Here is a 129,644-nt window from a genome sequence, read left to right on the forward strand (position 1 = left end):
AGTACATTTTTCAAATATTTGTTTCAAACCATCAGAGGCATCAGCGTCACTTTTCTCTCTCTTTTAGTGGTTTCCAAACTTTTGATCTTCTACTCTTCTCATTCTAATTTTCTTTCCATACCAAAACAAGACATATGAAGAAAAACCATTGAAGAGAAGTGAACAGCAAAATATTAACCATTGAATGCACAACAAAGATTCAAAGAGGTATATTTCAATTTTTTTAAGTTAATAACAATGTCAAGTATTATTTATATTATTTATTTAAAATAATTAATTTATTTTTTTTTATAATGGACAGTGTTCAAAGATTGAAGTGAGGGCAAAACTTAATAGAATTATTTTTGGGTGAGACTTGGAACAAAAAAATAATCAGGTAAATCAATAACTTTATTTTTGATTATTATATATTTGTGTTTCTAAAATTATTTGTTATTACTCAATAGATTTAATATTTTTTTAAAGAAAATAATATATATGCAATTATTTTTGTTTTTTTTTTGTTAGATAGTTCAAGTTAAGTTAAAAACGTCAAAGATGAAAATAATTCACTCATTTTTCAAGAGAAAAGAGAGAATATATGATGAACAAAATTCAGCTTCAGATTCTTTGAGTAATGTTCAAAATATTATTGAACAACCTGTGGCACAACTTGTTGAGCAAGATTAAAAAATATCAAAATCTTAAAGTATGTAGTCGATCATTAACTTTTATATAATATAATTACTTTTTTGATATATATGCTACAAATTATATTTTATTAATTTTTTGTTATATTTTATATTTAATTGACCCCTCTTATGAAATTTCTGGTTCTGCCACTGCATACAGTGTATTGATTTACTGATAATTCATTAAAATTGCAACAACACACAACTTCATAGCCAATGTATACTCTCTCTAATCATCAGCACCCTCTACTATAAAGACTATATTTTATATTAGGAGTCGCTAAGAACCAACTAGAATATAGCCAACTAGAATCAACTAATTTTAAAATAGAAAGTGTGTTATACAAAAAAAATACTATTTTAATATTTTTAAATTTTAAAACTAAAAATACAAGAATTTGCTTGAATTGGCTTCCTAGATTTTTTGAAAAAAAAAATTAGCAAAGTAGCAACACCTTTTTTTTTGCCTCCAACAAAAATTGAAAGAAAGACCCACATGATTGGGTGTACAGAGCCCATTACAAGTTTAATTTGCCAAATTGGGCTCGTTAATCAGACTCGTTTTCTTTTTTTTGGGAGAAATATAAATTAATATGAAATCCATCAATTCGGTGAAGTTGAAAAAAAAAAATTTCAAGTCAGAAAAAAAAAAACAAACTTCAATCTCCTAATACTCAAATTTGAGTAAACAATTTAAATAGGCTCTTTAAAAAAAAATTTTAAGTATAAGAACTTTTATTAATATCAGCTTATAAATAAGTTATTTTATTTTTAAATTTTTAGTTATAGAAGTACTTATTTTAAAATTATAACATTTGGATAAATAACTCAAAAATAATTTTTTTATACAAAAAATAGAAATTAAAATAACAATGATAACAAATACTTTTTAACATTGAATGTTGATTTTCATAACCTAATCACTAAGATCATAATCGTTTAGCCAATTGATTCTTTATTTGCTCTCTTATTAGTTCCATTTTTTAGGCAATTAATTCTAACTACGTAATATCATTCAAAATCGATTCTTCTACTTCATCTTCACCCATAACAGTGTTTTTGTACGTGGTAAATAGTAATAAAATTTTAATTTACACTAATTTTGATGACAATGCCAAAGGAATTATTATAGAGTCACTGTTTGTTATTTTATTATGTATGATATAGTAGGTGAAAATAAAAAACAAATATAAAATATGTGTGAATGTATATTTTTTTTTGCTGTTTTTATTCTTTTTACTCCCATTAGAACTCCCTCCTCATTTATTGGAGTCAAGAATTTGCTATAACTAACTATAAAAAATTAAAAATAATAGCAAGCTATATAAAAAATAAAATCACATGTGAAAAAAGTAAAATGATAAAAAAAAAATAACTAGAAAGAATATATGCAATAAGTCGTTCAAATGGAACATTGTTTTAAAATGATGGTGAATGACCAGTGCTTCTAACAGATGGAACCTTGCGTGAAAATCATATTGAAGGGCCAGTATTTTCAGTAAAAACAGAAAACATTCACAGAGTATAAAATGAAAGTAGATCTTTTTTGTTTTGAAGTCAATTTTTTTTACAGAAATAATAGAATGACTCGAAAGAAAAGTCATATATTTTTAGTTTTTCAAAAAGTTGTGAATTAATTTTTCGATTTTTTTTTTAAATAGTGCCAAATACGCATACCGTGACTTTTTTTTTTTCTTCATAATTAAAAAAAAAAAAAACTTCCGTTACTTTCTAAACGGACTTACAATGAGTACACCTAAATTCAAAACTTAGCTAATGCGTGCCAAATACAAATTGTAGCTAGCACTCTTAATATTGTGTGTAAGTGTAGTATGAACGAGTTTATAATACCTAAAATTAGAAGCGGTTCAATCTATCTAAAAAAACCCATCAATTTGATAAATGGTACACTTGTAGTTGTTACTCTAATTTTTGAAATTCAACCCTTCTGTGAAAAAAAAATCAATTTGGTAGCACTAATGCAAACACGGTGTTATGTTATGGCAATGTATTCTATAATGTTATATCTGACATGGATATTACTGAAGATATTATTATTCAATAATGACCGGATACAGGACATGTGCATAGGATGAAAAAGAAAAGAACAAAAATGACTTGGCCTTGTATTTCTATAATCATAATTAATCAAGAAATAATGACGACTTATCTTCTTCTGGATTGGCCTACATGGTAAGGCAAATTTATATATGGTCCTCACAAAATAAAAATATACAGGAACAGGATATAAAACAACACAGCAACCATCAATCTTGATCATTCAATCCAATCGTAAGTCCACGCCAGTTACTTGTTGATGAATACAAAGCTAATAAGGATCGGAATACTTGTCTTCATTAGCTTCTCTAGCTCTCGATTACCAAGTATAACTGCATGCAGCTCATAATCACAAACATGAAAAGTTTTAAATTAGTTTAAATTATTAATATTTTTTATTATTTTTAAAATTATATTTTTATGAATCGGGTTTTAAAAATTAGATTTAAATTTAAATTATAACAATTTTTATTTTTATCTATAACGGCTTTAATTTTAAAATGATTTGAAAGCTAATCCTAAACCTAAGCACGGTATATATATTATATACAATATACCCCAGCCGCAAACATTCAGATCCGGAAGCAGTCATTGTGTGTTTGATTATCAACGATGCATCCGCATAGCTCAGGTGATGGTGTGCTCGGAGACATGGATCTGCTAACAGTAATTCTTCTCCTTTTGCCAGTTAAAGACCTTCTCCGAAGCAAGTGCGTGTGCAAAAAATGGAAGTCTCTCATCTCCGAAGACCAATTTTGTTATCAACACACACTTGGGTTATGCGCAAATACAAACACATCCCTAATCCTTACCCATCTGGCATCTTGTGCCAAACACTTGATTCTTGCCTATTCAATAAGAGGGCTAAGATAATTCCATTCACCAATAACAGCAACAGCAGGTTCACCTATCTTCATGCTGATAATAAGCTCGATAAGGCAAGACATTATAAAATTGAGCAATCTTGCAATGGTCTACTACTCTGGAGAAGTATTCCAGGAGATTTGCCTTCAGATGCAGGAACTAAGGTAATTCCTCAAGGAGGCAGTTTTTACGTAGGTAACCCATCAACTGGCCATTATGTTCGTATAGACAAATTTGGCTATGAATTTCATCCAAAATTTTCCAATCCATTTCTTGTCTTTGAACCTTGGAAATCTCCTCACTATAAAATTATCTTTTTGACCAAACTAGATGGGGATAGAAATAAACCCACAACCAAGATGGAGATGAGTGTTTATTCCTCAGAGACGGGATCTTGGAGCAAAGTTGATTTTCTTACTTCTTTCCCAAATAATATTTATTACTTTGACAATGGTGTTTATTGCAATGGTGCTATACATTGGTTCGCTATTGGTAAAAGTGCAGTCTATTTTGATGTTGATCGCCTTTGCGTAAAAAATTTACCAACATTACCGTTACCTCTTTCTGATCTGCTAAAAGATGTGTATTTCGGAGAATGCGGAGGGAATATACACTTGATCGTAGCAAAGTATAATGAAAAGTTGAGGTATGATATCTGGGAATTAAAGGAAGACTACAGCGGATGGATTGTAAGATATTATATAGATCTAACTTCTCTCCAATCAGATAGGGGTCACTTTGATGTGTCATGTGTTGTTCGCCAACCAACAAAAGAAGACGAAGACGAAGAAGCAATGCTTGCAATTGTGGCAGTTGAAATGAGAAAACTCGTGGCTTATAATTTGAAGGATCATAGCTCAAGGATCATCTATGAAATAAAAGAGAGACGCTATTTACCAGATTTGCATCACCAATACTTTGAAACTTTGGCAGGTATTTAACCGAGATTTGGATATCAACCTCGTTTATTGGCGGGGTTCAGTGGTCTAGATGGTGCTAAAGGTAATGCTGTAGCTCCTCCTGGGAAGTCAGCTGTTACAGTATAGATCGTAATTTTTTTCTTGTTCTTGGGTACTTTTTTTTAATGTATACCTTTTGTTGATTTCAATTGTTCTTTTATGTTATTTTGATATACTTCAATCATTTCCTTAATTTGTATTTTATTGATAATATTTTTTTGTTTAAAATTTTAAAATTAAATTTACATCATAACAGTTTTTATTTCTATCACAACTACTTTAAATTTAAAATTATTTAAAACTAGTCCTTATAGAAGTTACAAGAATGAAGCAGTAATTAGATTAATTAAAAAAAAATTAAATAAGGTGATGCACTAGTCCATCAAATATTTTTTATCCTTATGATGATGTCCTTTACTGCCATCTTGTGTTACAAAGTTCTTCACATTCGTTGTAGAAAAATTCATTGAAAAAATCAAATGAGTAAGATGCTTGCTGTTCAACCAAAATTTTTCCTACACCATTCTTGTAATCCTCTGGAGGCAATGAATCAAACAGTGCCTACAGATGCACAAATGTTTACTTAGATGAAAAAGTAAAACTATGTATAAAACATGTAATTATACACCCCATGGAATCCTACCAACCTGTATCCAGTTTGCGAGGTAATTTTCTTGCATAAACCTGCAAAACAATGATGCATATAATCATAAGAGGAATACCACTATGAGATTTTGATTTCTAGACCTACTGTTAAGCCGGTAAATACTTGCTTTCCCTACACTATAGCTTTTGAACTCATTATCAGCTAACTAGTAAACAACAATATAAGCAAAACTTATCAATACATCTGAGAAAAATAAAAATAATTGCCAAGTGTGGCGAGTTGTAAACATGCCTAAGCACAAGATACTAGCTAGCATAAGGAGGTGTAAGAATTTCATTATTACACAATTAACATAAATATATACACACAAAGCTAAACGCCCGACAGATAACAGTTTCATTCTATTACATTGTCAAGTCTAGATACATTGTCGATCAATAACTTTACCAGTCTCCTAAGCAATGATCAGTGAAAATGGAAGAGAGAAATCCAAATAAGAGCTTTTTGATCAAGCATATTTGGAAGAGAAATTCATCCAAGGAGTCAAACGATCACCTCGGTTGAAAAACATTAATTTTTTTATTTATCATTATATAATACTAGAATAGAGAATTTTAATTTTTACTGAAATAAATATGAAAAGAATTTTATTTCAACACGTACACCAAAAAAGCATGACAAAAATGAGCAAGCCCAACTTTGGAGAGCCCATGCGAAATTCTAATTATAAGAATTATAACAATTTGCAGGTGAGGCCTAGTTCAACTGGTTAAATTATATGTTTCTTAATATGCTGCATCTGGGTTCAAACCTTGCTGAGTGTACCAAGTGTTGATATGAACCCTTAAGTGTTGTGTGAGTGAGTGTGTAGTGTATTATTGTGATACCTAGGATTGGGGTTGTCCAATCTACTTGACAAAAAAAAATTATAACAATTTTAATTTCTATCTATAACTGATTTAAATTTAAAATGATTTGAAAGCTAACCCTAAACCTAAGCAGGGTATATATACAATATACCCCAGCCGCAAACACTCAGCTCCGGAAAGCAGTCATTGTATGTTTCATTATCAACGATGCATTCGCATAGGTCAGGTGATGCTGTGCTCGGAGACATGGATCTGCTCACAGTAATTTTTCTCCTTTTGCCAGTTAAAGACCTTCTCCGAAGCAAGTGCGTGTGCAAAAAATGGAAGTCTCTCATCTCCGAAGACCAATTTTGTTATCAACACACACTTGGGTTATGCCGCAAATACAAACACATCCCTAATCCTTACCCATCTGGCATCTTGTGCCAAACCATTGATTCTTGCCTATTCTTTAAGAGGGCTAAGATAATATTTTTTTGTTTAAAATTTTAAAATTAAATTTAAATCATAACAGTTTTTATTTCTATCACAACAACTTTAAATTTAAAATTATTTAAAACTAGTCCTTATAGAAGTTACAAGAATGAAGCAGTAATTAGATTAATTCAAAAAAAGATTTGGGGTATTGGGCTATGTGGAGCCCAAATCATAGAGGCTTTTGTTTCTGAGCCACGAATCTCAGACGCTTATGGTAAGAGTAGCCCCAAAAATATTTGTAGGGTTGAGCCCATTTGATAGTAGCTAGCACTGGAGTCTAGAGTGATAACTATGCGCTTAGAGTACTAAAGAATACTGTAAGTACTAGAAAACAGAGTATTAAAATTTATTTTAATATCTAAAGAAAAATTATAAGATAATATAAAATAATTATTTAATTTGCTCTTTTCAGAAATTTTTATTTATAAGTGATTTTGAATAATATAATTCAAACAATATTTAGTCTAATATAATCTATTTTAATATAAAAATTGTCAAATATAAACTATGTTAATACCAATTAAGTTTTGATTAAAATCAATTTTACAAAATTAATTCTATACAAACTCCGATCTACAATTTAGCATACCATTGAATTGCTTGAAACATTTTTCGTGACATGTGAGGAGAATCTTAAATTTGAGTGTCATGAGAGGGAGGATTAGAATTTTGCAAGCTATCAGATCTAGATACATCAGCCTATGTTTTCAATGAAAATAAAAAAGGGACAATGAATATATTTGAGGGTAATGTCACCAATTACAGGTCAGATAGATCCACAAATATTAGGTTATCAGACAAATAGGTCCCTATAGAAGCATAATCAGTAGGCAGATAGGTCCCCTCGAATAGACAGATAGGTCTCCCATTTAAAATATTGCCGTTTCGCAACTCTGCCTTCCATGATGGGGACGAATTTGTCCTCCAAGATTTGCCTCATGATCCAATACGAAGTCGTTTTGTCCAACTTGAACGGGACTAAATTGTTCTGGAGATGACACATCTCAATTACCCTAACACGTCAGTCCGTTAACCTTCACGTAAGACGTCCTAACTGAGTCAAACTACCATGGGAATGTATTTGGTATATAACTAAAAATGTGAGGATCAAAATTTTAGTTAAATTTTGTTGGAATAAATCTATAGAACCATAAATTTTTAAAGACCTAATTGAGATATTATTCTACGTAAAATTAGAAGCCGTTCAATCTATCTAAACAAAAAAAAGCCATCAATTTGATAAATCGTACACTTGTAATTGTTACTTTAATTTATGAAATTCAACTCTTCTGTGGAAAAAAAAATCAATTTGGTGGCACTAATGCAAACACGGTGTTATGGTATGGCTATGTATTCTATAATGTTATATCTGACATGGATATTATTGAAGATATTATTATTCAATAATGGCATACGTACATAATATAGAATAGAATGGAAAGCAATACCACCATCCCTTGACCCGATAGAGGACATGTGCATAGGATGAAAAAGAAAAGAACAAAAATGACTTGGCCTTGTATTTCTATACTGATAATTAATCAAGAAATAATGACGACTTATCTTCTTCTGGATTGGCCTACATGGTAAGGCAAATTTATATATGGTCCTCACAAAATAAAAATATACAGAAACAGGATATAAAACAACACAGCAACCATCAATCTTGATCATTCAATCCAATCGTAAGTCCACGCCAGTTACTTATTGATAATGAATACAAAGCTAATAAGGATCGGAATACTTCTCTTCATTGGCTTCTCTAGCTCTCGATTCCCAAGTATATCTGCATGCAGTTCCTAAACATAAACATGAAAAATTTTCAAATCACATGTTAGTTAAACCTTAAAAGAATCAATAGAAATTACTATTTAGATCAAACTCATCAAAGCGCTCATTTTGATAGAATTATATTTGTCCTAAAATTATAATTACTAAACATTTCTTTTTTAAAAAACAAGCATTCTTCCAAAGAGTGATGCTACAGCCAACGGTGTATATATGATGTAATTTAGTTATAAATTAAAGAATTCAAACGTTTTATAGGGGATTCATTAGTCATGTTCTCTTAAATATAGTTCCATTTCCAATATATTAAAAGTGTTGTGTTCTACCACCAGGAGAAGAGAATATAGTAGTTTGCGATTATTGCGTCATTGTCCATGTACTAAATTTTAAAAAATTGAAGACCTAATTAGTTCGTAGCTTGCTTACCCATTCAACCTTAGCTTGACTTTTTAAAAAGAAATAAAGAGTAATATTAGGAAATCATAAAAATTTATTATTTTTAATTATTAATTAATTATTAATATTTAAAAATATGAGATAAAATATGTTATTAAATTATTAAACTAATAAAATTAAACTAAAAAAAATTGAATTGTTAAATAATAACTAAATAATAATAAAAAATAATAAATTTTAATAACTTTCTAGTATTTTTCAAGGTGAAAACTCAGGTGAAGTCGACTTCACGTGAAGTTGATATCTGAGAGCTGACTAAATTTTTATTCAAGAGCTCTCAGATATCAACTTCAGTTGAGTTTTCACCATTTTCCAAATATATATCCATATAATAAGATTAATTAGATGAATAAAAAGCTAAAGAATGTTTGTTATGTTAGGAAATTATTTGATTTCCTAACTTATTTGTGGGCAATACATATATTAATTATAATCACAAATCATGCTATTTCAAATTAAATGACTTATATAATGGTGATCTCATTTATTGTTATAAATGCTAAATTGAATAAGTCATTATTACTTTTGATTTGGAATTAAATGAGAATAAAACCAGATATTATCTTTTGTTCCTTAGATAATTATCTTTTTGGATTTTAGATATATTATCTTTTGGGCTTTAGATACTATTTTATTTGGGCTTAAGGGTTTAATGGGTGCCATGCTCAAATATAAATAGACCTTCAGGGTTTCGGTCCCCAATATACCAAAGCCGCCTTTGTTGCTCTTTTCCCATCAAAAGAGTTACAGTACAGCCTCCTAGGAATACAGAAGGCTTTGGTTGAGGAAGATCGAAAGAACTACAAGATCCAAAATCTTCCAATCATAATTCATGTTTATGAATTCAGGTACGCTTCCGCATTATGTTATTTTTGGTGATTCAATATGGATGATCTGGGTTATAGAAATTAATTTATTCCAACAAGTGGTATCAGAGCCATCCATAATTTAATCATCGAAAATATTCAGTTTTATTTTTTTAATTACTGAATTCATATATGGATCGATGTATATATGTTTCTCATTACGTTACGATGTTACATATATAAGAATATATGTATATATATTATATTTGTGCGACTGTGTGGGTTAGTGTATATGTATTTAGTATTGTTCCACATATACAACGTAACATATCGCCGTTTTGGTTGCTTTTGAATATATATGTGTATATATACTATCCATCATTTATATATATATCATTATTTGGTTATAGTTTGAGGATATATATGGTTACGTATATATATTTTATGAGAAGGTCTGCCTTTTATTTAGTTTGGCAGATTTTTTTTTTTATAATAAACAGTAAATTGATTTTTTTTTAAATAGAAAATAAAGTATTGTTAAACTTTTATATTTTTGATTAATTATACCCACTAATTTTATAAAGATTAATTTTAATCTTAATGGATCGAGAATTTTTGGCATATGAGTTATAATCATTTTTTTTAAAGGTCTAAAAAGACACCATTAAGATTTAAATCATTTTGCGATTTAAATATTTTTTAAATTGTTACATAAGGAAATTAGTAACAATTTGGATTATTATACCTACATATTTTATAAAGATTTAGTTTTGAAATAAATTGATTGAACATTATGCTGCCAAAGTAGCCTCTTTTGTGAAAATTGATTTATTCAAAACATAAGGAATATGGTGATATGTAATTCATGCGAATATTGGTCGGCCCAAAGGAAGGCCTATATTTGGCCGAATTACATACACATATTAATGGTAAATAAATATTTGGGTAACTAAGAATAAAGTAATACTTATTATTTATGCAAACAATAATCGGCCCAAAGGAAGTTTATTGTTTGGCCAAATAATAAGCATTGTACACTTTTGTTTATTTTCTATTAATTATGTGATCAATAATCGGCCCAAAGGAAGGTTATTGTTTGGCCAATGAATAGAAAATATATGCGGTAATAAATAGGTTGCGAAGTTTAAGTTTCCATGTGCGTATTAAGTCGGTCCAAAGAAAGGCTTAATGTGTGACAGAAATTTTGACAATATTTGATTACCGCAATGAGAGTATCACTTACAGTTAATTTTTCTATCCAAAGATTGAAAATTAATGTTGTACTAGATATCTCAATATGGATTTTTTACCCATTAATTAACTAATATTTACTGCATGTTCTTTTTGTTCTAATCCGGAAACTATGGCTTTAGCTACCAATGTTTCTGCGCAAATTAGCAGTATTCCTATGCTGAATGGTTCAAACTTTAAAGTTTGGAAGGATACCGTGGAGATTGTCCTCGATTGTATGGATCTGGATATAGCTCTTCGAGAGGAGAAACCCACTTCCACTCCGGAAAATCTCAATGAGGTTAAAATAGAGAAGTGAGAGAGATCCAATCGAATGAGCATTATGATCATGAAACGCTCAATTCCTGAGGCGTTTCGGGCTCAATTACTGAGGATAAAGATGCCAAACAGTTCCTAAAGGATGTTGAGAAATTCTTTACTAAGAAATTCAGTGCTCACATGGCTTTATCTTCTCAGTATAAAAGAAAGCGTGATACTACTGCGGATGCGCCTTCTCAGCAGAAAAAGGCTAAGAAACAGGATCAAGTTTCAACCTGTTTCTTCTGTAAGAAGGTGGGACACATGAAGAAGGATTGTACCAAATATGCCACTTGGCGTGTAAAGAAGGGTATAATTCTTACTTTCGTTTGTTCTGAGGCTAGTTTAAGTTATGCACCTGTTGATACTTGGTGGGTAGATTCTGCTGCTACTACTCATGTTAGTGTCACTATGCAGGGTTGCCTGTGGAGCCGACTGCCAAGTGATGCTGAAAGATACATCTACGTGGTAGACGGCAATATAGTTGCAGTTGAAGCTATAGGAACCTTTAGATTATGTTCCACGAGTGGATTTTACTTGGATTTATTAGAGACATCTTATGTACCGTCATTTAGACGAAATTTGGTTTCTGTTTCTCGTTTGGACAAAATAGGTTATTTTTGTTCATTCGGAGAGAATAAAGTCAGTCTCTTTTACAATTCGAATAATATTTGCTCTGGTCATTTGGTGGATAATCTATGTAGGCTTAACTTAAATTCCTATAATAATATTGCAAACGGGTACAAAACAAAAAAAATTGAATGAGAATTCGGCATCATTATGGCACAAACGCCTAGGCCACATCTCTAAACAGAGAATTCAGAGGCTCGTGTCGGATGGAATTCTCGGATCCCTAAATTTGGCGGACTTTGAAGTCTGCATTGAGTGCATAAAGGGGAAAAGGACAAACGAAAGGAAATTAGGTGCCGAGAGAGCTAAAGATGTCTTAGAACTAATACATACCGATATATGTGGCCCATTCCCTACTGTCTCTTGGAAAGGACAACGGTACTTTATTACGTTCATAGATGATTACTCTCGTTACGGGTATCTATATTTAATTCATGAAAAGTCCCAAGCCTTGGATGTTTTCAAGTCTTTCAAAGTTGAAGTTGAACTTCAACTTGGAAAGAAAATTAAAGCTGTCAAATCTGATCGTGGTGGTGAATACTACGGAAGATATGACGGTTCAGGTGAGCAACGTCCTGGGCCTTTTGCTCTTTTCCTAGAGGAGTGTGGTATTGTTCCGCAGTACACTATGCCAGGCAAACCTAGCATGAATGGTGTTGCAGAGCGAAGGAACCGAACTCTTAAGGACATGGTGAGAAGTATGATTAGTCATTCTTCCTTGCCTGAATCACTCTGGGGAGAAGCCTTAAAGACCGCAGTGTACATCCTTAATAGGGTGCCAAGCAAAACAGTTAACAAAACCCCATATAAAATTTGGACTGGAAAAAGGCCCAGTATAAAGCATCTGCATATTTGGGGATGTCCAGCTGAGGCGCGACCTTATAGGCCGCATGAAAGAAAATTGGACTCAAAGACAATTAGTTGCTACTTTGTTGGTTACGCTGAGCGCTTACGGGGGTACAAGTTTTACAATCCTGCATCAAGGTCTATTTTTGAAATGGAAAATGCGAGATTTCTTGAGGATGTTGAGTTTGGGGGGAAGGAAATATTAGGAATGTTGCTTTTGATGAGGATTCTGTAACTGACAATGATTAGGTCTTTGTGCCTATTATTGTTCAAGATACAGTTATAGTACAAGAGCATAATGAGAATCCTACTGCAGATTCAGTTACAGTACAAGAGAACAATGAGAATATTGTTGTTGCTCAAGATACTGCTACAGTAAAGGAAAATAATGAGAATCCTCCTTAATCCCAATCCATACAGCAAGCTCAACAACCTCAAGAAGTGTCATTAAGGAGATTCAATAGAGAAAGGAGAAAATCCATCTATGGTCTCAAACAAGCTTCCCGTCAATGGTATCACAAGTTTCATCAAGTCATTACCTCATACGGCTCTGAGGTGAATATCATAGATGAGTGTGTATACCGCAAGTTCAGTGGGAGTAAATATATCTTTTTGGTCTTATATGTTGATGACATTCTACTTGCCAGCAACGATATAGGCTTGTTGCATGAAACTAAGAAATTTCTATCGAACAAATTCGAAATGAAAGATCTTGGTGATGCCTCTTTTTGTATTAGGAATTGAGATACTAAGAGATTACTCTCAAGGTATTCTTAGATTGTCACAAAAGAACTATATCGAAAAGATTTTAAGTAGATATGTCATAGAAAGTTATAGATCAATGGACACACCCGTAGTTAAAGGAGACAAGTTTAGTCTCAAGCAATGCCCCAAAATGATCTTAAGAAGACAACAATGCATGATAAACCTTATGCATCAGCACTAGGGAATTTAATGTATGCTCAAGTCTACATACATCTCGATATATCATTTATAGTGGGAGTGTTGGGTAGATACTTGAGCAATCCAGACATGGATCATTGGATAGCTGTTAAACGCGTAATGCGTTGTTTAAAGAGAACAAAGGATTACATGCTTATTTATCGGAGATCAGAAAATTTGGAGATCATTAGGTACTCTGATTCCGATTTCATGGCATATGGTTGCGAAACTTTGTCACTAAGCTTCATATAGTAGATGACATTGAAAGGCCATTAAAGATATTTTGTGACAATAAGTCAGCAGTACTATACTCCAATAACAATAAGAGCTTGACAAAATCGAAGCATACAGACATCAAGTTCTTAGTTGTCAAGGAGAAAGTTTAAGAAAAACAGATTTCCATAGGACATATAGGAATAGAGTATATGCTAGCAGACTCATTAACCAAGGAATTGATCCCTAAAGTCTTTCAAGAGCACACTGCTCGGATGGGTGTCAATAGTTGTGATGTCTTGATTTAGTGGGAGTTTATGCTATATGTCCTATGACAGATATTGAGTTATTTTCTGCAGAATTAAGTTGATGGTTTATTTCATATTATGTGAAATGTTCATTTTACAATATTTGTATTGTGTTTGATCTCAATAAAGTTGGACCAGCTGGAAATAGACATGCATGAGATCACTTGGCCTGTAATTTCCATATTACTCATCCAAATTTGATCTATGTCGTTGAGTATATTAGGATGGTGATTGGCGTGGTTTAGTCACGGCATTTAATGTGATAAAAGCTGCTGTAGTTCCATATCTAATGTATGAGACGGACCAGATTGTTAAAGTAATGAGAGAAATAGCATTCAGATGCGCGCATAAAGTTTATAAAGATGTGATTATGTCAAGAAATAATATATGTATAGCCCAAGTGGGAGATTGTTAGGAAATTATTTGATTTCCTAACTTATTTGTGGGCAATACATATATTAATTATAATCACAAATCATGCTATTTCAAATTAAATGACTTATATAATGGTGATCTCATTTATTGTTATAAATGCTAAATTGAATAAGTCATTATTACTTTTGATTTGGAATTAAATGAGAATAAAACCAGATATTATCTTTTGTTCCTTAGATAATTATCTTTTTGGATTTTAGATATATTATCTTTTGGGCTTTAGATACTATTTTATTTGGGCTTAAGGGTTTAATGGGTGCCATGCTCAAATATAAATAGACCTTCAGGGTTTCGGTCCCCAATATACCAAAGCCGCCTTTGTTGCTCTTTTCCCATCAAAAGAGTTACAGTACAGCCTCCTAGGAATACAGAAGGCTTTGGTTGAGGAAGATCGAAAGAACTACAAGATCCAAAATCTTCCAATCATAATTCATGTTTATGAATTCAGGTACGCTTCCGCATTATGTTATTTTTGGTGATTCAATATGGATGATCTGGGTTATAGAAATTAATTTATTCCAACATGTTACGCCAAAGAGGAGTATAAACATGAAGACATTTCCAATGGAAGATGTGGCTTGGCAAGAAAAACCTTGCAAATAACACTTGTGCTGGCATGCATATATATAATACAAATAGAACTGTCTCCTCTTCAACCTAGAGAGTCCTTGACTTCCAAAGCACCCTTTTGTCTTCACTTTAAGCCTTCTCATTATTCTACTCTCTTTCTTTCTTTACATTTCCCCATTTGTTTTTGTTTCTTAATTTCTTGCGAATCTTTTCTACTTCTTCCTTCTTGAACTTATTGAGAATACACAAGACATGCACAAGAAATGTTTCTGTTGTTTTCTATCTGAAGAAGAGCAAAGCAAAGCAAGGTGTGTGTGTGTATATTTGTAGATTAAAGTTGTTAATCAAGCTTTTAACGAAAATTCTAACGCTTGATTTTCGAATATATGTAGGAATAATAAAGGAGAAAAGAATAAGAATAAGGATTATCCATGGGAAATCTACACATCGAAGGAGCTGCTTCGTGCAACAAACAATTTTCACCAAGATCACAAGATTGGAGAAGGTGGATTTGGAAGTGTTTATTGGGGTCGAACAAGTAAAGGCGTCGAGGCAATTATATTCATATTTTTTTTTTTTAACTATACCCATGATTTATTTTGCTTATTTATGATGTTTGTTATGCACGGAAAAAGCCTAATATAAATGAAATGGAAGACAGATTGCAGTGAAGCGGTTGAAAACGATGACTGCAAAAGCAGAGATGGAGTTCGCAGTTGAAGTGGAAGTACTTGGAAGGGTTAGGCATAAGAATCTGTTGGGTTTGAGAGGTTTCTACGCTGGAGGAGATGAAAGGTTAATTGTTTATGATTTCATGCCTAATCAAAGCTTGCTCACACATTTGCACGGTCACCTTTCTTCTAATTGTCTCTTAGATTGGCCTAAAAGAATCAACATAGCAATTGGTGCAGCTGAAGGTTTAGCGTAAGTCCAATAATTTCATTCATCACTTCTTGTATGTATATATTCTTGTTATATAAATATATATATTTATGTGTATCAGGTATTTGCACCATGAGGCAAATCCTCACATCATACACAGAGACATAAAAGCAAGCAATGTTCTGTTAGACCTTGAATTCCAAGCCAAGGTAGCTGATTTCGGTTTCGCAAAGCTCATACCAGAGGGTGTGAGCCATCTCACAACAAGGGTTAAAGGGACACTCGGATATTTGGCACCGGAATATGCCATGTGGGGTAAAGTGTCGGAGAGTTGTGATGTTTACAGCTTTGGGATTCTTCTTTTGGAGATTGTTAGTGCCAAGAAACCAATTGAGAAGCTACCAGGTGGAGTGAAAAGGGACATTGTTCAATGGGTGACACCTTATTTCCAAAAGGGTGCGTTCAATCACATTGCGGATTCCAAGCTGAAGGGGAAGTTTGATTTGGATCAGTTGAAATCTGTGGTGATGATAGCTCTGAGATGCACCGATGGTAGCCCTGAGAAGAGGCCTAGCATGGCAGAGGTTGTGGATTGGCTTAAGGGTGCAGCTGGCAAGAGAAGAAGAGAGGTTACTCCTTCTCTAAGTTTGGGTAATGGTGATGATGAAGTGGATGACGATGATTACGGAGAGATTACACCATACCAATCCAAGTTGAAAATGGCAAGTACTGATAGTGATAGGCATAAGAGAAGATGATCATATATATTTGTGAAGTAGTGGTTGGACTTGAATTTCATTTGACTCGTTCCTAAAATTAAAGGATGTATACATACACCTGCCAAATGTGGAGCTACGGTAACAAGCTGATATTCTTGTTTGACCACTTTATTATTTCATTTTCTTAGCAAGATGATATAGTTAAAAACTATATGAAATTATTTAATTATTTTTATCTATTATCTTCACACGAAAAAGAATTAGCTTACATAACTTAGTCCGCTCCGATCAGGGCAGTTATTCCAACCAAATAATGACAAGAATACACCACTGCACTCTCTTTGACTTGAACGGTGCGGTGTTTAGAAAGTATCGCCTCATGAATGACGCTAATTGTCATCATGTATCTATATCTATATGTAAATCTCTTTTCTATTGCACACCCTTTAATTTGCTTAGCTAGCTTAAGCGTAGCTTAATGTCTAGGTTAGCTTTCAAACATTCAAAACAATTTGGTCTAACCACTACAACTCTTCTTATTCTACCTGCTGTAAAGTCTACCATGGACCCTAACGGCACTAGCGTAGGAACACTCCCGTCTGTCGTAGCTGGAGAACTTCCAAACCAATCAGAAACGATGTGGGGTCGGGTGTACCTGCCACGGCAAGAACTGGATAATAATGATCCTCGCATATTTGAGTTACCTTACACAGTAACTTTAAAGTCCAACCTGGGAATGATTTCCAACTTCAACCGACCAATTTTGGTTTTCAGTCCACTACCGCCACAACCCGGAGAACCGCTCATTATCAAAGACGACCACCTTCTGCTGCGCCATCGTGGTCGTGGTCGTCCAAGGTCTCTATTTGAAATTTAGGATGATTACTTAATTAGACACCTGTTTTCCTAACTCATATCTATATATATGTTAAGTGATAATTTTCGGTTTCTCTCATATAGTAGTAATTAATTATTGTCCGGTAGCACGTAATTAATAATTAGCTAGCTGTAGTCTTGACACGAAAAACAAGAAGAAGCACATGGCATGAAAGAAAAATAAACGCTCCCAGTCATTTCTCGTTCTTCTTCTTTTTGAGGCATGGCGCTCTTGTTCGCTTTCCCAATCCCACACTCCAATTACAGTGCTGGCATGACAACGATAACAGCATTATTGTGCTTACATCTTCTCCTCTTCACAGTAGTAAGAGTGAACTCAATAGAACCCTCATCATCATCTGAGGATCCCTACAAGATTCTCAACATAATCCCCAACCCAGACGGCACCTTCACCCGCCTCCAAAACTATCCAGAGACCCCTCCCTCACCAGATCCCACTCTCCCCATACCCGTTCTCTCCAAGGACCTTACCATCGACCAATCCAACCACACCTGGGCGCGGATCTACCTACCCCGCCAAGCACTCAATACTCCCCCTAACCACCCCAACCTTCCCCTTATCGTCTTCTACCATGGCGGCGGTTTCATATTCTACCATGCCAACTCCACCTACTTCCACGACTTCTGCGTCCGCATGGCCAACGCCACCCAATCCGTCGTCGTTTCCGTCGATTACCGCCTTGCTCCGGAGCACCGCTTGCCGGCGGCGTACGAGGACTCGGTGCAGGCGCTGCACTGGATCAGAGCCTCCAATGACTTGTGGCTGGCTCACGCTGATTTCTCCCGATGCTATCTCATGGGAGAGAGTGCTGGAGGAAACATAGCGTACAACGCGGGTCTACGTGCAGCCGCGGAGGCAGACCAGATCAGGCCGCTGAAGATCAAAGGGATGATATTGATTCAGCCGTTTTTCGGAGGGAAGAAGAGAACTCCGTCGGAGCTGAGGCTAGCGAAGGACTTGAACTTGCCACTGGCGGTTACGGATTCCATGTGGAAGCTGTCGCTGCCAGTTGGCACTGACCGGGATCACGAGTATTCGAATCCAACGGTGAATGGAGGGGCAAAGGTGTTGGCTAGTATAAGGGAGCTTGAGTGGAGGGTTGCGGTGTTTGGGTGTGATGGGGACCAGCTGGTGGACCGCCAGAAGGAGCTCGTGAAGCTGCTAAAGGACAAGAGAGTGAATGTGGTGGGCCAGTTTTATAATGCTGGTCGCCATGGCATTTTTGTTGGTGATGCTTCCATGTCCACCAAAGTCTTCCATTTACTTAAAACTCTTCATTGATCCACATCATTTTACTACTTTCCATCTTCCTTCCGTTAATGTATCTCCTCTACTCATTTTCATATTATCCACACGTGAATAAAATCATCGCTATATTCAATTTCCGTATTTAATCAAGCAAGGTCCAAAAGAAAATACAAAGGCCTTTCGGTGGCTTTTCGGGATTCGCAATCAACCATACCTTGAGTATCCTCTTATATATATATATATATAATTTTTTTTTTGGTCAGGTAGCTTTCTATCCTGGCACACCCAGGCCAGTTTTTATATTTCAAGTCAGGTTTTTCATTTAGCTTTTTGAGTCCAGATAGTCTCTTGTCTTTTTCGTTTTCTTTCTTAGAAGTACGTAAGAATTCATTTGGTGCTAGACAATGGACCTCTAATCTCAGCCCACTTATCTTGTGAAGGGATCACTGACCCAAAGAAAAAGAATCTTATTTTACAACAACAAAAAAAACTCCCAAAATATATTAAAAAGAAAAAAAAAGTATTAGGGCGACTATTTTGTGTTTCTCTTCCTTCTTTGCAATATTTTTTGGCGAGGGAATGAGGGATGCTGTATTAGGGGTGTATATGGATCGGATCATATCCACAGATCCGCGGTCAATATAAAAATTGCGGATACAATCCGATCCGCGGATCTGCAGATCCGCATAATAATAATTAAAAATAAATAAATATATATGTTTGGTATTATATTTACTTGTTTGTATCAGTTTTGAAATCACTATGGGCAATACATCTAGTTACTGCAGTGCGGTGTATGCTAATCCGCATATACATCGGCGTAAAGAACTGTGGGGTGACTTGACAAGGATTGCTAATATGATCCACGGACCTTGGATTGTGTTAGGGGACTTTAATGATGTTTTGTTGCAGAGTGAAGTTAGAGGGGGGCAATTTAGACTTGCCAGAGCAGAACAATTTGCGGAAACATTGGAGGATTGTGGGCTGTTTGATATGGGGGCTATTGGGAGAAGATTCACTTGGTACAGGAAGGTGAAAGGTGGGGTGCAGGTGGCCAAGAAGCTTGATAGAGCAGTCATCAACCAGGACTGGCGACTAATGTTTCCAGAGGCTTATACTGAGGTGCTGGCGCGCCTTCACTCTGATCATTGCCCATTATTCACTAGGTGCAAGATGGCAAAGAGGGCTACCAAGGGCCATCGTCCGTTCAGATTCCAGGCTGCGTGGATGACTCATCCTCTTTTTAGGAATGTTGTTGATACAGCTTGGAATAGAGGAGCTCCGGATGTAGTTAAATGTTTGTTGGAGGTTCAAAAAGATGCAACTAGCTTCAATAAAAAGGTTTTTGGCAATATTTTTGTTAAGAAAAGGGAGTTGGAGAGGCTTTTGAATGACGTTCAGATTACTCTGGAAAGTCGAGAGGATCAACAGCTTAGGATCAAAGAGCAAGTTTTGCATCAGGAACTGAATGCTGTCCTTCTTCAAGAAGAGTTGTTGTGGTATCAAAAATCTAGAGAACAATGGGTGAGATGTGGAGACAGAAATACAAAATTTTTTCATCTGCAGACAGTTATCAGGAGAAAGAGGAACAAAATTCATGGGTTATTTTTGGAGGATGGGTCTTGGACCACGGAGACTACGACTCTAGAACTGGCGGCAAATTCTTTCTTTCAAAAGCTCTTTTCTACAAGGGAGGATATTGACCTGGACGCCATGGGGCCTTTTCCTTGCCCGTCTCTTAGTACTGAGGCTTGTCAAAAGTTAGTGGAACCGGTGACGTCTGAAGAGGTTAAAAGAGCTGTGATGACCATGAGTTCATTTAAAGCCCCAGGGCCAGATGGATTTCAAGCAATTTTCTACAAAGAGTTCTGGGACTCTCTTAGCAACGATGTGTGTAGACTGGTCAAGCGAGCCTTTGAGGGTGAGCCATTGAATGCGGCTATTTTCGATACTCTCATTGTTCTAATTCCTAAAGTGGAAGTTCCCTCTTCCTTACGGGAGTTTCGGCCTATTAGCTTATGTAATGTAATTTATAAAATTGTCACAAAGGTTCTAGTTAACAGGTTCAGACCTTTCCTGTCGGAGATCATTGGTCCTTTGCAAGGAGGGTTCATTCCAGGAAGAGGAACCACAGAAAATATTATCATTGCTCAAGAGATTATGCACTTCATGAGGAACACCAAGTCTCGAAAAGGGACCATGGCATTCAAGATTGATTTGGAAAAAGCTTATGACAGGGTAGACTGGCGTTTTCTGGAAGCTACTTTGGTCCGGTTTGGGTTTCCAAAGGCTACCATTAATCTTATATTGAATTGTGTGACTTCCTCTTCGTTGGCAGTTTTGTGGAATGGGAACAGGCTCCAAAATTTCAATCCGAAGAGAGGGTTGAGGCAAGGAGATCCTATGTCTCCTTATCTATTTGTACTCTGTATGGAAATGCTTGCCTGCTTTATCTCTCATAGAGTTTCCCAAGGTTTGTGGAACCCAGTTGCGGTTTCTAGGAATGGACCACGACTCTCTCATTTGATGTTTGCAGATGATCTTTTGCTTTTCTGTAAGGCATCAAAAGCTCAAGTAATAGAGGTCATGCATTGTTTGGACTTGTTTTCTAGAGCGTCAGGTTTAAAGGTAAATCTTCATAAGTCAAAGGCCCAGTGTTCCAAGAGGGTGTCGGAGAGGAGAAAAGAGGTTCTCTCAGGGGTCTCTAACATCCGGTTCTGCAATGATTTGGGTAAATACCTGGGAATTAACATCGGTCATGCCAGAGCTTCCAGGAAGACGGCTCAGGAGATTATTGAAAAAATTTCGAGAAAGCTCTCCAGTTGGAAAGGACGCCTACTGAATAAGGCAGGGAGGCTTTGTCTTGTTAAATCGGTTATGGCCTCTATCCCAGTTTATGAAATGCAAATTTCTCTTCTCCCGAAGTATGCATGTAATAAAATTGATTCCTTGATGAGACAATTCTTGTGGAAAGGCCAAGCGACTGGAAAAGGACTGCCTCTGGTCAGGTGGGAGGTCGCCATAACTCCTAAAAAGGCAGGAGGATTGGGTATTAGGGATACTTCCTGTGCTAACATGGCGCTTCTGGGAAAGTTGGTATGGGATTGTCTAAATAATAGTGAGAAGTTATGGGTGCAGGTTCTGAAGCATAAATATCTCAGGAATCAATCTGGTATGAACGGAAACAGTAGAAATTCTTCATCGGCTACCTGGAAGAACATTGTTAGTGCCTATGAGCATCTCAAGGAAGGGCTTCATTGGAATATTGGAGATGTCCACAAATCAGTTTGGTATGATGAGTGGACTCCTTTTGGTAAGCTTTGCAACCTTGTTCCTTATGTACATATTTCTGAATCAGATTTCATGGTGGCTGACTTGTGGAAAGGGGTGTCTTGGGAGGTTGATAGTCTTACCACGCCTATTCCGCATGAGATTAAGCAGTTTATTTATGGTCTGAGATATCCTAGTTTGACTGAGTTGGAGCCACAGTGGGAGTGGTGGCCTGCAGCAACAAAAAAGTATAGTGCAAGGGAGGGTTACAGATGGTTATTAAAGAAAACATTAAATTGGAATGCCAACAGTAATTGGAACTGGTTGTGGAACACAAACATTCCAGAGAAGTTCAAATTTACTATGTGGCTTAGCCTACATGATGCTCTACCAACTGAGACCTTTCGATTCAAGCGGCATTTAGCTTCTTCAGATATGTGTAAGAGATGTAACAAGGCGCAGGAGACTATGGAGCATTGCCTTAGAGACTGTGAACGATCAAAGGCAATCTGGTATATGTTGGATCCTAGTATCCTGGACTCGACGGCTGGTACTGCTCTTGAAGAGTGGTTTCGGAAGGCCTTGGCTAACAATGAGGTGTCCTTTGGTGCAGGGCTTTGGTGGGTATGGAGACATAGGTGCAATGACATATTCAACACTGACAACCCTTGGACAGACCATAAGGTTGTTGCCTTGGCCAGAATTACCGCCAAGGACTTACAGGTTTACAGGAATCGAAGCAATGCCTTTAGGTCTCTCCGAAATTGCCTGTGTTGGGAACCACCGGTAGGCAATAGTTTTAAAGTTAATTGTGATGCAAGCTTGTATATGGATTCAAATTTAGCGGGATTTGGGTGTATTATTAGAGATTCTAAGGGAGATTGGATCTCGGGCTGCTCTGGAAGCATTCCCCCTTGGTCTATAATCAGATGTGAATTATTTGCTGCTTGGAGGGGGCTGGTTTTAGCTTGGGATTGCGGTTTGAGGGATATTATATGTGAAACAGATTGTCTTGACATTCTGCCCATCATGCATGAGCTTACAAGTGGGTATCCATCTGAAGTAACAGATTTGGTTCACAAGATTCAGGAGCTTTTATCTCGTCCTTGGCTTGTTCACGTTGAATGGGTGTCCCGAGAAGCAAATAGAGCTGCGGATTGGATGGCTAAATATGGTGCCAAGAGTAACTCTAATCATGTTATTTGGTCTGAGCCTAGTGTTGATCTCCAACGAATCATCCGCTTGGATTTAGAATAGTTTTTGCTTTGTTTCTTTCCTTGTTTAGTCACCAAAAAATATTTACTTGTTTGTATGTTTTAGTTAGTAATTATTATTCATATATTGTATTATTTTATTTTTGTTATTTAGAAAGAGTTTGATTAAAAATATTTTAGGAATAAATAAGTTTAAAAGTATGAAAGAAATATTTTAATTAAATTTTTTTACATAGAAATATGATTAAAAAAAAAGTTTTAATTATGTAGATATATCTGATACCCGATCCGATATCCGATCCGATGCAGATCGGATCAGATCAGATCCAGCACCTAAAAACGCGGATATCATATCCGATCCGATCCGATAAAAATTGTGCGGATCGGATCGAATTTTCGGCGATATCCGATCCAATCCGATCCGCGGACACCCCTCAATGCATCAAGGTGACTTCTTTTCACTGTGGCGCACTTGATCACCCCATCATTAACATCTCTTTTTTTTCTTGAATCACATACAATATTCCTATTAGAATGCGACAGAATCTATCATCAATAGTGTCAAATTCACGTGGCATAATGGCTTCTTAGATTTAGCATTTTATCATTCATTCATCTCCTCAAATGTTGTCAATTCTTGTTTTTGCCAAGGTGTATGTATGGTAAAAAGAAAGACAAGTGGGCCTCCTATATATGAGAGATAATATATATAATTGAAAAATGAAAATTCAGCGAGAGTTTGACATGGCAAATAACTTTTCATGAATCGGACAAATTAGTTTATCTGCGTATATATACTAATCATCGAGTAGGAAGAATTGTGGGATCCATGTTTTTCAAAGGCACTATGACTCTATGAGCGACAACATTGAATGCCAGCTGAAAATATATAATTTCCTTTCTTCAAAAGAAAAAGAAAAACCACGTAAGCCGCTAACTGCTTATTTTGGGAAGAACAAACTTCTAAGACCAAAAAAAAAAAAAAAGGCTTGCAAGGTTCAGTAGAGCATGTTCACGTATCAAGGTGATGTTGGTCACCATTACATAAAATTCCGAAGAAACCATGCATTAAAAGAGATATAAAAAGGAGAGTGCTAGGTAAACAATGATTATCTTGAACAACATGAATAACTATTAATTAAATAAAAATATATTACATCCTAATTTAATGCTACTAATTAAATTTAAGATTAATTTACTCTTTTAACTCTATTAATTCACATTATTCAAAAATGTTGTTATTTAGTTATACTTTTCCATATTATAAAAAAGAAACTGTATTCAAAATTTCAAATACACGTGAACGTGTCATGATTTTGAATAGAGATATACGTAGCATATCCATCCGTTCCTCATCATGACATAACATAATGCAATAGGAGGAGTGCTAGGAGGCAGTAATTTTTGTATTTTGTAATTATCAATTGACTATCAATAATATTTTTAATGGTGTAAGATTAAATTTAATGGTAAGAGATCACTCACTCTTCTTTTGATAATTAGGTGCTGGCCACAAAACACAAAAGTTGTTGATTTCCTAGACTTTTTCATGCAATAGTTATAAGCAAGCATCGTTTTCGAGCACTCAATTTTCCCATTTCCCAAACGAAACCGAACAATAGAAGAAACAAAACTAACGAATGGAAGCCATTTTGAGCCATATTTTTATAATGTCTGAAATTACGTGGCCAACTTTAAATCTTAGCCAGTGTTTTGAATAAGAGTAGTCCTATCAATCTACCCATTAGTATGATCTCTTTTCCTTTCTAAAGTCTAGAAAAATTAAGGGATGAGTCATGACATGCATGGAAATTAATTCATTATTGTGTTGAAGCTTTGTCGGTTCTTTCTCCAACCCATTTCATCACCATATAGCAAAACTACAAAACAAAGTGACAAATAGGCCATAGAAGAAAAATCGGATATTCATCCTGCATTATTATTTGATTAAACCCCTAATAAATGTGTGTATTAGCTAGACACGTAATTATGGATGAGATTTGAAGTGAAAAGAGAATACAAATTTTTTCTTTTGTAATTATAATCATATAATTAAATTCGAGTACTCAAATTTTTTGGAATCAAATTTTTTAATAATAAATTTAGATGTTGTTAAAAAAAAGAAACAAAATATATATATATATATATAATTGATGGGAGGAGGCAGGAAAAAGAACACGAGGGGTCTTTATTTTGTCCTTTTGTGGTCCTAATGTAGTGCCAAATTAGTCATAGCAAGTTAGCCAATCTCTTGTGTAAGTATACTCATAAATAGTTATTTTCTTTTGTCTTATTAAAAGAATAATATAATTATATCAAATCTCAATGATCAATAGGCCTAGGGGGTGCCTACACCTATTTTTCTTTCTTCTATTATTGTATTTTACTGACTAAAATGAAAAAATTATTGAGGTTTTGTCCTTATTGATGAACCAATGGAAATTATCATAAAGACAAAAACATTCATTTCAATCAACAACATTTCCAGTCACAAGAGATTTAGCTTGGTGATAGACTATGATGATATGATCTAAATAGTCATAGATCTTAAAATTATGCTATTACATATAGTTGTTATTCATCAGTTCTTTAATTTGCAAAATAGTTGTTATTCCAATCCCATTTGTTTATTATATATATGTCACTTTAATGGTTACCATTTTGATTCATATTGGACGCATCAGCTACCCTACCTCACTCTTTTGGCCAAATGGTACATGAAAAACAACCCTTGGTGGAATTGGAATAATAGTTAACAAAATAATTTTGAAGGGTCAAGGACATCAAAGGGGTTGAATCCGAATATCAATGGAAGGTAATATATTTTCTATGGGCATGTAAACATGCTTAATCATAATTAATTACCTGCTAATTAAGCTAGTTGCTTCTTGTTCTTTTGGAGTATGTTAAGGATACTATTATTTGTTTGTGGTTGGGCCGTGGAATATATATAAAAGTAAATGAACTTATAGACAAATAGCTAGTACTAGAGATGCTACAAATACAAGAATATTAATTACATATAGGTGATGAGCATAGAATCGGAGCCATCTATATAATATGACCAAAATCTCCTAAGGAAAAATGTTGTTTTAGAAGATACCGTAGCTGTGTTGCACACCGCAATGTTTGGTCTTTTTAGAATGATTTTGCAAACAGAAAAGTCATATCAATTGATAGTTTTCTTGAACTAGTTTTTAGTTTTATTCTATCTGTTGGGACTAAAATCAATAATGCTAGGAACCATGATGGTTTCAGCAAAAAACCAGCCAAATATCTTTGGATGAATTCAAAATCTCTACGTGGATGGTGCTTATACTATTGGATGGTTCTGAATCTATTTTCTGATTTATCATGTTTTAGGCATAATTGAATCAGTTTCTGTAATTCACGTTGCAATGATACTGAACATATCTCTTCCTAATTTGAATGTGGTAAAACATTTAATAACGAATATTTTAAATCATAAATAAATAAAACTAATTACTATATTTATAATTAATTAAGTTGTTCCATTCTTAACTGATTTAGAGTTGGTTCCATATACTTTTTCGGACTAAAATATTTATGGCCAATGACAAATATTAAGAAATGGTTACGTTTATTGAAGGCATAGTGAGATAGAAGAAATAAGTATTAAGTAGTATAAGAAAATGAAATGGTTTTAATTTGCACGTAGTGCAGGGTTTGAGGAAAGAGAGTACGAGAATTGGACTGTCATTGTTGTGGCTTGGCGGCTGAGTTTTTCGAGTTTGAAGCAAGCATGTCTTTCTTCATTTCTTTCCTTATTGTATTATGTAATCAATCTGATTTGTAATAACTAAACAAGTATAGTATAGTTATTGGATCATAATACAGGCTTTTAAGAAGAAATAAATTATAATAATGTGTTCATTGCAACATTTTTGTTATCATTAAGTTCATTATTTTATGTTGATGTACTCACTCTGCTCACGTGATGAGCTTCATTGCAGCATTTTTGTTATCGTTAAGTTGATTATTTCATGTTGATGTACTCACTCTGCTCACGTGATGAGCAAGCAAGCGGTAATAGAAATTCTATGGGTCTTAGATTGTGCCAAAATAAGTGGAATAAAACAGTGTTGTGAGTGAAACGGCGAATGTGCCATTTAAATACAAACTGCAAACTCATGGGTCACAAGTGGTACCTTATTTTTAAATTTAAATACATAGAGATTAACTTACCTTTGTTTAAGTAGCTATATATCTGTATAAAATTTTATTACATTAATAATAAGACATAAAATTTAAAATGAGGGAAATAAATTAAAGAAAAGAAAATCATAAGAAGAATGTTTCAGCATCTAAGGACAGGGAACAGGACAAAGATCAGCGAACGTTAGCTTGCATTCTAAATTACTAAGCCTCCAAAATTGATAACAACATAATCGTCATTGGATTTTAGCTTTCAATTCCACCGAATCATTCATATAGTGGGACACCTATTTTTATTGGATTTATTTGCCAGTTTTAACCTTACTCCTACAGATGTCCAAGGGCCTCCAAGATATTGAAAGATCATTGGTTTGATGTTTGAGAATTGTGACATCACATGTACTGGTAAACTAAAGCATCATTTTAATATTTTAAGTTTTTAACCACCATTAATTAGGATTATTAGGTGTTAACCTTTGTTTCTCCTAAACTTAATATAGCCTGGTATTAGCGATGATTGATTATAAGGAAATGTTGTTACAATATTTTTATGGAAGTTTAAAGTTTTTGTTTGATCAAACGCTTACGTAATTAACCTTTTAAAGGTTTCAATATACATTGATACAAACTTGCTTCAATTTAACATATAATCAACATATTCACGTTAGAAGGAGATACCCTTCTATATAATGAAATTAAAATTACAAAATTACCTTATGAGATCTGCTTATTGATTTTTTTTTAAACATTTTTTTAGCATACTCAGAACATGAAGAAACTCCAATTCAACGCTGCTTGTTCTTGTTTAATGCCTTTCCCTCATCAAATAATCTTATCGTCCTTCCGTTGAAGCCAGTTGGTGAATTCATCAAGGGTTCTGATGTCAGCTCTGTAGTGCTTCTGAGTAAACTCAAGGAGCATGGACCATGTAAAATCAGGGTAGAGCCTTGAGCTCAAATTGTCCACTAACTCACATGGTGGCGTCACAACCTTGTCACTTCTTGGACACAAGAAGAAAGCAAGTGATTTTCTTGTTGTCTTGCTATTTACCACTGCCCTGTGCAAACAACTCTTGTATCTCCCATTTGAAAGAGCCTAATAATCAACATACAAACCCAAAACAATTATATATACTAGGAGGTTAAACCATTAATTATGTGGTTAAGTATGTATAGTGTTACATACCATGAAGGTATCACCAATATTGACGACAAAAGCATTGAAATTCGGGGTAACTGAGTGCCACTGATCGTCAACATAAACTTGGAGGCCACCAACTTGGTCCTGGTGGAGAATGGTTAAGGATGTTGGATCACAATGAGGTCCAGTTCCCAAGGCGAGGTCAGGTTTTTGACAAGGAGGGTAGTAATTGAGCCTCATTATTGAATTGTTCTCTTCAAAGAACTCTCTAAAATACGATTTGCCAACTCCAAGGCTCATCCCTAGAAGCTCCATTATCCCCAAAGAAAGATTGCTCATTGCCTCACAGTACTTCTCATACACATTCCTGCATGTATGTAAGTCATGTCAAGTCAAATTTACAATGCTCTAAGGACTAGTATGAGGATCTGAATTTTGAATTTTATCTAAGAGTTTATGATGGGTTGTTAAGCAGACGAGTGAACTGACTACTAGACAAATTAAGTTTGGTTTAAATTTAGAATGTGTTTAATTAGTAACTACATTTATTATTTAGTTATGCTTACCCGAATTGCTCAAACTCTTTGCCCAGTTTACTGCAAAGGTAGTCCTTGACAAGGTTGGGTGAGTGTTTTTTATCTGCCGAGTATTGAAAGGAAAGTGTCTCCTTCCATGGAAGCTTAGAAGAAAATCTACCGGTGAAGCTACTAGCATAACCACAGTGCTCCCCTGTTTTCCTCTGAGCTCTCTGTTTCTGGGACAGGGGAAGCTCAAAGAAATCATCCATCAAAGCGTGAGCATCGGTGATCAAGTTCCTGTCTATGCCGTGGTTGACGACAAGGAAGAAGCCGTGCTTCCGGCATGCTTCGCCAACAAGGCTTGAGGCTTCCATTGCGGCGAGGGGATCGCCGGAAAGGAACCCTCCGAGATCAATGAATGGGACCTGAAGCTCAGGGACATGGATGGAGGCTTTCTCGTGGTCAGGCCAAATGAATTGTGACGGTAGGTTGAGTTGGTGGCTGAAAACGGAGGCTTCAAACACCAATGAGGATTCTTTTGGTGGTTGAGGCATGGAGTGCATGCAGTCTATTGCCATTGCATTAACCATTGCATTCAAGAAGAAGACGAAGAAGAAAGAGTTGGAGAGATGCGATGAAAGAAAAGCCAAGGCCGTTTGTTGGGGAAATTGTAGAACAAATATTGGAATCTTATATAAGCACCCACACCTTCACTATTTTCATACAAATTTCATGGAGTACTCCCTCCCTAGTACTCTTTTTTTACAAAGCCATTTTTGCTGTTTTTTGAGGATGTTCTTGGGTATTATATCAGGTAGTTTAATCAAATATATTGAATCATTTATTGTATCTCAATTATTATCTTAATATTTTTATATAAATATATTTTTTTAATAATATGATTTTAATGTTAATTTTATTAAGATTAATATGTTTTACAATAAAATTAAACAGTCAAGTACTTAGTCACAAAAGAAAAACAGTCAAGTACTTATTAAATCAAGTTCAATTAAGTTCGTTTATTGTAAGCACGTTTTTTAAATTTTTGTCATTTTTTTATTTTTCATCTTCAAAATTATATCATAGAAATTTTTTATGCATAATACAAAAATTTTTTAAGAATTATATGCTCAAAATATTAGCACCCAACTAACAAAATATATACAATACAAAAAAAATGAAAAATCACGTATTTAGAACCTAGACACTCAATTAATAAAATACTCACAATATCGATTTTTTTTTTTTTGAAAAATCACATACCCAAATTATTAACTCACTCAACTAATAAAATACATTCACAACAAAAATTTATGTGTTATATGCAAAATTTTTTATGTTATATTAATAAATTTATATTATATGAAAATTTTGTGTTATACCATTAAATTTTTGTGCTCTTTAACAAAATTTTCTATGTTAAAGAAACAAAGAGAAGCAGAAACAATGATGCATAGATACATTTTTTTGTTTGGGCTTATCCTAATTTAATTAGATTTGGTTACAAAAATATTTGTATATCTAATATCATGGTATATAATTTTTATTGTTTGATTTAATTATCTATTGGTCATATAAGTACAAGTATTTATTAAATGATACAGCTATTATTAAGTACTTTTAGACTGTATTGAAACCCTTATGATGGACTTCATATGTAGAATGTGTTACTAGGGGTGTTTGCGGTGTGGTTTGGTTCGGTTTTAAGGGAAAAAGTCATCCAATTCGAACGTTTAATTTATGTGTGGTGCGGTTTGGATTGGATGAACATTTTTTGAAAATTCGATCTGATCCGATCCGATTCGATTACAAGCGATTTGGATCGGTTTGTATTTGCGGTTTTTTAAATAAAAAAAATTAAATACATATAACAAGTCTTAACATCAAATTTTAAATAATCAACAATGACATAACAAGTCTTAACATATCTTAAAAAGCCAACGATAACATAATAATAGAAATAAAATTATAGGTTAGTTAAAATAAATAAATAAATAATATTTCAAACATAAAATATTTATTAAATAATAATAATACACGAATAATAGAAAAATGTATAATAAATTGAACATGTTATAAATATAATTGTAAGTATAATAATAAAATAATAATATTATAGTACATTGTGCGGTTTGAATTGGATTGGATTGGTTATGAAAAGTAGATCCAAAATCCGATCCAATCTAGCGATTTGTAAAAAATAAAATCCAATCAAATCTGAATTAGTGTGGTTTTAATCGGTTTTGATTTGGATTGAATTGGATGAGTGGTTTAATTTGGATCTGATTGGATTTCAACACCCTATGTGTGATTATTAATTTTCATAGTGCTTGTTGCCACTTTCCCACCCTCAACTCATTGTATGCTTGAGAGAGGTCCTGAACCTTTTTAAGGGGAAGCAACTGTAGTAAGTTGATACATATTGCGAAAGGCAAAAGCACAAGTACTAACTACTAACACTGACTACTCCCACTATCATATGTCTCTACCAAAACTGAATCATGAATACAACACTTGTTAGTATACTAATGATAAATCTTATTGGAAATTTACGGAACAATTGGATTATTAGATTTGGATCAAATGGCAGATCTTGTGGAACTAATATTAGGAGTGTCCAATGCCTAATATATATGGGAGAGTAGGGTAAAGACCCTTAAAGGAACAAGGTTTTTTTCTGCTGGTGCCAGCTAAAGTTATCAGAACAACAAAATGACACACACATAGAGTTAGAGAATTTCATGTCATCATTCATCAAAGTCTCTTTCATTCTGCTTTGGTATTAAGTTTACTGCCATTTTCACTTATTACTTTCTCCTAATTCCTATTCTGATCTAAATAACTGTTTATTTAGAACAATGAGATAATACTCTTTTCGACATAAAAAGAAAAAAGAATCCCGTTATAATTAATAATTACTAAACTCAATTTTTTATCAAGTTACATCTTAACGCACACTCCTTCTCATGAGTTCTATATAATCACTTCCTAGTAGGGGTGTGCATGGCCCGGTCCGGCCTGAAGATCCGGACCGGTCCCGAACACTTTAGGGGCTAATTTGGTGTGATTTCATCGGGTCTAGGGTCGGGTATGGGTCTCAAAAATAGACCCGGTCATTATTTCGGGTCGGGTCCGGGCCATAGCTCGGGTCACCCGAAATTGACCCGGTGGTCCGGTCATCATACATAATTAATATTTTGTGTTATTAGTGATGGATGATGGCTATTATTATGTGAAATTTAAGTGTTGTAAATCTTAATATTTTGTGTTATTAGTCATTATATATAAGACTATAAGTTAATATTTTATGTTTAAAATGCATAAGACTTTAAACTAATGCATAATCTTATATTATTTGTATTGATTTAAATATTTGGTATTATTAGGCAATATTAGTATTGATTATGGTTATGCTTTAATTTTAGAGAAGAGTTGGTTCTTATTATATTTTTCTAAGTGAATTTTACCATGTCAAATAATGATTGGAGTCTTGGAAATTTTGATATTTTTACATACTAACTTACAAGAAGGTATCAAGGTAATATAATGTTAACGACCCGGTTTTCACCCGATTTTTACCCGGTATAATCGTGGCCCGAAAGTGTATAGATTTCATCGGGTCTAGGGTCGGGTTCGGGTCTAACAAATAGGCCCGGTATATATTTCGGGTTGGATCTGGATCATATCGAATCCGGTTTCACCCGGCCCATGCACACCCCTACTTCCTAGTCACAACCAAGAATCAAATCCTGTAAATTTTCTAAACAAGGTACACAGATGCTATTAGACCAAATCTTATAGTGCCACTAAATTCCATTTGAGAATATTATCATTGTATTCATTTTTTAGTTTTTTTTTTTATATTACTGAGAAAAGGACAAATAGGTCCCTGACCTTTTATCTCACGGATATTTTCGTCCCTGACCATTGAAAAATACTTTTAAGTCTCTCACCTTCACAAAACTTGGACAGATCGGTCCCTCGTCCAAATGCCTCCGTCAGGGACTGATATGTCCAAGTTTTGTGAAGATCAGGGATTTAAAAGTATTTTTCAACGGTCAGGGACGAAAATGTCCGCAGGGCAAAAGGTTAGAGATCTATTTGTCCTTTTCTCTATATTCTTTAATTCGGAGCAGACTAAAGCCTAATTCGTCGCGAATCAAAGCTTTATTTAAATATTTGTGGCTGACCAACGGATTACTACATGTACGAGATTGAATTCAAACTACCGACATTTACTTAAACGGACTAATGAACTAACCGCACAAACTCAAAAAGTTTCAAAACAACAAATGATCCACCCCAAATCATGCTTCTACATTTAATGGGAGAAAAAAAAAAAGGAGAAAAGCAAGAAGTGCTATTTGTTTGTGATGAAAATAGATGGAACCCACTTTATACTTGTAATAGTAAGGCCCAAAGCTCATGAGGTTCTTGTAGTTGGGCAGCTTTCTTATCTTATTGCCATGGCATTTACTCATTAAGCCATCCATTAAGCAACCCCCTCTTGGTATTCTTTCCTCCATAATTGCAAGGGACACAAGTGTGTCAGTTTCCATCACCATCTTACTTCCATTGCCACAGCAACTGCGATTTACGTTATCATCACTTTATTATATAAACAGTTGGTGCATGTTTTCCCAGTGGGAAAAGCAGTACCACACTATCTAGTATCATGGTCGACATTTATATGTTTAAACTCAGATTTAGATGAGCTTCATATCATATCAAACTATTTAGTTTGCATACAGATCAAAATTTATATTATATGCTCGCGAATAATAGAAAGAGTTTTGTAATGTCTCCTTCAATTAGAAATGACAACGAAAATTCGTAAATTTGGATATCTATAAAGATATTCGAAGATCACAATACAGATGCATATGGAGACAAAAAAAAAAAAAAAATTTCGTTGAGATGAAGATAAAGATCCCCGGAGAATTTTAGAGTTGAAATGAGGACTATATCTTCCGTGGAATCGAATTATATGTGTATTAATTAAATTAATTTAATTGAGATAATCTCTCCTTATCTTTGTTGAATAATTAGGTATTTGCCAATGAGTAATAGCTCAACTGACATAGTCTCCCCATACTCAATTAAAAGGTTGTGGGTTCCAATCTCCTATCGTAAAAAAAAAAAAGAATAATTAGGTATTTCAAATGGAACTATTGTGATAGCAATACTTTTATATATATATATATATATAAAGATGCTAATGTTTGAGGTTTAGAATGTATTTCAAATGAAAATTGTATAACATACACCTACTAGAAACATTATTCGGTGCTATACGTGAAAATTATAAATTTTCCATTAATATATCAATTGAAAAATAAGTCATCAATAAATACTTATATAGTTATATATAATAATAGTATTTTAGTAGTATATATGACATAAATTAGTTGGACAAAGTAATTTTTTTTATTTTAATCTGAGAGCATTTAATAATGTTTATTTGTAAAAGGTGCATCACATATATTTTGATTAAAATTTGATAATTTAAAATTTAGACTTAATTGATAATGTTATTATATTAGATAATTAAAAAATATTGAATTTATTTTATCTTAATTATATTAAATTTAAAATAGTTTTATTGAATAGAATAAGTTTTGTAAAAATATTTAAAGTACACATATATATATATATGTACACGTTAAAATATAAAATATACATTAAAAATAAATTATATTATATAAATTTATATATAAATATATAATAATTAATTTTACAATTAATTTTTAATATACATATAATATTTTTGTAATTTGATATATTATTTTTTTAATAATTAAATAGTCGTTTCACTATGTAATAAATAGTGATACAATAATATTTTTAAAATAAAAAATTATATGTAATTATTTTTATGTAGAGTTAATAATTAAAAATTATTAAATAATAATTTAATTTAATATATTAAATTATTTAACAAATTTTAACTATCAACTTTATAAAAAAGTACGTGAATTTTTCGGTATTTTTAATTAGATAAAAGGTTAACAACAACTAGTGTTATAAAGTCAAAGTGACATCAGATGCAATTTTGTCTTCTTTTACTTTCTGTGTTGTGCGTAGAAGCTTAAGCATCATTATTCTATCTTAAACCTCATTTTGGTGCTCATACTGATTCCCTTTAATTTTCTTTTTCTGGTGAGTAATTCCAATCCATTTTCTTTTCTTTTCCAGTTACAAATTGGGTACATGGTACCCGACAAGATCTCGTGGTATATGTATGTTTCTCTATCTCAATTAAATGAAAATATACTATACCCTAATTTAATGCTACTAATTAAATTTACTCTTTTAACCCTATTAATTCACATTATTTACACATTGTTCAAAAATCTTGTTAGTTACTTGTATCCTTCCTATTATTCTTTGATCTTAGTTTCTTCACACAATTATTATGTATAGTCCATTAATCCATTTGACGGTGTTGACTTGTCGAGATTTTTTTATTGCGGCACTCTATTTATAGATCAATCATTGACTTCATAGTCTTAACAAATTTTAGGCTAGATATGTTTGTTCTACTTTTCAACTAACTCCAGTTTCTATAGTTCAGCATTATTGCTAGGAACAAATTAAAACTACCTATTCAAACATGAATTAATTAGTAGCAGTCACAAAGATATTTTGCATATAATACATAATTGGTTATGGAAGAACCTAACACAGAATACAAATATCTGACAAATGGATCGGAGGCCATCAAATTTGGTCAAATTTCTGATCAGCCTCCACTACTAGCATGAAGATTTTGAAATCTCTGTTTTAAATTTATCATCCTCAAAGTTATCTTAATTTAGAATAATAATGCATGATGGCTTAGCATCTAAAAGTAGTGGTTCTGGTGTGTCAACTAATGAAGAACAAGATAAGTTTAGAGCACAATCGAACTTTAATTTCTCGCCTGAAATAATTGAATATACAATTAGATTCTCATTATTATTTTGGCCATGTATGTAACTGTGTCTCTAAGTCAAGCGCCAATATCTGTGTTCAAGAAGAAATATTGTCTCATTCAAGATCAAACACTTAATCCGGATCTCAGCAAGAAACTTCAGTTTTGGTTGGAAAAATTTCAAAGTAGTGTTCATTTTGCTTCTCAGTAGTGTATCTAATACATCAGTGTATTGAAGTTATAAAAAATGTGAAAATTCAGGTGCAGTTGCAGTTATTTTAATTTGATATGCTTGATTAAATTGTTGTCTAACGTCTTTTAACTATCAATTTTATATAAAAACAATGAGTAAATGTCCAAAATGGTCCCTAAATTTCAAATCGCTATTCAATTTAGTCTTCGACTTTTTAAAATGACTAATTAAATCCCTGAAATTCGAAAAAGTGCATCTCCGTTAGTCTCTTGTAGAAGTGCCGTCTAAACGTTGATGATGTGACATTCCAGCTGTATGCTGATGTATACCAAACTTGAATTTGATTCAAATTAGTACCTAAAATTGCTTAATAATATCCAAATTAATCCATTTTCAATTATAAAACTCTAATCCCCAAATTATTATCTTCTTTTCTTCGATCTCTCTGTTGTCTTCTTCTCTTCTTTGTTTTCTCCGCTATCTTCCAGTTCATATTCATCCTGAACTACAACATCAGTACACTTACCTAAAAACTATTTTAATTACAAGTTAATGTGGTTGGATTAATTTTAAGTTCAACACAAATTTAAATTATATGTATCCTTGCAGGTTTGTCCATTAAGCTAAAATATATTTTTCACTTTTAAGAAGGTAACCATTGTCATCATCTTCAAGATCTTAACATCACTTTCTAAGTTTGTCATTTTTCAATTGAACTCATGCAAATTTTTTTGTGAAATGAGTGTTGCACAAACTAGTTCTTCACCTCCATCAACCCAACAGAAAAAATTACAATGGATTCCATACTGCAAAGTAAAAAACGCAGGTGAATCCAAACTCAAAGTGAAACTATCTTGAACATTTTCTTTAAAGCTATAACCTTACCTCATAGTTTGGACAACCATAAAATAGTCTATCAGGATTCTCTGTCATCGTTGAGTACTTTATCATCATCCGACGTCTGCAATTACAGAAAACGGCGTTCTTACCTCCCCTGTTGCACATTCTTTTACTGCCATAAGGTCTCTCTACAGAGTTAGTTGTTCCTACTTGAGCTACTTGGCCTTCTCTCCCCACCACCCATTATCACTCATGCGAACGAGAAAATAAGATGAACTGGAAGATAGTGGAGAGGTTTAAGAAGAGAAGAAGATAGCGGAGAGGTTGAAGAAGAGAAGAAGACAGCAGAGAGATTGAAGAAGAGAAGACAATAATTTGGGAATTAGGGTTTTATAATTAAAAATGGATTAATTTGGATATTATTAAGCAATTTCAGGTACCAATTTAAATCAAATTCAAGTTTGGTACACATCAGCATACAGCTGGAATGCCACATCATCAACGTTTAGACGGCACTTCTGCAAGGGACTAACGGAGATGCACTTTTTCGAATTTCAAAAATTTAATTGGTCATTTTAAAAAATTGATGACTAAATTGAATAGCGATTTGAAATTTAGGGACCATTTTGAGCATTTACTCTAAAAATAATTGCAAGTATTTACCTATCAGAAAATATGACATTCTACAATATGCTATAATAAGTTACTAATTAATTTTGCTTGTGCATATAGCTTTGGGTTGGCAAGCACATGCAAACAAATAAATAAAGTTGGGAGATAATATGAAATAATAATAATAATAATGGTCCAAAGTAACGTTGGTTGATTGGGCAGATTTGATGTTATGGAAAGCTGACGAGATCATGAGATGAAGGGATGAAGGGAGATAGAGAGAGAGAAGGAAGTACATCTTTTCATATGATCTTGTTAAGATAGCCACCTTGCCATGTCTGAACCACCACAAGAGACAAGCAATATGTGCGGGTCACTGTAACCTCTATAAGCCATGGGCCTTACCACCAAGAATCAATGAATCATGCCATGTTGCTGTCATTCATTATTGTCTCATATATATCCATCTATAAGCTCACACTTATCTTCCTCAACAATCACCTTTGCATTACTTTTACGGCAAACTTCAAACCCCGGGGTCATATAATTTTGCAGATAAGTGGAAAATTGTTTTGACAAAATGTTGATCGGGACTCTTGCATTTTGGAATCCTATAAAAATATAGAAAATAGTTGAGTTAAATAAGTTACGTTTTTTGTTCTTATAAAATAATTCTTTTTATTTGTTTGTTTTGGCCTTGTCAACTTTTCTTTTAGTTTTAATACAATTTAAAATGTTTCTATTTAGTTTGTTTTGTTAAATATTATTGTGACAGGCTGATGAGCGGATATTTTATACGTTTTTTGACATCATTTTTATATAGTTTTTAGTAGTTTTTATTAAGTTTTTATAGGTTTTAGTGTTAAATTCACATTTTTGGTTTCTACTATGAGTTTTTGTGTTTTTGGGCAATTTCAGGTATTTTCTGGTTAAAATTGAGGAGCTGTAGCAAAAGTCTGATTCAGAGACAGAGAAAGTACTGTAGATGCTGTCCGGATCTGACCTGCTTGCACTTGGAAGAGCTTTTCTAGAGCTACAGAAGTCCAAATGGAGCGCTCTCAACGGCTATGAAAAGCTGACTTCCAAAACTTTCCAACAATATATAATAGTTCATACTTTGCTTCGGATTAAAAGGCCCAAAACTGGCGTCCAACGCCAGCTACCTGCCCCTTTCCAAGCGTTCAGCGCCCAAAGAGCAGAGACCAATATCCAAACGCCCAGAGAGGACTCCCTAGCTGGCGTTCCATGCCCAAGAGACCTTATAGCACGTGAATCTCATCAAAACTCAGCCCAAATACTCACCAAGTGGGTCCCAAAAGTGGATTTTAGCACTAAATAGACTGTTTTACCCTTACTAGTCATCTGTTTAGTATTTAAAGTGTATTTTAGATAATCAGAGAGAGAACGCATACTTTACAGCCCTATATTCGTTTTACATTGTGTTTTTACATCAGTATGAGTTTCTAAACCTCCTAGGTTGAGGAGAGGAGCCCTGCTGAGTCCTATGAATTAATAAAAGTATTACTGTTTCTCTTCGATCTGTGTTTGATTAATTCTAAGATGTATATCCGATCTTCATCGTGGTGAATAGGATGATATGACAAATCAGCTCTGTTTATCACATTAAGACGAATGTTCCTGACAAACACCCGCGTCTACTTGGGCTCAGAGTACGTCTTTCATCGGACAATGATGAGCCAACAGCTATGTTTATACATCTCTCAAACGGCTAATCCACGACTTCGTTGAGGACTTCTCGAGACACCAGTTCAGCCGATTTCCGGAGAGATTAGAGTCTCTGTGGTAGAGGCTAGAACCCCAGGTACAGCATTCTCTAATCCGGAAGATCTGTGTCTGTGGCGTTTTGAGTAGGATCATTAAGAAGAATGAACTGTACGAGCTTCACCCTCAATCAGAATGGATCCGCACTAAACCTGTGGTTCAGATCTGGATGAGTATTGGCAACTGCTCAAACTAGTGTCAATCACATATAGCCTGCCATTGAAGAAATCACTCACAAGTAAAGAGAGCAGTAATACTGGAGTTAATTCAGAAAGACAAAGCAACTCCAATCATTTACCTTATTCCTATTATTGATTCCTTTTTATTTACAGAATACTACATGCCAACTTAGTTTAGCATACATTACTCTTACAACTTCAAATCAATAACCTTTTGATCTGCTTGACTAAGACCTGCAAGATAACCATAACTTGCTTCAAGCCAACAATCCTCGTGAGATCGACCCCGACTCGCTCAGGTATTACTTGGACGACCCAGTGCACTTGGTGGTACAGTTGTACGAAAGTGTGGGGATTCATGCTACCACAGCTAAATGTTGATGTGATAAGATTAACAACGTATTTAAGCCAAAATAATTTGATTATAAATAAAAGAGGTAATGACCAAATCAGTACTCGAAAGATTCAAACGCTGACATTTTAGTACCTGACTATTGTTATTGACAAAATAGTACCTGAATGTTTTAAAAATTTTCCAAGCGTGTCCTGGTGCTTGCCGGACCATAGCTCCGGCGAGTAAGATGCTTACGTGTTCACCGGTTTTTGCTGACAAGAGAAATTTATTTTGAGTTGGAATTTATAATTAAAAATATTATTCCAAACCCTAATCCCTCCCCCTCTCTCATCGTAGCCCCCTTTCCCTTTCCCTTTCCCTCTCCATCGCAGCCCCTTCCCTCTCCCTCCCTCTCATATCATCCCATCTCATCTCATCTCATTTCTGCAATAAAAAAAACAACAATCTAATATCTCAAAATTCCATCATTTCCAAACAACTACAAAGTAAAACTTTCGATTCTCTCTCTCAGATCAGAGAAGAACAGGACGAGAATCTGAAGAAGAAGAAGAAGAAGAAGAAGAAACTACAATTCCTGAACATCCCAGAAATCTGTTACCTTTTCTTCCTCTTCGCCTTCTCTCTCCTCTCCACCGCCGCCGCCATCTTTACCGTCACTTCCCTCTACACCAACAAAGCTGTCTCCTTTTCCTCCACCATCTTTGCAATCCCCAAAATCTTCAAGCGTTTGTTCATCACTTACTTCTGGGTCACGCTTTTGATGTTCATCTGTAACTGTCTTCGTGATTTTCTTGGTTTTGTTTATTATAGCAATTGATACAAAGAACTGGTTTATGTTGTGGGTGTGTTGGTTATTGTGAATTTGGTGGGATTGTTGGTGCAGAATATTTTTTAGGGTTACCATCACCAAGGAATTGATAAGAGTGTTTTACATGATCATCTTGGTAAGAATTTTGGGGGGTTTGTAGGTAAATTTTTTCTTTTTCTTCTTTTTTTTTTAATGTAATTGATGGAATATTGTAATACATTTAGAAAGAAATACAAATGGTATTGGTAGATTGTAATTTGAATTGTGATATTGTGTTCTGTTGTGTATGCTTCTATCTGTGCCTTTATATGATCTGCGATGGAAAGGAGAGGGAAGGGGGCAGCGATGGAGAGGGAAAGGGAAGGGAACTGCGATGGGAAGAGAAAGGGAAGGGAAGAGTGTGTTGGGGGCTGCGATGGGGATGGAGGGGGAGGGGAGGGGGCTACGTTGGGTAGGGGAGGGCTGTGATGGGGAGGGAAAGGGAAAGGAAGAGTGTGTTGGGGGCTGCGATGGGGATGGAGGAGGAGGGGAAGAGGCTACGTTGGGTAGGGGAGGGCTGCGATGGGATGGAAAGGGAAAGGAAGAGTGTGTTGGGGGGCTGCGATGGGGATGGAGGAGGAGGGGAGGGGGGCTACGTTGGGTAGGGGAGGGCTGCGATGGAGAGGGAGATGGAGGGGGAGTCTGCGTTGGGGAGGGAGAGCTTAAGGTTTGAGGGGTGGTTTGCCATGTCACCAAAATACGGTGGCCATGTCAGCATTGTGTTTGCCGGAGATTTGCTCCGGCGAGTTCGGAGACACGTTTGTCAAATTTTAAAATTTTTTAGAGACTATTTTGTCAATAACAAAAGTCAGGTACCAAAATGTCAGCGTTTGAATCTTTCGGGTACTGATTTGGTCATTACCTCTAAATAAAATATTGTGCTTCTTTTTTATAAAGACAAATATTGTATCCGACATTTAAATAAAATGAAAAATGAGTAAGTAAAAAAATCAACTAATTCTAAATCTTAAGAATATTAGTGGAGAAATAAATTTTCTCAATTTTTCTCATGTAATAAAAAGTGTGATATTTTACTACATATTTTTTAAGTGAGATAGAAAAAAATGTTAAAAAAAATATTAAATAATAAACGATCATGCTTGACAATATCACTTAACAGAAAAAAAAAAAAATTCTCTTTTGAAGATAGTATTCTGAGTTTATTTAGGTGTCATTATATTTGTTAGAAAAATTATTTTTCAATGAAAAAATATATTTTTTAATTATTTTTTAGTATATTTGACAAAATTTTGATAATAAAAATAAAAATAATAAAAAAATAAAAAACATTTTTTTAAATTATAATTTTTTAATTAATTAAAAAACTATTTTTAACATTATAAATAAATAAAAAATATTTTTATATTATACTTAAACATAATTAATAAATTAAAAAATATTTTTATATAAAATATCCAAACATAAAATTTTTTTTTTTTTTATAAAATCACTAAAAAATATATTTAAAAAAATTCGTAAAAATACCCAATGAAACCCTCTACTCTTCAGGATTATATAGGTGAAGACGTCAAATTTTGACTTGTTAAGGATATATCAAAAAATAAAATAAGAGAAAGTCTAGGAGGCAGCAACTTTTATGTTTTGTGGCCAGCACTTAACCATCAAAAGAAAAGTGAGTGATCTTCACTATTAGATGTAATCTCACACCATTAAAAACACTATTAATAGCCAATTGATAGTTACAAAATACAAAAATTGCTGATCCCTAATACTCCTCATAAAATAAAGGATATTAAATTTGGAAGACTAACTATTTACTGCATTAGAACGCATAGTTAATTTGCTATTATACTTGAGATGCAACTCTAGTTTCTCCATAATGTAATTGGACAAAATTTTAAAAGGGTCCATCTAGTGTACAGATGCATTTTGGTACAGATTTACATATTTTTATTTTTATTTGGTTTAAAAGCGTATCAGTAAAAGTGTTGCTTAAAGAGAAAGTGTTACCCTTAATCGTTAGCTTGGCTCTGATACCAATTTTTAACTCTTTTATGTTTATAATGTGTATAGATTTGAAGATGTTGAAAATTTCTATTATTACTAGTATTTATAATTCTGATTTCATTTTTATAGTTTTTTAATCTTGTTTTAGTTTATAATATTCTTTTTTGCATGGATTATTGTTTATAAAATCTTTTATCTGTTTGTCTTTTTCTTTAATATATTTTTTCAAATCTTCAAAAACTTCTTTTATTTCTACACTTTCCGTTGTTTCTAAATATCTTTTTAATTTTTCAACCTCATTCTCCATTTTTTCTTTTAACAGCTTTAATTCTTTTAAGTCATAATATGGTTTTCCAGGCATTTATAAATTTTTTAAGTTTAACTCCAACTTGTTTATATTTATTCTTATTTCTATCCTTTTTATTATAAGGTCATCAATTTCGATCTGAAGATTATTTAATTCCTTTTTATACTCCTTTATTTTACTTTTTAATTTTTTCGCTCTTTTTCTTTTTATTTTATTTTCTGGTCTTTCAATTTTTGTATGCTTCATTATTTATTTTAGAATTTCTGCAAATTCTATCATTGCTTCATCACTTTTTTCTAGAGATTCTATTAATTTTTCTAACTCTTCAACTTCTCTTTTTAACTTGTCATAGATTATTTTTAGAGCTTTAAATGCTCTTTGATTTATTTCAGAGAACTGCAAATAATTCAAACGATTTTCTCTTTCAAAGAGCTCTTGTTTCTTATCTTGATAAGTTACATATATTTTTTCTTTATTTATTGTCATAATTTAGTATTTAGGGTTTCATTTAATTTTTCGACCTTTTTTGTTAATTCTTTTATTTCAGAATCTTCTTCTTTAATCTTTAACTTAGATAAACTTAAGGGACTATTAATTTTAGATTCTCTTATTTGAAAATTTGATGAAACCAATTTTCCTGATGGTTCTTTTAGTAATAGAACTGAATTTTCAATAGCTTTATATTTTGGTATTTCTGTTTTTACAATTTTCTGAAATAATTCATCGACATAAATTCTTTCTCTGTTTTTAAATATTATACTATGATGGCTATTTGTTAAAGCATAATTTATGGCATATGTAATTGAAAATGGTTCATCATCTTGTTCCATTAGATTCTTTCTATGAAATTTATAAGCCAAACTTACAGATCTTCCAAGATTTTCAGTTGATAAAAGTATAGCATATCCAAGATGGGCATTAAATTTAACATTTACGTTTGCCAAATTTCCATGAACAATTCCAATTATTTGATCTATTGGGTCATCAGTAATTCTTTTGTCACAGATTGCTAAACTTATTGGTGAATTAATTCCTTTCATATATGTAGATTTAATTAAGACTTGTATAGTACTAATATGAATCTATCCAATTTTAGATCTTTTTTGTTGATCCTTAATTTTCTCAATCTGTTTACTCAATTCTTCATTATTTATCAAAGCTATTTCAAGTTCTCCATTGGCAGATTTTATTTTTATAGGAGCTTCAAGTTGAATTTTTCCATAGTATATTATATTTTTTCTGTTAAAAACTTCTTTTAAAAGATTTTGTTTATTAAAATTTTCATTTGATTTGAGATTTAATTCTGTTTTTAGAACAGCCTGCTTTTCATTATCTAATAAAGCAGTTAATCTATAATAATCAGATTCTTCTGTTAATTCTAAACTTTCTAAATAATTCATAATTGAAAGACTAGAATAAAGATGTACCTTTCTGGAGAAAAACTTCCTTTATTCAGTATATTTTACATAAGGGGTTTTTATCTCCAGAGGGGAGATTGTAGATACTAACTCCAGAGGGGAGTTTAGAACTATTTTTCCCTAAGGGGATTCTTCCTCAGACTATAGAATCGCCTCGGCAGCTTCCTCCTTGCTCTCCTAGCATATGAGTACTCTTAGCCTCCTGCTTCCTATTGTCTGATGCTTCTACAATTGTCTAAGCAACCTATTTATAATGGTTGGGTCTGATGGACAATTCCCATCCTTACCCTTCTTATGACGTCATTGCTTACGTCATTGTTTATTATCTTGCACCAGCTACATTGTTGGTGCTCTATGACCTAAGCGCTTACGTCACTATGCAATAATGTTGAGAGATGCTTCAGATGTGCTGTCTTCCTCTTTCATTATGTGACCTTCAGATGCGTTGTCTTCTTCCTTTATCATGTGGGTTGATTCCGTTTTATTATTGCTTTCTTCAGATAACTCTGAGACGCATAGCTGGCACTTGTGGTCTTCTCTGTCTTTTATCAAATAGCAGAGATTCCTCTTTATCCCTTCAGGGAGCTTTTCTAAGAGTCCAGATAAGTTGTAGAATGCTGATTCAAATTCCACTAAGAGTCTCATCTCTCTTTCTTCAATTTCATTCCTTTTACTAGACACAAGCAAAGTATTTCTGCTTTTATAATTAATTCTTGTGTGAGATTCCCTTGTTATCTTTTGAGTTCTTTCGAAGACCCTTGCTAGTGTGCTGGCTAGCCTTCCTTCATGACTGTAGATTGTTAAATCTTGAACTTGATCAATTGGTTGAAAATTTCCTGGGAAGACGGACATGAATATTACTTGGTGTGCTGGAACCAAGCATTCTTCTTCTTCATTAAAAATAGGTTGACTGTTCGTAAATTTTAGGGATATATCCCTTGGATTTACGTTGTCAATCATATTTTTAAATCTCTTCACTGCATCAACGAATCCTACAGGAAACTCACTAATAATTTTTAGATCATTAAAAATTAAAATTGTATCAATTAATCCATACTGGAAAAACTGATAGGTGTCCGATGGGGATGCATCTGGAAATATAACTAGCTTTGTTAGCTGTTCTTTGGCAATAGGATAATATCCCAAAATTGCTCTTTTTTCTTCAGTCCAGTTCAGGACTATATTAAGGGTTTCTCTGAGATTTGATCTACAGATCCTTTTCTTTTCTTTGATTTCAGTCCTTGTAGGAATGTTTCTTATTATCCCTGTTCTCTGGGTTTGAATTGGAGCTTTATCTGCTCTTTTTAGGGTTTGCTCTGGATGAAGAGCTTCATATTCCCTGAAAGATTCCTTTACTTCTTCCAGTGTTAAAAACCCTCCTTTATGAATTATCCTTGATTGATGTGTAAATGGTGCTGCTTTTTCCCAGGCATCATATACTCCTTTCATGGGGCCATTATAAATTACATAATATTTTTTATCTTGGGTGGATTTTTTGATAATTTCAGCAATTGTTTTATTTTCTGGAATTTTTTCTTCACCTGATTTGTCCACCACGCTTAGCTGGCTGAGCTCTGATGGTTTTGGTTGTTGTGTTGATTTCATTGCTTCGATGGCCTTCTTGAGGGATTGGATCTGTGTCCTTATTTGCTGACAATGCTTGCATTTTTCGAGTTCTTGTTCGTATTTCTGAATTTCTTGATCTAATGCGTTGTAGACGAACTCCATTCTCTTGTTAATGTATCTGCAATAACATTTTTGTCACCCTTAATATATTCAATTTTTATTGGATATTGTAACAAAAATAATTGCCATCTTACTAATCGTCCATGATTATAATCAACTTTTAAATTATATCGTATGAAACCTGTTAGGTAGCTTGAATCTGTCCTTAATGTAAATTCTCTGGGTAGTAAATCAATTTTTCATTTCTTAAGAGATTTAATTGCTGCTAGAGTTTCCTTTTCATGAGTGGTATATCTCTGTTCTGTTGGAGTAAAAGTCCCTGAAATATACCTGCAAAGTAGTTCCTTTGGAGAATTTTTAGAATCTAGTGATTCTTTTCCTTGCTCCAAATTTTTTATAGCTTTCTTAGCTTTTAGACATCCTGACCAGGTTATGTCTGAAGCATCTGTTTCTACTATTAAGTAGTCATTTTCTTCTGGAATATAAAGTTCTGGAAGTTTTTCACATAATTCTTTAATCTTTTGAATTTGCATACTATCTTTTTCATCCCATTTTCATTCTTTTTTAGTACTTATTTTTGGAAATAAGCTTTTAGTGTATTCTGTTATATTCTTTAAGAATCCTTGATCAGAAATATAATTTATACACCCTAAAAATCTTTGTAATTGTTTTCTATCTTCTATTTTATTAGGAAATAAATTTACCTTTTCTAGGACATTTGGCTGAAGTTTTAGCTTTCCTTGAGTGGATAGAATTAATCCAAGAAACTCTATTTCTTGTTTTGCTATTCTTGCTTTCTTTTTGCTAAGAACTAATCCTTTTTCTTTACATCTTTCTAAAATTATTAATAATTTTTGATGATGATCTTCTCTATCCTGTTTTGTAAAAATTAGTATATCATCAATGTACACTAAAACAAATTCATTTAACTCTTTTAGATTTTCTTCCATAAATCTTTGATAAATACCTGGAGCTTGTTTTAATCTGAATGGCAATACATTCCATTCATAGAGCAACACACTTGTTGATTCTTTTGTTGGACAAGTAAAAGCAGTTAATTTCTTTGTTTCTTCGTCTAAACGAAGTTGCCAATATCCTGATTTTGCATCAAGAGATGAAAACCAAGTTGCTCCTTTGATTTTTTCTAAAATAGAATCTTTTCTTGGAAGTTTATGAGCATCACCAATAGTTGCTTCATTCATCTTCTTATAGTTAATAACCATTCTTCGTTTTCCCCTTTTAATTTCATTATTGTTTTCGACATAAAAGGCTGGAGTCGTATGAGGACTTTTACTTAATCTTATAATTCCTTTTTCCAAAAGATCTCATTCTAATGAAAACTCTTCTCTATCTCTTGCGGAATAAGGGATTTTATTTGGAACATTTATCTCTTTTGTCGGATCTTTTAATTTAATGCTTACTAATTCGTTATTTGTATTTTTAATATCTAAAGGATTTTCAGCACAAATTTCATCCAAAAGTTCTTCTATCTTTATTTCAAGATTATTTTTTGGGATATTTATTTGAAAGTATAAATTTAAATAACATGTCTCTAATATAGAAAATATTTTAAATTTTAAGATCTTATCTATAGTAGTAGTTGGTATTTTTATACGTTTTGATTTTTGATTTATTGAAGAATCGTGTGGAGCTTTTAAAACTATATATGTTAGTTCTTGAATGAATGGATGATATAGCTTTAAAAAGTTATTTCCTATGATAAAATCCATTCCAGAATCTAACATGTATATAGATGGAACAACGAACCTATAATTTTGAATAAAAATTTCAACCATCTCTGCTTTTTGGTCAATTTTATGTATTGATTTGTCAGCTATTCTAACTCTTAATGGTTTCTTTAATTTTTTCCAATCAAGTTTTATATTTGAACTAGCAAAGCATTGTGTTGCTCCAGAATCTATGAAAGCATTTATAAATTTTTCTGTTATTTTTATAGTAATAAATGTAGCATTATTACTCAGTCTCTGAGTCTGTTTCTGAGACATATTCAAAAATATAGTCTAAGTTATCATCAGATTCTTCTAAAGGTTCCATGAAACAAGACTTAGCAATTTCTATTTGTTTAGTAAGATCCTTTTTATCCTTCTTTTTCGGACATTCATTTGCATAGTGTCCTTCTTCTTGGCAATACCAACACTTACAATTTTCTTTTTTATTTGGGCAATAATCACTTTTTTGTCTCTTATTTTTATTGTTATTTCTTTTTCTAAAATACCTCTTTTTTCTCCAGTTTGGATAGTATTTTCTTTTTCTAAATTGATATTTTCTTTTTCTTTGAAAATTTTTATTAAGACCATATTTTTGAGGTATCTCTTCATTATCCTGACAGCAAATTCTAATTATATTTGCAAATCTTTTTTGAGTTGCTTCTTGCATACAACGTTCTTTTATTTCCTCTCTTATTGCAGAGGTTGCTCCACCAAAATTATTTTCAATTGTTCCTCTATTTATTTCTCTTATAAATCTTCCCATAATAAATTCGTTAGCAGGATATGGAAGTTTTGTTATATACATACTAAGATAATGATTTTTATCTTCTTCTTTTAATTTGTAATAATGTATTCTATATTCACATATATAAAACTCCACATTACATAGATCATATATGTGAATATTAGCTAAATGGTTTTTTGCTTCTTGATATTCTTTATTATAGACTTCTTGTTTATGATCTATAATATTTTTTCCAAAAAATTCTTTATATAGAATCATCATTATATATAATATCTTATCATAAGTTGTTATTTTTGTTGCTAATTCTTCTATTATTTGGTTTTCTATTGATGTCATATAATCTCTTATAGCTCCTTTAGTATGAAACCCTATGTAATTCCAAATGTCTCTTCCAGATAATTCATTAAGTTTTGGATTAGTAAAGGCTTCTAATAAGAAGGAATTCAACCAGTTTTCGAAAATTTCTTTTTCATTCGTTTTACAGTCTAAATCGAGCATTCTTTCTCCTTCCATTTCCTGGATTTTAGGAACGTATTTTGATGGTATTTTTGTATATTTTGAATCTTTATTTATAAACCCTTTTTTAAAAGCAAAATTATCAAAACATGTTTCCCATTTAAATTGAGATTGATTATCCCTAGATGTTCCAGCTTCATTTTTTACTTGTATTGGAATTGCTGGTTCTTTGTCACTTGAATAATCTAGGATGTGTTCTTCATTTTCTATATTTTCAGAATTTACTGTTTCGTCTTCTATCTGAAATCCCTGTTCCATAATATTATTTTCTTGAGCCATTTTTAATTGTTTAAAAAGCATTGTAACTTCTTCTAATTTTTCTTCAATATTCATAATTTTAGTGGTGGTTTTACTTTTAAATCTGTTATGTTGATTATATTTTGAAATTTTTCTTCTTTTGGATTTTCTTTTTCCTTATTTCTTTGAAATTTTATGGATACTAGTATTTCTTCAAGCATATCTACTATAGAATTTAATTGTGGGTTAAAAGTATGATAAAGATGTGGGGAATCATTTCCATGATAACATTTCTTAGAAATTCCGTGTGAAAAATAAGTTTTTTCAGGTTTTTGAAGTCCTTCAATAAAGCTTATAGTAAAATAAAGATTTTGAGAAAAATTATTTTGTATTGATTTTAAGAATTCGGTGTCATTACAGTTAACATTAGTTAAAATCATTAATTTTTGATCTATTAATTTTGATAACTTAATTATTTCTTCTCTTAAATCTTCTAATTTACTTTTTTCCATTAGGTGACGCTTTTCTTTGTGAAGAGCTACGGTTTTAAGTGAAAAGTGTGGCTTTAGAAAGTGTGGTTTAAGTAAGCAAATCTTTAAATCTGTACAGATTTAGATTTGTACCATATAATTTTCTAATTTTAAAAAGATCAGCTCCTTTTGCAGAGCACAAAATTATTGTCACTACAATACATTATTTTGGTACATAAATAATCCTCCATATTTGAGTAACCAAAACTGAATTTGACAACCAACCTTCATATGCATTATTACAATTAACATAAAGTACATTATGTGATCACTGTAGGCTTCTCCCTCCCTGTGAAGTCTTTGAGCTTTGACAGAGATAGTGCTAAATCTGCATATCAATAGAAAAATCAATGGTGTAAAAAATGATAAACAAAACAGTTAATACCAAATCTGCACATCAGAGTTACTGGCTTGGAAATGAATATAACCTATTAATGGTTTTAAGGCAACTTGAGCATCAAGGTCATGTTTGGAGGCATCAGGTTCAAACTGTTCAATGTAAACTCTAACAGTTGCACCTGCAGAACCAGTTCCCTGAAAAAATATAGCAAACATTTGCATTTAATTGTACATAAATTCCAGTATGGATTTCAGATTCTTGAGGGAGAAATGGTGGGGAAATAAAACAGATGTCACTTACTGATAAACGATATATAATCCTCGAGCCATCAGTAAAAACAAACCGAACGCCTTGTTTTGATACCACGCTTCCGTCTACCTACACATTTAAATAGTTGGATCCAAATCAAGCAATAATCATAATTTCTTGACCTTAAACTAAAAGATGTAAACCAATGTGAAAACTCACAGGATCAGTGTATGTGAAGTCATCTGCAAATTGGAGGACATAGCTTCCTGCAAGAGAATTTCACAGTTATGATATACACAAGAAAGGATAATCAAGATTAAGAGAAATTGTTAGTAGCAGCTTGCTTACCATACTTATCACCAGTCTTGCTCTTTGATGCAGTCTCTCGTAGGTATGCTACCATTTTATTGGCACCTTCAGATTCACATTCCTACATGAAGGAGATGGATTTGTAAAATAAACCATTACACTTAACCATGCTCATTTTACTAAGAAAATCAAAAGATAAAACTGAAATGCCAAGATCATGTTACAAATGAAACTTCAATTGCAGCCATGATGACACCTACCTCATAGTCATATCTAGAAAAGAAATTTCTTCCATAAGTTGCCCAGTGTTCCTTCACAACATCAGCCACAGAGATCAGTTTCTCCCCTGCCTTCTTGTCTTTGTTGCGGTGCGCAATAATAGAAAGCCAAGCTAAAACAGCCCTGTAAACACAAGATACACAACAATTTTTCTTTTCTTGGAGAACACATAGACTTAACCATTCTAAATGGTCAACATTGTTTTTCAGAATTCTAATAATTTCAAGATATACCAAAGTAGTAGCCCGGAAACATTAAACTAAATCAAATTATATAAACTTAAAAAAACATGTGGAATACTTACCAGATGCCATCCTTCTCACGAATGTGGTCAGAGCCTGTTCCAAAACTCTCTTCCCCGCAAACTGATAACTTCCCAGCATCCATAAGATTCCCAAAAAATTTCCAACCAGTGGGGACCTGAACCCAAGTCCATCTTTGTTATTAAAGAACTATGGTTATAAATATGAGACTCCATTTAAAATAGTTTTAGAAAATATAAACAATTATACAAAATAACATAAATTAAAACATGCCTCAAAAAAGGGAAGGTTCAATTTCTCTGCAACACGATCTAGAGCACCACTTGTTGGCATTGATCTAGCAAGACCCTGAAATTAAAATGAAGGAAAATGGCATTTTTTTTCCCTGTAAAAATTTATACCTAACAGTAAAGAGTGGATACAATTTCTACCTTAACACCATCCTTGAAGTATGGAATTGCTTCTCTTGCATTGGCTGCAATAACTGCTACAGAATCTGAAGGAGTTACGAAGAAACATCTTCCTAAAATCATATTTCTATCACCATCACCTGCAGAAAAAACAATAAAAATGAAATACTTGAACAACATTAAGTAAACAGACAAAACATTGTCGTGCAAGCATACATCAATTGCATCTTCTGCAATATGTTGACAATTGTGGTGGACCCAGATTACACGAGATAGATCCTTTCTCATAAATGTACCATAACAATATTTGCACAACAAATACAACATTGAATTTTAATAGTTTACTGAGGAAATTAGATGGGGAGAAACAAACAAAAGAAACTCATGAAACTCACATACCATCACTAGCAGCTCCAAAATCAGGACCATTTTCAGCATACAAAATGTTGACAAGATCCTTTGCATATCTGTCCAATGAACAATCCATCAAATATATTTTTCTCGGGTGAAAAGACAATTTTATAAAATAAAGAGCTAAACTCACGTTAGATTAGGATCAGGATGACCATGTCCAAAATCTTCCAAAGGGATTCCATTTGCGATTGAATCCTACATTGCATAATTAAAACCTGTTATCAACAACTACAAATAAATTACTTTCAACTCATTAAAAATGATTTTAAAGGGGCAAAACATACCGGACTTGCACCAAGTTTATCAACAAAAATAGGTTTGGCATAAGCGCCAGTAACTGCATGCATTGCATCAAATGTAAACCTGAAACATAAAAAAGATGTAATGAATTTCAAGACTGAGACTTTCATAAATTGTGAGCATAATAACCAGCAACATACATCAGCCATGATATGCTCACTTTGTTCAAAACATGATAAATTTTATATATGGAATCTTAAGAACAACCAAGAAAGATTAGACAACCAAAAGAAGACATGCAAGATCCAGGAAGTCAAGCCATAAGAATTGCAAGGAAGTCAACCTCTTTAGTTACAAATAAGATTGACTAAACAGAAAAAACTAGACACTAAAAACCACAGTGCATTAAAAGAATAAATTTTTTTTGTCAAACAGGAAATCTCAGTATTATTGAGAGCAAGGTATTAGACAGAGAACTTCTTTCATTAATGCCACAGTAAACAAGAATATGTGAAACAACAATTGTAGACAATTAGAGCTGCAAAGCAGAAAAGAAAAAAGGAAAAAAAGGGACAGATAAACAAAGAGACAAAGAGGCCAAGGGGAGAACCAGATACGAAACAAAATGGGACATGCAATCCCATAATGTTAACATTAGCAATTCAGATATGAAGAAAATTGTACCTAAAATCTGGCCTTGATATAAGACTCCTTATTAGCTGAAAATCAAATACACTCTGCACAGATGTAGAATAATGAATAAATAAAATGAAGCTATAGCGCTAAGATCAAGTAACATGAACTGTCCTTTTAGATTCTAATTATACAGACAAATTATTCTCACCTCCAGTAGCTCCAAATAGTCAGACACAGGGTCTATTACTTCAACACTGAAGCTTCCAAACTTTGTAACCCCAGTTTTTGATAAGTCAACATCAGGAATGTCAGCGATCTTTATCTCAGATATCTGCATGAATGCAGAATATCTAAGCCCAATATCATAGAAATTTCATTAAACTTTTAAGGTAAGAAAAGCACAGGTCACTAGGTCATGCTCCTCCATGAGTATCCCAATCAATATCAACTATTTTTCTTCATGCCTAGCTCAAGTTTTATGTTCACCAGAAGGAAAAAAAAAAAGATAGCACATGTTAGTGGCTGATTAGAGTAATCCCGCATAGGAACAGGCTGATGATGCAAAATAGTGTGCAAGATTTTAGATGCATTAATAGCACCATTCAAGAAAAAAAAAATGAAAAAAGAAAAAAATCACCAACAAATTAATTCTGTAGAGTAATGTAAGGAGTTCAAGAAGAAAGATTAAGTGCTAAATTGGTAATGGCAATATTACATGAGAACTTTCATCCTCCAACGAGACAATATATGATCAAGTCAATAATTTCAAAGAATAGAATAAGGATGCAAAAAGCAAGACAGCATGACAAACACTTACAGATAGTGTGTTTCCATAAATCTTGTCAGTGATGGATTCCGGAGCAGGCTGTCCACTACTGTAATTAAACTAGGGTAAATAAAATAGGATTTATCAGAAACACCAACTGGCAAACTTACACACAACATGGAAATTGGCTACAGATATATCAAGACAAATCTTCTTTATGCGACAGAGCTGTATTTATTATGTTTATGGAATACCAAATAACCTATTAGTCAATTCCCATAATTAAAAAATATTAACTCACCTTAATACCCCAATCATATTCCGGCCCTCCAGGATTATGGCTAGCACTCATAATAAATCCACCATTTGCCTGTTAAAGTATAAGGAAATGAGAAAAATGATTAGCAAGTGAGCTGAAAAGGTATATGCTAAAATACTGCAGGATAAAAAGGGAGCTAGTTAGATTGGCTTGCCTTCTGCTTCCTTATCACAGCAGAAACAGCTGGTGTTGACAATATACCTTCCCTGTATTAGAAAGATAAGTTGTCCTCAATTTCTATTAAGAAGAGAGTCAGGTTAATACACACTAGAAGAGTGTGAACAATAAGGTGATGCACTAGTCCATCAAAGATTTTTTATCCTTATGATGATGTCATTTACTGCCATCTTGTGTTACAAAGTTCTTCACATTTGTTGTAGAAAAATTCATTGAAAAAATCAAATGATTAAGATGCTTACTGTCCAACCAAAATTTTTCCGACACCATTCCCGGCAGCAATTTTGATTATAATCTGAAGTGAATGAGAACAGCAGCAGAAATCAGATACAGGGTAAGCAATTTTCTTAACAAAATTAAATTTGATAGCTAAAACAACACATTCAAAAGCTTAACCTGCGCAGCTTCCCGGTTGAAGTATCGACCATCACCTCCCAACACCAATACACCATTCTTGTAATCCTCTGGAGGCAAGGAATTAAACAGTGCCTATAGATGCGCAAATGTTTACTTAGATGAAAAAGTAAAACTATGTATAAAACATGTAATTATACACCCCATGGAATCCTACCAACCTGTATCCAGTTTGCGAGGTAATTTTCTTGCATAAACACTTTCACCTGCAAAACAATCATGCATATAATCATAAGTGGAATACCACTATCAGATTTCGATTTCTAGACCTACTGTTATGCCAGTAAATACTTGCTTTCCCTACACTATAGCTTTTGAACTCATTATCAGCTAACTAGTAAACAACAATATAAGCAAAACTTATCAATACAATTGAGAAAAATAAAAATAATTGCCAAGTGTGGCGAGTTATAAACATGCCTAAGCACAAGATACTAGCTAGCATAAGGAGGTGTAAGAATTTCATTATTACACAATTAACATAAATATATACACAGAAAGCTAAACGCCCGACGGATAACAGTTTGATTCTATTACATTGTCAAGTCTAGATACATTGTCGATCAATAACTTTACCAGTCACCTAAGCAATGATCAGTGAAAACGGAAGAGAGAAATCCAAATAAGAGCTTTTTGATCAAGCATATTTGGAAGAAAAATTCATCGAAGGAGTCAAACGATCACCTCGGTTGATCAAACTTGAAACTCCAACGAAGATAATTATATGATTTATGAATAGAATAATGTGCCACGAGTCACAGATTCTATTGCTACAAACAACAAAGGAACAAATCTCAAATCTCACATTTCAACAAAGACAGAAACAACCAAATACCTTTTTTCGAAGTCCACTGGTACCGGTCTTTTGCCCTTCGATTGGTTTGGTTGGAATTGAATTAATCTTCAGAACACAAGAAGAAAGAGGTTAGAATTCCATAGCTCATCGGAAAACAAAAGAAAAAGTGCGAAGAGAGAATGGAAAGAAAACCTTAATGCCTTCAGGTTCGGCAATGGTTGCGGGAGAAGAAGAGGATGACGATGAAGTGGCTCTTATTAACGTTGGAACAGAGCGGATTCTGAAGGGAAGAAGAGGCTTTCGAGGTTTGAAGGAATCACCATACGAGCTGGAGGGAAAAGAGAGGATGGATTGTTGGGGTTTAAAGGAAGAGAGGATGAAGCTGTTAATCATAGAAGAAGAGAACGCCATTGTTAATTTGTTACAAGACACTCACACTGACACAGCTGAGTGATGTTGAGCTTGATTAAGTGATGATGAACTCATTCTTTGTCTCTATTTGTGTTTATTACAATAAAATCAACTGCTAAAAATTAGCTTCTAATATAAAATATATATATTAAAAATAAATTAAACTATATTTATATATATAAATATATTAATGATTAATTTTAATTTAAAAATAATATTGTTATTTAATTTATATATGTTTTTCTCTTTCTAATTTTGATATGATATGATATTTATTTTATTTTTTAATTTTAATTTTTGAGCTGAGAGTGTGAGGTTTGAGGTGGGATACAAATGAATGCCACATGTAAAGTGGGGCCACTTATCTTTTTGGGTTCAACCGTTCAAGTTCAACAAGATCATGTGATTGTCACCAGCTTTTGAAGCTCTCCATGATTTAAGATTAAGCAACGTCTTAGGTTCGTAGATTAAGGAACGGTTAAGATTTACATTTATTACAGATCCCCTCTTGGTTCCTGACAACTGCAAATAGCTAAATACAAGTCGTATAGATCGCTTTCAAGGAACTAGTTACCCGTCCTCTCCGCGCAAGGGATTAATATTAGAATTATAGATTCTGTAGGATCTTTCTAAATTTATTTTTAAATCAATACAATTTTTATGTTATATAATTCTTTTTTTTCAAAAGTGCATATATATATTTGTGTGTGTATATTTGAATTAATCTCTATTGTAAAAAGAAAAAGATTATATTAGATCCATTTTCAGTTTTAATTAAGAAAAAAACATATTACCTAATCCAATCTAGACTTATCAGCATTAGATAATTTAATTTTTTGCAATTATATCTTTATTTTAATTTTAACAAAGAAATATTCTCCACATCCAAACAATTTTGCATCCAAATTCATCTAAGCAATTTTAGGTCACGCACTTTTTTCGCTTTCTTCTTTCCTCACGCTTCTTCTCTTCTCCCCGAGCTTCTTCTTCTTCTCACGCTCGTTTACGTACGGAGTGTCTTTTTCTTCGTCTTCTTCTTGACATTCCTCCTCCTCCTCATTCTCTTCGTTCCTTTTTCTTCACGTGTTTTCTCCTTATCGTCATTCTTTTGTTATTGTTGCTGCAGTATGTTTTTCTTGTCTTTTCCTCCTTTTTTTTCCTTGGTGAAGAAGCAGTAGAAGGTGAGGAGGAAGAATTTTGAATTGCGCAGAACAGAAATAAACCGAACATGTTATTATGGTGAAACAATTGTATAATACAAAATAAATGAAACATTATCCATTATATAAATTCAAATTCGAATAACTTTCTGCATAATGAACCGAACACGTACTCATGGTGAAACAATTGTATAATATTGAATGAACGAAACATAATCGATTATATAAAATCAAATTCAAACATATTTCTGCATAATGAACCGAACACGTACTCATGGTGAGACAATTGTATAGTACTGAATGAACAAAACATAATCTATTATATAAAATCAAATTCAAACAGCTGCAATGGGTGTGCATGGGCCGGGTGAAACCGGGTTTGATGTGACCCAGATCCGGCCCGAAATATATACCGGGCCTATTTGTTAGACCCGAATCCGACCCTAGACCCGATGAAACCTATACACTTTTGGGCCACGATTATACCGGGTAAAAACCGGGTGAAAACCGGGCCGTTAACATTATATTACTTTGATACCTTCTTGTAAGTTAGCATGTAAAAATATCCAAATTTCTAAGACTCCAACCATTATTTGACATGGTAAAATTCACTTAGAAAAATATAATAAGAACTAACTCTTCTCTAAAATTAAAGTATAACCATAATCAATACTAATATTGCCTAATAACACCAAATATTTAAATCAATACAAATAACACAAGATTATGCATTAGTCTAAAGTCTTATGCATTTTAAACATAAAACATTAACTTATAGTCTTATATATAATGACTAATAACACAAAATATTAAGGTTTATAATACTTAAATTTCACATAATAATAGCCATCATCCATCACTAATAACACAAAATATTAATTGTGTATGATGACCGGGCCACCGGGCCGATTTCGGGTGACCCGAACTATGGCCCGGACCCGACCCGAAATAATGACCGGGTCTACTTTTGAGACCCATACCTGGCCCTAGACCCGATGAAATCACATCAAATTAGTCCCTAAAGTGTTCGGGACCAGGGCGGGTCTTCGGGTCGGGCCGGGCCATGCACACCCCTAAGCTGCATAATGAATCGAACACGAACTCATGGTGAAACAATTGTATAGTATTGAATGAATGAAATATAATCCATTATATAAAATCAAATTCGAAACACCTCTGCTACAATTTAGAGATTATCAATTCAATTCAATTCAGATTTAAAATATCTGCATCCATTCAATCATTTAAAAAAATAATCCATTAGCAAAATGTTAGTAGGGTTGGTGATGACAATAACAAAAGAGGAAAAGAAGAAGTAGAGAAGGAGGAAAGAGGAAGAGGAGGAGAAGAATATGCGTGCGCAAAAAAGGAGGAGAAGGTACACGTAAATTTGAAAAAGAAGAGGACAAATGCATGTATATAAAAGAAGAAGAAAAAGAAGAGTAGGAAAGAAGAAGAAGAAGCTCGGAAGAGAAGAAGAAGATAAAACGCGTATAATAACGCTCTTTTAATGAGAATAATTTTTGTTGGTATTCAACCTACTTGAATAAAACTTAAATAAAAAAAATACTTAAATATATAGCATAACCTTTTAACAAAGTTTAATCTTTCGTACTCATACAACAACCATATTTTAATAGGATACCATTTTTTCCCGACGCAGCATCAAAGAAGATGCAATGGCGATTGTCAATTGTTTGTATGTGTGCACTTTGCACCGTCAATTCATATCAATATCCATCTTAATCATTTTCTTAAATATTAGGATATTTAATTATAATATTTTTCAATATAAAATAATTTTCTAAATACATCTAATCACATAATATTACTCTGCAAAAATAACTACTTTTTAAACGATATAAAACATTTTACACTATGTCCATCAAAATTAAGATATTCTTTTAATTATCATCATCTTATTTGAATCATTGAATGTTCGATAACATTAACATCAGTCAAAACATATAAGATCGAATAAATATAGAAAGCGGGAATAATTGAACCAGAGATTATGTTAATCTCCCTCACTATCCATGAAAATATAAATAAATAAAACATAAATTTGACAGTGTTACTTTAGCATCCCTTCAAATATCTAACAATTTATCTGCCATAGTTTTCATCCTTCCTATGTAATGGTTTCCTCACGCACAGCGATTACAGGCCTAGGGCAAGGACCATCATTTGTGTGGTTAATTTTTTCCTAAATTCATATGATTCCAATCACATTTCCAGCTCCGTTATCAAATTTTCTCTCGTAGGTTTCCTTCCATTGTCCACAAGTATAACTAAAGAATGCAAATATACAAATGGGCGCCTTCAATTCTCAAATCTAACTATATAACTCCCTTGATAGACAACATAGTGATAGAAGATAAAAAAAAAAATATCACCTGAAAATCTGGATCGGATAAGAGGAGCTCTCATCCCTTCTCCGTATATGGCATGCAGCAGTTCGTTACCGAAGAGTAAAAGAATAATCAGCCGAAAGTCACTGAGTACTTCTTATGTTTATGCTCAAGATATTGTGGAATTTGTCTGCTCTGTTGCTTCTTTCTGTAATCCGTTATCGAGAATATTCAGAATATCATTTGGTGGACATCTGTCAGCAGGGTTCTTTGCAGATGTTTGGCAGAAGCATTCGGGCCAAGAATTTGTATAGAAAGACTCCGGAGAAACTCGTTTATGAGGTTCACCAAAATTGGTTGTAAGCATGACTTTCCTAATAGCTTCTTCAAAACCTGCTGTACGCCCATTCTCCCTGTCGATGAAGATAGGAGCAAGAGCTTTTCTGTCAGGTCTGATTGTAGTCCGAAAGCCATAATAAAGGCGATGCCCGAGGAGGTTGTTCGCAAAGTTGCTTGGGCCATCATATGTTGGCATGAAGATGTCAGAAAGAAGACAGACCATGTAATCCACAGCAGAACCTGCCAATCCCCTAGTGTTCTGAACAAGCTCTTCTGAGTTTTCCACTGAAGAATGATTCTCCAGTCGAGGGAACAAACTTCGAAACGGGTTCATAAATCGCTCCCCACCAAATAGTTCACCAGCAGCTAGATATATTCTGGTAGAATTGTCAAAACCCAGTGCACGTAAAATAAGACCAACCTGCAGTAATTATAATCTTCAAAAGAGTTAAGTCCATCCTCCTAAATAAAACACCGGTATTATAATCTTCAAAAGATTCTAAATTTGTAATCAGCATTCAGCAGCATGATTTTAAAGGTTAATCCATTCACCAGACACAATCAGTGTAAAAAACGCTCAGAACAAACTGATTTTACCTCCTCTGGAGTCAATGGGCATTTCCCAATGGCCCTTCTTTCATTATAGACTAGTCTTTTTGGTGCAAAGTTTTCTTCTCGGTACTTCTTCAAAATCTTTTGCTCCTCAGGTGTAAATATATCAAAGCATCTACAATCATATTCATATTTGACATGAGTAGGTTCGCAACAGAAGAATTACATTTTATTTTAAAAGAAGTTCATTTATCTACCAATAAATCAGTCTTCAACCAGCATTTGTCAAACAATCAAGATACTAATGGGAAGGTATCCCTGGACTCTGATGCATACATGAGAACTTAATGAACTCCAATTATGACATCAAAAGTTCCCAACTGCTACATACTTCAAACCATGCAGCTAAATTTGTTTTGAACACATCAACCCCATTGATTAACATATGCTAAAATAAGAGAGCATGCCAGAAGCTTCCCCTGAATCAAAACCATGGTTCTACTGAGTAAATTTCCACGTTATCACTTGATACAGTTTCTCCAATCCTAGGTAGAATCTCAGTTTGACAACATTGCTTTCAAGTTTCAACACAAGCTAAAGACAGACACTCTCCCCTGCCCCAAACCCATCTTGATAGCCCCTTCATCTCTTTCATGTATTTCTTTTTTTTTTTTTTTTTCACACAGACACAATATATATATAGTTGCAATTAACTCAAATCCCATAGAGATGAAGCCAATATCTATAAAGAATCAGAAAACTACAAAAGCCAACACTAAGTTTTTAAGAAATCAGCAAAATAATTGAGGCTAAACTGTCTGTACCATCAAAATTGCCCTATAAGAGATACACCATTTAGAAAACATACTGGGGCAAATATGCTTGATAGTAAATCAAATATAAAAATCCATCATAAATTATAAATTGTCAATCAAGAAATATGCAATGTTCTCCAGGGATCCAACATTAAAGAAAATATTGATACAATACTTTTAGAGTAGCAATTAGAGAACCAATGTAGGTACATTGATATATGGAAACTCTCCTCATTTTAACCTACTGACAAATTTACCTACATGGCTACACGATAATCTGACAAAACATGGTCTACACACTGAAAATCATAGCCTATGCATAGAAAAGCATGCAATTAACTCTTGATTGGGGGAAGGCACAAAGCACCATTTACCCAATGTCCAAGCTCAATTGATATTTGATAAGCATGCACCAGCAGAGATAATTGTTCAGTGTTGTAACACAGATAACTTACCCAGCAAATGACAACATATCCATCTCAAACCGAAGATGTATGGACATATAGGGGCCTTGTGCACGTAGCTTATCAACGATTGATTGACTTAGCTTCATGATATGCGGCTTGAACCTTAAAGCATGATAATTAACTCTGCACCTCAACCTTTGGTACTCAGGATTGTCAATTTCTTCAGCTAAGCGATGTGAAAAGGGTGTAAGATAGATGGCACCATGTTCCTTCATTTTCTTGAGAGCATCAGTCGTATACCAACTTATGGGAGCATCTCTAGGGGGACGCATCTGTATCAAAATATTCAAACATTATCCACGAAATAGACATAATTTCCAACTGTTAATCAATGATCAAATTATCATAGCTACCTGTAATGCTTTTATTTTCTTCTTTTTGCCATTTTTCTGATTTTCTGGAATGCTTTCAACAATCTTTACATCATACCTCAGTGTCTTGATGAAATGCTCAACATCATAGATACCATGGAAACCACTGCATAAAAAAGACAAAAGAACATATTGTACTTTGACATTGCTTCACGACAGTCGATTAAACCAGCTTCTCTACAATCATAAAAGGGGATTCCGCATTTTATGTCTGTTTAGCTTCGTCTCCAAAAGATTCAGTTTGTTTTTAACTAAAACTAAGACTGGACACTATTACAAATATGTCATTACAAATTAGCTAAGGTCAACCACCTATAGATTTAAGGCACTTTTTTCAGAAGTATTTTATCAAGTAGCTAGCATTTGATAATAGCTACAACTATACAATATACAAATTTAAATTTATGGAATTAATACAAGTCAAGTACTACCAAAAAAAAAAAAGTTAAAGATTCCTTGATGTATTAACAACTTGAAATTGATTAAACTTTGTCAATATAACAACAATTACTAAGCCTTGTCAAACTAGGTGTGAAGTGAGCAAAATAGATCAGGTAACATCATAGTGTTCCATCATAAATCATATTCATGTTTATATTCAAACCGTTAACTTCTACCTCTAGCAATGTAAACTAATTAACTAAAAGTTTTACTTAAAATGCACAATAACATATATGTTCACGACAAACAACTTAGCCTCTTTTTGTCCTTCCTTTCCCAAACAAAACACTATCTGAATTCAGAATCTGAAGAATAATACGCTGTAGGTCAGAAGTATGTGAAGAATTAAATTTAAGATACTTACCTGTCGTCGTGCCAAAATGAGTTTGCATCCAACTCTGGTAGAACCAGCGTAGCATTCATGATTCGAGCAGCAAGAACAGCATTAGATATCTACACCACGGAAACACAATCTATCAGCATAAACAGAATAGCAGCACATATAATACAGTTTACAGTCGTAGGGAAAAGGTACAAACTGCACTACGCTGCTGATTTAGCCCACCATTACATCGAACACGCAAATAGCCGTTGCTCTCAGTAGGAGGAGCTGCCAAAAACATCAAATTATCATCAAATTACAGCAACAGAGAGTTCCAGAATCTTGCATGACATAAGAAACAGTCTGTAACTACAAGAACAGATAGATACGGGGCCAATGGGTTCGTGGTGCCGAAGATGGCTTCCAACCACCAGAATCAGCATTGTTCCAAAGTTCTGCTAAACGGATCTGTTGTTCAATCAAAATAAAAAGAAAAAAACATGAAACTACGTATCGAGAACAAAAAATCGCTAGCGAATCTAAACATTCGATAGAAAATTCGTAAGATTAAAAAAAAAGTCTGAGTGAGGATTTGCACCGACCTCAGAGCGATAACTGGATGGAGCATTTGAAGTTCCAGTTGAAGAGTAGAACAAAGATACGGTGCAGATCAAGAGCACCAGAGCTGCAACCGAGAGCTTCACAACCATGGCCTTGAACCCTGACCCTACGCCTTGCCTTGCATGCTGCCTGTGAAAGCCAGCTCTGCAACAAATGAACAACAGCAATACAGTGATTTTGATTCAACTCCGAAATCAAGGTCACAATCGAGCTTGAATCTATGCGTTACTTCATCCCCTACCTCCTCATGGTTGAGATCCAATGGCTCTGTTCTTCTACGGATCCAGAACTTTCACGTTATTATTCGGTAGTGGACGAAGGTGAAGTAGGGAACAGTAGTTGCTAATAATGGAAGAGAAATGGATGCAGTGCCAGAGCTATCATATGTGGCGCCAGCAGTGGCGGTTGTCGGTGGCGAACGGCGGTGGAAGATAAAAGGCGAAGTCACTGTGAGTGGAAAGGCTTCAGGAAAATTAAAATGGAAGCTGGCTTCGTGCAAGCCACTGGGCCCTATTATGGGCCTCAGTTTTGGTTTAGTAAAATGGCCACTGTTAAAAACAAATTGGATCTTATTTAAAAAAAAAATAAAAGCTTAAACTCCTAAGACGTGACTGAGTGTGTACACTGAATATTAGTTGTTGTCCAATCTATCATACATTCATACTAAAAAAAACTCCTAAGACCAAGAACAAAAAGTTTAAACTCCTTAGTCCTTACCATAAAATATAATTAATTACTTTACCAAAAAAGGAAGGTATAATTAATTAGATACTTATATATATATTTTTAAGCTAACAATGCATATGAATTTAATCTTATTATTGATTTTAAGATATAGCAATTAGATATCAAAGTGAGACTATTAAACAAAATAATAAAGATGGTCAGATAAAAAGGACATCAATTTTAATGATATTGATGAGATATAAATGAATAATGAAATTTATTTAAAGAGTTTCAATACTTTTGAATATGAAAATAATAGTATTTCAATAGCTCTAACTACACAAATTTCATATATCACTCTATCTATCAGTGATACTTCATCTTTTAAAGATAAAAAAAAAAAACAAAAAAGCAAATGATAAAAAATTATTAAAATTTAAACAAGTTTCTGTAGCAATGAAAGAAATTATACAAGCTATCATCATTACAAGATTTCACTTTTGGAAGAATTTTAAGTTATTTGAAGCAATTCATAATTGAAGTGTATAAGATTATAAATTTTTTGAAATTATTGAGTGATTTATTGAGCATTTTATTTATATTGATATTTTTTTGGAGGTCCAGAAGAATTATATTTAAGATAGTTACCTAATAAGTTAGGTCGATTTTATGCTTAATAATTTCACAAAGCTTATATGCTTTTTGAAGTTAATAAAAATGGTAGATTAGGTAAAATTAAAGTTAATAAAAATTATATAAATACTATTCTTTTTTATTTTTTAATATAATATATTAAATAATTGGATAATCAAATCGGTTTGATTTTACAATTTTCCAATCTGATATTCAAACCAATTAAAATTAGGTATAATAAGATTTTTTTATTCATTTTAACTATCGAATTTAATACCCAATTTAATTAAGTGACTTTTTTTATTTAAATTAAAAAAATAATATTTATCGATTTAAATAAACGTATAAGTATTTACTAAATTACATTTGGAGTCATATCTCGGATATAATGGGAGAAACCGAAAAACACACGTATTTCGGATGCAGTAACTTTGATTTGTGATACGGGACGCGCTGGTCATATCCTAAGTGCACTCGAATTATGAACAAAAGAGCATCTCAGATACATTGCATTCGAGATATGCTCATATTCTGACATGGGGCACTGCATCCAAGATACGTGCAAGGAAGCAAAATAGGGGCACTGCATCCGAGATATAGTCAAGATCTTATGTTATAAATATATTGTATGCTTTTTTTATGAAAATATTGTAATGTTATGAATGAAAAATGGTCCCATAACAATCGAAGGTAACTAGTTATATAGAAATTATGTTTCATTACACATTAAACACATTTAATAACATTGAGTACATCAAAGTAACAACATTAGAACAAAAAGACCTAAACCCTAAACTGCATGCGTCGTCATGGATCCGAGTGGGGTGCATTGGGACACCCACGTCTGGTAATGGCTAAGAACATCCGACAGTCGAGCAATGGCCAAAGGCGAACGAAGGTAGCATAAACCTACTGACGCTGCCATTGGGAGTCTCCGGCACAAATTCATCCTCTAACACTGTATCACTCGACGACTCGGACCCGACAACATAGGTGGAATCACCTTCATTGTCGGAATCATCGGCACTATCATGAGGCTGGTCATAGTGGATTGGTGCCGTCTCGAGCGGCACGACTTCAGGACCCGGAGGAGACAGCCCATCCCCAACAACTACATCTCGGACCACAGCATACAACTCCATCATATGTTGGGATATTAGTTGCACATGTAAGTCGAGCATGACCTTCACATGCTGATCCCCATCTATCCAGAATAACCGGTTTGTAAATCTACCGTTCGGAAGCGCATACAGAAATCTATATGCAATTCTCCCAACCTCCTTTGTTCCTACTCCTTCCATATTACGCAGCATGATCGTCTTTAACGCACATCTAGGGTATCAACCCGGTAAGTGCGCAGCATCACAGTGTTGTCAACTCAAATATCACTCCTTCATCACCGTGTCTGACTATCCCATTCGGATAAACCACCACAAAAAAGTATTGATTGTTCTCCATCAGAGCAAAATCGAAAGACAAAGAAAAGAATAGTTTGTGAATTGTGTGAGGAGAGGTATTAGGATGGTCTCTATAAATAGACTTATTGTACAACATATCTTGGGTGCTGAGACTCTAATTATAATCTTGACTATATCTCGGATGCAGTGCCCCTGTTTTGCTTCCTTACACGTATCTCGGATGCAGTGCCCCATGTCAAAAATGAGCATATCTCGGAATTCAGTGTATCCGAGATGCTCTCTTATTATATCTCAGGTGCACCCGAGATATGACCAGCGAGTCCTATTACACATAACGGGATCACTGCATCCGAGATACGTTTGATTTTCGGTTTCTCCCACGGCATCCGAGATATGACTCTAAATATATTTCAATAAATACTTATACATTTATTTAAATCGATAATATTATATTTTTTTAATTTAAATAAAAAAAATCCTAATTAAGTCAGATTGAACTTAATAATCGAATAATCGAGTTGCTCGAATTCACTTTAATATTTTAAAACATCAAAAATTTAATATACCTTAATGAAAATAGTTCAATAATAATAATAATAATAATAATATGATTAAAAATTTTATTTTAGAAATATAGTACGTAGCTGATGAATGAAAATCCATTTTGCCCCTTCCTCTGTTTTCACTTTTCACTTTCAGTTCAACAACACAATCTATGATTCTCTAATCCTCTTTAAAGCCAACTGATTTCTCTCCTACTCGCATCCCTCTTCTTCTTTCTCTCTCACTGTAACTATAAACTATTCACTACGTAACAAACCACATACCCTTTTTCCTCCTCTTCTCCATTTTCCCATTACTCTGTTTCTCGCTTTCAATCTCAACTCCATGGCCCAGTTTACCCCCTCAGGTTTTTCATCTACTTTTCTTTATTTTCATTCGTTAAGGTCTGTTCTTGTACTCAACATTAATCCCCTGTTGTTTAGTTAACGTGGGTTTATTCATTTCCTCGGCTGGAACTTGATTTGTGAGCTAAAGATTGCATCTTTGAATTTTTTCGAATTTTAGGTTCTTGCTATCACAGGAATCATTCCATTCAATCAGATTGTAGATTACGTCTGAATGTATTGCTTTATTTATTTATTTATTTTGTTGTCATATGAGCATATTTTCATTAATAAAAGATGGCACATTGACACCAATTTTCTGGGGTCCGATTCCCATTAGTGCATGGAGTGGACAATAATCATGATGATGATGATGCATGTTGGAATCTTTTCTCTTATAACGCAATGTATCCGAGTCGAGCTTAATACATGATTTTATCTATCTATACTTAGCTGTCATGTCTTGTATAGATTCTATTTTATCTTTATATTGTGAAGTGCATAATCTGAAAAGGGTAATGCACTTGAAGATCGTGTTTGGTTGTTAGAGTATTCCTTGTAGTATTTGATCTCAAAGTACTGCATTTTGCATTATGGTATTTGTGAATTTTGGCTCTAAGGGAACAGAGAGGTCACAACTGAATTCAGGTTTAGCATGTCACAGTCATAGACCTTGAGAGAGGCCATGGTCCCCTTCAAAAGTTTCAGTATATTGTGTTCTATGTAAAGCAATTAGATTTTAGCTAGTGAAAATTTCTGAAACCCTGGATACTGTGTCCGTGCAGGTAAATCTGGTGATTTGAAACAAGAAGATGACAAGAAAACAAGTGAACTAGTTGTTTGCTTGGGTGAACTGTTAATAGACTTTGTACCAACGGTGGGTGGAGTGTCACTAGCTGAAGCACCTGCTTTCAAGAAAGCTCCTGGTGGTGCTCCTGCCAATGTAGCAGTTGGCATCTCAAGGCTTGGTGGTTCATCTGCTTTCATAGGCAAGGTATATCTCTCAATTCTATGTCTGTTTATCCACATGGTTATTTGGTTTCTTGTTACTCAAGACATTTACCACCCTTTATGTTGTTTCAACTTATCAGATTTTTCTGTGATGAAAGAGTCTGCCTGATTTTCTTGAATAGATAATCAGAGCTTAATTCCTTGCCATCTGTGTGTTTCAGGTAGGAAAGGATGAATTCGGGTATATGTTATGTGATATTTTAAAGCAGAACTTTGTTGATACATCTGGCGTGCGGTTTGACTCTGAAGCTAGAACTGCATTAGCTTTTGTCACGCTTAGAGCCGATGGCGAGCGCGAGTTCTTGTTTTTCCGGAACCCTAGTGCTGATATGCTTCTTCATGAGTCAGAGATTGACAAAAATCTCATACAGAAGGTGTTGTCTTAATTTATGTTTGTGTTTATAAAATTTTAACCCAAGAATTTTGGTTTTAGTCAGCATACTAATAGTAATCTTGATGGCAGGCTAAAATATTCCATTATGGTTCCATTAGCTTGATTCATGATCCATGCAAGTCAGCTCATCTTGCCGCCTTGCGAATCGCTAAAGAATCTGGTTGTATTCTCTCATATGATCCAAATTTGAGATTGGCGCTATGGCCATCAGCTGAGGCTGCTCAGAAAGGCATAATGAGTGTATGGGACAAAGCTGATATCATAAAGGTATTATGTTATATAACACTTGGCATTTCACCAACTTCGTTCTTATTTTGATTTCTGTTTTCATTTTCAATTTGTATCTATTTATTGGGTTTCTTGCTTTCAACAAAACAAAGAAAGGGGTCTTACTTTTGTAATATGTGATAAAAACTTATCAACTGAAATGACAACAGAAACAAAACTAAGTGCCCCATAAACATTTTTCATTCTTTTTTTTTTGTTATTATCTTATGTATGTGCAGATAAGCGAGGAGGAGATTACGTTTTTGACAGAGGGTGATGATCCTAACGATGATGATGTTGTATTAAAGAAGCTTTTTCACCCTAATCTCAAGCTATTAATTGTGACACAAGGCTCAGAGGGTTGTAGATATTACACCAAGGTAAGCTTACTACCAAGTAGTCCATTTGACAGTGAGTGGCATAAGCACTTGTTTCATTGTTGATTGTGTGCGCAGAAATTCAAAGGCCGGGTGGCAGGTGTTAAAGTTAACCCCATTGACACAACTGGGGCCGGTGATGCATTTGTTAGTGGGATTCTCTACAACATAGCTTCAGATCAAAGCATTTTACAGGTCTTTTACATAATGCAAGTTGAAGATTCTTCAAATGCTTCTTTCATGTTATGATACAATGAATAATCTGAAGTTTGATGGTGATTTAGGAGGAGGAGCAACTCCGGAAAGCGCTACGATTTGCCAACATATGTGGTGCCATCACTGTGACAAAGAGAGGTGCAATTCCCGCACTACCTAACAAAGAAGCTGTTGCGCAGTTCATGTTAGAAGCAACTACAATATAGCACCAACCATTAACACTTGACAGTTTCTTCTGTTATAAAAATGTACTACTATATGGTGTTAAGCTATGGCTTTGTATCTTTTACTTTGTATTTTTTTTTTCATTTACAATAAGCTCAATTGCGTTGCTCACTCAAGCTATAGATTTTGTAATAAATCGATTCATTTATAGTAGAGGAAATTAACAAATTGTATACTCCAATGATCAAAAAATCTCTTCTTCTTTTGTGACTAGTGCCTTGCCTAATCTCTCATATGAAGAAATTAATTACCCGTTTATGTGCCTGAAATTAAATTTATATAATTAATTATATCTATCACATAAAAGTTTTACAACATGAGTAGTATGTTATTGGATAATAGTGATTAAATAAAAAATCCATAATATTTCGAAGAAAGAAAGCTAAAATTACGAAGATAGAAAACGAAGGCTTTTCGTGACTGGCGAACGTGGGTAGGCAACTAAGCATGTGGCAAAACTCGTCATACACAGACTCAGACTCAGACTCGTATAATATAAATAAAAACCAGATATAAAAATCAGAGGCCATTTTTCGATTTGGGTTCAATTCCGCAAAAACCGTGTTCTGAACCGGCGTCGAACCGCGGGCGCCGCTGCTGTTCGGAGATCGCAAACCCCACGCCGGAGTGTGAGATTTTTTCCGAAATGGCTTCAAACCAGTCGTTCGTCCCTGAGATCGGACCTGACGGTCTCCCTCGAGAAGCTTCCGTCATTAGCTACACCGAGAAGGTACTTCTCTATTCTTCGCTCTTCAATTCAATTCCGTCGTTACTTCATTTTCTCATTCTTCGCTTCCTTCCTTCTTGTTGTAGATCATCGAAGAAGAGCAACTTCAATTGCACAGGTAACTTCTCTTTCTCTTTCTCTGGCTATTTTTTTGTTCATTTGGATCTGGCGATGAGTTTGTGCTTGGTTATTGATTCTTTTTGTGCGGTTGCATTTGCGGCATTGTTTCAATTTAGGTCGTTTTACTTCAATGGTCGAATTGAATTCATTGTTTCTTTGATTTTTGGTTTACGAGTAATTTTAATTTTTGTTCTCTTGAAGTAGAAATTGGACATCAATTTTATATAATCCAATGATTCTCCTGGCAATGATAGCTAAAATCCTGTGGCTACGAAAGATTGAAGATGCAATAACAAGCTGTTGAAGCAATAGCATTATTTATTAATTATGGTATAAACTGAAGTTCTGGTAATATGGTAGCAGAAGGAAGTGGTCAAGTGGAGATGATGTTTTTTGCACCTTTGTTTAAAATGTTGGAATATTAGGAATTGCAGTAAGGAATTAATTGCATTTTTGGATGGTGGTAACACTGATGATCCATGTTTATGATTTTGTATACATTTGACTGTTGTTTTTCTGTTAATATTAGTGCGATTTTGCTGTGCTAAATTTGTTATTTGGTGTATGAGTTATATAGAAAATGAAATTGGTTAGAATAATCATGCCTCTCCCTATTGTGGAACTAGTAATTAATTCAGACAAGGTTTTTGAGGTTTTTGAGCAAAGGGTGAGCAAATTTATCTAATGAATCATAGGATCCAGGAAGTAGATGCTCTATTTTAGAAGCATGATCCTATGTAGTTTTGGACCCCCCTTCATCCTGTCTCCACTATTACATATTGTTGATTGTTTGTAATATATATAGAGGCACCATTTATTGCCACCATATAGTTAGATTATCAAGCAAGCAGAGTGTCTGTCATCTTGATCTCTGTTTAATTAATTTCAGATACATTCAAGAAAACTATTCTAAAATTCGCGATGTTGAGCGTGAGCTTGCAAATCTTACAATGGAGATGAAACTCACGGCCGGCCCAAAGAAAGCAGGTTTCCACCTGTCACTGTTGCTTCTCATGGCAAAAATTTAAAACGGTTGTTTTTCCCTGGTTGTTATGGTGAATGATTTTGGTTTACTTTTATACATGATGCATTCTTTAAGCACTTGAACTTTTGAGAAAGAAAATAGAGACACAAACAGAGAAAATTCGCATGGCCAAGCTCAAAGAAGAACAGGCACGGAAGGTATGTTACTTTAATAAACTCTATCTTGTATTGGCTTGCTATTTTCATCATATCAATATTTTGGTTATCTGTGCAATCAAAAAGAAAGTATGTATCATGTCATTGTGTTAGTCAAATGCCACGTTACTGCGTGACTTCAGATCTTGATTCACTTTTAGCATTGCCGTAATTGATTTGCTTTTGGGTTGCTTTACTTTCCTCACAATCTTTTGTTCAAATCACTAAATCACTGTAGATGCCATGTAACTAAATGAAGTTATGGGCGATTTGGTCCTCTAAATTATCAGCAACAATAAGTTGCATATGTAATTTTAATATCTTGACTGTGTGTGTCAGGTGTGGGAGGCAGCATCAAAAGTAGTGAAGGATGAAGAGGCATTAAAGCAGAAGTTATGTGATGACTTGAGCAATCTGGTAACTATTGCCAAACGAAGATATAAGATACTTAACACAATCTATATTCTCTTGTTTGATAATAACAATCTTCTATATAGGTTCAAGAGAGCAGTAATTCCCAGTTTTCTAGGCTGGAGGAATTAAAAAGACGACTCGAAGCTTTGAATCCAAATCGTGCATCAACTAATTCTCATCATGTACGTCCTTCATAGTTTACTAATTTTATATTAATATTGCTGATGACCTCTAACATATATTATAGCAATAAATGTTTAAAAACATTTATTATAGCAATAAATGTTTAAACATTGCATTTCAATTACATTAGGATGGGAAATCTGCAAGTTCTTCTCAGGATGGTTCAACCCGTGATGGATCCTCTGCTTCCAATGCAAGGGAAAGTGGGGGATCAGCTGAGAGCATTCCCGACCAAGGTAGTGGTCAGAAAGTTGGATCTCATCATCAGTCTCCTAATGAAGGCGAAGGAAGAACTAAAAAGAAAGTAAATTTCCACATTAAAGGGAAAGGAATCGGTGCTGTCTCCAAAGGTAGATCTTCAGCTCCTGGCTGGACTGGTGCTGGCTTCGATGTAGATGGCAGAACATGAGAGTGTTATTCTAAGATATTACTGCAGTAAATTCATTGAATTAGAAGTCCATAATTTTTGTACAAGGTTTACCTTCTGTTCTCCATTATTTCTACACATTAGCATGCAAACGTTGTCTTTCATCGTCACAGAATGACTGAGCTTCTCACTTGTATTGGCTAGCAGTCTAGCACAAAACTGTGAATGCCTTAATTCCTCTGCTACTTTCGGGCAAAGAACAATCAATATGTCCAGCTAGGTTCTCCTTTGTGATCATTCAACTTGTCTCGTACTACTCATACTCGCTTCTTAAATGCTTGCAGATAGATAGCATTGTTCGCTCAAGCATGATTTACAAAATTTGAATATAAAATAACTTGACCATCTGGCGAAACTTTTCAATCATTATGCCTCTTTTTTCATTTTCATTTTTAAAGTAAAAACAGCACCCGTGCTTGTAACTGGATTTCAATTTATCGCACAACTAGACCCAAGAAATCTTTTTCATTCAATGTGTTCTCCGTATTCATCAAAAGTGAAAGCAGTTAAAAACGCTGAAACAGCTGCTATCTTTCTTTTTTTTTTTTTTTTTTTTTGGCATCCAAATCACAAGTTTCTTTCTGCATGGGAATTGTTTTACTGGAGAATTTTAGATTTGTGTGATTGTATGAAAACATGGCTATTATTGCATGGTAAATATGCTCAGTTGATAACTTGATATACGAATAAGAATACCACAATCCTACTTCCAAATAGCTCTGCAATCCTGCTAAAGTGGTGGGACAAGACTTTTTTACACAATAATGGTAGGATTTGAGTATAAATACCATACTTCTCGCCATTGATACGTATTACCTAACTCAGTTTTAGGGATTCGTGTATCATGGTTGCTTTTCTATATCATGAAGTTTCCCACTGAGTTTCTTTGCAGTGTTGCACAGAAGAATTAACTTGCTATTTCTACTCAAGTTTCTTGCAATTATGATCTTCTGGCATGCAACAAGTGCCCTTCACCCTAGGCCTACACCTACAACTGCAACCATAATACCTCTACTTTTAATACCTGAGACCTTGTTTGGTAGGAGTTACTTCATATTATCAGTACCTCTCTTCGAGTAATATCAGGATCACTACTGTTTACATTTTGAATTGGACCTTTCATAAATTAATGTGGTACCTCTATTTGTACTAGTCTACTAGCTTAATCACTAGCCTCCTTGATGAATCTCTTCTCCCAATCAATTTCACGTTTGAATTATGATCCTACATATCATTATTGTTCACATACTATATATTCAATGATATTTTGTATTTTCAAATCATATACATAGCGGATGGATCATTTTCATGCTTCTTTTAAGTTTTATTGACTTATACTATCAAATAATATTTTTTAAAGGCAATAAATTTTATCAATCTAACTGTTGAATTATGTTATGATATCTTAATAATAAAGTTTAACAAATTAAAAAAAAAATCGAATATCAATAGATATGTGATTTAATAGTCGTATTTACTTATATTTTTAAAGTTGTGTAAAAATAAAATATTATGATGACATATATATATCAAACTAATTCCAAAATTTATGAAATTTTATTAAATTGATCTGTATAATGAAATATTGAACTTCAATTATTGGATAAATGAAAATTTTCGTGCGTAAGAAATTATTTGCCTATGCACAAGTGTAAATCATATAGGAAAATTTTCAAGTGTACCGTCATACCGGTATTTCAGTTATTTTTAACCGTTGATCTTAATTATAAAAAATATATATAATATATATAATTAAGATCAACGATTAAAAATTACTGATACACCGATAACAGTATACTTAAAAATCTTCCAATCATATAAACCAAGACTTTAACCAAATGTTATATATATATAAGGTACGTGTTGATATAGGGTTGGTATAATTTTGGTTTAATTCTTAAGTCAATTATTATGATGCGGATGCTATGAATCTATCTTTATGATTACCGTACCGCATATTGTATATGTGGTGTTCAGTCACATCTAAAGTTAAGAGTACGCTTTGCGCATGATAATTGTTTATGGTTCCATCTAGATCAGTAGCATGCTTAGCTTGTATGGTAGTTGTCACATTTGCATATATAGAGAGTAGGGACAAACTTGATTATAAACGTATACATATCATCATTTACGGTAATGTAATGTAAGGGAGACAAAAAATTATAATTTATGAATGTTAAATAAAAAAAAAATTTGTTACTAAACATTTTTATATAATTTATTTAAGTGATGATATATAGTAGCTCATGATTATCATTGTTTGAATATAACTGCTGGATCTAATTAATTCATCAACATAACGATTGATGGAGAATAATAGTAGTGTTAGCATGTTATTAGTATTTATATTGTATTCAAAAATACAAAAAGGTGAAAATTATGCTATAATAGCAAAAAGATATGACTTATTATACCAACTAAAATTGAAGAAAATAAACCAAGTAGGATTTGGCGATTTGCCATTGCCATGCATATGTTTCTTTCAATTTACGTTTTCGAAAAATATGGAAGGAAAGAAAGAAACATGAGGCAGTAGTAGTGGCCCCCCATTTTTCTTGTCTGGCGTTAGAATCAGTGCTAACATTTTGAGTAGTGATAAATGAATTTGCATTTGGCCATAACAAAAAAGATTGCCCTTTTAATAAATATATTGCACTACCTTTTTTTTTCTCCCTCTCCTTTTATGCTAAGGGGTGTCACCTTTTCCTAAATATATGAAGCCCATTTTTTTCTCAATCAGTGACTCATATATAATTATTAATAATAATTGAATAATGCATCATCAATCATATATATATGGTATTTGTGATAATGCATGGGCCAAAGAGTCAGCAATTTCAGAACACAAAACCCTTGAAGGACACGCAGAAACAAACAGATCCATAAGCGAAACAAGTGTTACTCTAAGCAGCTAAACATCATTAAATTGGTCAGACACACCCATCTCAGGTCTCAATCTTTTTACCTGTTTCCACTTTCCACCGTAGCTAGTTAAAAACAATCCACGTCACTTAATTATTAATTAACTTTTTGAATTTTCACTCCCGCTTATTTCTTCTTTCTATAGTGTACTAAATACTTAATAGTTTATGCATCAGAACTGCCATATTCATGTTAATTACTGCACATAGCATTTGATGCTATTGATATATTAAAGCATGAAAATATTTCTCGCTGTTGAATATGTTACGCATAAAATAAATACTTCTCCTAACGCATATGCATGCATGCATAAATTGAAAAAAACAGACTCAATTCATTTTAAGCTTTATTTTATATATATATATATATATATGCAAGACCAGGATGGACGTACAAGGGTGAGGAGAGGGGTCGCTCCTCCTAATTTTTTTAAAAAAAATTAATAATAATAAGTTATTAAGTATGATTTAATTTTTTTTAAAAATTATTTAATATTTAGTCTAATATAAATAAAAGTTTAATTTAATCTAAATACTAATAATTTTAATATTTAAAAAATAAGTAACAATATTAAAAAATTTAAAAAGATATTATTACTAATATTTTTTAATTAAATAAAATTTTTTAAATCACAAAAGTAGATTTTTTTTTTCTTGTGAACGTTCTTTTTTATTTATTTAGTATTAATTTTTTTTATTTCAACTACTATAAATGAGAGATCTTTTTTCTGCTATAAATATTGTGAAGAATAACTCAAAAACAAAATGAAAGATAAATTTCTTACTAATTATCTTTTAATTATATTAAAAAGAAAATTGTTGAAAAATTTGACACATATTCTATTATCGATAAATTTTATGATACGAAGAATCGACCACTTTGTTAATAAAAAGTACATACATATTTTTTGTACTTTAAAATATATATTTTTTATTGGTATATTTTTGTAATACATTTTATATTATATAATTTTTTGTATAAATTTTTAATATTATATATATTATTGGCTCTAGCTATGATAATATTTTTGAATGCGTCCAGACATTTTATATATACTAATTTCTCTAACTTCTTGGAGATATTGTACTTTAGCATGTTACTTCATTTTGTTATTTAAAAAAAATAATAGTAAGAAAGAAATAAAAGGAAAGGAAAAAGGGTAAAACTCTTGCATATATTGAAGTTCACGTTTGCATGCAAAAACACATACATTTTAATTGAAGTTAATAAATAAGAAAATGATTGCAATCTTGCGCTAGATAACAATCTCAAACTTCCATGAAGCAAGAACCAAATACAATATGATGATTCTCTGACCATATTCCACTCCTTATCTCACTAGGTAGTTCATTCAAGTAATGTAAGCGTCATGCATGTGCCTTTTTAATTTTTATTATCCCCTTACGTAATCTTCTAGGTAGGTACGACACCAGCATCTGTATACGTTTATTACTTTATAACAAATTTCAGTAAATTAAAATATAAAAATATAGTATATATAGTATGATTCATATAAGATTAACAACTCTTGTTCATGTCTTGAAATGCGGGAAAAGATCAGTGATCTCATTTAAATCAAATTTTATGAAACATTAAGTGAAACTTATTTTAATTTATTGCGTAACTGTAATTTTAAGGTTAATATATATAGCCTCGGATGTTATTATTAGCATAAATAAATATTATTATATATACCATCAATATGTATGTAATCTACTATATATATAATGAGTTAATTTTTTATTTTATTTTTTCTTCTATTTAAGTTTCTTATTTTAATAGAAAAATTTTTATGTTTAATATTATTTATTTATAGATTTTTTTAATTTTTTCAAAAATGTTAAAAATCATCTCAATTTTTAGCACATAATAATCATTATCATATAAAAATTAATTCTAAAATAACTACCGTGAAAATCATATAAAAAACAAATTTTGGTTCGTTGCCATACAAAAATATTTTACCATTACACATATTTCTATTAACATAGTATAGAAATTCGCATATATAAAACAAAAATCAGATTATAGAACATTAATTTATTACAGAACAATAAAAACTAAAATCATTGTAAATAATCAGAATTAAAAATAAAAATATATACAAACAGCATATAAATATTGAATATAGAACAATAATACAAGTAATTGAAGTTAATATTCTGATAACTCACACTAATTTATCAGAATCATAAAAAAAAGTCATTTATATCTCGTCAATTACGTTTAATGAAGGAAAAAAAAAATCTAATTCGCACAAATTTAATTTAACTCATTTGAACTATGATTTTTTATTGTCATTGAAAATTTGTATATTTAACAAAAGTTTATGTTCAATTTCATAAACATTGTGTTTTAGATTAAAAAATTGTAAAACAAAATGTAATTAACCTAAAATTCTGAATAGAATGCATAAAAATGCAGCATAATATAATAAAGAAAAAGTATAGGGTACCAATATATTATTTGTTAATTTATTGTTAACAATAATTAATTATTATATTTTAAATACATATATAAAGAGATACATCTAGAAAATACATCTATAAAGACACTTTCATTAAACATAATTATAAAAAAGATATTTTTATTAGATATATCCGCAAAGATACTTCCATTAAATATAATCATAAATAAGAGTTGACAAAAGTGGACAAAAATAATATTAATAACGTAGCGACTAGCAAGATTGTATAACAAAAAATCGAAAGAAAAAAAAATGGTGCGTTTGAAAGTGAGACGGTAATTAAAAGAGAGAACGAACTTTTGAATATAGCAGTGAATAGAATTTTATTTTTAACAACTTGATTACACTTAGTTAGTAAAAGAAATTAAACACCTAGCATTTTGAATATAAAAATTTTAACAAAGATTTAAATCTTAAAACTATTCGACCTAGTAAAAATTTTATACAACGAATTAAGTTGTTTAAAATCGAAAAAGTTTTAAGAATTAAATCTAGACGGCGGTAATGGATGATGGGCCAGGCGAGGGAGAATCTGATCACGTGAAGATTAGAACGGTCTCCAAACGGGCCCATGTGACATCGTCTGCCGCATGTCTCCCGTCCAAAACGACGGCGTCTCAAAGCATGAAGACGGTAACAGTTTCATGCACCAACGTCTCCATTATGCTCCTTCCAATCTCCATCACCAACCCTTCTTCTCTTTCCTCCTTCACCTTCCTCTCCATCTCCTCCATTTCTATCAACCCATCAATATCCTCCAGAACCTCACACTTCGCACCTGGGAAACTCCGAACCTTCCTCCACACTGTCTCCACCAACAACCCACCCTCGTGTTTTCGTCTTGCCAGAATCTCCGACAGCAGTTCATCGACCAAGTCGAATAGTAGTCTCCGGTTACAGCGAAGACCCAGTTGGTCCCTCTGCGTAAAGATGCAACCTTTGTCTGGATTGGATGATGGGTAGTGATGCTCGAGGTTGTGAAAGAGTGAAGGGTCTAATGGGTGGGAAAGAGAGAACCATTGGTATTGGATTTGGGGTAACGTAGCTTTGCGCAACCCCGTGCGGCTTAGTATGCTTGTGATGTACTCAAATTCTGGTCCTTGATCGTCGGCTGCGGTGGTGGTGGCGCCGGCGGGTGTTTGAATTGCATCTTTTTTGTACTTCTGGCGGGCACAACTTGATAACTGTGCGCTGCTGCGTCTTTGTTCTTGAGTATCACATGGCTGCAATATTTGGTTATTGTTGTTAAAAACCTTAATCCACACGCAAACTATAATTAATTAATTTAACCAGTGACGAATGATTAAAGAAATCTAATTAATCAAACATATAGATGACGAAATTAAAAGGAAAGGACGAAGTTTTAATATAGTTAGATAGATTTACAAGCTAGCACTAAAGTACCAAAAAGATGTACATATTAAAAAACACAAACTTGTTTAGAACAAAAAAAAAAGAGATGGACTAAAATTTAAAGTGTTGCAATTTGATAAATGGGGTACCTGTTTTTGGGGGATTTTAGTTGGGAGAGGAGAAGGGTGAGTCTTGACAGGGAGAAGATTTGGAGCTGTATTGAGAAGAAGGTTGCTTGAAAGTGGATGAGTTGATCTGTTCTTGGTTTTGGGTCTTGTTGGTGAGAGTGTACAGGAAACAAATGACTCTTGTTGCTTCTTTCTTATTGATGATGTCTGTGGAGCAGTAGTCCTATTCACCCCTGATCCCAACTTCTCAGTAGTCCTGCTTCTCTTGCATTTTGGAGCTGATGATGACTTTTTGCTCTGCAAATCATCTTTTGAGCTTAATTGTGTTTCAGTCTGGTGAGCAATAGGAAGTGGAGTAGTAGTAGGTGACGATGATAACGGCTTTTGATCTTTTGGGGTAAGAGGTGATGATGGTTTTGTGATGCTGTTTGGGTTATTGTGTTTGGAGTCAACGAATCTGCTGAGTCTTGGTGACTGCTTCCCCGGGCTGCAAGCTTCATTCACAATCACATTCACATTCACATTCACATTACTACTTGTCTTTGTAGCTTTCTTGAATCTGATTTGTTGGACCACAGAAGATTCTTGCTCTCTGTTCTTAACAGTGTTGGTTATGTCAGTTATCCCAACTCTCCTGCTTACACTTTCCTTAACCTGCTTCACAATTTGCCTTGCATAGTGGCTTGGACTTCTGCTGCTACTACTATTGTTGTTGTTCTCATCAAATTTCCTCTTTGAAAATGAGAAGCGAGGGGCTTCCAAGTAGTTCTCATCAACCCCAATGTTCTCCTTGTTGATTTGCAAAGAGAGTCTACTATGCTCAACATCTGATCTTCTTGGAGTATCAGACAAGGAACGAATGGTTCCTATGCTGTCTGTGCTGTGTCTGTGTCTCATTATTTGGATGTGGTGATGCTGGTGCCTTGCTTTAGGGTTATGATGATGAACCTGTGGATTATTGTTATTGTTGTTGCTTCTTCCATGTTTGTTACTAATTATTGGAGTGGAGAGGGTTGAAGAAGAGGAGGAATTAGGAGAGGAAGAGTTGTTTTCAGGAAGAAGATCAAGCCCCATCAATCTTGCAACCAATGTTGGTGTCTTGGTTCCCGGAGAGAAGCTCATTTCCGAGGAGAAATCACTCGAATAATTTCCTGATCTTGTTCTTGTCATGCTTCTGCTTGTTTTGATTCGAATGTTCTTCTGTACTTTCAAGAATTGGTAGAGTGTTAGTAGTCCTAAAAGTTGGTAAAAATTTGTGACATGTATGAAATAGACAAGTTAAACTAATAATTAACAAGTTACCGGAATTTGTAAATGTTGTTGTTCTTTTGAGGAGGCAGTACCATGTTGTGATTCCAAGCTATTCCTTGGTCCTTCAGCACCATCTGATGATGATTTATAGAGGGTTAGATGCAGAGACAATAGTATAGTATAGAATGTATATATTATATAGTAATAGTACCTTTGGAGAGACATTGTGAGATGGAAGAGGGAGACTTGTGTTGATGTTGGTTTATGGAAAAGTGAAATGGATGGAAATGGAAGGTTTGAAAGAGAGAACACATGCAACCAGTAGAAGTAGAAGGCTTGGAGGAGGAGGAGGAGGAGGAAGAGGACCTTCCAAATGCAGGAGCAGGCCAATACCACCAATAGTCCTTCCCCATAATAATTGGTTAAATCTTTGAAAACAAACTAGTGAAAATGACATGCAGAGAAAGAGGGTGCTTATTAGCTTGTGAGTTTTGTATTTGGTGGCATATATATGATGATGATGATGATGCAGGTGCAGGCCAGGCTGATTAATGAGCGACAAAACCGGATCCCTTCCAAGGATCTATAAAAACGGTCACATTTGTATATCTATCTGTTAAGACAACTACAAGTACGTCATCACCTTTTCAAATTTCTTTTTCCTTCAACTCTACTTTTCTGTGTACTATTAATAAGTGTGAGGAGTATTAAATTTAGTCCCACATTAAAAAAAGTAAAGAAGAGTGAGGAGTTTATAAGATGAGAATCCCATTAATTTATTATCTTAAAATTTTGAATTGAATATGGTGTCTTCTCATCTTATATTCTCTTACTTGATTCTTTTTCGAAATTATGAATTATGAAATATTTCACTCTTAATATATATTTCTTATACTATATAAGAAGTCAAGAAGCATTTCTCTCTCTAATAGTATATAATAGTATTTTCTGATGCACTCACTCCTAAGTTGTAATTAATTAGCAGCCAAAGGCCAGTTATTGGGAAAAGGAAGATGCATGACGATATATATGATCAAGCACATCTCTCTTCAGCTGTTAATTAATTAGATGGTATATTTATATGGATATATATGTTGCTAATCCCGTGATTGGTACGTGTATACAAATGTGAGGTGATCGTTATTATCATCTCGTTGAAGCAATTAATGCAACAAGCTTAATTATGTATTAGGGATCTGTGACTTCAACCATGCCGCGTTTGTTTCAAAAAAAATACTCCCTCTTAAGCTAAGGCTTTGACATGAACTAATTAATGAATGTCACTTTTCGTTGATATCAGAAATTAATTTAAAATACTACAATTATTATAGACTTATAATAACGCTCTGGGGATCCACTGCTTAATACTGTTCTTTTACTTGTTCGTAATTTCATCATCATATCCATACTAAGTAGTATCTTATATATTCTGAACATGCATGACTTTCAGACACGTGTTCCAATGTTAAGAAAGTAAGAGACAAAGACCAACACTGACCAAAAATATGTATATTCTATATTATTATTAGGATAAAATATATATTTTTTTCTTGAAATTTGATAAAAATTTTAAAAATATTTTTAAGTTTTATTTTGTTTTAATTTTGTTCCAAAAATTTTTTATTTGTATTAAATATACTCCTACAGTTAATTTTTCAAAAAATTTAACACCAATTCAATAATAATTTCATAAGAACAACCCTCAACACAAGCAAATCAAGCATAATTTTCATGCATTATTGTTAGATTGGTCTTAATTTTTTTGAAAATTTAGCCAGTAGAGATATATTTGATGCAAATCGAAAACTTTTGGAACAAATTGAAACAAAATAAAATTTAGAAGTATTTTTGAAATTTTTTTCAAATTTCAGAGACAAAAAATATACTTTACCCTTATTATTATTTTAATTTCCTATCAGCCAACTTAAACCATTGAATAAGTTCAGCTTCAAAAGAATTAACTCTGAGTGAATCCAACAGTCTTAATTACTCACTAACAGTGATAGAACTCGCATGAAATAATTCATTTTTCTTTATTATAAATTTATAATAGTAACTCACTAACAGTGATGTTTGATTCTAGTGTAACTCAAATTCCAGAACTCGTAAACAAAATTTCCAATTTGAGACTTATAATAGTAAGTTAATAACCACACATGGTTACTCAGATTTGATCCAGAGATGACAAACTACTCCAACGATCAATTATACTTATTTAATTGGTATATATATTATATTTTATGCTTTTCGTACACTTCTCTAAATAAAATATTTCTTTTCACATAATAATGTTTTCCTTTATACATTAGACTAGAAGAAGAAAGACGATATAATAATATAACAACAAAGGTGCGTAAATCTAAAATCTCTGAACTGAAGGGCCCCTTCTGAAAATAAAGGCTCACAATTCTTGATATATAATTATATATGGATGAGGACAAATTCTAGCTACCATCAGCATGCTATTGCAGCTCTAATTAATACACAACTAGCTACTTGATATTTTATTATATAACTAAAAAAATTATACTCCTTCTGATTTCAAAAAATTATTTAATTTTAACCGCTACTACAAATTTAAAAGATTGATGTTTATATTAATAAATAGTTTGTAATATATGAAGAATAATACTACGTGTGCCTATTAGAATTTATTATTTTTATTATTATTTATATTTTTATTTATCAGAATTTGTACTTATAATTTTAGAGTATAGTACTTAATTAACAGCAATAGTTTGTATATCCATATTAATATTTATATATATATATGTGTTTATACATAAAAAAATATATAATTTATACCTATATTTATCAGAATTTACATACATAAATTAATATAATTTATAGGATAAAATATATTTTTTGTCCCTAAAGTTTGACAAAAGTTTTAAAAATACTCCTAAGTTTTATTTTGTTTCAATTTTGTCCCAAAAGTTTTCGATTTGCATCAAATATACCCATAACGGCTAATTTTTCAAAAAATTTAAGATCAATTCAACAACAATTTCATAAGAACAACCATCAACACAAGCAAATCAAGCATAATTTTCATGCATTATTGTTAGATTGGTCTTAAATTTTTTGAAAATTTAGCCGTTAGATGTATATTTGATGCAAATAAAAAAATTTTGGAACAAAATTGAAACAAAATAAAACTTAGGGGTATTTTTAAAATTTTTGTTAAATTTCAGGGACAAAAAGTATACTTTACCCTAGTTTATATTTTTATTTTCTAGAATTTACATAGATGAATACCAATTTTAATATTTGTGATGACCAAATAATAGTCAAAATTATTAAAAATTGATTACCCATAGAATTTCTCGTATATAAATTAATAATTAGAATAATTGGCCTGGTTTTAAAATATTTTACTAGAATACAAATAATAATTAAGAAACATGTTACATCAAGTATAGGGTAAAATTGGTGCACTACACGGTAATAAAATTTGCTGCACTAAGAAGTAAATAACAAGGATTTGACCCAAGTCTTAATTTGGTGACAGAGCATTAATGTCAGAAATGACACCTTTCATTCGCTTACCCACTCATTTTAAGCTTCTTCTCCACCCAATTTATGTACCATGCATCTGATCCTCTCTTACAATACCTAACAAAATTTAATGCCAATATTTGTTTTTTCAATTGTTGAATCAATGAACACACATATAAATAATAAAAGTCCCTCCCTTCAGTTCCTTTCAGCTCTGCTACACTCCAATTCAATTGCAAGCATATATAATTGAATTGATGATATCTGTTCTATTAACCCCATGTGTTCAACTTAAACATTATTCACACGAATCTCAGACACAAATAAAAATGGACCCATCATAGAGACCCCCCTAAATTTTGTACAACATGTGAATGGATCAAAATTGGTGACCACGGTGAATTTTGTTTGCAACTATGCCGACAGGTTAAGCTGCTGAGAAAATTACCCACTCATTGTCATTAACTAGTTAACACTTTGGTTAAAATTCACCAATTGGTCCAGGCCCACGAGACAAAATCTAAACAAATTTGTATAAAATTACAATTAAATTTAGAACAAATAATCAACATAATTTAGTCGAGTAGTCAGCTCATTCTTCTGTTTAAACAAGTGTCGAAAAATTTGAATTCCACCTTATGCATGAGTAATACATTGGCCAAACAGCAAACCCTTAAATTTAGATCCACGACAGATTAGTCGAGTTAGACGATATCATTGACAAAAAAAATATAAAACGGATTTTTATATCAACTACGAACCTAAAACGCCTAAAATACAAAATTATAGAGTAGTAATTTTAGAGAAAGTTATCGTGATAGAGTCATCATAAAAACAAAGTAAATATGACAATCATAATCTAGATTTAGAACGAATTAATTAAAATAAATTTTTTACTATATGCTATAAATATAAGGGTTTAACATATATTTAAGAATATATTTTATAATTAAAAATTTAATTTTGATGCACTAAAACCGTTTTACACCTACATCATTCAATCACATAATGTCACATTAATAAAAATAACTACTTTTTACGTTCAAGCGATGAATAATTATTAAAAGAACGATTGTGATTGCACGACTGTGTAATACATTAAAATTAAACTCTTATAATTAATTCTTATATTTTTACTGTGATAAAAAGACTAACTTAAAATTAGGAGATTCGGTTTGGTATTCTGGTGTAGTGGTGTTATAAATTTATGTTCCATGACTAAAAAAAGTAACCCTAGTATCGTCTCCAAGGCATACACTCATGTCACATAGGTTTTCTTGGTTGCCTTAGCTTATATATTACAACATGTAATCATGTAAAAAGGGACCACAAACACATCCCCTATTTATCTATCTTTGGTTCAAATGATTCTGTTACCTATATTGATACTACATTATATAAGCTTCCCATATATCTTCCATAGCTGTGTGATTGATTCATTCTATAGACTGGTCCCAATGTCTTTTTTTTTTTTCTGGCTCCGAAATTATTTAACCGGAAATTGTGACTTCACACAAATGATTAAAGAGAAAATATTCAGTTTGGTCTTTGAAGTTACACTCGAATTTTAATTTAGTTTTTGAAATTTCAATTGTTTCAATTTAGTTTCTAAATTTTTCAAAGTTTAATCACGTTAGTCCCGCGGTGATTTCTGTCACAGAGTCCATTGAAAATTTTAGAGACTAAATTGAGGTAAATTAAAATTTTAAAGACTAAATTGAGACACAGAACTAAGTATTTTCTCATTATTAAATGCTACTCAACTTGATGGAAAGAAATCATTATGAACTTTCATAATAACACAAATTTGTAACCATACAATCAACTTATTCCGTTTTAACTATTTTCATGTTGTGTATTATATATCTCAGTAATCACTAATTAATAGGCAAATTTGTTTTAAATTCTTAATAGAAAAAGGAAGAGTTTGGCTGCTTCATACACTTTTGGTAGAACACAAGTCTGTAGTTTCTTTTGCTAAAAGTATCCCAAAAAACTATATATCCTTTACTTAAAAAGTTATTGTTTCTTGATAATGATTTAAAATTTTAATCCAGTAATTAGCAATTTGTGCCTTTGTTGTTTGATGCTCATACTAGTTTCTCATGCATCTTTTGGAAGAGAATTTTTTGTATGCTTTGAAAGCAAATTAGAACAACTCACAATCATAGCACATTTTTAAATGCTTTAATAATGCCATGCCAATAATGGCCTCGTCCTAACATATATACTAGGCTTCAATTCATTTCTATAAACTTCAAATAATTGAATATAGCATGGTGAGTTGGTGACTGACACGATAACATGATTCTGGGTTAAAATAATTTTAACTAATAATATCTCTAATAAATAAACAAGGTGAATTCTACCCAACCCCTCTAAAATAACATGTAAATTACCTTTTATGATGTGTCACATTTTAATTGGTCATTACTTAACTATAGTTGGGTTATTTTGTAATTTATTATTTGAGATGGGTAATTGTATAATTGAAGCACGTTCTCACGCAATCTCTTTCTACATTGCATCATTTCTTAACGGGTCGTTGAATTCCCATGGCTCGTAACTTCCCTGTTCTTCCCAGTTTTTTTTTTTTTTTTTTGCTATGAATCACTCCTTACCAACATTAACATTATTAATGGTTAGTTCAGTTATTAAATTTTTTTATTAAAAAAATATATCTTTATTTAACTACAAGATGGAATATATATTCATATTTAAAATATAATATAATAAAATAAATCTATTTAAAATACTTAAAAGTATAATTAAAATCATGAATATATAAATATAATAATAAAATTTGTACTCTAAACAAGTAAATATATTTTTTATCATACATAAATTATTTAAAAAATAAATATATTATTAAAATTAATAATACAAATTTAAAATAATAAAATCCAATTTTTTTACTGTATTTTTTATAATATTTTTATTCTTTTAATTTACAATTTATTAGTACTTTATTATTTAATTAATGATTAAACAAATTATTTTTATAAAAAATTATTTTTTGTATTATCTTATAGAAGAGACCAATATAGTAGTTTAAAAAATAAAGTAAAAACAAAATTTTAAATAAAAAATATTTAATATTAAAATTTTTAAATACAAAAATAATTTGTATAAATATTTAAAAGATAAATATAAAATATATGTTTAAAATAAATAAAACAGATAAAATGGGAGTACTCATGAAAAATAAATAATTATTTTTTTCTCCTTTATTTATTTTAAACATGTATTTCATATTTATATCCTGAATATCTATATAATTTGTTTTTGTATTTAAAAATTTTAATATTAACTATTTTTTATTTAAAATATCATTTTTACATTAATTTTTAAATTGGTATATTGGTCTCTTCTTTAAGATTATACAAAAAATATTTCTCATGAAAATAATTTGTTTAATCATTAATTAAATAATAAAATATTAATAAATTAAAAATTAAAAGAATAAAAATACTATAAAAATTACTTGTAAGAAAGTTAAATTTTATCATTTTAAATTTGTGTTATTAATTTTAACAATTTATATTTTTTTAAATAATTTATGTATGATAAAAGATATGTTTACTTGTTTAGAGTACAAATTTTATTATTATATTTGTATATTTCTGATTTTAATTATACTTTTAAGTACTCTGAATAAATTTATTATATTATATTATATTATATTTTACATATGAATATATATTTCATATATTATTTTTAATAAAAAAATTTAATAACCAAACTAACCATTAATTATATTGGTAAGGAGTGATCCATGGCAAAAAAAAAAAAAAAAAAAGATTGAGTGAGAGGACATGAGATAGTAATGAAGTCGGTGCTGACTATACTGGGGAAGAACGAAGAAGTTACAAGCCATGGGAATTCAACGACTCGTTAAGGAATGATGCACTATAGAAAGAGATTGCATGAAAGGCGGGTAGAATTTTAATATTTTAAGAAATTATACAATTACCCATCTCAAATAATAAATTACAAAATAACCCAACTATAGTTAAGATAATAACCAATTAAAGTGTGATACATCGTGAATGGTAACTTACATGTTATTTTAGAGGGGGTAAGGTAGAATTCACCAATAAACAATTATTTTGAAACTAAATTAAACTTGCAATCCGTTATGTTGTAAGATTCAGTTTCTGCCCAAAATTTAACAGATTCCCTCTTTTATTATTCATGAATCATGATGATGTCCCTCTTATTACATAGTTTTATTATTTCACACTGAAGAGAGGGAACTGTTCTTTCAATTTTGAAGTTATCCTTTTCCGCAGGGGGATTTGAAAAATCCAAAATACTAAGATATTGTATTTGTGAGTGTCTTTATATTTATACCCTGAAATATAATTACTAGACAGATTTATAAATAAGTGTTTAGCAGCATTTATTTTTTTAATTTCGAGTTGGTTTTTAGAAATAATGACTGAATGATTAGAGGAGGTCTACATCATATATAGAGTATAATAATATCGTTTAATTCATATAGTCATTCTATTTAATAAGATAAGATTTTATTGTTATTGTTTTAAAAATAAACACAATTTTATTTGACAATATAAGTTTTAGGAAATGGAACGTCTCTTTAGTTTTAAAAATAGAATAATATAAAATATTAAAAATAAAAATATGTTAATTTTTAATATCTTTATATTTATGTAATATTTGTTAAACATATAATTTTGTGTTTTATATTTATATTTTAGTATCCTATACTTGTAAATAAATATATATTAATAATTACTTTAATTAAATTCATGGTAGGGCCATAATGTGGCAACCCATCCTAAACAACAAGAGGGCACAATTATAGTAGCTAGAATCTCGATTTAACTCTTAAAATTTTTCGATATTACGATTTTAAATGAGTTTATCGATTTTACGAAATTTGTACTAAATCTGACGATTTTACGATTTAAATCTTATTAAGATTTTACGTTTGATTTACTTTTCCGATTTCACGTAAAATTTCGATTTTCACTACCTTACATATTTTTACATAATAATATAAAGCTTTTCTTCTTTTAGAATAGAATATATACAAATTAAAAGAGACACCAAAAAAGAATGCAAATTAAAAGGCTACGCTTTAAATTTTCCATCTTTCAAGAAAAACCATTATTAAGTATGGAAAAAAAAAATATTGAATAGTGGCAGTGGCCCCCCATCCCTTGTTCATGCAAATCATCCAAAAATATTATAAGAGACAGGAATGGGGCACCCACTTAGTATAGACTCATTAATTTACTCACCCCCCATTTTAATTTCTGTCGTATATATGATTATATATGTAAATGATATTGTTGCTCACAATATTCTTTGCATAAATAAAACCCAAAAATATATATATATATATATATATATATATACATATATATATATGTATATATATATATATATATATGCCATTAATTTGTTTTCGTTTACCTCCCTCTATTTTATCCTATACAAATTAAAACTCAACCTTAGCTTAGAGAGGAACAAGCTAAGTGAGTGACAAAGATATAATAATAATGATAATAACAATAATAAACAATAATTGTTTTGAAACGTGAATATAATAATCTATAGATGTATTCTTTTACTCTAGGCAAAATTAAAACCTGCCAAAAAGGCTATGGTAATAAATAATTGGTTCATGCAAAGGAACAAATTAAATTTATGTAGCTTTGCATAGTAATTTGATTTTGTTTCTCTTATAGGAATGATTGAAAACAAAGAGAAAAGCAATGCAGAAGCATATCAGGAGGAATATGAAGTTTCTTTAGGAAATTATTCTTGAATCCAAAAATAGGAATAGACATAGTTCACATAATTAATAATTTAATATTGTAACAACTTTGAGACCCACATTACTTTTAATTTCCATTCAAGTAATCACATTATTTTAGCACATATAATTAGTATTTTTATTCGTAATAATATTATAAAAATATATTTTTTTAAATTATGTCAATTTTATTTTGATATTATAGATGATGGTACAAAAAATTATAAAATTAAACTACTTTTATAAAAAAGTTATATGAAGTCTCATTAGTTAAGAAGATTAGAATCTCCATACATAAAAAAAAATTAAATAATAAGAATTTTAGTCATTATTTTCATGTAAAAGAGTTTAATTTTTTACTAATAATTAATTTTAATATTTGTTATCTAAAATTTGAAAGAATTTAGCGTGTATATTTTTACATTTGATTAAGTATTAAGTCTGTTTTACAAATAAAAATAATTAATTTTTATGCTTACTACTTAAAAATAATATTTTTTTATGTATATAAAAATATCATTAGATATTAGCATCAAAAAGTTATATTGATAGTTGTAAAATTAACTCAAAATTTTTTTTAAAAGACAATTTAATCTTGATTCTAACTTTTAATCACAATATTAGTATTTTCTCTAAATTATATGTAATAAGTATTTGAAAAAAGAAGAGAAGTGAAAATATAAGCTAGAAAGATAAGCAGTAAAATTTTAAAATTAAATAAAAAATATGTATATAATAATAATAATAATAATAATAATAATAATAATAATAATAATAATAATAATAATATATTTTATTTGAATTATATTATATTGTTAATTTTATTTGTTGTAGAACAGAAATGTAGAGAAAAATAGAAAATGGGAGAAAAGAGAGAAAAAGATAAAGAATAAGAATGAGAGAGAGAGAGTTTGTTAATTTTGGAAGAAAAAGTTTTATTTTAATTGTAATAAAAAAATATTTAGTGACACATTTTGATTTGTCAAATTACTAATATAAATTATAAATTATATATAGATTGTGATGGATAGAGAGAAATAGAAAATAGAGAATGGCAGATAAGAGAATGTAGGAAGAGCGTTTATTACTTTTAGAAGAAAATATTTTCTCTCAATTTTAATAAGAGAGTGTTAGTTAGTAATACATAATATAGTTATATTTCAATTTTAATATTTTAATTTTAATTTAATTTGAATGTAATTAGAGAATGTCATATTGTACATTTGATTGTTAAATTTGTAATTAGTTATTGATAATAATACATAATAGAGATAAAGCGGTGAAATAATAGAAGAGATAAAGAAATGAAAGGAGAGGAGTGAAGAACTCTTTAGTATTTAATTTTAATTGTAATAAGAGAATGACATGTATGTGGTATATTTTTGTTGTAAAATTAGTAATGTATAATAAATAATAGATTAAATTTTTGAGGCAAACATTGAGATTATATCATGTGTTGGCAGTCCAATAAATAAATGTGTGTCCACATTTAAATAGTGGCTACTTAAAGTGTGAATTAGTGCTATTTCTGGTTCTGCTTTGTGTGTGTCTATATCGTCCCATGCACTGCCATAAACATGAATAAAATTGAAGCTTATTAGGAAAAGGTACAGACACATTTCAGCAATAATGGATGCAATGCAAATTCCATTCTTACCACTATGGACAAAGTGACAAGCAAGGGGTTATTATTGTTATATATATGTAATGAATAATGATGTATGTAACGCAAATATATTGTTATTATTATTATCCAGTAGTGGAATATAATACTTAATCCTCTCATTACATTATGGATTATGTTACTTCATTCAAAGTGTAAAATGAGAGTACCCACTGAAATTGAAATAACCCAAAGATCACGGCACATACTAGCTAGCATGTACTCTATTGCACGTTTTTGGCAGAAATAATTATGGATTTTCTGAAGGAAGCAGATAGATTCCACCGCTAAACAGTTAAACATATCAATGCCTTGTACTACACTATTAATTATTAGCTTCAATGGTTTTCGATCAATGAAATAAGTGTGCTTCGGCAAAATAATTTGATTATTTTTATTTTTTTTGTTTGTCCACGGTATCTCCCAACTCGACAGGTCAAGGATTAATCTATCGTGAATCAGAACTCCATTTAAGAGTCTGCCGTTGGCCAATAAATTGCTGCATGCACAAGACAGGATTCGAATCCCCGACACTTGCTTAAGTAGACGAGTGGGTTGGTTGATTATTTTTATTTTGTGATTTTCTTGATGCACCTAAAATTTAAATAAAAAAGGACCCATGCCAATATTTTTTCCCTTCATATCATATAGAAATAATTGTGTTTTATTTTTGTTACACTTTCAATGAAAAGAACAAATAACCATCTTATACGTATAGTCGTATACATAAAAAATCAAATACAAAATTAATTATCGATATAAAATATATATTAAAAATAAATTAAATAATATATATATATATTTATATTTAAAAAATTGTTAATAGAGTCACTAGCGAACTGATACAACTTGTGAGATAAAAAACAAAGCTATTTTTTGTTACAATAAAAACTAAACTCTTTTATTTTTAGTTTTAGTCCAAACATAATTGGGCCACCTCGACAATAAAGTTGAAAGCATAAATTGGGCCACCAGATCAAATAAACAGATATACCCATGCAATATACGGTGACTTCTAATGCTAAAAAAGTTAAAAAGGAAAGAGAGAAAGAAAAGAAAATTGTAAATATTAGTAGATATGGTGGCAAATTCAAAAATATAAAATTTGTTTTGGACTTTTGGGACAGATTTTGAATTGAGTTATGTTAGTGTACACTAAAATCAGTCATCAAAGTCAGTCACTAATATAAAATACATGTTGAAATATAAATACACATTGAAATTAAATTAAACCACACATGTATTTATACACAAATACATTGGTGGCTGATTTTAGTGACTGATTTTGGTGTACAAATAGCATTATACTACGTGTACACTAAAATTAGCCACTAAAGTCAGCCACCAGTATAAAATACATATTGAAATATAAATACACATTGAAAATAAATTAAACCACAAGTGTATTAATAAATTATTTGTACTGTTATGGGAAACTCCATAAAATAGAATAGTTTGCCATGCATCTTTATGGATTTCAATGGCATCCAATTATTTATGAAGACTTTGCCATTATTCAATATTGAAAAATGAATATCTTCATCACCATCATCATCATTATTATTAATGTATATATGCTTGACTCCATTATTAATGTTTTCAGTCCGTTCATCATCATTATTCCAACAACAAGAAGTAATTAAAGAAGCCTATCTAGTAGGATCAGCATTGAAAAAAAATAAATGGGAAGTGCTAATAATACTATGTATATATTTGATTATGATCAGCACACTGCTTTGGAAGCCCAATAAATAGATCAGTCTCCACCTCCAAAGTGTGATGAGTTGTTTCTGTTGCTTCCTCTTCTCTGTGCTTCGATGGTTTTTCCATGCACTGCCATCAACAATATAATTTAGTAGAAATGATATAATAGTTTATGAGATATATTAATAAGGAGATATAGCTAACACTTGTGACAAAATAATCCTGTGTTCTTGATTGCACTCATTTTATGTTACACAATATTTTTCACAGTTTTTAATTGTAGTATATAGAAAAAGGAAACTATATATACCTGTTTAATAACTTCAAAAGTGAGAATCCCACCTATAAATAGGATCCAAAAGTCCCTGTATATAAATACAAAAATACTATTCGTATACTAAAATTAGCTACTTAATTTATTTTCAATATATATTTTATATTAAATGACTTTAGTGGTTGATTTTAGTATCTAAGTATAAACAGCTGATTCAATTTGATGCACGTGTCATGCAGACCTAGTTGTATATGTATTATATGCTAATATAATAGCCTTTTATTTTGTGGTTTTAATTTGGTGCAGTGCTGTAACTTATCAAAATCATTAATCATATACACTGATTAGTAAAGGATCTCACCATTGCACTTAATCGGGCATTTTCTTTGAGCAAGTTTCTCTCCTGAAAAATATGCGAGGCATTAATCTGCCAAGTCTATATATATATTTAGTAACTAAGGTAGTGTTTGTTTTGAGGTATTGGGACAAAGACTGAAAGATTGAGACTCAGTATTATGTTTGTTGACTTAGAGATTGGTACTAAAATTTCTGTCTCTGTCCCTAAAATTTCAATATTTCAGTACCTCCAAAAAGTGAGGACACAAGGGATTGAAATTTTAAAAAACAGAGACTGAAACTTTAATAACATTTTATACCTAAAATACGCTGATTTCAATTAATTAATTCTAATTTTACCTTTTGTACAAATTAAATTAGAATTTTATTCTTGTTTTAATTTCTGTCTCCCACTTTACACCAAACAGAATACTAAAATTTATTTCTGTCTCTGTGTTTTAGTCTCTGTCTCTTAGTCTCTGTCTCTCAGTCTCTGTCTTTCAATCTCTATCTCTCCACCAAACGCTACCAAGAGTTTCCAATTAATTTGTAGCATTTAGCTAAAAAGTAGTTACCTTGCTCTGTAGTTGCTCGATTTGCTCCTTAAATAGTTGAGTCTGTTGAAATAAATAAATAAAGACCAACAATTTAACAATGAGCAATGATATATGTATACTAAAATCAGCCACTAAAATCAGTCACCAGTATAAAATATATGTTGAAATATAAATACACATTAAAAATAATTTAATTCACACATGTATTTATACACAAATATATTAATGGCGGATTTTAATGGCTGATTTTGATGTACAAATAGTATTTTTGTTTAAGAATATATAAAGATATTAGCATTTTTTATTCTGTTATCTCATCATAACTGAATTTGCTCATTTACCTTTCTCACACGGATGCATTGCAAACTTGTATGGAGCTTGTCCTCCATTTGTTGGATTTCATCAAAAGAAGAAGAACTCAAGCAGTGTCCCAGCATCTTCCTAACACATTCAAGCAATAACTAACAAAACAACTCCAAGTTTAATTTATCCTCTAATTTTTAAAACTCAAATAGATTCATCTTCTTTACAAATGTCGATTGTATTATTATTTAGAGTAAAGTATCGTTTTTGTCTTCAGCGTTTGGGGTAAATCCTATTTGTGTCCCTAACGTTTAAATCGTCCTATTTGTATCCCTAATGTTTGAAAAAATGATTTAATGTTATCCTGCCATCAATTACACATCATAAACGCTTTAGTCTGAGTTTTAAAAATCTCTTCTTGAAGTTATAATACAAATCTCTGGGATAGAATCGATGATCTACTCCGAAAAATAACTCATCAAATGTTGAAACTAATTCCTACAACATTTACATAATTCACTTTTCTAGGGATATAATTGAATCTAAACACAAATAGTGGGTATAATATTAAAATCGAGCACATTCAAGTGAGACTTAATTGAGAATGAATACATCAAAGTGAGAATAATTGAAAAATATAATCTGATTTGTTAGTATAATTGATAGTAGGATAACATTGAATCACTTTTATAAACATTAAAGATACAAATAGGATAATTTAAACGTTAGGAACATAAATAGAACTTACCCCAAACTTTGGGGACAAAAACGATACTCTATTATCTAAAAGTAGTAAGAGAACAAATTTAAAAAGAACAAACAAAGCGACATCATTTAGTATTTCATCGTAGAGATTGTAAGCAAGAATTAATTTAGCTTTTGTCTCTATTAAAATGTTTAATTCAATTTATAAAATTACAGAATATAATTTCAAAAATAAATTGAATAAAAAAAATCTATTTTGTAGATTAAATTACACATTTTGAAAAGCTAATTATAATAGGACAAAATAGTAGAAGTGACCTTCTAGACAGTTCAAGAATCTCAATTTTTTCTTCCATGCTTGCGGAGTCAAACTTGAGTTTCTGCACGCAAAATAGTAGAAAGATCTAGTGACTAGCTAGTAATGTATAAATTTTACTATATAATTAAGAGAAACTCGACTCTAAAAGAGAACATAAAAAAAAAAAGGTTTCAACATACAATAAATAAATAAATAATTCAAATTCCAAGATTTATCATTTGTAACGTTAAACAAAGACATAAAAACATTGCGCAGACATATATAAGTACTAATGTTTGGTGACTAATAATAATAAATGATTTTCATCCTTAGAAGTTAGCACATGTCATCATTAGAAAGTAAAAGTAACAATTTTTCCATTACTATTTTGATCCAAACCTGGATATAATCCTCTCTTAACTTGTTGTGTGGAAACTCTCCGGTATATTCCTGGTAGCGTTCCAATATCTTTGAAATGCTGAAGTATAATTAAGAAACAATAATATATACTATGTGAGAATTTAAAATCATATATTTCACATCAGTTAGTTGAAACATATAGCTTTATGGATATAGACTTTAGAGGTTGTAGATTTCCTTAATCATTACTTGGTTAAGGAAATGGAGGAAATTAAGGACTTCAATATCTTCAAATTATTATTTCAAGAATTTAATTTTAATATAGTAATAACGTTCTAAGAGAGTCTTATACATTATTTATTAAATCATGTATTATTACATTACTCTAAACAATTATTTTCACAATTATTCTAAAATAATCATTAAAAAATACAAATATAACTGAGCGATCCTGTAAAATAGTATATTAAAGTGGCAACTAAGATTGATGATACAATCAAATAATATATAGATAATTATTGTACGTAGGATAAGTCTTTTAATTAGCCACCAGATAATACTATCTCAAAGGGCGGGGTGGATCCTTTAGTGACTATGAGTGTGTACAAAGATGAGAAATTAAAGATTATCAAAATAATGCTAGATAGAGAATATTTAAAATTATTTTATATAATATAATATCTATAATTTTATATATATATATATATATATAATAGTAACAATAAAAGTAGATAGCCAATGAATAATAGCTCAAATGACATAATCTTCCTATAGTCAATTAAAAAGTTACGGGTTCGAGTCACCTATCTTTAGTAAAAAAAAAAAAAAAACAATAGAAGTAGATAAGAGCGATTAATTAATAATTACAGAAATTAAAGTACAGATACAGTTGTATGATGAGTCCATATGAGAATTGAGAGTAAGGAAAATTAAAGTAAAATAGGTTGAAGGATGAAGAATTACTGAGAAGAAGTTGATGAGAACTCAAATAAGGTTCCCTTTTGGGAGAATATTATGACACCAACTTGTGCATCACAGAGAACAGATAACTCATGAGCTTTCTTTAAAAGACCATTTCTGCGCTTTGAAAACGTCACTTTTCGGTTACATTCATTCTCTATTCTCTTCATCTCAGTCTTTCCCCTCACCATCTCGATCCAGATCCTCCTGCACCAACAAATTACCCTTCATTATTCTTCTCAAGCCCTAGCTATTTATAGCTACATAGATCAACATACATGAGTACGGAACAAAAATATTATATTTATTACGAGAAAGTAACATATATTATATTATTAAAGAAAAGCAATTAAAGCAAAAAACAAATTAAAGAAAATGAACAAAAGTTGAGGTTTTATATATATATATCCACGAACTCCAAATGGATCTTACAATAGCTAGCTAGTAAGTACTGTGTAGAAGATCAGAAGGTAGATCAAAGAGATGAGGAAGTGAGGGTGAAAGAATGAAAGAAAGAAAGGTATTTGAGCTGAAACCCTAACTCTAGCTTGCTTTGTGGAGATTCTTCAACTGTCGTTGGAAACTTATTCCTGTTAATTTTGAGCCACAAACACATGTTTAGTTTTCTTCCTTTACCTTCTGGATTCTGGGTACGAACACTACTTTAGTTTCCTTATTCCTTTTCTATTTTTGTCGTACCCCAAAAAAGTAACACCAAATTCTGCCAAAAGAATATATATTGCATTTTAGAGGAGCTTATTCAATTTTAAGTAACTTATACTTTTTAATTTACAAATATTTTTAAATTATTTTTAATATTTACTCGTCATTTCATTTAATTTTATTCTAGCATTTAAAGTATTTTTATTTTATATTGGATAATTTTACCTCCATTCCTCATTTTTCTAATTCTCTTTCAACCCACCTTTACAATGCTAACACTAACATTGTACTACCACTATCACCTCCACACTTTTAAATTTTAAGAATAAAAATAAATTAAGATAATTTTTTTAAAAAAAAAAACCATAGTTTATCCATTAATTTTTTAAAATAATTATTTTGACTAAAAAATTAAAATAAGAAAAAATAAAATATTTTAAATATTAGATACTAAAATGATATTTATTTTTTTAATAAATTAGTGAAAACATGTTTCGTAGTGTTGGACGAGTGTTTTATTGGGCTGCTTAGGACCAAATACAAATTGGGCCAAACCAAGACCAAAAAAATATTTGGGCCACATGAGCCCAGAGTCACAGACAGCATAGAAAGATAGAAGACAGAAGACAGAAACATTGGCGTTCGATACTTCGATGAAGAGAAAAATGGGAGACAGCAAGGAGACGGATTCTAAGAAACCTTCGTCAAATTGGCCTCCCATCAAACCCAAAAAGAATCTTCAGATTACCCGCTTCCGAGATTTTGATCTCTTCACGGTTACAAATTCCATCCTTCTCTTTCTTTCTAATTCATTTGCAGCTCTTGTTTGATTCGGTTTTTATGAAACATTAATCATGGGAATGCCAATTCATGTGTTAGCACTTGCCCACTTTCTCTCTTGATTTGTTTTCGTTAAAAGTTGCAAATTTTGGCTTGGTTATGCTTAATGCATCACTTCTACAACTACAATCTTATATCAGAATTGGGATGAAAAGAAAAATCAGTCCTTTTGCCACTTTATTGGCTTGTGCTAGCTTCCATCATATTATACTTAGTTTACCCCCTTGTCTTTTTACTACCTTCGGATTATTGATGATTGCTTCATATTTAGCTGAAATTTTAAACTGAGTCTTATTAACTATTCTTAGAGGAACCTCGTTTATACTCTGTGACTGTTTATCTCTGTGTTTTTTTAAGTATAGAAGGGCTAAGAGCTGTAAATTACTAAATTCTATAATTAAGAATCCAGGTCCAGAATTTTGAGTATTGCTTTACATTGTTCTCAAAGTAACAAATTGAACAGTGTCAGAATAAGTTTTAGGCCATCTTTTTTGAATTGTGTCCATTGCTTGTTTACATTGCTCTCATTGTAATGCTTATTGTAATAGTTTTTTTGGTTTAAGAATTCAGGTCCAGAATTTTTTCTCCTCTGCTGAATCGAAGGCATTCGTTAAAGCTGCGGAGGCAATTGGTTTTGCTCATCAAGGGAGTTTGGGTCCAACCAAAGGTGAAGCTTATAGAGATAATGATCGAATCTCAGTGAATGATCCTGTCCTTGCAGATACAATTTGGGACTCTGGACTTAGCAAATTGTTTTCTGACCTAAGAATACGAGGGAAGGTCGCCATAGGCCTTAATCCAAATATTAGATTCTACCGGTTAGTGTCTTCTACTGTTTTCCTATGGCTTGGACACAAATGTTGCTAGCATAGATGTTTGTATTAGTCTAGAGGATGTTTTTCTTGCTTCTTGGGGCATGGTATTTTCATTCATACCATCTTCATGAAATGGATAACTCGTGTGACTTCAAATTTGGTTATTAGAAAAAATATAGACACTCTAAATGCATGCCTTCACTGATGAACATGCACTTCTGTATTTCAGGTACAAGGTTGGTCAACGTTTTGGTCGACATATTGATGAAAGTGTTGATCTTGGAGATGGGAAACGCACTCATTATACTTTGCTAGTGTATTTAAGTGGTGGACCTGGTGACCTTAAGCCAAAGTCTAAAAATAATTCCAGCAACCCCACAGATTCTTCTGTTGATCCTTTAGTTGGAGGAGAAACAGTCTTCTATGGTTCAAGAAATAGCATTGTAGCCGAGGTAAATTACTGATTTTATTTTAGTGCAATGAGTTGAGAATATTTGGTTTTCACTAAAATAAGTTTGAGTTTTAGGTTGATTTTCTACCAGCTGCTTATTTTGAATATGGTTACAAGCTTTTGGTGTTGATACAATATCAATTTTGAAGGTGTCTCCTACTGAAGGGATGGCACTCCTGCATATTCATGGAGATAAATGCTTATTGCATGAAGCCAGAAATGTCACTAAGGGGGTCAAATATGTGTTTCGGTCAGATGTAGTATTTGCTTAAACACAACGGTTTCCCTTGTAACAATTAATCTGGTGTATTCTTTTCTTATAGTCTTTCTTTTGGTTAACTCACCACACACAAAAATGTTGTATCATGTTGATGTTCAATGTTGGCAAGTCATTATGTATGGAAACTTATGGTAATTCTTTCATATTTGAAATTCCACGAAAATTAACTTCAAGAATGCTTGCACAGATGAAGGATGTTTTCTTCTTCCATTTTCTTTTGGTCCATTCATACAATAGGTAATATATGTATACTCACATTTATTTGAGTAAGGGTAGTTACAAGATCATAATGACAATACTGTAAATATCAAAAGAGGTGGCAAAGGATTGAAAATAAAATAAAATGATGAGAATTGATCTCGAATCTCTCTTTCTTAGTTCTTGAACCTGCACTTAAGTCGCACTTCTCCATCTCCAGAACCTCTTGCATTTCCAAGTTTCAGCATCGAAGTTGCAAACTCTTTGAAGAACAAACTCTGGTCTCTGGCAAATGCTTCAACAATCCATCTAGTCCTGGAATCATCAACCAGTGATTGGTCGGAAGAGAACACACCTTTTCCTGCCAACAGTTGTCTGAAATAATCATTATCAAAAACCGAAGCTGTTGAGTCCAAGAACTGCCCTGCATCACCATTGTTGTTTGGCTTTGGGCACTGCTTTCTTAGGCCTACTGCAAACTCGGTGTTCATGCGTGGATCAATGTCATGCACTGAACTAAAATTGCGAAGGCGAGCTACAAAGGAAGAACAATGTGAGAAGCCTAGGGTGTGGCCACCAGATAAAGTCACCATGTCTTTCACTCCTAAACCTCTCTTAGCAAAGCTTTGAATGAGTTGGCTGACATTGAAGAATGGTGCAGGTAAGTTGCTGGTATCAGATGCCTTTGAAACCTTTCCATCTTTCCTTCCTTTTAGTACCTTCCAATATGGACCTCCAGACTGTCATAGCAAGTGAAATTATCAAGATTGAAGGCTTAGGTCATAGCAAGTGAAATTATCAAGATTGAAGGCTTAGGTACTACGTAATTATATAAAGATTTTAGCATATTTCCAAATTAGGTTGAAGGCTTAGGAGTTACCATGGTTACAACATCTCTAGCTGCAATGGCAATTATGTCAGCACAGGAAACTGTGTGTGGGCAAGCCTTCTCAAGCTTGGCCTTAGCATCATCGATCACATAAAATGATCGAACCGAGATATTGGGAGGGCCATCTTTCTCTGCTTTGTTAGTAGGAGTTGAGTCCAGAAGTATTGATGCATCACATCCCTATAGTTGAAAATGGAATCATGAAAATATTAATCACAAATGGAAGAACATTATCTGAGTTTGAGTGAGAGAATGAGAGATATAATATAATACCCTTATGAAACAGTCATGGAAGAACATCCTCAAGATACGAGCTGGGACTTTGGGGTCATGCCTTGAAGCATTGAGAACAGTGTCTGCAATGATTTTCTCCAATTGTGGACATGTTTGGTCATAGTAATCTGCTTGGAGTTCAGCCTTGGATAATGAAAGTGAATTCAAGAGGAAGAAAATGATTGGAAAGAAGATGAACTTTGCTGGGACCGGAGCCATATCTATTGAATATGAGATGATGATAATAATAATAGATACTAAACTAAACAACTGATTAACTGAAAGTTGATGATTGGATGAGAACTTCATGAAATGATGTGGAGTATATATAGAATTGAAGTGAAGGGTCTAGCATTCTAGCTTAGCAGAACACATGCTTAACGTAGAATTAATGCTAGTACTTTGAAGTCACTCAAAGTTGGAATGTTAGCCTTCAAGTACAGAATTTTGACTCATGTTTTTATTTTAAGAACTAATGTATCAGTTATTCTGTAATCAACAAATATTTGATTGCCAAAGGGCTATGTTAATAAACTGTTATTATAAAGTGGTTGTTGTGATGGTTTTATGTTCCTTTTAAGAAAGTTTTTTTTTTTTTTTCGAGCATCCCTAATATTGTTCTGTTGGTGTATACCTTTCAGGTTAGTTTTGTTACGTTGTAAAGATGATGAGGAATGAGTACAATGAGATTCTGTACTAACCGTATTGTGCCTCTTTTATTTGAGGTGGGGAAGCTTCTATTCATCTAATTTTCGGGTGATCAAAAAATTAATCAAAGGGAATATTGTTCAAACGTGTTTTTAATTTACCAAAACATGAGTATCTCATCTCTTTTCACTAGAACAATCTCTTATATTGCATGGGACAATTGGAAGAAAGCTATGAGTGTTACGATGAAGAGAAAAAATAATAAAGAGATGAAGCTTTCTTTAATAGATAGTTAGATACTTATGTAAAGGAATATGTAATTTTATTTTTATTAGTTTTTTAAAATAAATCATACACTTCTCCTTATTATCTCTGCACAACTTTTTTTTTCATTATAGAATTGTCCAAATGAAAATGGAGCACTGGTAACATCATGCTTGTTCGTATTTTTATCTTTTGCGTCGTATAACGCTTTGATACGTTCTTCTTTTTTGGGGCATGATAGCTCTATTTTTTATTTTTTTTGCCATACGGCATGATAGCTCTATGATCTAGTGGCCCCGAGTGTAAAAACTTTTTCGTGGTTTGAGTCCATCCCTGCCACAAAAAGTCCTGTAGTCCAGCCCACAATGTACAAATACAAACGAGAGTTATAAGTTGCGATCCCATGACCAAAAAAAATGGTGATCCAATGATGACAAGAAAAGTAAAAGAGTGATTATACACTGCGTTTCTTTTGGGACAACGTATGAGATGCTGTCTAGTGTAGCAGGCTATTTTGGTTTAGGGATGGCAAAATTTTTCGAGACACGAGAATTTTTGTAGGGACTACTCTGAATGGAGATTTGATTGTGAAAATTTTTTTTTGCGGAGATGAAAATAGGGGACAAAATTTTCCAGAAGCAGGCGCGGGACCCGAGCAGAGATCTCCACCCCGTCTCCGCTATTCTCCGAAATTTATGAATTTTTTGAATTATCTTTAATAGTTTATTTCTCATATATGTTTTTTAGTCATTTCTCTCTCACACATATATATAGAAATCCAAAACTCCTAATTTTTATTTGCATAACCTTTCTTCAATTCAGAGATTACTAATGCTGTTCATACTCCATCCAACCTCTCTGCAGCCACTCCCTCGCCACCCTTCTCGCTGCATCGTTACACCTCACCGTGCCATCACCCTTACCGCGTCGTAATTTCTATTTGCGGCGTTCCTTTTCGTAAATCTACTGTCGTATCTATTCTCCTCTTTTTTGCCGTGTCTCTCACCTCGTCCATTGCTTTGTTCTTTGGCTCATCATTACGTCCTCCATTGCGTGATTTTAAAAGAAGTCACTATTGTGTCATTTAGACTTTATGTATAAAATTTTACAGTTTTTGTATAAGATAAATACTTACAATTCTATTCATATGGAAATTAATAATTAGTTAAAACTATTATGTAGATGGAAATTGGAGTCCCTACAAAAAATAGAATCCCGTGAAAAATAAAGATGAGAAATAATATTCTCCCACGACAAAAAATAAAGACAAAAATGAAAAACAAATTTGAGAGTGAAGATGGAGAACAGAGGCATCCCCGCCCCGCATTGACACCCCTATTTTGGCCCATAAATGGAATACTTATAGTTCTTACTTCTTAGCAGATGAATTTTTTAACCAAATATAATTTTATTCCACCCAAACCCCTAACATTATGAACATTGAAGACAATCTATTTCTCTAATTGTAGGGGTAGGAGATGCATTATAGAACGTAGGGAAGCAAGGGGTCCACGTGTGGACCAGGCAAGAAGGTTATGGGGAGAAATTGACACGTTTTAGAGAGGGCCAGGCTGGTTCCACGAAGAAGTGGGCCCCATAAGATCATAGGGACACGTGCCTAAAGCTCAGCAATCACATGAGTAAATCTACCGTGGCCCAACTTGAACCACTCACAATTCTCCACGGACCATCTCTCTTTTCCCACCCAAACAACACGTGCGGATACAACCTCACGTGACAAGTCACAAGTTAGCCTTGATGCCGCTAATCCGCTAATCCGCTATGGCAGTGGGAGATTTTACAAAATTATTTGGCGATTACTCTAATTCTAACTCCAATACTAATGATCCCATTCCCGTGTAACAGTACAGTGCACCTTAAAATGCTTACTGCTTAGGCAACGATTAATTTATGGGTGGGAACCTCACACACAAACTCACGAGTTACTGGATAAGACACCACGCACGTGCAAAGTGGACCCCCACTTTCGGATCATTTATTTTCTCACTCCTCGTGCTTCCCAATAACAAGAGCAACAAATGAAAGGGATGAAATCGAATGCAAATTGCAAAATAAAAGCTTGAATTTTGAACAGTGTTCCATTAACCAAAACAAACAAAAACCCAGGTTGCACAAAACTGCCCCTGTCCATTTTCTTCCTAAAAAACCTTAAAAACAAAAAGGCCTCTATTCTCTTCAGTTTGAAGGCTTAGAACTGTGAGTGTGAGGTGGTGGTTGTTCCAACTTAGCTTCAGCAACGGCAGAAGAAGAGGAAGAGCAAGCCAAGAATTGCAACTCTTTCTTGTCGTAAATCTCCAAAGAGAAATCCCTAAGCATCTGAGTGGCAGCACTAGAAGTAGAAGTAGAGCCATTATTAGTAGCACTGGTTCCAGAGCTCAAACTAGGAGCCAGAGTAGAACAAGAGTTAGCAGAGCCATTAGAAGAACAACAACTAGGCGGCGGCGGCGGCGGCGGCGGCGGCTGCGGCTGCTGCTGCTGCACTACCACATGGCCTAATTGCTCAGCCGCAACAAACCCCGAAATAGGCCGAGCTTGAACGTTGAAATACGGCGCCGCATTCGCTGGAAAAGCCCAATAATGAGGATGGTTCGCAACACCATCCCCGGAAGAAGTAGCAGCAGCATTTGGGAACATGAAAAAAGGACCATTAGAACCACCACCACCGCCACCAATAGTCCACATTGGAACGAGTCCACCACCACTAGAACTACCGCCGTATGCGGTTTGTGTGATTGGTGCGAGACCCGAAGACACTGAGGATTGTTCTTCATTCACATCAATGAACTCGCTGTTCGATGCCCTTCTTCTTCGTTTTCTCGACGCCTCTTCTTCGCCTTGTGGCGTCGCCGTCGACGTCGTTGGGATCTTGAGTGTGCCGCCCACCGAAACCGCGATCGCCGGGATCGTTCCTGTACCGGTGGCCTCGATGATGGCCGGCTCAGCCTGTTCCAGCAGCCACCGTATTGTTTCCCCGTCGGACTTGTGGCCTAACTCCCGTGTCAGCTGGAAGATCCTGGCGGCGCACGTCGCCGGCATCCGGATTCTCCGGCCGCGCCCCTCTACCTTCGTGTGGCGGTCCTTCGACGGCCTCCTTGCCACCGGCGTGGGAACAATCGCCACCTGGAGACGCTCCTCAAGGCTCTTCTCGGAGTCCGCGAGCTCCTCCTTCATAGGCACCGCCACCGGAGACGGAGGTACCGGCTCCGGGAACCTAGGTTCCGGCGCTTTCGCTATTGGCGTTGTCTCAGAGGGTGATACGTCGGCGCTTTGAGTGTCGTTCGGTTCTTCGCTGAAACCGCCATGATTCGCTTCCATCCTGAGTGAAAAAAAATAACGAAAAAAGAAAATCAAAGTCAATAATTCGAGAACCCAGAAATTTCGATCGAAAAACATTACTAATTTACAAACACTTTAGGCAGAGTGAAATCGAAACACGTTATGAGGACGTACTCTTCTTCTTCTTCTTCTTCTTTGATACGTTGACTGCGGTTTGAAGCTTTCTGGCACTGCAAAAGGATTTACAAAGACTGATTGAAAATTAGAAGAGAGACTTTTCTGAGGTATAATTAAAAAATAATTAAAATAATGAAATTGGGGACAACAGGGAACAGAGAGAGAAAAAACAAACCCTAGCGAATAGCAACGGATGAGAAGTTGAGAACCCCACTTATCCGAATGGTAGTGACTAGTGAGGGTCCCTCATACTCGGTTAGCTTGTATTTATTTCCACAGTCAATTACAATCAACGGCTGAAATTTCTCTACTTATGATCTGAGCCTCTACATTGTGCCACGTAGTGAACTTAGATTTACTGCGTATCCACTTTCCCTGTGGCCCTTGCTGGCCATTTGTAACAATTTGCCAATTTGCCAATATACTTTTGTGCGCGTGCATATTTTAGATACTCATTTTTCCATTCAAAAATGAACTAACACCTAAGATTAAGAATAAGGTTAAATATATAAATCATATCTCTCACTTCTTTTTTTTTTTTTAATTGTGTAATATAAGTTTATAACATCTATACTTAAGTTCATTTTATGGGTAGTGTACAAAAAATTTAATCATATGGTTTGGGTACAGAGAATATTTCCTATTTTATTGGATGCTTAACATGCAGTAGAAACTAGAAACAGAATTATAAATATTTTTTGAAGGATAATGAGATAGGATGAGAGTCAAGACTTTCTTACTTTCAATGATTTTTTTTTATAAAAAAACAAATTGAATATATGAATATTCGAGTAATTAATGTTCATGATCTTAAGAAGATTTTTTTTTATCTTAAAATTAATCTTTTTCTTTTTTTCAAAATACTAGTCAAATATAATTTATTATTTCCAAAATAACTAAAATCTTAATTTAATTTTTAAATTTTTTATATTACTACCTAACATCTTATTAGATCACATGATTTTATGATACCAATTATGTTACGATTTTATATTTAATTCGCTCAATTTTTGTTCTTTATTATTTTAATTACTTAAAGTTTCTGCTGAAAGTGTTTATTTAATATGTTATTTTGACTAATAATTTAAAAGAAAAACTTTATTAAACTATTCTTCCACCTTAGCCCATGACAACAATAAAAAAGTCCCGTGTCCCACAAATTCAGCCCAACAGAATACATAAATTCAATTACAATTTTAGTCTTTATTATTTTATCTTATCTTTTCTTTATCTTATCTTTAGTTGTTCTTATCTTATCTTTATTTGATTTTATCTTTCATATGACAAAGCTCTATATATATTTTGTTTTATCTTCATAATTTACACTTCAATGCAATTCAATTCAAATCAATCAACAATCAATAAAATTTTTTCATCTTTTTTTTCCTATTCTTTCACAATTTTACCAGACTTATTATCATTCTGTCTTTAAATTGTCAAAAAACTTACAAACGAAGGAGACAGTTACTATATAAATTAAAAAAGAAATCACTGATTTTCATAAATTTTACAACATGGTTGTTGAAGAGCTGCTTTGTGTTTAAAGGAAAAAAAAAACAGAAGTTCACAATACAATTCTCTTTTTCTTTATTTATTTATTTTTCAATGCCGTGGTACGGTGTTCTTAAAAAAAAAAAATCTTATTGCTTATATTATTCATCCAATAATGCTGGATAGTAGTGGGGAACAATAATGCTGATCCTTCATAGTCCATATATATAGAGTGTATGTAGTGGAAAGAGTGAAAGTGGACGTACCTACTAATACTATGCTATGACTGTTAGTTATATAAGAAGAAACAATGCAAATTATTCTAATACCAGTATTATTTGTTGTGTAGCTAATTATTGTAAATATCTCCTCATTACATCTTGCATGATTAGCTTGTATGTTGATACATAAACCCAAGTTGTGTTTTAGAGTCCTTGCTATCTCTTCTATTATATTACGTAATATTTTCTTACTAATGAATAATAACCTAATGAGGTATATGTTTTGTTGAGTTAATTTCTTCGACCAATTTGATGTTAATTTTAATATTATTTTATTTTAACAATCATTCTACCATTATTATTAGATGAGATGGTAATTGTGATAGATCAGAAATTCAGAATAGAAGTTATCATCACATCCAAAAGTATAGTGAATGAGTCATTGTCTAAAAGTCAAAATACTCATTGATAAATACCCATTCGCTATCTAAGAGTTTATTGTTGACTAATAAGTTGTTGCATATAGAAGGCGAAATTCGAATTCTCGATATTTTTATTTAAGTGAACAAATGAGCGGGCTACTTCACCAACCCAAATTCATTATGCATATAGTATGTATGATTATATGTGTTGGCTTACTAGCTAAGAACATGGATTTGGAATTATATACACGAGAGGTCCATTAAAAAAAATAGTAATGCTATTGCAATCTTTTATAATTTTAAGTTGAAAAGTGACAGGGACTAGTAAATTTTGTGAATTGTAACTATCAATTAGTTATTATTAATATTTTTAATGGTGTAAAATTTCATCTAATAATGTAAAATTATTCACTTTTTATTTGATGATTAAGTTATGACCAAATTTTAACAAAAATGTTTGCCTCTTAGACTTGCTCTTTAAAATTATTTCTATCGAATGGAAGTTGCCTGTGACTATTGGAGACATGAAAATTGGAGTTTAAATCAAATAATAATATGTAGTTAGGAACTTGGAATCATTAGCTACTAGATTTTGAGTTACACACAATAAGCAATTTATATATTAGGAATTTAGAATTAAATAAAAATATTAATATTTAATTTTTACTTAATTGTGTTTAAGAAATATGCATATTTTTTATTATTAATTTTTTTCCATTGAAAAATACTAAGGAATCACCATAATTGATTATTTGTTGTCATCACTTGTATAGACTTTGTCTATGGTATTTAATCAATGGAATTTTGACAACGAGAGAGAGGGGGGGGGGGTCCATGAATTTATTTCTACCAAAAATTACGAAATAAAATCAGGGGTTTCTGCTAATTTGGCTCGTCTTTTTCCACAAGTCGTATTTTTCTTGGAAGAATTATAAAGTTTAGGTGTGTATATCATGATTATGATTATAATAAAATCAACTATCATGAGTTCATAACTGTGTACGCAAGAGAAAATATAATACACTAATGTTGCAGACCTTTTTTCGTGGATAGCACATCATGAGTCGTAGAAAATTTAAAAAGACTTGCTTGGAAAAAAAATTGTTAGCCGTCATTGATATTTCTGAATAATGCATGGAAATGTGAATCCAAGACTACTGGAAATAAATAAATAAAGATAAGATATTAAAAGTCATTCATAAATCATAACTACTTCGTAATATAATACTATCTAGAATTTTGTTCCTGTTGTGACCTTTGAAATGAACACAGATTTAATATAACGACGTGCTAAGCATATATTCTTATATTTGGATTCTTAGCTCTTGCAATGTGGTCATCAACAGTTGAAAGTTCAAACCAAAAATACTTGGAAATTATTTTACATTAATATTACTATAATATTCATACCTTTCAAAGGGACGTGTATTACACAAACACATCGAAAGACATTACTTTGTTTCTGTTCCTTGTCCTTTCAAACTTCCTGATTTGATTCTTTTGTCTTGTATCACCATTGATTCTTTGGAGAATATCAACATCAACAGAGTATTGACTTTAAAGCTTTTGGGTTTGAATAAAAACATGAAATCTTATTTGATCCAAAATCCAGAAGGGAAAGAAAACACATGAAGTTTATGGAATTAGAACTTGAACGGTTTTCTGATTGAGAGATGTGTATCTCCATCTCTCCTTCTCCACAAAATCTGCATCAAGGAACTTAGCAACAAAAGCCCAGAGTTTGTACATGTCTTCAAAATTAGCCAAGAAGCTCAATGCAGCAGTAACCACAGTTACTCCTAAGTTGTTGTCTCTGTCTTTCTTCTTGTTGGAAGCATTCACTCCTTGGCTTCTTCCTTCTTTGGTCTGTAGTACTCTTCCCTTCTCTTCTGCATATTTATCTGCAAACCAGATATGATGAAGGAATCCATAGCTCAGAGATATATTGCTTCTATCAGCAAGCTTTTGCACAAGGACTGGCTCAATCTTTTCACCTTTCCAATCAAACACATTGAAAGCCAAAGCAGGTCCCCTATCAAATTTTATCTTTGGGCCATAAATCTTTACCAGGGGAACCCCTCCTTGTGTGTTGGGGTGCTTAAGCTTCAACATTGAGTTTACCAACCAATTTATCAGGTACCTTGTCCTGTTAGTGATTAGAACCAATCCTAAAGAATCCACCTGATCCAAACACCTGCATTCAATTTTAAAGCTCTCTCTAACATTCTTATTCTCAAGTATCTCAACTGCTTCTTCATGAGCTTTTACTTCTATAGGTACCTCTGTTATCTGAAGCTCCGATGATTCTTCTGCTTCAACTTTTGTAGATTGTGTGGTTTCTATCCTACCAGAGAAGGAAGTCAAAGAAGATAACTCTTGATCTTGTAAGATAGATGTTGGTTTTTGTTCAACTGAAGAATCTTCTGATAGCTGCTGAAGTAACCTCCTTTCCGGTACAAGGTTCACAATTCCAGCACAAGTGGAAGGTTCAAGAATAGAAATAGCAGATTTCTTGACAAAAAGACAACCATAGCCAGTTGGATTGTCTCCAAAGACCTTGTAGAAAGAACAAACAAGAAAGTCTGGCCTAAAGAGAGAGAGGCCAAAGCTATCCATGTCCTTTGGCCCTAAGGCACATGCATCAATCAAAACATGCCATCCATTCTCTTGTGCTATGCTCATCCACAGATAAGGATACCTTGCTCCTGTTACTCTTGAATGAAGTGGGAACACAAAGAGCCCTCTTCCTTTTTTCTTCCTCTTGCTAACAATCATCTTCCTCAGTTTCTCTGATTGAATTCTGAGCCTTGGCCATGAGAACTCTGCTGACATAGCTGTGGCTCCTCTCTTCTCTGAGCAACTAATCATTGCTTCCACTGCCTCACTCTCATAGTCATAAACTGTCAAAAGCTTCTTTCTTGATTGGAAAGGGTATGATTCTGCCACAAGCTTGAAAGCTGATGTTCTGTTTGCTGTGAAAACCATGAAGTAATCATTCTCAGAAATGTTAAGGAACCTCATCATTCTCCTCCTCATTGCTGACTCAAATTCTGACTCCTTCCCTCCATGAAGCAATAGAGTCTTCAGATTCCCAGTCTTGTAAGATATGCTAAAGAAGGGAATATCTGAATATTGGGGTGGAGATTGAGGAGTTGAAGAAGATGCAACTTGGGTTCTTGAAGCATCATGGTGTTGTTGGCGTTGGTAATATGAGAAAAGGCCAATACCAATGTAATCAAGGCAAGTGTGGTTGGAAAAAGAGAGATGGTAGTATTCCTTGGCTCTCACACGATCAACTATCTCAGTCTCTGAGTATTGAGGGTAAACTCTGTTGAATTCACCTAATGATTCTTGCAGAGATGGAAGAGACTCATGGTTAGTGAACTTTGTGTTTGGAAAGATGGAAGATGTTGTTGTTGCTGCAAAACTGTGGCGGCACTCTGAAGAGCTGTTTCTCGGTTTGCTTGTTGCTGTTGTTGATGTTGTTATCTTTTGAGATGGCAGTGGTGATGGTGATGATGAGTTGAACAATGAGGTAGGACAACATCCATAGCCATGAGGGCATGTTTGTGAGATCTCATTTTTGCCAAGTGAAGGCATGTTCTGGTGTTTTTCTTCCTTCTCCGCACTTCACAAACAACTCTTGTTTATATATAGGAATTTGTTGACAACTCTGCTGCATTATTGAATATATTGATGCTCTCTCTATAAGTAACATAGTCATGGATAAATTTCATAATGTGTGTGTATGATGGTTTTATAATTATGTGTGTTAATGTGAGGGGTGAAAGGGTGATGATGTATGAAGTATGAACACAATGACAGGGTCAGCAGTACAACTTAGACTGTGTCTTTTCATAGTTTGCCAAGTTGACATGTTTTAATATTGTGTGTCCCACACTTCCCAATCAATCAAATCTATGCCGTCTAATTGGGGTGAATACTGAACAGTGTGATGGTTTCTTTGGGAGATTTCTTAGTAAGTTAATTAAAGAAACAAAGAAAGAAGAACGGCTCTTTTTTTTTATATGAGAAGCATGTGTTTTCTGCGTTGTCGTGGAGGATGTGAGTGTTAGACATGAATGTAGTACAGTTTTTTTTTTAAACAAAGGATGAAGAATTTGTAAAAAAAATTAAGCCTACTAATCGGACAGTCTAATTAGTGTAGAAGAGAAAATTTAAATTTTGAGAAAGGTAATCGGAACTTTCGATTTGTGTTTAAAACATTAAAAAATTTGGGGTACACAAATCGAAAGATCGGATTTGTGTTCCTAAAAATCGGACGATCCGATTTTTGTTTTTAATACCACAGTTACGTAAAACACCTATACACTTCATAACTGCGTCCTACACCGTTCCCCAACCACATCTAAATTAAAAAGTGGAGAAAAACTTAGCTCCACTGTTTGAAAGTGAATACTAATATTTAGTTATTTACATAAACTATAAGGTTTACTTAGAAAGTGAACAAGATTTTATATAGTATAATGTTAATTACTATATCTCCAAAGTCACCAAAGTAATTCTTTAAGTTAGAAAGGCAGAAACATTTCAAAAGGCTGCAACAAGTTTATTAGCTATGATTTTCGGTCTAATGACAGATTAAACACGATAAAATTGTAGGTTTGGAAGGGGGTGGTGGTGGAGCCAAGTAGTTAAAGGCAAGAGCTGAGTGGAGGACAGAATGGTCGTCATTTGAGGCGGCAATATCGTTAGAAAAGCCTCTTTAATTTAGAATTCTTCTCAATATTTGCGGAGTCACTCCAACCTTTGCTTAATGCTTAAGTGTTGATCAATAAAAAAGAATGAATATATAATATATAAAAGTTCCATGATTGTGGATCGTGGTGATTACTACTACATTTTATAAACTAATGTTTTCTTAAGTTGAACTTGACCATTACAATATAAAATAATTTCCAATAATTTGGTGAGTATGAAAGGTTGTATTACTATATGATTTGATTTGTTGAGGTGAAGCTAAGTATGTGAGGACAAAGGGCTCAACGACCAATATAAATGTGAGGCATGCTTATGATGAGGAGGGTACTTTATTGGAAAAAGAACAAAGTGAACATTGACCGTCATTAAAGTAACTACAATTGATTGATGATGAAAAAGCAAAGCTGCAAGCAATAGCTCAATGCAAATAATGGTTAGGAAAAACGTGTGGGGAGGGGAACCCAGGGAAAAAAGTGCATGCCCAATTGGCAATTATAGATTCTGGGCTTCCTTCTTTTAGGTTTGAATTTCATTTTTTGTTTTGGACAAAATTTGTTTGAATATATATATATATATATATCAATAACGGTGCTTAAGTTATATTTGGTGTTTTTTAAGTGAGGAGGCTAGTTAGAATAATGAATTAAAAAAAAAAGAATATTAGTGTATATTTCTTTATACATGATGCTCTTTTAATTTTTGGATTTGAAGTGACACACTTTTTGGTAGTGTTTGTTTTCAAGATTAGAACTGAAACTGACAGATTGAAATTTAGTATTGTATTTAATGATCAGAAACTAGAACTAAAATTTCGTCGGCCTGTACCTATAAAAGGGTTCTTGGAAGGATATTTGCCAATTACAAATCAATGAGCCACATGTGAGAGAAAAAATGATCAAGGGTTTGTATATGGATGTAGGGAATGGCAGAACAGTACAGTTCTGGGAGGATATCTGGTTACCTCATGGTGCTCTGAAAGAGTTGTTTTTAAGGCTTTTCTCGGTCTCAAACCTCAAAGGTTCTGTTATTGAGGATTGCGGATTTTGGGATGTGTTAGAGTAGATATGAAATTTCCAATGGAGGAGAGAGCTTTTTCAGTGGGAGTTAGAACTAGTAAACCAACTCCATCAGGTTTTACAGTCTGTGAAGCTAACAACTGAGAGGGAGGACAGAGTGGTATGAAAATTTGATAGATCTGATATTTATTCGACTAACTCATTTGTGCAGGTGTTGCAGGAAGCGGTTCTCCCGGAGGAAATAACAAGTTATAGCTTCACAAGTGCAATTTGGAAGGGTTTTGTTCCACCAAGGATTGAGTTATTCTCTTGGTTTGTGTTGGTGGGGAGGGTGAATACTAAGGAAAGACTTTGTAGACTACGTGTAATTAACCCAAATGATAGTACATGTGTCTTATGTTGTAAGTCTGTGGAGTCTGCTTTTCATTTGTTTGCTGGTTATGAGATTTCTTAGCAGGTGTGGTGTGCTTGGCTATTCGCTCTTGGAAGGAGATGGACCATGCCTGGTACACTCAAACAACACTTTGAAAGCTGGACGAATGCTGCAGTAAGAAGAGGTGAGAGGATCGGAGGAGGTGGGTGATTGGCTTCTTTGCTGTTATCTGGACGGTTTGGCTAGAATGGAATGATAGGATATTCAGGAATTAAGGCTCACGTGTGGTGGATATTATTAGTAGATCCTTCTTGCTCTCTGATGAGTGGAGTGGTGGTGAACCCTATGGTTGTTGATAGTAATACCGAAGATAATTAGGGGTTGTTATGATTAGAGTTGTCGGTTGTTCTTTGTTACTTATATGCTCCACCTTGTTGTGTTGAGCTCTTTATTTAAAAAAAAAAAAAAACTAGAACTAAAATTTCAATTCCTTCAGTACTTTTAGAAAATAAGAAGAGAGGAGACTAAAATTTTTTGTCTGAAAATTTAAATTTTAGTAACATTTTTTTCTAAAAATATTTTCATGCAACTTTTTAAATTTCAAATCTACCTCTCAATTTTTATATTTATCTTAAATCAAATATGATATTTAAATATAACTCAATTCAGTACATTTTATATAAAATACAATGTAAAAATTTAATTTAATCTCAGTCTCTCAATCTTCATTTTTTTTTGGGGTCATGAATCTCCATCTCAATTTCCATCTCTTAATTTGAGTCTTTCTCTCAAATGCAGCCTTTTAAGTCCATAAATTAAAAACAAAGTCGCACACCATAAACCTTTCTTTTGTTTCTTTTGCATCTTACTTTTGGTCAGGATTGTTTTATCTTGACACCTTATTTCTTTCCTGTGCCTAACACAGTAAACAACATTTACATGAAGGAACGGGTAGGGGTGAGCACGGGTAGCGGGTACCCGATTACCCACCCGAACCCGAACCAAACCAATCAAATTGGTTCTGGAACCGACGGGTAATCGGGTCCAACCCGAACCAAACCAATGACATTTGTTGATGATTGGTTCGGGTATCGGTTTTGGGGGCGCGGAACCCGAACCAACCCGTATACCCGATCATAATTAATTAAATAATATATATATATGACTTTTTATGTGTTTTCTAACTCATAACCCTAATCCTATCTCACTAATGTTTAGATTTTAATGTGTTTTGGTTTTAGCTTCTTTCAAAGATTATTCACTAGACTTTTGTATTTAATTTCTAATATTTCTATTGCACTTTTATATTTTCATTAGACAGGATTATTTACTATTAATATGTTTGGATTTTGATGAGTTTAGTTTTTAATATATTTGGTATTTAATATGTTTGCATTATTTCTGTTAATGTTACATGTTTATTGTATTTCTTGAATTTTTAAGATAAAAATTTTTCAATTTGGCTTTTTTTTATGAGTTTCAAAGTCATCGGGTACCCGCTACCCGAACCGAACCAATCCGCTCTTAATCGGTTTGGTTTGGTTCGGGTACAAGCACAAAAAAATGCAAATCCGAACCAAACTAAACCAATTACTTTTTGATCGGTTCGGTTCTAATTTTACCTTGAACCCGAACCAAACCGACCCGTGCTCACCCCTAGGAACGGGGGCTTTTCCAAAATAATAGACCAAAAAATTCTGGACTCAATGGGCCTAATAGAGTACAGTTATTCATACATGGATTGGCCCATTATGGGCTTTAAAAAAGCCGTTTATTACACTTGAAATATGGTTCGTTTTGACGAAAAAGAAAATTGCACGTAAGAAATGTTTCTTCATGACTTCATCTCCAAGAGACAAGAAGCATTTCAGATCGGGGCCTTGGTCTTAATAGCTGAAATTCAATAATTATGTGAGAAATTAGTGTAAGCTTGCATATCCTCTGTGTTTGAAATAAATATTCATGACAGCCTAATGTATATATATCATGGAGAAAAAATCTTACTGCTTTTATGCAGCTGAAACAATAACAATGGTAACAATAATAGTATGATATAGTTAATGTTGTCATATTTTTTGAAGGAAAAGAAAAAACGGGGTCCAAATCCAAATAAATTAAAGTAGTATGGTGTGTAGTTAACTATGACAAACTCCGACCGCCAAGAAGTTCAGGATCACCATAAATATACATATAGGAGGAAATTAAAGGAATAAAAAAGGCTCCGTGAATTTAAGGAGTTTGTTACAAATTTAGAGAGTTAGTTACACAAGTGATGAGCATTGATTTTGGATAGAAACAGACTAAAGTGAGAATTGTAAAGAAAAATGGCCTCTCGAATACCAACGTCATTTCTATTAGGCTGCGTTTGTTTACTGAGACAGGATACTGAGGATACTAAGACAGGGATACTGAGATACAAAATCGTATTTGGCAGATGAGACATAGACAGAGACAATGTGTACAGAGATACTGAATTAGTGTATTTTGTGTCCATCCTGACAGTAAGGACACAGAGACACTAATAAGGGATATAACTTATTTTTTATTTTTTCTTTCATTATTCTTGTTAATTTTTCATAATTATATTTTTTATCTCAAATTTTTTGAATGAAAAAAAATAAGAATAAATTGAATTTTTATAATTTGTTCTAGTTTATCACCAAACAGAATACAAGAATACAAAAAATTAAAAAAAACACAGCCTTATAGTCATACACTCTTATTCAATATACTCATTTAATGAGTTGGGAGTTGGGACTATTACATTGATACTTCCTCTCTACTGATTTCTCACACTATTTCTATTCTTGTTCTTCATAATTATTTATACTACTACTTTTCTACACTCTTTCTATCTGAATCTTTTTCTACCTTTGATGATATCAGAAAATCTTACAGTAACCTGCAATATTAGACATAGTAAAATTATTCAGAGAACACAAATAGAGAGCAAGAATGAGTGATGTTAATTATATGAATCCCATCACTTTTTTTTTTTTTAAATAAAATATAATTTTATCACCAAACATACTAACACTCTATATGCTATTTATATGTGAGTATTGCCCAAGTTTCAAATGTAGAGAGAATCCAAACTGGGCCATGCAGGGCACTCGCTTCTCATGTTTAATCATATTTTATTATTATTATTATTTCTGAATTATATGTCTCTTGTTCATCTTATAGTTGGTTTTTCATTTTCACCTTTTTCTTCTTTTCTTTATCTTCATCCTTAGTTGCTTACCCACCTAACACTCATCAACTTCAACGTCATAAGGATAATAATTAACATACATACATGCATCTCCACCACGTGTTGAGGTGACTTTGTTACATTATATTATTGCATTGAGGCCTCGTAATAAAATCTCTTTGATGCTGTTATTGGCCCATGGTTAAAATTGTAATTGCAACATTTTATGCAATGAAATATATCTTTGATATAAAAAAAATGTGCTCTATTATTGACTTGTCTAAAAGGCCACTTGGATTAAAATGATTGTAAAAAACGCCCACCTATTTAATTTGGTGAAAACTCGGGTACAGTCGACTTTACGTGACGTTGATAACTGACTCTCAACTATCAATTTCACGTGAAATCGACTGCACTGAGTTTTCACCATTTAATTTATCCAAAATTAATGACTTATAAAGTTATAATGCTACATATTTCGTTACAAAAAATTAGAGATATCGCATTAATTGTAAACCAGGGAAGGCACAGAAAGAAAGAGCACATGTTTCTCAGAAAACAATAATGGCAGATAAAGATTAAAGAGCATACCACACTGGCACAAGCAAAAGATTTCGATATGCAAGTTGCAAAATTAAAGACACTTGATAGAATTTAACTGCATGTCCTAATAATGGCACAAGAGAACTTACCTTAAGTACATATATAAATGTAAAGATTATTAGCATTGGATTACCATTTTGAGATTATTTTAAGCTAAAGCAGCAACAGGGCAACTCTCCTTTGGCATGTTATGTATGTGACCGTAGAAATACTTGAAGAATTAGTATATTATACTTATACATGCCAGTGAAGAGGTGCCCTATTGCTGATTTGCTTACTGATGATGAAGCAGTTGCCTCCTTCAGCTTTGAGCACACTATCTTTTTATACTGCAAGCTTTGCTTAGAACTCAGAACTCTGAAGGATGGAATAAACCAAACTAGTAAAAAGAGGTTTGGCATATGCTTGAATAGGACTGAGGCTTATGCTATGGATATCCACTCACAAATGCTATTTCCTTTCATCAGATCAGATTTGAATTTGATGCTCATAATATATAAATGATGATTCCTATCACCCAAGGGTCAGAGAACTTTATTATTGGTCCATTCAACCCCCATTTTGGAACCTCCTAATAATAATAATGATAATAAAGTTTAAAAGAACAGAAGTGGAGGGGGAGAAAAAAACTGAGGCAGCAAAAATTATGAGATCTTTAGTCATGTCATTGTTGATAAAGTGACATGGCCCCTTCATATACCATCTTTAATTTTCTTTTATGCTTGTGTTATTGCTTGCTTTTCATGTTTCTGTTTCTGTTTTTTTTTATTAGATTTTGGTAGGTAGACAATAGTTTTTGTGAATAATGTGAACAATGAACTCTAAAATTAGTTTAATAAAGTAAAAATACACTAACTCTAAGGCTATGTTTGGTTGAAAGGAAAAAAATAGAGAGGAAAAAAAGGAAAGGAAAGAAATTGAATGAATTTTTATTTTCTTTAGATGTGTTTGGATGAAAGGAAAATAAGAAGGAAAGAAATTATATAAAAAGACAATTTTATCCTTATATTATAAAATATATTAAAAAAAGTAAAGGGGTAATATTGGAAGTAAATAGAGAGAATTAATTTTCTCTCCATTGTTGGAGGAAAAGAAAATTGGTGGGTCCCACCAATATTTTTTTATCCCATTTTCTTTTCTCTCCCATTTCTCCCCTCAACCAAACAAAGGAAAATAACTATTTTCCTTTCAATTTCTTTCCTTTTCTTTTCCTTCCTCCCATTTTTACCTCAAACAAACACACCATAAATTACTGACATAAATCTTAAGGGGATCACTTAAATAAAGATGCTTATTTCATCTTTTATTAAAGATGTTTTTGTGTTGCGTTTTAATTAGTTTCTATATAATTTATTCGGTGTTCCTCATCACATATTATTAAATTTTTTAAAAGATTTTCTTTCCAAAAACAATAAAAACATTTAAATTGGATTAAAACAAAAAAGGTAATAGAGCTATTAACTATTAGATTTTTTTCTAAAATTGTTTATATAAAAAAATATGTCATACTAATAATATATATATATATATATATATATATATATATATATATATATATATAACAAGCTCAAGTCTTTTAAATTTTTTACAAATAAAAAAATAATTAATTTATATTCGTACGATATATAAAATAATTATTATATTATTATTTTATTATAGATTAAAATTTATTAATTTAAATTTTTTTATTTTTAATATAAAAATATTAGAAATAAATAAAATTTTTATAGCTAGATGTAATGTAACAAAATATATATAATATTAATTAATTTTAAAAAATTCTGAAAAAAATTACTAATTTAAATTTATTTTTATTTTTAATATAAGTATTAGAAATAAATAAAATTTTTAAAATTAGATATAGTGTAACAAAATATATGTAATATTAACTTGTTTTTAAAAAATTATGAAAAAATGTTGAAAATTTTTTAAAAAATTATGGAAAAAATAAACATAAAAAGTGTTCATAGAAGTAAATATGTTTAAAAATAATTTTTTTAATATTTTTTATTTTACAAATATATTTGATATTCGATCCAAACATAAAAAGTGTATATATCGAATTCGATCTGATGAGTTTAGTGTGGATTGTATCGAAATTTTAGCCATATCTGATTTGCGAACAGCCCTAACAATAATAATTAAAAAATTATAATAATTATATTTTTAACTAAGAGGAAGTCCCAAAAAAAGAGTACTAAATACAAGAACAATTTAATCAAATATTTAAAAAATTTACTTTAAATCAATTGGACTTTTTTTGCCCATATATATAATAATAATAATATAGTAATTATTTTATATGTTACACAAATATAAACATTTTTTCTATAAACTTAAGAAAGGTTTTGTAAGTTTCTAGTCTTGTTATCGATTTTTTTGATATTAGCCCTCCTATTATCGATTTGATTTATATATAATTTGGATGATAAATTATTTGGTGATATGCTTCTTCTTTTACTGTGACATATTTCTTTATTATTATTATTATTATTATTATTATTATTATTATTATTATTATTATTATTATTTTGCATATTAAAAAATTTATGGATAAAAGTGAAAAAATCATGAAGTGCAATCATGACTTTAAAAATAACAGGGTCAAATTATTGCCATAACATAATAGAAGTATGGAAGTTTATTATTCTCCTTTAATAGAAGGAACAAAATTCTTTTTAATAGTTTATTTAACGTTTAACGGAATAAAAATGAATTTTACTAAAATAAATTTCAGCACGAGTTTAATGTTTTTATTCATCATAAAATACTTATAGAATTACTCGTAGATAAATTTTAGAAAAAAGAAAAAAAACATGAATTTTAATTTTATTTTTAAATAAATTTTATTTTTAATTTTAAAATAACTTTTTATTTTATCTTTTAATAATATTAATTTTTTACCGTATATAATTAATTATTCAATTATTTTTTAATCACATCTAAATAAATTACTCTTAATAAAAAAATTATTATTTAATTATCTTTTTTAGAAAATAATTAACTATTAAAATAATTAAACTTTTCACAACAAAAATAATAAAAAAATTATGAACGAAAAAAATTAACCATCTTGAAAAATTTGTGTATTTTTATTCATATTTTAATTATAAACATAAATATAATTTGATTATATTATTTATGAAATGTGACTAAAGATATAGATAAAATTCAGTTATATTACTTATATACAGTTTCATTGTATTGTTTATAAAGTTAGATTATAATTATGACTATAGAATTGTTCTGGTATTTTTGTATATGTGACTAATTGATGGTGTTGAAACATTACTCTTAATTATAAATAAGATTTATAATTAAAAAAATCAAATACTCAATTAAAAAGATACGAAAAAGATGATGTTAAAATATTCTAACTCTTTAAAGCAAGAATATTTGAAATTCAATTAAAAATTATTTAAAATTTAAACTCATCAAAAGTTTATATTCAATGTGTTTTATATTAAATATATTTAATAATTAAAATTAAATTTTATAATGTTAATTTTCTAATAACACTTTATTAGAAAAAAACTATTTTTTAGAATTTTTTAAAAATTAATTAATATTATATATTTTGTTACACTAAATCTAATTATAAAAATTTTATTTATTTCTAATACTTATATTAAAAATGAAAACAAATTTAAATTAGTGAATTTTATTCTATAATATAATATAATATAATAATATAGTAATTGTTTTATATATAGTACGAATATAAATTAATTTATTTTTTTATTTGTAAAAATTTAAGAGACTTGAACTTGTTATCGATATAACTCGTATGATAAGTTTTACTTATATATATAAAAGTGTGACATATTTATTTATATAAATAATTTCAGAAAAAAATCTAATAGTTAATCTATTACCTTTTTGGTTTTAGTCCAATCTAAATATTTTTTTATTATTTTTGGAAAGAAAATATTTTAAAGAATTTAATAATATGTGATGAGTAACACTGAATAAATTATACAGAAACCAATTAAAATGCAACACAAAAACATCTTTAACAAAAGATAAAATAAGTATCTTTATTTGAATGTTCCCTAAATTTTAATATTAGGATAACTATCCGCACACTAAATGAATTAAACATGCGATATATTCATTGTTCACATTATTTAGTATTTTTATTGTCTACCTATACTGTTCTTTATTGATAATATACAAATAACACTTATTAATTAATTATTTATAAATATTTTTATTTTAATTACCTTTTATGTATAAGATTGCCTTGAAAAAACAGATTTCGCGCGTGGACCTGGGTATACCTTTTTATTATGTATTTTTTTAATGCATTTACAACTAGATAAGGCAACTCTAATTTCTTTTAATAATTTTCATCATGCATGTATGATTATTTCATGCCCTTTTATTATTATAGTTGTATACCATGCATGTGTATGTGGTTCAACAAACAAATCTCATAAACACATTATTGTTGTAAATTTATTAGTTTGTTATTTATTTAAACCCATGAACCATCTATAAAATCTCAAGTAGGAACGAAATTTGATGGTGTTGTTCTAATTGGAACAATTTAGCTTGATGTAGAGAACGAACGTTGTTCTCTTAGAATATTAGTTTCTGGTTGTTTATCTGTGTTGTTATTGTTAGCTTATTGAAACCAATAAATTGTGCATCATTACATTATTACTTTATTAGCTCATGACAAATTAAAAAACACTAATAAATTATAGGAAATAGTTGCATGCAGCTGGTTCAGATAGCTACGTGATTGTATTGTGCTGACACTATAGGTCATAGGAAGTTAGGAACTCAATAGTCAAGACTCAAGTCCAAATACTCTTTCTTTATAGAAGAAGCCAAGAAGCTAAGGAATGGAACAAGCGTCTTAGGTTGCATTCTTAGATAATGACTCAGCAGCTATGGTCAAGTACAGCTATGGTCAAGTACCTAAATTACTAACTCTGTTTTACTTTTGTGTTTAAAAAACTAACAATGTGTCACACATGTGCGTGCAATTATTAATGTTATTATTACCAGAAAAGTTTTTTTCTATATATAAAATACAATAAAATTAGACGTCAAAGTGTTTTTTAAACCAAATTTTTAAAAGTTAATAGTCAAAATTGTCCCTTAAAGATACGTCGATTTCCATTTTAGTCTTCGAAAGATAAAATTAATTAAAATCGTTCCCGAAAAATACACGACTTAGTTACGTGTCACGTTAAGTGCCACGTGGCATGATGACATGGTGAGTTAATGCCACGTGTCACAAGATGATTGGTTGATGTGTCAGGTCAGTGACACGTGGTTTCACGTGTCAGATCAGTGACCACGTGTCGCTTGACATGTAAAAAAGTTATTTATAATCAAAATAGTCCTTGAAAGTTCAGGCATAAGTTATTTTCATCTCTAAAATTTTGAAAATTAATCAAATTAGTCCTTATATACTTTTTCTTTTATTTTTTCTTGATAACATTAAATTTAAAATATTTTTTAATACTACTAATTTTAATAGAAATATAATTGACAAACAAAAAATAAGTAATTGTATCTTTTCTTAAAAATTTTTTTAATAAAATTATCTTTCTCCTTTAATTCTTCTCAAAATCTCTCTTATTCTTTTATATTCTAAAATATTTTTCTTATATTATTATATTTTGTTGGAATATATATATATATATATATATATATATATATATATATATATATATATATATATATATTCAAAATTGAAATGTATGTATTTGTTAACCTAAACAAAGTTATATGCTCAAAATCAAAACTTATGTATGTTAACCTAAATAAAGTTATACCACTATTTTTTTTTTACTACATCTTTTTTTTTTCATTACGATATTACTTACATATAGGATGTAATGGCAGTGATATTAAAAGAAAAATTATACAATCTATCTCAAACATATGAAACACACAAAAATTTATTATAATCTTTGCATATAGTACGCTTAAAAAGTAATTCGTGTAGTATATATAATAATAATAATAATAATTAAGCAACAAATTTTTAATATTTTATAAAGTTTGAAATTAAAGCAAAATTTGTGGATCTTCTTGAATTTTGACTTTTAATAACACTACCATTACATCCTATATGTAAGTAATATCGTAATGAAAAAAAAAAGATGTAGTAGAAAAAAAATAGTGATATAACTTTGTTTAGGTTAAAATTAATAAATTTTGATTTTGAGCATATAACTTTGTTTAGGTTAACAAATACATACATTTTAATTTTGATTATATATACATATATATATATATTCTAGCAAAATGTAATAATGTAAGAAAAAAAATTTAGAATAGAAAAGAATAAGAGAGATTTTGAGAAGAATTAAAGGAGAGAGATAATTTTATTGAAAAAAAAAATTAATAAACAAAGATACAATTACTAATTTTTTGTTTGTCAATTACATTTCTATTAAAATTAGTAGTATCAAAAAATATTTCAAATTTAATATTATCAAGAAAAAATAAAAAAAATTATATAAGGACTAATGTGATTAATTTTTAAAATTTTAGAGATGAAAATGACTTACGTCTGAACTTTCAAGGACTATTTTGATTATGAACCTTGCAGGACAATTCCTACCACTGACCATCTTCCTCTTACTCTTAATGCCACAAAAAGCTCTAAGTTGACCATCCGTCTCCAGTAGCCCATATTCATGTGGAATTAGAAAGCTAAGGGATATGAATTTTACCCACTTGAATGTTGTGAAGGATGATGGCAACTTAGGGGGAGGGGTCTCCAATAACTTTGGCAAGGTGATTTCTAGCTCCATTCCCTTGGGTTCTTCCTTGATAATTTCCACCTCTTTGCAAGCTTCTTCAATATCAACCTCTTCCTCTTGGTGGCTTTCTTCCAATTCAATCTCTTCTTCATTGTTCTCCAAGGGCATGGGAGGTTGTGCTTCTTCTTCTTTAATTTTCATGTCAAGTCCAATGGGAGAGGATTCAATTGTAGATAAGAATTCATCAATGATTGAATCCATCTCTTGATCATCCTCTTCAAAGTCTTCAACCATGATATGCCTTGGAGGTTGTACACCCTCCTCAACATCAATTTCAGACGTCTTTGAAGGAGGCTCTATAACTTGACTTCCCCATGGAGGTTCAGCATCTCCTAAGTCTCCAACCAATTCTTCTTCTTTGATAATTACAGCTTCCTCCACTTGTTCCAGTACAAAGTCATGCTCCGTACTGTCCACTGGAGTTTCTAATATCTCCTTCATGCTACGTTCTTCATTAGATTGCCCACATAAAGCCATGGGGTTCCTTGAGTGTTCGAACGTCGGGAAGGTAATCGATTTATCGCTTGATTTAATTGGTGAAGGGTTGCAAGAAATTTTTTCACTGTTTCCTTGAGACGCTCCTGTAATTCTTGGGTCGATGGATATGGACATGGTGTATATGGAGGTGGTGGTTCTTGGGAGTAATTGGGTTGGAATTGGGGTGGTTCTATATATGGTTCATATGGTTCATAAGGTGGTTGGTATGGTAGATGAGGGTTATGGTCATATGGAGGTGAATGGTGGAAAGGGACTTGTGAGTATGGTGGTCCAAAGTCATGTTGAGGAAAGGGTTCATAGGCATATGGTGGTGGTTGTTGATAATCAAAAGAGCGCTCACCATAGCCATTGTCTTGATATGCATCACAGAACAGTTGTTGATAGTCTATTGGAGGTGGATATTGCCATGAGGGTTGATCAAATCCTTGTGGCTCCTCCCATCTTTGATTGTTCCAACCTTGATGCCTGTTCTCATTATAATTTCCTCTTCCTGCAACATAATTGTAACCAGACTCATAGTCAAAGGGGTGAGAGTTCATAGTAGTAAGAGAAAATAAAAACAAAAACTAACAAAAAGAAAATATTTTGAAAAAGGTATGATTTTTTTGAAAAAGAAAAAGATAAGATATGACTTTTGAAAAAGATTTGAATTTTGAAAAATAAGATAAAAATTTTAAAATTTGAAATATTTTTTTTTTCAAAAATATTTACAATAACCAATAATAAGGCACACGTTTGCAATTCCTCGGCAACGGCGCCATTTTGAAGAACTGAAGATTTATGGTTTAGAAGTTATAGTAAATTCTCGTTGCAAGTATAGTTACTAAACCAAGCAATCAACCTTTCTTACAAAAGTTTTGGTTGTCACAAGTAACAAACCCCTTTAAAATTGATAAGCGAGTATTTAAACCTCGGGTCGTCTTCTCAAGGAATTGCAGGGAGGTATGTTCTTATTATTGGTTATGAGTCTTGTAAATTGGGGGTTTTGGAAGTAAGGAACAAGTAATTTAAATGACAAGTCGTTAAAATAATAAATAACAAAGCTCTTGGCAAGGTATAAGAATTGGAAGTCCTATCCTGGTTATCCTTATCAATTGTGATGAGAATTTAATTTTTCTCCCACTTTGTTAACCTCTAACTATGAAGGTAAGTTAAGTGGATGAATTAATTTTGATTCCTCAGGTCCTAGTCTTTCCTTGGGGAAAGCTAGAGTTATTGAAACTCGAATTAATTCTTGAAGAATTTCAATTTTCAATCAACAATGAGTTTGACAACTCAAGAGTTACCAATTAATCAACCAAAGTCAAGAATGTAGAAAGCTAAATAAAAATCATATATCTGAAAATACCTCAAATTGCATTAATAAAAGAAAATCAATCAAAACATAAAGAGTTCATAAACCAAATTGAGAAAATAAAAGGAACATTGAACTTGTGCTGAAGCAGATGAAATTCCTAATCCTTTAAGAGGAATCCTAATCCTAAATCCTAAGAGAGAGGAGAGTGCCTCTCTCCCTAAAAACTACATCTAAAACTAAAATTATGAATTATGAGCTTATTGTATGTTGTTTCATGAATGGATGCATTCTCTCACTTTATAGCCTCTAATATGTATTTTTCGGGCCGAAAACTGGGTCAAAAACAACCCAGAAATCGCCTCCAGCGTATTCTGGCACGTACAGGTTGCGGGAAGGTGACGCGGAGGCGTCGTCCACGCGTTAGCGTGGATTGCGTTCCTGCAAGGTCACGCATCCGCGTGATCCACGCGTTTGCATCGCCTGGCGTCGAGGCAGTTATGACAAATTATATATCAAATCGAAGCCCCAGACGTTAGCTTTCCAACGCAACTGAAACCGCATCATTTGGACCTCTGTAGCTAAAGTTATAGCTGTTTGAGTGCGAAGAGATCAGGCTGGACAGCTTAGCAATTTCTCCAACTTATTGTATTTCTTCCACTTTTGCATGCTTCCTTTCCATCCTCTGAGCCATTCCTGTCCTGTAATCTCTGAAATCACTTAACACACATATCAATGCATCTAATGGTAATAAGAGAGGATTAAACATAGGGAACTTAAGGCCAAAGAAGCATGTTTTCAATCAAAGCACATAATTAGGAAGGCAAATGTAAAACCATGCAAATAGTATGAATAAGTGGGTAAAGAGTTGATAAAAATCACTCAATTGAGCACAAGATAAACCATGAAATAGTAGTTTATCAACCTCCCCACACTTAAACATTAGCATGTCCTCATGCTAAGCTCAAGAGAAACTATAAAGATGAAGAGGAATGGTAAGATGTATGAAATGCAACCTATCTATATGAATGCAACTATATGCAGAATATTTCTACCTACTTAGTTAAAAGTAAATAAGTTCTCCAAGACAAATATGAATCAAATTCCACTAATTCAAATCATACAGTGAAAACAAGTAAACTTGTAAGAAGATAGCTCATGAAAGCAGGGAACATAGAATCAAGCATTGAACCCTCACTGGTAGTGTATATGCACTCTAATATCTTAAGTGTATAGGGTAATTCACTCTACTCTTCTCTAATCATGCTTTCTAAACTTTGTTCTTCATCTAACCAATCAACAAATATTTAATGTACCAATGCAAACATCATGAGGTCTTTTCAAGATTGTAATGGGGCTAAGGTAAAGGTAAGGGTACTAAGGGTATATATATATGGCCAAGTGAGCTTTATAAAGTGAATCCTTGATTAGTCTAAGATCTCACATAACATATACATACTTTATATAATTTTAAAATACTTTACCTAACTACCCAAATTTTTTCCACTTTTGTATTACATGCTCAAGTATCAAACTTATTTTTGAATTTTGTCCCATGTGCATTGATTCTTTTTATTTTGTATTTGGGGTAATATTATTTTTCTTCTCTTTTCCTTTCTTCTCTTTTTTTTTTGTATCCCCTTATTTAATTACTTAATATTTTTTTTTCAATGCACATGGTAATTTAATTATTTTGATTTCACATGAGCATGCTTCCCAAATTTTCAAATAACTTATTCAATTTAATTCCTTACTTTTTCATATTATCCCATGTTCCCATAAAATTTTTCACACTTAAATTATACACAATATCTATCTTAAGCTAACCAAGAATTCAACTTGAGATTTTTATTTTATTTTTCTGCTTAAGGCTAGTAATGTAGTTATGAAATAGAAAGGGGTTAAAAAGTTCAAAGTGGCTAACAAGGTTGATGTAAAAGGTAGGCTTATTTGGGATAAGTGAGCTAATAACAAATAATGGCCTCAATCATATGCAAGCATGTGAATACACTAAATAATTGACATATAGACCGAAACAAAGTGAAGATTGCAATCATAGAGAAGAAAACACACAAGAATAAAAATTTATGGTTAAATAATGTAACCATATAAATAAGCTCAAAATCTCACAGGTTGTGTGTTCTTTGGCTCAAAAACCATGTTCCAATTACAACTTCAAACAAATTTAACACAATTTTTTTTCATGTCACTGATCTGCCACATGGCATGTCATGTGTCACTGATCTGACACGTCAATCAATCATCTTGTGATACATGGCATTAACCCACCACGCCATCATTCAACTGATGGAAGGACTAACGTGACCAAGTCTTTTAGGGATGATTTCGATTAATTTTGTCTTTTGAGAATCAAAATGGAGATCGAAATATCTTTCGAGAACAATTTCGACTATTAACTCAATTTTTTAATTAAATCATCCCACGTTTTTTTCGTACGTGGTTGCTGTTTTTTATTCTTCTTTTTATTTTTATTTTTTTCTTTTTCTTTCCTCGTCTTCCTCCTTTGTTATTGTTGTCTTCCTTTTTTTTTCTTTTAACGTAGTTGCTGTTTTCTTTATTGTTGTCGTTGCTGTCGCCACTATTATAAAAAAAATTGTTATAGTATGAAAAAGGAAAAATTCAAGCCCATGTTGGGTCTTTTATGCTTCAAAAGTGACAATAAAAAAAAGAATTTACTCCTACATACTAAAAAAATTGCTATAATTAAATATATATTAGAAAAAATTCATACCCTTTCATGGCGGCCTGGAAGACTATTTGGACAGCTCTCTCCATGTTAATGATATCCATAAGCTCGAGGAAAATAAATAAAAGAATTATTATTTTTAAAAATAAATTATTTTAACTTCAATTTTTGGAATGTATTTTGTTGTACCTGGACAAACTTTATCCAAATTATCTTCAAAACCTCACTAAGAACGAAACTCAAATTTTTAAATCGTTATTATCATCGTCTGCAAGAGTACATAAGAGTACATAAGAATATACAAAAGTATAAAGACAACAAATATAACTTCTTTAACATCGCCGGCGGTAATGACAACCATTATTTAACAATGATTTTTTT

The 129,644-nt window shown here is 32.3% G+C and overlaps 13 protein-coding genes across 21 annotated transcripts; 5 read left to right on the forward strand and 8 right to left on the reverse strand.

The window, feature by feature from the left end:
* Positions 1-15,068: 15,068 nt before the first annotated feature.
* On the forward strand, positions 15,069-16,883 carry LOC107617987 (PTI1-like tyrosine-protein kinase At3g15890). Of its 2 annotated transcripts, none has more exons than XM_016319886.3 (4): positions 15,069-15,355; positions 15,440-15,599; positions 15,709-15,971; positions 16,051-16,883. In XM_016319886.3, the coding sequence occupies exons 1-4, from the start codon at positions 15,300-15,302 to the stop codon at positions 16,685-16,687; spliced, it is 1,116 nt and encodes a 371-aa protein (XP_016175372.1). In that variant the 5' UTR covers positions 15,069-15,299; the 3' UTR covers positions 16,688-16,883. The 2 variants fall into 2 exon arrangements, with proteins under 2 accessions (XP_016175372.1, XP_088355627.1); XM_088499501.1 differs by having other exon boundaries at positions 15,440-15,585; positions 15,705-15,971.
* Positions 16,884-17,017: 134 nt separating this feature from the next.
* Positions 17,018-18,927, forward strand: LOC107617988 (carboxylesterase 1). Its single transcript, XM_016319888.3, has one exon. It carries the CDS (start codon positions 17,748-17,750, stop codon positions 18,825-18,827), a length of 1,080 nt encoding a protein of 359 aa, XP_016175374.1. The 5' UTR covers positions 17,018-17,747; the 3' UTR covers positions 18,828-18,927.
* Positions 18,928-28,018: 9,091 nt separating this feature from the next.
* Positions 28,019-29,891, reverse strand: LOC107619625 (gibberellin 20 oxidase 1-like). Its single transcript, XM_016321927.3, has 3 exons — positions 29,161-29,891; positions 28,640-28,961; positions 28,019-28,549 (listed from the first exon to the last, which is right to left on the reverse strand). Exons 1-3 carry the CDS (start codon positions 29,700-29,702, stop codon positions 28,277-28,279), a joined length of 1,137 nt encoding a protein of 378 aa, XP_016177413.1. The 5' UTR covers positions 29,703-29,891; the 3' UTR covers positions 28,019-28,276.
* Positions 29,892-50,056: 20,165 nt separating this feature from the next.
* On the reverse strand, positions 50,057-56,140 carry LOC107617523 (phosphoglucomutase). The gene is made up of 22 exons (XM_088497966.1): positions 55,775-56,140; positions 55,622-55,687; positions 54,948-54,992; positions 54,769-54,861; positions 54,615-54,667; positions 54,350-54,401; positions 54,178-54,246; positions 53,928-53,996; positions 53,319-53,441; positions 53,159-53,211; positions 52,519-52,597; positions 52,365-52,429; positions 52,220-52,287; positions 51,842-51,960; positions 51,684-51,758; positions 51,452-51,567; positions 51,129-51,270; positions 50,908-50,989; positions 50,779-50,825; positions 50,611-50,688; positions 50,399-50,504; positions 50,057-50,298 (listed from the first exon to the last, which is right to left on the reverse strand). The coding sequence occupies exons 1-22, from the start codon at positions 55,991-55,993 to the stop codon at positions 50,231-50,233; spliced, it is 1,887 nt and encodes a 628-aa protein (XP_088354092.1). The 5' UTR covers positions 55,994-56,140; the 3' UTR covers positions 50,057-50,230.
* A 3,010-nt stretch (positions 56,141-59,150) lies between these two features.
* LOC107617522 (O-fucosyltransferase family protein) lies at positions 59,151-63,991 on the reverse strand. Of its 2 annotated transcripts, none has more exons than XM_016319294.3 (9): positions 63,674-63,991; positions 63,414-63,576; positions 63,201-63,279; positions 63,029-63,099; positions 62,854-62,942; positions 62,031-62,154; positions 61,666-61,949; positions 60,441-60,570; positions 59,151-60,264 (listed from the first exon to the last, which is right to left on the reverse strand). In XM_016319294.3, exons 1-9 carry the CDS (start codon positions 63,679-63,681, stop codon positions 59,674-59,676), a joined length of 1,539 nt encoding a protein of 512 aa, XP_016174780.1. In that variant the 5' UTR covers positions 63,682-63,991; the 3' UTR covers positions 59,151-59,673. The 2 variants fall into 2 exon arrangements, with proteins under 2 accessions (XP_016174780.1, XP_016174781.1); XM_016319295.3 differs by having other exon boundaries at positions 63,185-63,279; positions 63,674-63,919.
* Positions 63,992-66,857: 2,866 nt separating this feature from the next.
* On the forward strand, positions 66,858-69,739 carry LOC107616808 (putative fructokinase-7). The gene is made up of 7 exons (XM_016318729.3): positions 66,858-67,059; positions 67,822-68,030; positions 68,209-68,421; positions 68,511-68,708; positions 68,948-69,088; positions 69,164-69,280; positions 69,370-69,739. The coding sequence occupies exons 1-7, from the start codon at positions 67,038-67,040 to the stop codon at positions 69,505-69,507; spliced, it is 1,038 nt and encodes a 345-aa protein (XP_016174215.1). The 5' UTR covers positions 66,858-67,037; the 3' UTR covers positions 69,508-69,739.
* Positions 69,506-72,814, forward strand: LOC107619428 (junctophilin-like protein). The gene is made up of 7 exons (XM_016321715.3): positions 69,506-70,256; positions 70,340-70,371; positions 71,263-71,360; positions 71,473-71,555; positions 71,892-71,969; positions 72,050-72,148; positions 72,280-72,814. The coding sequence occupies exons 1-7, from the start codon at positions 70,173-70,175 to the stop codon at positions 72,556-72,558; spliced, it is 753 nt and encodes a 250-aa protein (XP_016177201.1). The 5' UTR covers positions 69,506-70,172; the 3' UTR covers positions 72,559-72,814.
* A 5,430-nt stretch (positions 72,815-78,244) lies between these two features.
* Positions 78,245-81,389, reverse strand: LOC107619688 (uncharacterized). The gene is made up of 4 exons (XM_016321985.3): positions 80,909-81,389; positions 80,749-80,831; positions 79,468-80,646; positions 78,245-79,188 (listed from the first exon to the last, which is right to left on the reverse strand). The coding sequence occupies exons 1-4, from the start codon at positions 81,108-81,110 to the stop codon at positions 78,583-78,585; spliced, it is 2,070 nt and encodes a 689-aa protein (XP_016177471.1). The 5' UTR covers positions 81,111-81,389; the 3' UTR covers positions 78,245-78,582.
* Positions 81,390-93,165: 11,776 nt separating this feature from the next.
* Positions 93,166-97,874, reverse strand: LOC107619674 (MADS-box protein AGL42-like). 5 transcript variants are annotated; one of them, XM_088498059.1, is made up of 9 exons: positions 97,777-97,874; positions 97,144-97,347; positions 96,220-96,298; positions 95,841-95,902; positions 94,856-94,955; positions 94,533-94,574; positions 93,983-94,024; positions 93,658-93,689; positions 93,166-93,476 (listed from the first exon to the last, which is right to left on the reverse strand). In XM_088498059.1, the coding sequence occupies exons 2-9, from the start codon at positions 97,329-97,331 to the stop codon at positions 93,293-93,295; spliced, it is 729 nt and encodes a 242-aa protein (XP_088354185.1). In that variant the 5' UTR covers positions 97,332-97,347; positions 97,777-97,874; the 3' UTR covers positions 93,166-93,292. The 5 variants fall into 5 exon arrangements, with proteins under 5 accessions (XP_088354185.1, XP_088354183.1, XP_088354184.1 ...); XM_088498057.1 differs by having other exon boundaries at positions 97,683-97,803; XM_088498058.1 differs by lacking the exon at positions 97,777-97,874 and adding an exon at positions 97,573-97,770.
* Positions 97,875-98,441: 567 nt separating this feature from the next.
* LOC107617521 (2-oxoglutarate (2OG) and Fe(II)-dependent oxygenase superfamily protein) lies at positions 98,442-100,362 on the forward strand. Of its 2 annotated transcripts, none has more exons than XM_016319293.3 (4): positions 98,442-98,579; positions 99,214-99,461; positions 99,688-99,910; positions 100,059-100,362. In XM_016319293.3, exons 1-4 carry the CDS (start codon positions 98,457-98,459, stop codon positions 100,179-100,181), a joined length of 717 nt encoding a protein of 238 aa, XP_016174779.1. In that variant the 5' UTR covers positions 98,442-98,456; the 3' UTR covers positions 100,182-100,362. The 2 variants fall into 2 exon arrangements, with proteins under 2 accessions (XP_016174779.1, XP_020966917.1); XM_021111258.2 differs by having other exon boundaries at positions 99,985-100,123.
* Positions 100,363-100,368: 6 nt separating this feature from the next.
* Positions 100,369-101,873, reverse strand: LOC107617520 (Peroxidase superfamily protein). Its single transcript, XM_016319291.3, has 3 exons — positions 101,550-101,873; positions 101,268-101,456; positions 100,369-101,127 (listed from the first exon to the last, which is right to left on the reverse strand). Exons 1-3 carry the CDS (start codon positions 101,856-101,858, stop codon positions 100,564-100,566), a joined length of 1,062 nt encoding a protein of 353 aa, XP_016174777.1. The 5' UTR covers positions 101,859-101,873; the 3' UTR covers positions 100,369-100,563.
* A 2,653-nt stretch (positions 101,874-104,526) lies between these two features.
* On the reverse strand, positions 104,527-106,165 carry LOC107617519 (TCP family transcription factor). Of its 2 annotated transcripts, XM_016319289.3 has the most exons (3): positions 106,111-106,165; positions 105,933-105,988; positions 104,527-105,798 (listed from the first exon to the last, which is right to left on the reverse strand). In XM_016319289.3, the coding sequence occupies exon 3, from the start codon at positions 105,795-105,797 to the stop codon at positions 104,658-104,660; it is 1,140 nt and encodes a 379-aa protein (XP_016174775.1). In that variant the 5' UTR covers position 105,798; positions 105,933-105,988; positions 106,111-106,165; the 3' UTR covers positions 104,527-104,657. The 2 variants fall into 2 exon arrangements, with proteins under 2 accessions (XP_016174775.1, XP_088355598.1); XM_088499472.1 differs by lacking the exon at positions 106,111-106,165 and having other exon boundaries at positions 105,933-106,091.
* A 3,087-nt stretch (positions 106,166-109,252) lies between these two features.
* Positions 109,253-111,977, reverse strand: LOC107617518 (Pyridoxal phosphate (PLP)-dependent transferases superfamily protein). Its single transcript, XM_016319288.3, has one exon. The coding sequence runs from the start codon at positions 111,667-111,669 to the stop codon at positions 109,705-109,707; it is 1,965 nt and encodes a 654-aa protein (XP_016174774.1). The 5' UTR covers positions 111,670-111,977; the 3' UTR covers positions 109,253-109,704.
* Between the last annotated feature and the right edge of the window lie 17,667 nt (positions 111,978-129,644).

The sequence above is a fragment of the Arachis ipaensis genome, chromosome B9 (genome assembly GCF_059453495.1).
Source record: "Arachis ipaensis isolate K30076 ecotype BB chromosome B9, ASM5945349v1, whole genome shotgun sequence".
NCBI classification, from domain to species: domain Eukaryota; kingdom Viridiplantae; phylum Streptophyta; class Magnoliopsida; order Fabales; family Fabaceae; genus Arachis; species Arachis ipaensis.

What these genes read in the sequence shown, in the direction of transcription:
- LOC107617987 (XM_016319886.3), top strand. Translation starts at nt 15,300, where the DNA reads ATGCACAAGAAATGTTTCTGTTGTTTTCTATCTGAAGAAGAGCAAAGC. An exon ending in GAAGAGCAAAGCAAAGCAAG is followed by an intron (nt 15,356 to 15,439) that starts GTGTGTGTGTGT and finishes GAATATATGTAG; the next exon opens with GAATAATAAAGGAGAAAAGA. An exon ending in GGTGCAGCTGAAGGTTTAGC is followed by an intron (nt 15,972 to 16,050) that starts GTAAGTCCAATA and finishes TATGTGTATCAG; the next exon opens with GTATTTGCACCATGAGGCAA.
- LOC107617988 (XM_016319888.3), top strand. Translation starts at nt 17,748, where the DNA reads ATGGCGCTCTTGTTCGCTTTCCCAATCCCACACTCCAATTACAGTGCT.
- LOC107619625 (XM_016321927.3), bottom strand. Translation starts at nt 29,702, where the DNA reads ATGGTTAATGCAATGGCAATAGACTGCATGCACTCCATGCCTCAACCA. An exon ending in AAAGAGTTTGAGCAATTCGG is followed by an intron (nt 28,962 to 29,160) that starts GTAAGCATAACT and finishes ACATACATGCAG; the next exon opens with GAATGTGTATGAGAAGTACT. An exon ending in ATATTGGTGATACCTTCATG is followed by an intron (nt 28,550 to 28,639) that starts GTATGTAACACT and finishes GTTGATTATTAG; the next exon opens with GCTCTTTCAAATGGGAGATA.
- LOC107617523 (XM_088497966.1), bottom strand. Translation starts at nt 55,993, where the DNA reads ATGGCGTTCTCTTCTTCTATGATTAACAGCTTCATCCTCTCTTCCTTT. An exon ending in ACCTCGCAAACTGGATACAG is followed by an intron (nt 54,862 to 54,947) that starts GTTGGTAGGATT and finishes GCGCATCTATAG; the next exon opens with GCACTGTTTAATTCCTTGCC. An exon ending in CAAGACTGGTGATAAGTATG is followed by an intron (nt 50,826 to 50,907) that starts GTAAGCAAGCTG and finishes ATTCTCTTGCAG; the next exon opens with GAAGCTATGTCCTCCAATTT.
- LOC107617522 (XM_016319294.3), bottom strand. An exon ending in CATCCAGTTATCGCTCTGAG is followed by an intron (nt 63,280 to 63,413) that starts GTCGGTGCAAAT and finishes ATTGAACAACAG; the next exon opens with ATCCGTTTAGCAGAACTTTG. An exon ending in ACCACGAACCCATTGGCCCC is followed by an intron (nt 63,100 to 63,200) that starts GTATCTATCTGT and finishes TGTTTTTGGCAG; the next exon opens with CTCCTCCTACTGAGAGCAAC.
- LOC107616808 (XM_016318729.3), top strand. Translation starts at nt 67,038, where the DNA reads ATGGCCCAGTTTACCCCCTCAG. An exon ending in ACAAAAATCTCATACAGAAG is followed by an intron (nt 68,422 to 68,510) that starts GTGTTGTCTTAA and finishes TCTTGATGGCAG; the next exon opens with GCTAAAATATTCCATTATGG. An exon ending in ACAAAGCTGATATCATAAAG is followed by an intron (nt 68,709 to 68,947) that starts GTATTATGTTAT and finishes ATGTATGTGCAG; the next exon opens with ATAAGCGAGGAGGAGATTAC.
- LOC107619428 (XM_016321715.3), top strand. Translation starts at nt 70,173, where the DNA reads ATGGCTTCAAACCAGTCGTTCGTCCCTGAGATCGGACCTGACGGTCTC. An exon ending in GGCCGGCCCAAAGAAAGCAG is followed by an intron (nt 71,361 to 71,472) that starts GTTTCCACCTGT and finishes GCATTCTTTAAG; the next exon opens with CACTTGAACTTTTGAGAAAG. An exon ending in GTGATGACTTGAGCAATCTG is followed by an intron (nt 71,970 to 72,049) that starts GTAACTATTGCC and finishes TCTTCTATATAG; the next exon opens with GTTCAAGAGAGCAGTAATTC.
- LOC107619688 (XM_016321985.3), bottom strand. Translation starts at nt 81,110, where the DNA reads ATGGGGAAGGACTATTGGTGGTATTGGCCTGCTCCTGCATTTGGAAGG. An exon ending in CTCACAATGTCTCTCCAAAG is followed by an intron (nt 80,832 to 80,908) that starts GTACTATTACTA and finishes AATCATCATCAG; the next exon opens with ATGGTGCTGAAGGACCAAGG. An exon ending in CTAAAATCCCCCAAAAACAG is followed by an intron (nt 79,189 to 79,467) that starts GTACCCCATTTA and finishes CAAATATTGCAG; the next exon opens with CCATGTGATACTCAAGAACA.
- LOC107619674 (XM_088498057.1), bottom strand. Translation starts at nt 97,756, where the DNA reads ATGTGTTTGTGGCTCAAAATTAACAGGAATAAGTTTCCAACGACAGTT. An exon ending in ATGCCCGATTAAGTGCAATG is followed by an intron (nt 93,690 to 93,982) that starts GTGAGATCCTTT and finishes TCCTATTTATAG; the next exon opens with GTGGGATTCTCACTTTTGAA. An exon ending in CTTTTGAAGTTATTAAACAG is followed by an intron (nt 93,477 to 93,657) that starts GTATATATAGTT and finishes TGTTGATGGCAG; the next exon opens with TGCATGGAAAAACCATCGAA.
- LOC107617521 (XM_016319293.3), top strand. Translation starts at nt 98,457, where the DNA reads ATGAAGAGAAAAATGGGAGACAGCAAGGAGACGGATTCTAAGAAACCT. An exon ending in GAGATTTTGATCTCTTCACG is followed by an intron (nt 98,580 to 99,213) that starts GTTACAAATTCC and finishes TTAAGAATTCAG; the next exon opens with GTCCAGAATTTTTTCTCCTC. An exon ending in CCAAATATTAGATTCTACCG is followed by an intron (nt 99,462 to 99,687) that starts GTTAGTGTCTTC and finishes TCTGTATTTCAG; the next exon opens with GTACAAGGTTGGTCAACGTT.
- LOC107617520 (XM_016319291.3), bottom strand. Translation starts at nt 101,858, where the DNA reads ATGAAGTTCTCATCCAATCATCAACTTTCAGTTAATCAGTTGTTTAGT. An exon ending in TCCATGACTGTTTCATAAGG is followed by an intron (nt 101,457 to 101,549) that starts GTATTATATTAT and finishes TTTCAACTATAG; the next exon opens with GGATGTGATGCATCAATACT. An exon ending in CTAGAGATGTTGTAACCATG is followed by an intron (nt 101,128 to 101,267) that starts GTAACTCCTAAG and finishes TTGCTATGACAG; the next exon opens with TCTGGAGGTCCATATTGGAA.
- LOC107617519 (XM_016319289.3), bottom strand. Translation starts at nt 105,797, where the DNA reads ATGGAAGCGAATCATGGCGGTTTCAGCGAAGAACCGAACGACACTCAA.
- LOC107617518 (XM_016319288.3), bottom strand. Translation starts at nt 111,669, where the DNA reads ATGCCTTCACTTGGCAAAAATGAGATCTCACAAACATGCCCTCATGGC.